The 144179-nt window shown below is 34.1% G+C and overlaps 6 protein-coding genes and 6 pseudogenes across 7 annotated transcripts; 8 read left to right on the forward strand and 4 right to left on the reverse strand.

The window, feature by feature from the left end:
* The first annotated feature begins 3701 nt into the window (after positions 1 to 3701).
* Positions 3702 to 4747, forward strand: LOC143551745 (zinc finger protein 8-like). The gene has a single exon (XM_077042115.1). The coding sequence runs from the start codon at positions 3865 to 3867 to the stop codon at positions 4615 to 4617; it is 753 nt and encodes a 250-aa protein (XP_076898230.1). The 5' UTR covers positions 3702 to 3864; the 3' UTR covers positions 4618 to 4747.
* Positions 4748 to 23995: 19248 nt separating this feature from the next.
* LOC143551783 (dirigent protein 22 pseudogene) lies at positions 23996 to 24606 on the reverse strand (annotated as a pseudogene).
* A 3535-nt stretch (positions 24607 to 28141) lies between these two features.
* Positions 28142 to 30093, forward strand: LOC143551784 (large ribosomal subunit protein eL21z/eL21y-like). The gene is made up of 2 exons (XM_077042143.1): positions 28142 to 28412; positions 29782 to 30093. The coding sequence occupies exons 1-2, from the start codon at positions 28176 to 28178 to the stop codon at positions 30037 to 30039; spliced, it is 495 nt and encodes a 164-aa protein (XP_076898258.1). The 5' UTR covers positions 28142 to 28175; the 3' UTR covers positions 30040 to 30093.
* A 1664-nt stretch (positions 30094 to 31757) lies between these two features.
* LOC143551746 (F-box/kelch-repeat protein At3g06240-like) lies at positions 31758 to 33354 on the reverse strand (annotated as a pseudogene). Its single transcript, XR_013138550.1, has 2 exons — positions 33161 to 33354; positions 31758 to 32626 (listed from the first exon to the last, which is right to left on the reverse strand). The product of XR_013138550.1 is annotated as an F-box/kelch-repeat protein At3g06240-like (transcript).
* Positions 33355 to 38190: 4836 nt separating this feature from the next.
* Positions 38191 to 41878, forward strand: LOC143551747 (mRNA-decapping enzyme-like protein). Its single transcript, XM_077042116.1, has 8 exons — positions 38191 to 38460; positions 40015 to 40055; positions 40148 to 40197; positions 40408 to 40555; positions 40636 to 40686; positions 40754 to 40877; positions 40950 to 41369; positions 41685 to 41878. Exons 1-8 carry the CDS (start codon positions 38299 to 38301, stop codon positions 41739 to 41741), a joined length of 1053 nt encoding a protein of 350 aa, XP_076898231.1. The 5' UTR covers positions 38191 to 38298; the 3' UTR covers positions 41742 to 41878.
* Positions 41879 to 44917: 3039 nt separating this feature from the next.
* Positions 44918 to 52893, forward strand: LOC143551785 (uncharacterized). The gene is made up of 18 exons (XM_077042144.1): positions 44918 to 44998; positions 46268 to 46727; positions 47414 to 47505; positions 47911 to 48075; positions 48274 to 48667; positions 48799 to 48917; positions 48994 to 49066; positions 49141 to 49358; positions 49441 to 49485; positions 49666 to 49762; positions 50418 to 50609; positions 51041 to 51126; positions 51222 to 51306; positions 51613 to 51729; positions 51815 to 51943; positions 52043 to 52213; positions 52298 to 52357; positions 52441 to 52893. Exons 1-18 carry the CDS (start codon positions 44943 to 44945, stop codon positions 52546 to 52548), a joined length of 2667 nt encoding a protein of 888 aa, XP_076898259.1. The 5' UTR covers positions 44918 to 44942; the 3' UTR covers positions 52549 to 52893.
* A 5125-nt stretch (positions 52894 to 58018) lies between these two features.
* LOC143551767 (B3 domain-containing protein At2g36080-like) lies at positions 58019 to 60293 on the reverse strand (annotated as a pseudogene).
* A 9733-nt stretch (positions 60294 to 70026) lies between these two features.
* Positions 70027 to 71355, reverse strand: LOC143551786 (short chain aldehyde dehydrogenase 1 pseudogene; annotated as a pseudogene).
* Positions 71356 to 77705: 6350 nt separating this feature from the next.
* LOC143551751 (short chain aldehyde dehydrogenase 1 pseudogene) lies at positions 77706 to 82936 on the forward strand (annotated as a pseudogene).
* A 13641-nt stretch (positions 82937 to 96577) lies between these two features.
* LOC143551748 (short chain aldehyde dehydrogenase 1-like) lies at positions 96578 to 98751 on the forward strand. Its single transcript, XM_077042117.1, has 3 exons — positions 96578 to 96991; positions 97186 to 97457; positions 98145 to 98751. The coding sequence occupies exons 1-3, from the start codon at positions 96945 to 96947 to the stop codon at positions 98675 to 98677; spliced, it is 852 nt and encodes a 283-aa protein (XP_076898232.1). The 5' UTR covers positions 96578 to 96944; the 3' UTR covers positions 98678 to 98751.
* A 5962-nt stretch (positions 98752 to 104713) lies between these two features.
* Positions 104714 to 106869, forward strand: LOC143551749 (short chain aldehyde dehydrogenase 1-like). The gene is made up of 3 exons (XM_077042118.1): positions 104714 to 105127; positions 105304 to 105575; positions 106263 to 106869. The coding sequence occupies exons 1-3, from the start codon at positions 105081 to 105083 to the stop codon at positions 106793 to 106795; spliced, it is 852 nt and encodes a 283-aa protein (XP_076898233.1). The 5' UTR covers positions 104714 to 105080; the 3' UTR covers positions 106796 to 106869.
* Positions 106870 to 111330: 4461 nt separating this feature from the next.
* Positions 111331 to 115185, forward strand: LOC143551752 (secoisolariciresinol dehydrogenase pseudogene; annotated as a pseudogene).
* The last annotated feature ends 28994 nt before the right edge of the window (positions 115186 to 144179 follow it).

A 144179-nucleotide genomic window follows, 5' to 3' on the forward strand; every position in this document is an offset into this window, starting at 1 on the left:
ACAATCACAAACTAACACAAAATCAAAATAATAAGATAAATATTCATATGGTATAGAGAACGAAGTTCACCTCGAGGTCAATATTGGAGTGAGAATAAAGGAGGTGGTTGAACTTGGAAGGTTCACCTCGAGGTCAATACTGGAAACTAAAATGGCGACTGAACTTGGGCGGATTATGAAACCCTAGCTTCGAGAAGGTGGTACTCATGGAGAAGATGGCCTGATTTGGTGCTGAGAAACCCTAAGCATCTTGTTTGTATACTTGGATAGTGGATATAACTTGGAAGTGATTTTGAGAGGTTTTAAGAAGTATTTTGGGCGGGTTTTCAATTTTTCATTTGGAATGCAAGACGACACGCATTTTCCTTTTTTTTTAAATCATGACACTTAATAAATGACACACAAAAATAAATGTCATAAATCTTTTAAATTTTAAAAAATACAACATTTTTTTAATGACACACACATTTGCAAGCCATAAATCAACGCGTGTCATAGTGCGCGTGTCATTAAAGGCATATTTTCTACTAGTACACAACCAACTTATCAATGATATTTGTTCTAATTAGTAATTTTACAAAGTAATTATTCTAGTTATAATAAATTATTTATTTTTGAAATGCAAAATTTATGTTTAAGTTAAATAATAAAATAAAACCAACGAACAGAACACGTGTTGATTTTCTTTTAAGCATGTTACGACTTGATTTTTCGGTTTCTTTCTTTCGATTGCTATAGTACATGCACCAATACCGACTGAGTTCCCACGTATTTTTTATACCTTTGCTTAATTTAATTTGTTACAAAATTATTTATAACTGTCTGCCGTAACACACGCCCGAACAAGCATTAGTTTAGCATTATAAATAAACCTTGTTTTCTGACAACTTTTGTTTTCTAATACAAAATTGATTATAAAGTGGTGATTGGTGTCGGTTCACTAGTTTTGTTTACTTCACTTTCATAATCATCGTGAACTTTGGTGGAACCCTAATAACCATAATTCTCATCCTTTTCAGTTACATGTCTCATGAACCACACACATTTTTCATATTTTCTTTTTGCTCATTTTATGGATTCATTTAATATGTTTTAGTTTTACTTTTATTCCTTTTTAGTTCTTTTAGCCATCTGTAAAAAGAAAACAACATATTTTGATGTAATTATATTTTTTTTAAATGTCACTAAATGGAATCATATTTATATATTTGATACTACAAATGAAAGCCTCAATAAATATGACAAATACCGTTGTTAAAAGCGCAAAATACTTTTAGCAACGACACGTTGTTTCAAAATATATTTTAAAATATTTTAGTATTTCAAAAATTAATATATTTTAAAATATTTTAGTATTTCAAAAATATATTAATTTGCTGTATCGCTATTGACTAGTTGTCACAAGGGGCATCGCCCTTAAAGACCTTTGTCATTGTTTCCATGTCGCCGCTAATACTTTACTGGCTAACCGCCCGGCTATTCTCCAAGAATCTCCGTGGCTAATACTTTGTAGAAAAGATTTTTATGTTTTGATTATTTTACTTTGTTTTAATGTGCTCTTTTGATAGTTTCACATATAAACTGATTGAACTTATTAAATTATCTCTGTAACATTTTTTTTATAATAATTGTTACATGGTCAAATGACCTAAAACGTACATGTTGCAAGCTTAGATCTTACAAGTCTCGTAGCCTATTTAATTTTATATAGTTATTGTTTAAGATCTAAATAATGTGAAATAGCAATTACCTGATTATAACTTGTCGATTAGTTTCTTAAATATGGGTTTTGATTGAGTTTAAAACGTGCTTTTAATTTATAGGAACCCCTTACTCGAATACACAATCATTTCCGTGATTGTTAAAAGAACTTGTGTTTAAACCTATAGATGTAATTATCATGCATTTATAACAATAAGAAAAGGTTGGTTAAAAGTTTAAATCAATATTTTTACTAGGAAAATGTCACTAGGTAACAGTAACATTGCAATTCTTTATTCTATTTTAGTGATTATATTTTATCTTATTTGGAAATTGTTATGAGTAAAATTCTAAAGATCCTAACAAACAAAAGACAGTATCCTGGGTAATAAACGTTACGAATTGACATAATCCTTTTATCTTTGGCCTGGTCTTGCAAGCAACGGTCGACAATTAATTCCTAGCTGAATACTCGGTCAAATATTAAATACTAGAATGTTGGAGATGTTATAACAACGGGGTAAAGATGAGGATATGCAAATCTGTAACAGTTCCAAAATCCTCGCCGTCACATTTGTTACCAATTATTGCTATTGTAACTATATATTAATGTGATATATCTACACACACACACCGTGAACACACTCTTGTACTCATAGCAGCGATAATAAGCACTTTCAAACTTGTAATCATTGTTTTTACTTAATAAATATGAGACATCGAGATAGTTTTCCCTTCCGAGGTTTTTCGCCGGAGATCCTTAAAGGATCAAGTGTTTTTTCCTCGCTACGTCGTCGTGTTACTTACATTACCTACATATTATTTAGTTTACACCTTCAAACCTCCTACCTCATAAAGTCATAATTAAAGTTTGATTACTTGATTAAACTTCTGTAATTTTTGATCAAAACAAGAACCATACTTTCTTAAATTTTAACACACTATACATGATCTAATCTCACTAATTCGGATCATCTCATGTTGAAACCAATATTAATCATGTTTCCTAATTAATAATCCAAGGTTTTTTTAAGGGGGGACTTGAACATAGAACTTAAGATTATTAACAGTCTTTTACTCTATTACTAGCCAACCAACCCCATACCAAGTTAGATCAATAGTGCCATTTTTACCCAAGGGCCCATACTCTTCTTTCACAACATTTTATATAACTCTATATATTGTATACGTTTATAAGAAAAATATAATTTTGAAATTAATTAAACAGAAACATATTTATTATCCTTAACTATATTCTATTTCTTGACAATAATAATTTAAGACATCCCTAACTATATTTATTATCCCTAACTATATTCTATTTCTTGACAAAAATAATTATCCCTAACATTATTTGTCTCTATACTCTATAGTAATTTTGTTAAGTTTGCCTTAGAAAACATATTTATTATCCCTAACTATATTCTATTTCTTGACTAAAATAATTAAGGCATGTACCTTTTTGTTTCCTTCACAAGCATTCACTAATACTTTGTACCATAAGAAAAGCTAACGTATAACAATGGGAGAACATTTATATAACTCTCTTTATCCATTTATTTAATTTATATTTTTCATTTCAAAATTACACAAATAGGAAATTTGCAATCGTTTGTGATAGCAAGAAACGATCACAAATTTGGTTGACTAATTAGTCGTTTAACCACAATGGTCGTCATAAAATTGGCGAACGTCACAAATTAACAAGGTCACAGTTTTGCTATCACTCAACTTTTGCCGCAAACCATTCACAGAAACGTAAAAAAAAGTAAGTTATACTAAATTAAATTATAAACCAGGCCATAACTCAATAAGTTTTTCCGTAACACTTTCAATTATTTTCTTTTTTGAACAACTAAATTTTTTACGCTCTATACAGTTTAAACATAAATACTAAGTTTTCTGGCAGTATAACTATACAATGTTTAAACTTATTTTATTATATTATAAAAATATTTATATTTTTTCCATCACTATTTTTTTTACTTTAAATAATAATAAGTATTTCCAGAAACACAACATAAACATTTGCATTGAAAGAATATCTTCTACATGTTTCTTCTTTATAGGTCCCCTACCTCACCCAACATGTAACTTAATTACAATCCACCTTCTTCATCCTCCTTCCTCCGTCGTTAAACCGCCGTTAACCACCGCTCTTCGATGGAAAATTCCGACCAACAAACTCATGATTTCATGAACGTCCAATCCTTCTCTCAACTCCCCTTCATTCGCCCCTCATCCATCAAAGAAAAAAGCATTCGCCTATTCGGAAAAGACTTTGTTGGCCAAGACGAATTTGACACAAACGACAACAATAACAACAGCAACAGCAACAACAATAGCAACACAGCATCCAACCGCGAAGAATTTAAAGAAAGTAATGAAAGTAGTCGAAAATTCGAGTGTCATTATTGTTGCCGAAACTTCCCTACTTCACAAGCTTTAGGTGGACACCAAAATGCACACAAAAGAGAAAGACAACATGCAAAAAGAGCTCATCTTCAGTCAACCATGGTCAACGGTGGCTTTTCGGAGGCACAAATGTATGGTCTCATGAACTACCACCGGTTCACCACCACCCCACCACCCTATTACCACCACACAAACACCAACTACCATCATAGGTTCTATGCAAACAATAATAATAATAATATTAATAATAATAATAATAACAATAATAATAATATTTACACTTCTCATCAAACACCTATCAATGGTAGTCCATTAGGGTTATGGAGGTACCCTAGTGCCCAAAACACAACATATAACCGTGACTGTCAAGTGATTAACACGTCGCCTGTTGTGATATCGTCGAAAGAGGGGTTGCGTGCAACACGAATTGGGACAAACACGAGTTATATATTCGATTCGAAGCCGGTTCAAGATCAAGTTAGTCTAGACCTTCGTCTGTGACATTGTGTTAAAGTTTATTTGAGGTTTATTTAGAGGTATTTTTATAGAACTACTACCATTTCATTTTTTATGCTCAAGTACTTGTATCTTAATTATGAGTCATGAAATCTAACAAAGATATTATTTTTATCATGTGTGTGTATATGTTTGATGTTAAGTTGTAAAGAAAATTAGGTTAAATCCATCTTTAACAAGATTAGATAAAAGAAAAAAAACATGTTTATGACACTGTGAGGTTTGAAGAAACACTGATAGAGCCGAATGAATTTGGATCAGTTTTTGAGAATCCAAATTCATTCGGCTCATAATTTTGCAGGGCAAAAACAGTTTTAAACTTTTTCCCACATTATGTTACAAGTTACTTGATTTAGAACTATAAATATGAATTTTTTTCATCTTTGTATTGTGTACTTTCTCATACCCTATATAACCCAAAAAAATGGGAAATGATTCAAATGAATCAAACTCCAAGCTAATGAAACTCGAGATGTTTATCGTTCGGTTTGGTTTATTCGGTTGATTTCATGAGCAAAAACCTTAAAATGGTGTTAGGAAAAAAGATAAGAGGGAACAAGAATTGAAATGAACATAAGAACAAGGTATTTATTAAGTCATTAATTAGCTTAATTTTTATAAAAATGTGAAGAAAAAAATTAAATTAAATTAAAGTTTTGAAGAGTCAACATCTGGCTTCAGTGAGTGAATGTACCCACAGATGCAAATGAAGCTGTGTTCATGAAGGAAAAAGAGTGCTGATGCTTTTAGTAACTTCAAATGGGTATACTCCCACTTAACCATGCTATCTATATTTGTCTAAAGTACAAGTGTCAGCTGCTTCAGTGTGCTTCCCATGCTTGTACATTTTACAGAACTTTTGTATTATTGTATGTATACATGCGTGTGTGTTTGTGTTTTCAAATGGAAACTAGGAGACATTTTGTTGACATTTAGATCCACAAAAAATAATGAGAACAAAAAGGTTTCTGATGGTGTCTAAATACACATGGGAGGATATATTATTTCATAACTAATAAGAATTTTTTTCTTTTAAGCTATAATTTTTTACAAACAAACTGGTTGAAACAACCGAACCGCTCTCCAAAACCCAGAGAGGAACCCAAAAACAAGAATCACCTATGATCAGGGCCGGCTCGAAGACGAAATTTTTTTTGGGCCTTAAGTAGAAAAAGTATTTTGTTGGGTTTAAACAATTTAATTTTTATATATGCTTACTTGGTTATAATTTGGGTTATGTAAAAAACTTTTGTATAAAAGAGGATTAAACATAACATTTTGGTTGAGAGTAATAGCTCTTTGTCATTAAACCAAGCTAGTGATTGTGTAATTAAGTTTAAACACTAAATATACATATTGTTTTAGTAAAAATACATTTAATTTCAAAAAAAAATTCGGTCCTAGCGGGGTGTCGGGCATGTGGCCATCAACCACCTTGCCACACCTTATGGCCGGCCTTGCCTATGATCGAACTTACACCAATGTAACCATCATGTTGATTTACATTTGGATCTATGCTTGAACCATAAGAAGCCGAGTCTTCTATCTTGATATCCCTACCTTCAAAAATCTTCTCGTTCTTAGTTTTTCAAATCCTGAAACAAGCTATAACTATTAAGAATTAAGATATAGAGTACGTAACTCATCAAACCAAAATTTATTTTATTTTAGTTTTCGTTTCTCTTTTGATATAGATATTAAGGAAAACTATCTTTGAACATTTTTATAATTATTCTCTATGATTATGTTACTCAAATATATTTTTTACAGTGTTAATTATATTTTTCTTTCGCGTTTTAGCAACATGTTCATGTTGATTACAATCTAAGTGTTAGATGATAGATGGTGTGGAATTGTGAACGAATGTTCTTTGATAATTCTTCTTTTCCTGATTGTTTATGTTCTTCAAACTGACATTTAAACAGAAATCTCAACCATATATCCATTAAAAAAGATAATTAAATAAATTTTATGTACTTCATTATTTTTAAAAATTATACCATAAAATCATTAGTTTTATTATCTATGAGTTGAGTATAGTATTATTATGTAAAAAAGTTTTACATCTTCAATTTGATGTACATTATAGCATATATTGCATAACTATATATGCAATTGTGAGTAATAACATACATACATTACTTAATTATGCAACCTAATAATATGGATGCATATACCTTCTCTTATAATAAATATATTTTACTCATCATTGGTGACTCTGAATACCTTGCACGAAAGAAAAAAAAAGACGAGAAACGTTTGTTAGGAGTCCAGTTGCAAGATGGTTAGAAACCCGAAAATAAGCCTCGTTGAATAATGAATGATGGTGTAAGTGGTGAAACGGCGCTAAAATGGAAGTGAAGAACATACACATCGTATAAAATTTATAAAAAACAAACAATTTAAAGAAACACATGTAAGGGATACTATTCATTCATAGTAAAACACAAAAATCTTTTAGAATCCTACAAATCTTTAAATAGAAGATTAAAGTATAACCCCTAGTACTTGTAGACCATGACTCATGGCACTTCACTTGACCCAACTATCAAATATCATCTCCATGGTCACTTTGTTCCCCAACCAAATCATGAAACTCTAAATTTTTTATTTTTATTTTACTAAAAAGAAAACCCAAAAGAATATATGAAATGTCAAATTTTGCCATCAGCTTTTGATTTAAACTTACCGACATGTCATATAAAAAGAATAAACAACGTTAAGACTCTTTATTTTATCCATCTCTTTTCTCATTGGCTCAACATGATACAGAAGAAGTTGAACACAATATGTATGATACCAATCCCTATGTGAATTGTGGTAACGAGAATAAAAAAGACATGAACACGTGTTGGCGTTATATTTATTAATATAACAAAAAGTAATTAATTAGCTTATACACAAAAGACACGACAAATATATATTGTGTTTTGTGATTATCCTAGGTTTATTTTCTCTTAACGTTAAATTGTGTGTTGTATAGTATTCTTTTAGTTTCATCTTATATGCACGGTGTACTAAGGACGATGTTATATATAAAAATGATAAGATTATGTGTAGTGGTTTAATTAAAAGATGAAAAACGTTTTGTCATGTCACTATCACATAGGTATGGGGTCCTCATTAGCTTTTCCCTGAAAACGCGTAATGATTTAACTAAAATCACAATTGTTTTTTGTTTTGTTTTTTAAATATTTAAAAGGATGAATTTGATTTGTTAAGGTTGGCCTCACACGCTTGCACCCTGAGCCCATTAATCGCATGGCAGCGCCAAAGGGGGCTCAACGCCCTTGGCGCCTTCTTGTTATGAATTGGCTGAGGTTTGGTGTCGGATTGATTGGCTTTGGGTGCCATCTCACAACGCTTAGTCTAAGAGTTTTAAGTCAAAATATTTTATCCCGAGTTCTTTGTTCGTATTTTACTATGTAGTTTGAAAACCAAAATAATTACTTTAGTACTTTAGTCACACTTTTTACTGACCCATTTTAGACTTTAATATCTATATTCTAACAAGCACCATTATAAAAAAATCTATATTCTAACAAGTGAATTAAGCTAACAAATTATTTTTTATTATTATTTAAACAAGCGTTATTAGGGTGAACGGAGTGGGCAGGAACATGTAAGCCGGTACCGATCTGTATGAGCATGAACACCGCTCCGTGGTGGTCGGTACCGAACAAAAACATACCATCGGGAAGGAATTGCGGCATAACTGTCCCGCTATGTTGGAAGAACCAAGAAGAAAAGGAAGCCATGCGGGATGGAATTCGGGGTTATAGCTGTGGTTCCAAGGCGAACACCATCCCTGCAATTTCGGTACCGAGAATGAATTTCGGCATGTCTGGGATGACTCCCACCACCCTTAGCAGATAAATAAGTAAGTATGTACTCTTTATTAAAAAAGTAGGTTTATAGTTAGAATTCGAATAACTGAGTGGGTTAGGTCGAAATTCTTAGATACGACTCTGATTCGATTGGATAACGAACCGAATCGAATGAAAACTCAAATGTGACTTCATTATATTCAAATTTGATTCGAATATAATTTTGGATTTTTCGTGTGAGATTCAAATAATAAAAACTGATGTGAATATGCACAGAAACAGAAAAATCAAGTCAAAAAAGTTCTTTTATTAAATAAAGAAAAGATAAAAAAAAGAGTGTGTGTGGCTTTTAGGAAAAGGGTAGAATTAAGATTTTACTAAATTAAGGAATATCAACAAAGGTTGTTAGGTCAGTTTATTATTAAGTGGTGGGTGATTGAGGCATAAGTAGGGTAGATACAATCATACAAGGATGTGTCATTGGTTGAATACTATGTATGATACTATGATACAACTCATTTGAAGCTGTGTTTTTTTGTGTGTGAAATTAAAAAAAAATTGTTATGTATTCCAACTTTTAACAAAAAAATTTTTGTCAAATATATAATATTCACTTTTACATTTTATAAAAATCACCATTTGTTCGCGAGTCGATGTTAACACATAAACTTATAGGGGTGGAAACAAACCAAGTTGTCATGAACTCGTCTAAGTTCGAGTTCGGCTTTCAAGCTTTGTTTTTAAAAATTGAGCTTGTCATGTGAGTAATTTTTAAGCCCAAGTTACCGTCATTTTTATTCATTAAATATTCGTTTATATTTATATATTTTATGAATATAACTTCATGTTTGCGTGATGTGTTATTTAATTACTTTTATCATAATTATATATGATAAAGTTTATTATGTAATGATATACATAATTTACGATATTAGAAATTGATTATAAATAGTAAAAGGAGCACATTTCAAGTTCACACACTCCAAATTAAGCTCAAACCAATTTAAGCTCGTTTCGATTTTACTCATTCAACAAATATAAGTAGAATAATAAAAAAATTAGAAAAGTTAACTTTAAAGAAAAAAACAAGTTAGACATTTTAATCATTATTAGTAGCCTATTGACAACTTAAAACAAAAATAAATAAATAAACGTACCAGGTAAAATCTCACTCAAAAAATACCATGATTTCTTATAAATACATGCATGTTTTCTCAATACATAGTCAAATTTAAACAGAAAAACTATTATAACCACATAAACACTTACATCTAGTGTTTTTAACTAGCTACAAAATAAGACAGTTATATAACATAAACATCTCACTTCCTCTCTCCCATTATATCTAAAAATACGTAAAAAAACAACTTAAAAAGATTGGTTTAATAGACGCGTAAGATAAAATGATAGTATTTAAAATATGATAAAACACTTAGAAACTTAACAATCATTTAATCATAAAGCAAACTGGTGGTTCAGACCCGAACAAACTAGTTTGGACGTGAACAAGTAGCGAACGGAGCATCCAATATCAAAACCGAACTGATGCAAACCAAATGGTTGTTCTAGTTTGGTTTTATGATAAATTTTACCGGATACGTTTGTTTTCATATTTTTATTAAAGTTGTCAATGGGTTATTAATGATGATTAAAATGACTAACTGGTTTTTCTTTAAAGTTAAGTTTTCTAACTTTTTGTATTGTTCCATTGATATTTGTTGAATGAGTAAATATTCTCAACATATATAAATATATTATTTAATATTATTAGGATATTTAAATAAATGACAATATAATTTTAGATAGTTGGATAACCTTGGAGATTACCAAAGATAGGCAATAGACTAGGCAGGGGATTTTTTGTGTGGTTTGCCAATATTATCAAAGATAGCCCCAAAGCAAAATGATATAATCTGTAATTGCAATATAGTCCTTTAGATTCTTGTCTCTTTGCATTAAAATTCTTCATTTTCTTCAGCATAGTTCATTGTTTTTTATAGTTTTGAAAACAACTCTAATAAACACAGAGAAATTTAACAATCATTCAGAACTTCAGACTCAAACAAACTGGTTTTGGACGTGAACAAGTAGCGAACCGGGCATCCAGTATCAAAAACGAACTAAAAGTAAACTAAATGGAAGTTCTAGTTTGGTTTTTGACAGAAAACCAAACTAGACTAGACAACCAAAAATCTAGTATAAAAAATGAACTAAAAGTAAACCAAGTGGTTGTTCACTTGTTCTAGTTTGTTTTATGACAAAAAACCAAATTAGACCAGACAACCGAAAATCTAGTATAAAAAACAAACTAAAAGTAAACCAAATGGATGTTGTAGTTTGGTTTTATGACAGAAAACCAAACTAGATTAGACAGCCAAAAATCCAGTATCAAAAATGAACTAAAAGTAAACCAAATGGTTGTTCTAGTTTGGTTTTATGATAGAAAACCAAACTAGAACAGACAACCAAAAATCTAGTATAAAAAACGAACTAAAAGTAATCCAAGTGGTTGTTCTATTTGGTTTAATGACGGAAAACCAAACTAGAATAGATAGCCGAAAATTCAGTATAAAAAACGAATTAAAAGTAAACCAAATGGTTATTCTAGTTTGGTTTTATGACAGAAAACCAAACTAGAACCAACAACCGAAAATCTAGTATACAAAACGAACTAAAGGTAATCCAAGTGGTTGTTCTAGTTTGGTTTTATGACGGAAAACCAAACCAAACTAGACTAGACAGCAGAAAATCCAGTATCAAAAACGAACTAAAAGCAAACTAAATGGTTGTTCTAGTTAGATTTTATGACATAACCAAATTAGACCATCTAGCCGAAAATTTTGAAAATTGAAACAATGAAACCAAAATGTTATTAAAAAACATCCAAAAATGGTTGGTTCTAGTTGGGTTTTATGACAAAGACAACCGAAAATTTTGAAACAACGAAACCAAAAACCAAACCGCAAAACCAAAATGTTGTGGTTGGGTTTTATGGTAAATTAAGACTAGATCTCAAAAGAGAAGGTTAAAAGGTTAGATAGGTGAGAATTGAAGGAGTGAAAGAAAGGTCCACAAGTACAATGAATTATTATTGTATATGAGATGAGATGAGATGAGATGAGATGAGAGAGACGGGGTCAACTGCAGTGAGAGTACAACAAAAGGAGGGTAACCATAAAGACATGAAGAGTACACATATATACATATGTATACATACACACACGCATATTTTGATCTGGACCACTTTCTTTTTTCACTCGAATTTAAGGAACCTTGTCCCAACCTATTCACACACTCCTTTCCTCATTCAATTTTCTTGTCATTTTAACATTTTTTTATTTTATTTTTTTCCCTTCAAAATATTTACATATTTCATCTTTTAACATTTTTTAAAAAAATATTTCTAAATTATTATTATTATTATTAGAATTTGTCTTAATGTGGCACTCAAAATATTACATATTTCATCTTTTAACATTTTTTAAAAAAATATTTCTAAATTATTATTATTATTAGAATTTGTCTTAAATGTGGCACTCGTCGAAACTAGTGGAAGTTTGATTTGAACCTGGGACCTCTGCTAAGGAATGAGGACTTAAGGGTTTTAACCAGTAGCGTTGTAAACTTGTTGAACTGAATAAGGTCTTGTTCATGTTTAGACATAAGTGAACGGTTCACGAGCACTACACTGAAAGAATTCTCTTGTTCGTGTTTGTTCATTAAGGAAATGAACTTGGTTGTGAACGGTTCATGAAAACGAATAAACAAACACTAATCGAGAATGGTCAGTGTCAAACGGTTTGGTTTGGATACCAAGGTTGTGTTGGTGTTCTTTTAACAATCATATTATATGTTAATTTTCATATATTAATTAGATAATACTTATATATATATATACACATATATATATATATATATTCTTTTATAGTTAATAATTTTGTTTAAATCTATACGATAAGCTTAATGAACATAAACAGACATGAACGAACACGTTATCGAATTGAGCATACGTGACTTTTGTTCGTATTCGTTCATTTAGTTGATCAAATGATATTCCTTGCTCACGTTTGGTCATGTATTAAACAAACAAACATAAACGAACTTCCCACCGAACATTCAGTTCGTTTACAACAATGAGATTTGGTCCAAACTAATGTACAAAAATAGTGATAATATAAGGTAGGACATTGGATAAATATGGTTTCAAAAAGGTAGGTTGGATAAAATTCTATCTTCCTATACTCATGAAATCTTTGGACAAGATTTATCTTTACCTAGTTTGTGAATGAAAAACATATGGCTTAAGAATATGGCAAAAAGTGGTCATTTTCAAGATAAATCAATATGAACTTGTGGTACTATACTACTATCTAGCCCCCATAATGTGTACCCGAAACATTGAAGACTGTACTAAGTGTCGGTAGATATGCATATAATCGATGACCATACGAATCTTTTGAGGTCCTCTAAAGAATCCCATGATAATGCATTGCATGATGTAGATTATATATATTTTTTGTAAGTAAAGATTACAAATGAAAGTATGAAAGTGAGGCGCTAATTATCGTTATGTGAAATTACCATTTTACCCTTGTTTAAGACAAACTGCTGACAGTAGAATCCTCTTGTGCCGAAACTATAGGCACGAGATAATATGTATAAGAATCATACCAAGTTTCAAACTGCAAAAAACCGTAAAATTTGAATCTTTGAAATTATTAATATTGAGAATGTAATTAAGTTTAACTAAAATATCAAAAGCTGAAAATTGAAATTTTCACAAAAAAACATGTGAAATTCCAGATGTAGCTCGGTTTGTGTTTATATGTTAAAGTTATAATATAAAGAAAAAAAAAAGAATTAAAAATTCTGAAAAAAAAAGGTTAATTATAAACAAACAGATTGTCCCAAAAAACATGCAGCATTTGACTTTGGCACTTATTAAACAAAATGTTTGACAATTGGTCAAATGTACAGATTTGACCCTGTATAGATATGACCCTTTATGAGTACAAAATGTAAGATTGTAAGATGCTAGCTTCAAAAATATGTTATTAATAATCAAAGAAGTGATCTAAGATTAAAAGTGGAATATGATGAAAATCAAAATATTAAATAAACCCATTTTTTTTAATTTATGACATTTATACCCTTACGTCGACACGTCGTTACCTTAAAACATGCACTAGAACGTAAAAGTCTAAAAGTATAATGGTCATGATATATGTTGTATTTGATGAAACGAGTAAATCTAAAATTCAAAGTATATACGACATTATGCTAGTTTTGAAGGGTATATATGAAATACGAAACTCTGCACTATTTTTGAAATGATGGAATATGTTGCTTCGATACACCGATCCTAGTTATGTGGGTCCCACCTCAAATATCATAGAAAGAAAAATAAGGTGTGTTTGGATTTGCTTATTAAAACTGCTTATTTGCTTAAATAACTTCAAATTACTTACTCAAACATGCGTATTTCACTAAAAAATAATCAAAGAGTAAACTGCGGTTTTCGTCCCTGTGATTTGTTCAAATATGCAGTTTTAGTCCAATAGTTTCAAATTTGCGATTTTCGTCCATGTGGTTTCATTTCACTTGCAATTAAACCCGAATTCATTAAACCCATTAAGTCTAGTCGTTAAACACATCAGCTTGCCCTTCATGTGAGGGGCAAATTTGTCCTTTTTCTTCCTAAATAAACCCCAGTCCTAAATTCACAAGCCCCCTCACGTGAGGGATTGGGGTGTATTTGGAAAAAAAAGAACAAAACTGCCCCTCACGTGAAGTGCATGCTGATGGGTTTATCGACTAGACTTAATGGGATTAGTGAACTCGGGTTTCATTGCAAGTGAAATGAAAACAAAGAGACGAAAATCGCAAATTGGAAACTATTTGACTAAAACTACAGATTTGACGAAAACCGTTCACTCGTAATCAAATAAGCAATCAAATATAGTAACAAACACTAAACTAAAACCAGTGGCAACAGGGAGAACAGTTTAAAGCACATTTTAATTAATTATCATCAGGAGAAGAAGCTGACCTGGCAGTGACTATATGGCTTATCTTTTCAGATCTGCATTATTCTGTCACTTAAAAAATTAACCAATTAGTAAAAAAAAAAAGTTTCAAAGAGCAGCAACATGCATGCAAACAAGTACCTGAAATTAATATTCATACATGAAATGAAAACACAGTGTATTAGCATTTAGCAACATGTATCTCTAACTGATTAATATATATATATATAGGTTTTCACATTTCACATTACATTAAATTATCAAACATCATTCTACATATGATTAATATGAAGGTTTGAAACTTTTAACAACAAGTACAAGAAGCCTACATCATGTGATCATTGATTAAATTTACAGTTATACATGGCTGCAGTTCCTTAGCTTACGGTACACGGGCCCAGGCCCGGGCCCGCTCAACTACTTTTCCTATTAAAATCAAATAACAAGGAAATTTTAATGATTGGTCTATTTTCCAAAACATATATGTAGATCCAGCAAGGTTTTGGTCAGTTTAGAATTATTGAGTTTGCAGTAGATGTGTGTTTTCAGTCCCTACATAGTACTGATATTTTATAAACATTTGATGGAATAAATATGAGGGTAGCTGATAACTACTCATCCAAACTAAATACAAATATGTGAAACTAATGTATACTTGCATACGGCCCCTACTACGTTGCAGTTACAGATTTACGCCCTGCAATAAATGTGGTAGCTCGGTATTTCACATTTTCACAGTTTGTTAAATTACCGATTTAAGCATCTACACTGTAGAATGAGTTGCATTAAAATGTATATAATGGGTCAGAATGGGTCAAACTAAAAAAAGAAAATGATTGAAATGGGTCAAAACGGTTTGACATTTCTCGAGTTTTTTTTTAATGGAACGAGAAAAACAGAGAAAACTTTTTAGTATTTTTAGTTTTTTAGTTTTTGACTTATATTTCAAGTTATAAATTTGTAATTATTTTTTTTGAATTTTGTAATGAGGGGTTTTTTTAATCTCAACCCATTTTGACCCATTTCAAAAACCCTTCATTAAAAAATTCAAAAAAAATAATTAAAAAATCATAACTCGAAATATAAATCAAAAACTAAAAAGTAAAAGTACTACAAAGTTTCTTTCGTTTTCTCGTTCCAAAAAAAAAGAAAAAGAAAAAGAAAAAAAAAACCTTCAAGAAATGTCAACCGTTTTGACCCGTTTCAATCATTTTCTTTTTTTAGTTTGACTCATTTTGACCCATTATATACATTTTAATACAACTCATTCAACCCAATGGGTCACATTTGCCACACCTAAAAAAATAAACAAACCGAACGTTCAATGAACCGTTTGGTGGAAGTATATTTATGTTCGTTTTTTTAATAAACGAACGAATATGAAGTATGAACGATCTTTTTGTTCATTTAGTTAAACGAACGAACATGAGTGCATGCCTCGTTCGTTCATTTATGCTTGTGAACATTTGTTCATGTATGCTCGTTTATGTTAGTTTGTTTACATTCATTTATGTTTGATAATTTACTTTGTTTAAGTTCGTTCGCTTACGTTTTTTTTATATATTTGTTTGAAATACTTAGGCGCGTTGTAATTTTGTCTAATTTTATGAAATTTTAATATCACTTCTTAAAATTTAGTCTAGTTTTATTAGTTTTTTAACCGGTGTTCGCTTAGTTATGTTCGTCCATCTATGTCCATTCGTTTGTGTTCAATTATGATCGTGAACCGTTTGTTTATACTATTAACGAACAAACACTAGGGCTGTCATAACATGTCGGACAAGACACAATGACCTGTGGTGCTAAACACGAACACGACACGATAACTAATCGTGTCATTTTTTTCCAAACACGAACCTGTTTAGTAACATGTTAACCTGTTAAGACCTGTTAAGAGACCTGTTTAAAGATTCAGTGAATAATACATGTGTAACGAAACCGAAATTTATTAAAATGAGCATAAATGTCTTAATTAATTGATAGCCCATAACATATTTGAAACAAAAAACCACAAATCAAGAACATACTTGAAATAAAGACGACAAATCCATAGCATAGTTGAAACAAAAAACCATAGAAGTAAATCATAATATACATAAAAGATATAATAAAAAATATAATATCGGGTTAGTGAAATGTCGTTACTTTAGGTTTAAGACTTTAGGAATGCGCGGTGTAAAATAAAAATCCACACAGGTTACTAACAGGATAACAGGTCTTTAACCTTTTAAGACACGAATTTAAACATGTCTTAAACAGGTCAACCTGTTTAAGACACGAAACCTGTTAAGCTCAAACCCAAACCTGTTAAAACCCATGTTGTGTTAACAGGTCCGTCTCAGAAACTGACAGTCCTAACGAACACGAACACGCTCATTTTCTTAACGAACAAACAAGAAAACCGGTTCATTTACAATAATTGTATCTTTCATATATCTAGTAGAACTTCCATTGAATGAAGTCTAATATTAGCATAGAATATTTATCGAACCGGTAATGTTAAGAAGGTGGTTTCCATATAATGCCTGCAATAATGTGACTGATATGAGAAGGCAAACAAACAAATAAATAAATAATGTGCATGAAAACTTTAATGCAACTTTACAAAAACCTCAGTACACTAGTTGAAGTATCAAGACAGTCGAACTAACTAACTAATAAATGCGCCCGTAAGTTCATTGAGCGTGACCAATAATGTAACATTTGAAACATTAAGAACCATTAAGCTTTTGAATTCACAAGTTTGATGGTGTCACATTTATTATCATGCTACTGTGAAACTACTGCATAAGTGTAAATGCTGATAAAATAATAAGGTATATGAATAAACAGTGTTTTATAAGGTGAAATGGTGAATGCACACTATAATAGCAAAAAAAATTACTCTGGTTCAAAAAAAAAAAAAAACTCGGTTTTGCACCTGCGGTTGATCAATGGAGCCTGCATTGTTGATAACAAGAAGTGTAGGTGTCTTCATTCTTCAATGAACTTAGCCAACATAATAAAAAGTCACACTAAGCTGAGTAAAGTCCGAGAGCCCGTATCCTGTACATTCAGCCCATATTAGGGGTGTGCAAGAAACCGAAAAAACCAATTCAAAACCGAAAAATCCAAACCGAAAAAACCGAACTGAAACAAAAACCGACGGTTCGGTTTTATGTTTTTGTAAAAACTGCACTAACGGTTCGGTTTTGGTTTTGCATGTAAAAAAAATGAACCAAATTCCTAAATTTTTGTGTTTTTATATTTTATATTAAGTAATTTATAAGAATTTAATAAATATGTAACTCCAATATTTTAGATCAAATGTATAATAGTCTATTATTTTACAATTAGCAAAATTATTTATAACTAAATTAATTATTTTTTGTCAACTTTTTTTTCGGCTTAAAATTTTCAAGCTCAAATGGCAAAAACCGAAAATTCCGAAACCGAACGGTTTCTAAATCTCCAAAAACCGAAGTTTTAGTTTTCGGTTTGGTTTTGGCCAAAAAAACGCACCGAACCACACCACTCACACCCCTAGCCCATATTACTGTCCAAGAACAGTCGATATAAAATTACTGATCTTTTTGGATCATTCACATTGAGTAAAAACTAAAAACAAATGCAGTTATAACTTATATCCTTTTAGAAGTTCAAAGTTTCATATTTATCCATCTAAATTCATAAGATCATATTTATGTTAAAACACTGCAAATGACAGTCTGTTTCACTAAATATACAAATAAGAAAACAACATTTTTATAGCGAAACATCAAAGTCCGTAAAGTTTCAGTAAAACAGATTGTTATACATAACAGTTTATATCTAATTTACCACGGAAAAAAAACAATTTGATATTTTTAGTGTTTCGAAATAGTAGATATAATATTATAAAATTTAGAAGAGTGAACTGCGGTTTTCGTCTATATGGTTTGTCCAAATCTGCGGTTTTAGTCCAATAGTTTCAAATTTGCGATTTTTGTCCCTGCGGTTTCATTTCACTTGCAATCCCGTTAAGTCTGGTTGTTAAACCCATTAGCGTGCCCCTAACGTGAGGGGCATTTTTGTCCTTTTTCTCCGCAAATAAGCCCCGGTCGTAATCCGCAAGCCCCCCTCACGTGAGGGGCTGGGGTGTATTTGAGGGAAAAAAGGACAAAACTGCCCCTCACGTGAAGGGTACGCTGATGGTTTTAATGACCAGACTTAACGGGGTTAATGAATTCGGGTTTAATTGCAGGTGAAGTGAAACCACAGGGATGAAAATCACAAATTTGAAACTATTGAAGTAAAACTGCATATTTAAACAAATCACAGAGACGAAAACTACAGTGTACTCAATTTAGAAAGATATATACATATATATATGAAATTGAATTTATGAACAAATATTAAGGATCAGCCGACATGTTCACATGTAGTCATGAAAGATTACACCAATGCTGACTAGTGGTAGTTTCAGATACAAACTAAACACATATATCATTCATAATGTGAGTTCAAGCAAAACACTGACAAACTTTAATCTCATAACTACCCATTTAACAGAATATTTAGATGTCACGGCTGTTGACCCGGTCAACTGATGACCGAGTTTGAGAAGTATTAAATGATAACTATAAAGTCTACTAAAATGAACTATCAATACGCAATGGGGTAGTAAATGCCATTTTCTATAGGCGAATGATGATATCCTTGATATGGAGTCGGAACTGCTAACTAGCATGAATGCGCTAACTATGAATACGATGCCTGAAGATAAAGTAACAACAAAATTTTAGTTAAACATATGGCAGCTATCAGAGTTAATGCTTATTATCCTAAAGAACAATGGTTTATGCTTTCGAAGGTAATCATCGCTTGATTATTTCAATGTAACAAATAGGGGCGTGCGTGGTGCGGTTCGGTGTGGTTATTGACTAAAACTGAACCAAAAAACCAAACTTTCGGTTTTATGATTTTTTAAAACCGTTCGGTTTCGGTTTTTCGGTTCGGTTTTGGATGCGGTTTTTTCGGTTTTGCTAATCGAGCCAAAATATTTTAGGCAAAAAAAAACACTTGACCCAAGATATTGAAATTGGGCATGATATTTTTTTTTCTTTAAATTAATGATTAATAGAATATTAAAATATTTGGGTTTCAAATATTAAAAGTTAAGAAAAGATACATTTAAAAACAAAAATCAAAATAAAAGTACTAGTACTATTAGTTATTAACCATATATATTAGTTATTAACCATATGTTAAAACTAAACAAATGGTCGTCGGTAGATATTGTTTTAATGGTTACGGTTAAGATATTATGATTATTTCAATTTTTTTCGTTATTTCGGTTCGGTTTGGTTTTTCCGGGTTCTTAACAAAAAACAAAACCGAACCAAAACCAATATTTTGGTTTTTGCTAAAGTTCAAAACCGAACCCTCGGTTTCTAATTCGGTTGGGTTTTTTTGGTTCGGTTTTTTTGGTTTTATCGGTTTCAATTCGGTTTTTTTCGGTTTTGTGCACACCCCTGCTAGTTATTACTATAAATGAAAGTGCAGATACATTGTCAACTTCGAAAGATAAATTAAAACCGGAACTATAGGCAGTAATCTTGAATCATGCTTCTAACTAGTAAATATGGTACCATACTCACTACATTAAGTAGAACAAAATTTAAACTGCCCAATGGTTACTACTTGATACTATGACTGTATGAATCATGATATACATGAAAGAATTTTTAAACAGTTATTCACATGACTCATGTAAGATACTTTGTAATGATTATCTTTGTAAAAATCTTGGTTCGGGTTAGTAAACGATTGACGGCTTGTCACACGCTTCAAATCAACTTAATCCCACTTAGTGCAGAGTCTACAAACACTAAGAACCAAGGTGTGTGCAAAGTCGGTTCGGTTATGGGGCTTAACCATATCCATAACTGAATGTTGTGTTAACCATAGGTTATGGTTCGGGCAAGTTGAGACACGATAAATGCTCAAAATTCTACGAATTCCAGACGAACCGGTCTAAAACATCCAAATATGTCTAAAGGCCCCAAAAAGAATCGTGTGTTTATGTTATGCGCCTTTCTTGTCTCAGGCGCTCGCATTTTATGTGCCTTGCGTCTTTGACAACTATGTGTGAAGTGTATTTTTTTTTTAATTTGTGTAAAGTGCGGTTTTCGTCATTGTGTTTGTTCAGACTTGCTATTTCAGTCCAAAAGTTTAAAATGTGCTATTTCCGTCATTTTCATTGGAATTTTCATTTTTCTTCCATCTCATTAACATATTTTGGACTAAAAATCCATATTTTAACAAACCACGGGGACGAAAATTGCAACGAAATGAAACTCTTGTGACGGAAATAGCAAATTACAAACTTTTGGACTGAAATATCAAATATGAACAAACCACAGGACGAAAACCGCATTTTACATTTTTTTTCCTCTTTTCCTATTGATGGTTCCGTTATGGTGTTCCAAGCTCAATTATAAAGGTTTTGAAGCTAAATTATGGTGTTCCAAGCTACGTTATAAATAGTTGAGACGTAAATTTAAACGTTCAAAGCTAGAAACGGACGTTTAATAAATGAAATTAGAAATATAAAATTTGGAAAAGCACGAACGTAGAAAGTTCGGTTCGGTTTCAGACTTTCAGTTATTAACGAAGATACATTATTAACCATTTAACCGTAACCATAATTGAACGGACGGTTAATTAAATTCACTTAACCATAACCATATGTTTCGTTCGGTGATGATTAATTTCAGTTGACGAAGACACATTATTAACCATAACCATAACTCAATGGTCAGTTAATTAGATTCACTTAACCGTCGGCTTAATTTATATCTACCGGTTTAATATTTGTTGGGCTATTGGACTAGGATGTCTCTGTTGGGTCGGGTCGGATTGGACCGGACTGGACTAGACTAGACTAGCCCAAAAATCAAAACGATTATTATGGAAGTTGAACATGAGAACTAGGGGGTGTAAATGAGTCGAGATGAGCTTTAGCTAGACTAGGCTCGAGTTTGGCTATTTTATTTACGAGAGCTTGAGCACGAGCTAGGTTCGTGCGTCGTTTTTAGAAGCTTAGGCTTGAATCGTGTGTTAATTATTAATTAGTTTTTTAAGGTTTTAAGTATTTATATGTATTTTGAGTAAACCATAAACTAGCCTAAACTCGGATCGAGCTCAGTTGATGTGAGATTAAAGATGAACCAAAAGAACAAAACCTAAATGAATGTTAATGTAAACCGAAGCCGATATGAACTGAATCGATAACCGAAGTCGGTTAGGAATACGTATCTGAAAGACAAATCAGTAATTTTAATTAACAGTTGGTCTGTTTTTAAAAAGTATTTTATGTGTAATCGTAAAGGGCATTTTAATCATTTCACGTGTATTTAACTCAAAAAAACTAATACTCATCCATGCCTAGGGTCATTTGTGTTCCGTTTTAGATATAGTGGGAATGTGTTAATTTTTCAAACTTAAATACCAAACTTGTAATTTAGGAAAAAAACACACACACACGAACCATCTCAGGCCAACCGGTATACACTAGTGGGAGTGCCCACATGTCTAATGTGTGATGTGGCAGCCTACATGGCACCTCTTACGCGAGGGGTGTCCCTGGAACACCCCCTCCCCGGAGGCTGTGAATTTTCTTAGCAAAGCTCAGCGTATCGTGCATGGTACTTTTTCAGCTCCTAAGCCCCAACGTTTCGTCTTTAGTAGGATTGACTTTGTTATTAAAAAAATAGATGCGACGCAGCTTCTTGCCCGTTTATCTATCATTTTATTGTAACCGTTTTTTATTTTAACGAGAAAGCAAAGTATAGTTTCGGTTAAAAAAACAATAATAATAATAAGATATTATTATTTTCAAACCTAAACCGGCGACAAATGCATGCCAACACCTCCCTCCCCCTCAAAATCGCCAAAAGGACGGTGTTCACTGCGACATTGGGGCGATTTCTCCATTTATCGCCTCGCTACACTTAGCCTAAGTGTATGAATTGCCATTTAATAAAAAAAGGAAAAGAAACTTGTAACTATACATTATAGTCGCCCTATATGAAAGTATCAAGTATCAACAATGGCGGCCTTATGGGGTGGTGGATAGTGGTGATTTGATGGTCAACGGTCAAGGTGGCTCCTAACGTAGAAAATAATGCATACAAATAATGAAGACTGGTTTAGAAAGAAAATGGTTGTTTATGATAAAAAGGTCAACCGTTATGTTTTCACACTCAATTGCTCGTTTTTAATCAGCTAATAATTAGGCCATGTGTAGTTAAAACTAAGTATATCCGGACATTTTACGTCATGTGACGAATAATCAGTTTTTGGACATTTTGTAAAAAGTAAGTGTAGTTGAATAATGCCCTCAAAACGCCTCCCTCCCTCCCTCCCCCCCCCCCCCTCTCTCTCTCTTGCAGTAGTGTGTGGTGCGGTTCGGTGCGGTTTTTGGCTAAAACCAAACGGTTCGATTTTTTTGGTTTCAGTTTTTCGGTTTTCGTTTTGGTTTCGGTTTTTACGGTTTTTTCCATTTGAGCTTTAAAATTTTAGGCCGGAAAAAAAGTTGGCAAAAAATAATGAATTTAGATATGAATATTGTTGTTAATTGTAAACTAATAAACTATTATACATTTGATCAAAAATATTTGAGTTACATATTTATTAAATTCTTATAAATTACCTAATATAAAAAAATAAAAATATAAGATTTCGGTTCGGTTCGGTTTTTCAGTTTGTTTTACATGCAAAACCAAAACCGAACCGTTAGTGCGGTTTTTACAAAACCTAAAACCAAACAGTCGGCTTATGTTTCGATTCGGTTTGGATTTTTTGGTTTTTTCGGTTTCTTGCACACCCCTACTCTCTCTCTCTCTCTCACACATGACCCTCAAATTTCGAGTCAACCTCACGTTGTGTATAAAACGCTGACATCCAGATGCCATCCAAAACGTCAGGAGAAGGGGGGTGTTTTCCAGCATTTTAGCCTCAAAACGCCCCAAGATGCCATTGACTACGAATGGGCTTACAAGTTAAATTTCTCGATATATGTTGATTATGTTTTTTCATGAACACACATCTTTAAATACATTTATACATATACTATCAGGATTAATATATTCGATCATATTCGTAATGCATTATGCCTCTCCTGTCAAATTAGAATAGAACAATTTAGCCTTTACATGTGAGACATTTTATTACCATCATGTCATGTAAGATTCGTGGATAACTAGATATATATTTATATGCGTGTGTAAAATACGGAAATATAACCTATTTGGCTACCCAAAAGTCACTAGCAAGCGTCTTTGTTCTTTTGTATATGAGGCGGACGGGTTGGTTTTCTAACACAAACCTATCGGCGGTATGCAGGGATTTTATGATGAAATTGTGTTGACGTTATCATAGAGGCGTATACGAATAATACATGTTTGTTTTCCACTTTTTTTAAAAGCAAAATAAAAATTAAATCTTATTTATTCAAAAATACGACTCAAAAGGTACAATACGAAACAAGATAAAATTTCAAAAAGTGAAGTAAACTAGTAATGAAGAACGTAAAGATTAAACTCCACAACTGCATCACCATTGTTCATATTAAAAGTATGAGTTCTAGCTTCCGCATAACCACGCGCAAATCTAAAAAGCCCACTTCCTCCAATAATCGGCAACTCTCTAACCGGTGACATCACTTGATTCCGACCCAAAATACTCAACGAGCTACCATTATATTTTCCTTCAACAAACACATAGTTCATAGCCATCAACAATCCCATTTCATTCAAACTCGCTGACGTATACATCCCTTGTGCTCTACCAACTAGTCTAGAGGTTCGTTCAGGACCAATTGTCAATGGGTTGTCAATCATGGTAATGTCACCAAAACCAGTCGCGGCAGTGCGGTTGGTCCTGGTGGCTTCAACAATCCTGATGGCCGTGGCATTCGGTCCAGCGACTATGTCATGAAAGTAGAAACGGAAATGACTTAGTTTTTGCTTTCGCAAACCTAAAGATTTTTGTGATAGCCTTCTTGAAAATTCTTGGGATTCAACATTAACTAGCAAAGATATAACAAGAATGGTGAAAATAATGATAGCATTGTTTGATGCATATTTGGCCATTGTGGGATGTTGATATTGCAAAGGAAAGAAATATAAGAGTTGGTGTCATATGCCTCTTTGGAAGGTTGGTTTATATACTACAAAAAAAAATAAAATAAAATAAAATAAATCTAGAAGGCTTTTGTGTTATAGTATTCAAAGTTTGAATATTGTGCGTGTACGGGGTAATGGGAATAAGTCGTGTTTAACTTTTATTATTTATTTTGTAAGTAATATGGTTAACCTTCTAGTAATATGGTTCACTAGATGTGTACTATTTACGATTATGTAGTATGCTTTAAAACGATAAGAATGATTTGATCGGGTTGATAATTTTTGTCTCTCGGTAGGTTTTATGGAGATTCAGAATCAACTTGGTATTCAAGAAAAACGTAAAAAAGATAAAATAAATCTTTGTTGATATTTACATTTTTTTCTTTCATTTGATACAGCAGTAAGAAATAAAAATTTTATAGAATCAAGTGGTTTAAACACCCATTATTGTATATATAATTATTTTCTTTACCTATCGTCTTTCTAGGTTTGTTTCTTAATATATTTTTGTCTTTTAAAAAACGAGAATATCTCATAAAATAGTAACCAACTTTTAAAATTGTTCTAATTAGGTCACTCATGCATATTTTCCTCAAATCGGGTCACTAAATCTTCAAATCGAGTCTCACCGATTTTTTTGTGCGTCAAGAAAGAAATGGATGATAAGATGTGAAGGTCGGTATTTGCAATATATGTAGTTAAATTTAAAAAAACGTTAATTGTATTAAAATTCAAAAATGAAAAATGAAAAACAAAATCGAGTCCCAAAGTCAACATAAAAAATAGATAAAAAGATTTCGTATGTGAAACAAAAAAGAAAAACATTAAAAAAGCATGTTAAAGCCTTTAATTTAATAAAATATGAAAGTTGAGTGACCTAATTAGAACACTTTTTAAAGTTGAGTGACATAATTGAAACACTTTTGAAACGTGACTACTATTCTAAAAAATTGCTCATTCAAAAACACAAACAAACTTTGAAGTATGTATTTGAACATGTTAGATATGTAAAATGATCTTATAGGATGTTTTGTATACATATAGGGTATTAAAAAAATAGAAATTTTGGTTTTTGAACTTTTGTAGTAAGTGCTACATGTTCTAATTAAGCTTTCACTTATCCAATCGAATTCAAATTTGCTATTTGTTGGAGATTCGTAAGATAACCTTCGGATAATCTATGAGTCGTGAAATACTTTCATATCAAAATAATTTAGTGGTTCATCTGAGTTTTGCAATCGGATAAAACTTATCACGAGACAAGAACTTTGTATGAGTGATTGTGTGAACTTTTATCGAGAGCATTACCAGACGACAATCAAAGTCGTGTTAGCATGAATGGGTCAGAAATTGCCTTCAACAATTATTCATTTGATATTCGAACTGCATTAAAATCGTTTCCAAATTCTGTCATCGAATATATGTGACGGATTCATAAATTAATATTATAATGACTTTTAACGAATCAACCATTGTACAAATAAAATAATAAAAAAATAAAGTTCATCTAAATATATTTTTTAAATTATGGTAAAAGTTTTAGCAATGTTATTGGTCTTCAATTATTCATCTAAACTTGGTCAAAAGTATGAAAAACAATGGAGGCATGAAGCTTCCTTTAATGGGGTTGTACTTTATTTGTACCGTCTTAAATGGGATTAGGTGACAATAGTTGCACAAGTGACAAGACTTAATTTCTCCATAATTTTGTAACTTAGACGTCAAATTTGAAACCAAGCACATGTGAATATATATGTAATATTGTAATATCTAAATGACTAACATTCATCTCATTTTTGGACATATAGTAATTATAAATGTGTAAGGCTACGGCATTTATAAAACTTCAACACCAAATGTCTTTCAAAGTATATCCTATTGTAGTATTGTGACTGATTTAGATCAACTTTGATCGATCAATACTAATACAATATAGTTAACTCTGACAAAGTATAACTGTATTTAACTGGTATTAGCAAAATATGTATAATTAAGATTCATCAAGTTTAGTTGTCAATAACCATTGCTAACCTATACTAACTAATATAGTCATGTTTGGTTGCTATTGACCTAGATTTAATAGCTTGTTACGGGGTTTGTTGGTAATAGTCGACGAATTACAATGACTAAAAAAAACAAACAAATGGTGATTTGATTACCGATGATCTTTAAAAGGATTTTACTTATTTCTCGCCTGACTATGTTTAATATAACTTAGAAATACTTGGAAGGAAGCTTGGAGATACAGACTACATATATATGTTTTTTGTTGGGTCAATTGCTTTGTGAGCGTGAAGAATAAAATGCCATTGTTCCTTATTTCAACAAGGCATAAAGTTTTTGTTCCCCTCTTTTAGATGTTTTGCATACGGATCATACCAATCGTCGATACCTAGTAGCAACCAAAAATTAGTAATTCATAGGGTCGTTTTATTTAATAACAATGGGTTAATAGATGAGAAAATAAAAAAAATACCACTAGAAAGACTAATCTAATCTTATAATGATGTACACCTCAAATATACACACCAGTTTTAGTAGAGATGCACAAATCGTTTTTTTTTTCTTTCAAAGAACCAGTTCCCGATAGGGAGTTAGTTCTAGTTTAATCAACAAAATCAAGAACCAGGTAGAGATTAAATCGGTTCCAAGTAGGTTCGAGTTTTTGACTGAGTAAAGATGGAACCGGCTTTAGTGGTTCCAGTCAGGGCCGGCCTTAGAGTATGGCCGGGTAGTCGATGGCCACATACCCGACACCCCATTAGGCCCGATTTTTTTTTAAATTATATGTATTTTTATGAAAAAATATGTATAATCAATGTTTCAACACAATTACATAACCATTAACTTGGTCTAATGGCTTAGGGGTATAACATCTAACCAAAAGGTTATGAGTTTTTTAGTCTTATTTGAGACATTTTTAAGCTTATTTTTATACAAAAGTTTTTTTGGACAACTCAAATCATAATCAAGTAAGTCAATTTAAATTAAATTGTTTGGACCCAAAAATATGTTCGTTTTACTTAAGGCCCAAAAAAATTTCGTCGTTGGCCCAAAACTTTTTTCACCTCCTCGGAGCCGACTAGTTACAGTATGTACCGACAGTTCAAGTATGGTTGGCTTCAAAACCAGTTCATGTACGTCGGGTCGGATCTTGAACCATTTCCCCCTTTTTGTTTCTTAGGCAAGTAGAGGTGCATAAATCGCGTTAAGAAGTTGCACCATTTAAGGGGTATTTTTTGGATATTTTTAAGGTACAAATTTGGTATTAGAAAAATCCGTTTTCGGTTATTGGAAAAACCCAGTTCCATCCGGTTCGAGTTTTCGGGTATTATCGAGTACAAATCGGTCTGGTTCATGTACGGGTTTTGGTATGGAAATACATACCCTATCCGTACCCTACAGGCACTATGGCCCAAATAAACAGCCCAACACACTCACAAACCCTAATCAAACATCCAATTTAATCCAACCCCCATATAAAACCAACACTCGTAGGGTTTCATCTCTTCAGCCTCCACCTAATCCAACCATTAACAACAATGCCGGCCGGACACGGGTTAAGGTCACGAACCAGAGACCTGTTCGCCAGAGGCTTCAGGAAGAAAGGTACCATTCATCTTTCCACATACCTTAGAACCTATCACGTTGGTGATTACGTGGATGTTAAGGTCAATGGAGCTGTGCATAAAGGTATGCCGCATAAGTTTTACCATGGACGCACTGGCCAGGTCTGGAATGTTACTAAGCGTGCCATTGGTGTTGAGATGAACAAGCAGGTTAACTTTATTATTATTTGTTATTATTTGTTTGATTTGGTTAATTAGTTGTTTAGTTATTTAGCATTTAGGTTAATTGTAATGTTTTAGGTGGTTTGATTAGTTATGATTTAGTCTAAGCAGTTAATGTGGAAAAATATCAGTTTAGGACCAATATTTGAGATATCGGTTATCGTGGCGAAGAAATATCGGTAATTTTACTATCATGCATTAATATCATGCAGAGTTTATATATATATATATATATATAGCAGTTTAACAATAATAATTCAGTATACTCTCTTAGGATTAACAAATTAACCTTTTGCAACTTGCTAAACATGAACAATTGTAGCAGGTAGGAACTGATTAAGACTTTAAAACACTAACATTCAACACTAAAATTTGAAAATTAAGACTTAAAACATTGATATTGGGAATGTTGCTGGTATATCGGTGAATTGTCGGTCAATATCGCTGATATTATCGGTACTGATATTCTGATCGATATTTCATGTGAGCACTGATAACAGAGATACCGTCGAGATACTACAGAGAATGACTGTATAGGTTTTTACGGAAGCAATTGGATTAGTAGTAAGGAGATTAGATTGATTAAATGCTTGAAATGACCTGAGCTTTATTGTGCTTGAGCTTAATGTAAAGTTTGTTTAGGTTTTGAGATTAAGATTGAGCTCGAGCATTGAATGGGAAGTTTGGAAGATTGTTTAGGATTGTTGAGTCTTAACATAATAACAGGTTATGTGTATTTGTGACGTTTAGTTTTTTTGGACTTTTGTGTATTAATTTTTCACTGCATAGGTGAGCCTACATGAGTTTAGGCTTGTTCCAAGTTTTTATAAAATTTATAAAATAATTAAAAATGTTATTGAAATGATTATTAATAAATAATTTACAAGCTGATCTATAGCTTGTAAATTTGACTTACATTCCAAGCTCGTGCTTTAAAAAAGTTTTCGAAACTATCCGAGTTCTAGCTTTCAAAAGTCATAAAGAGCCGAGTTTGAGCTTTTAAAAAGAGTTTGAAATGAGAAATGAACCGAGCTTGAGTTTTGGAAAAAGTGCTCGAAATGAGCCTGGCTTGAATCTTTATAGGTCAAAACTAGCAGTGTTTTATAGCCTTGTCAAGTTCAGGCTCATCTTGTTTTGCACTGCTAATGAAGATATGAATGATATCGGGATAAAGTAAAAGATCAGTATGCTTTGTATATGTATTTTGCATTCACAATGATTTTAACTTTTAAGTCTCTAAATTGCATGCTTATATGTTGCAATTATGCTTGACTATTTAAAACATTAAAAGCTACAATTTTATTCGTTATAATGGTTTATATAAACCATTTTAATGTTATTTTGTTTTATCATGCAGGTTGGCAACAGAATCATCAAGAAAAGAATCCATGTTCGTATCGAACACGTGATGCCATCAAGGTGCACCGAAGAGTTCAAGCAAAGGGTTAAGAAGAATGACCAACTGAAAGCTGAAGCCAAGGCTAAGGGTGTGGTCATTAGCACCAAAAGACAGCCATTGGGACCTAAACCCGGGTTCATGGTTGAAGGTACAACTCTAGAGACAGTTACTGCTATTCCATACGATGTTGTCAACGATCTCAAGGGCGGTTACTAGGTTGAATCTTTTCTGGATTGTGTTCATTTTTGTTTCCTTCACATTTTGAAACACCAGAACTTATGTTTTGTGTTTTGATTATTATCTTTAATCTAGAACTTTTGTCATTAATTTTTTATGTTTTAGTTAATTTATGCAACTTCATGAGCGACGTTTATCAACGCCCTGCTTGCGGTGCGCGCATATAATGTATATATGTGTGAACCCTCGGGTGGGCAAAAGTAAAATTGCACTAATTTTAACGTTATTTTACTAATCTCGTGAAAATAACGTTAAAAGTGGCGGAAGGTTAATCAGGCATCATGTGGTGGCGTTGATAGCCGAAAGACAAGGGCACATGCACCGATCAGCCGGTGTCCCGATGATTGAGTGCTATGTGTCTTATGTCCAAGGCTTGATGCAAAACTACTATCGAGCCGGGGGTCTCACCGGAAGCAGCCTCTCTATCCCATAGGGATAGAGGTAAGGCTGTCTACATCTTACCCTCCTCAGACCCTACCATAGCATTGCTATTGGTGGGATATACTGAGTACGATGATGATGATGATGAGCGACGTTTATCATGCTAAACTTTCTGATGAAACAAAGTCTGATTAATTATACACATCCATTGACCAACTCATTTCACATCTGTATAGTAAACCCTAGATCTAAATCCCCAAAAATCAAAATGTTTGATAACATTCCTTTCGAAATGCAAATCGAAATCCTCAAACGAGTTCATCTTGTCAAATCGTTGATTCAATTCCGATCGATTTTTATCGACAGCTCCGAGTTCATCGCTGATCACAATGTCATCCACGCTCACCCGCATCATCTACTGCGAAGTTTCTATTGCATAGTAGATGGCGTGCAAAAATATGTTTCCATTGTTGATGACAATATTTTCCCGCACCACAGGTATTATCCTTGGGCTTTACCCCAAGATATTGCGCTAGCTAGGAGTGTGTTAATGATCGATTGTTCTCACGGATTGGTGTGTTTGTGTTTGCGTTTTCGGGAGGAGGAAGTGGTGGTTGTTTGGAATCCTATTAGAAAATCTGTTAGTATATTACTGCCGTTGGGATCAAGTTTTGTTGCTTTTGGGGTTTGTCCGAAAACTATTGACCCTAAGATCGTTAGGCGTATGGCCCCGTTAATACTGTGGATTGGAAGGTTGGGGTTTTTACGTTAAGTACCGGGACTTGGAGAATCATATCGATGAATATGTTGCTTTGTGATTTTCTATGCGTGTGAGAAGAATCGACTAAAATGGTTAGTCGAAAACTCGAAATGATATAAATGAAATAATAGTCACCCGTTTAACTAATTATTTAAATCTAAAAATGTACTTCTCATCTAGTTATATATTTGAAAGTTTATTTATACAAAAAACAACCTCTTTAAATATGATCTTTTATGTTACAATGACTGTCCCTAACTCTATTATACCGCTGCACATAATCGAGTACAACGGCACACCTATTACACTACCATAGTCCATAGTAACAGCATATATATAAAGAGAAAGACACTTAACACATGCAACTGATAATAATAATACAACGAGGTATTTGAAAAGACTAGAACCAATCAACCCGACCACAAGGATCCGAGCTAGAAAAAGATTGAACAACGACGATGATTGGGATCTAACAATGTATGCTGGCAGAATAAACATAACAGACTTTTTGGACATAAATAAAACATTAGCATTAAAAGGATTGGAGATCCGCACCAGTTATCACATCGCAATAAAATCAGAGTGATTAAGCAAAAGTAGTGATTCTGTGTAAGAAGCCATCCATGGTATCGACTTATACGCCACATCCATCTCAATAACCTCGCCATGTTCTGAGCCAGGTTCAGAACCTGCAAGTTTTGTTCGAAATCCACCATCATACCAATATATATGCTCCGTCATTAATTCACCGTTCTTCCTAAACCCAAGTATTTTATACGATAGCGTATCGTACGTTCCCTTAAAAGTAACATTGAATAGTTTAGTAAACAAGGATTTCGGATCACCATTTTTTATCATCGCCCATACTTCACAAATCGGAGCATCCAAATGGATTTAATCACAACAAGCGAACCTTTACGCTTAAACATTGATAGATCTCTACACTGGGCTAAATTATCTGGGAGGTTTACCATCCCAAACTCTTCACTAGTCGTGTCAAATGAAACAATCACATTATTAGATCTAGTATCCAAATCACAAGCAACCCAATGAATAACCCCATCTATAATCACCTTATTATCTGAAAAGCGCGTAAATATATGAGGCAAACGCATATTCATCGATACACCTCTCCATTTCCCGGTACCTAACGTAAAAACCTCAGCCTTCCAATACACAGTATTAACAGGGGCCATAAGCCTAACGATCTTAGGGTCACTAGTTTCCCGACAAACCCCAAAACCAACAAAACTTGATCCTACCGGCAATAGTACACTAACATATTTTCTAATAGAAGGATTCCAAACAACAACCACTTCGTCGTCCCGACAACACAAACACAAACACACCAATCCGTGAGAACAATCGACCATTATCACATTCCTAGCTAGCGGAATATCTTGGGGTAAAGGCGAAGGATAATACCTGTGGCGCGAAGGATAATAAAAATATCATAACTTAAGATATAAATAAAAATCAAAAAACCTAAAAAAACTAAAATGTTTCCACCGTTTTTCTCGTTTAAAAAAAAAAAAAAAAAAAACCGGTCCGACCTTAACCTATTCCGACCCCAAAACAACCATTTTTTTAATTGACCCGTTCTGAACCAAACTCGTTTTTAGGGGTGCAAACGAGCCAAGCTGCTCGCGAGCTACTCGAGATCGGCTCGTAAAAAAACTCGACCGAGCCGAGCTTAATCGAGCTCAAGCCCGAGCTCGAATCTAAAAATAAGCTCGTTTAACAAACAAGCTCGAACCCGAGCTTCACTTAGCGAGCTCGAGCCGGCTCACGAGCTTGCCATTTATATAATTTTTTTAAAATATATATAATATAATAATAATAATTTATTATATATAGTGTTGGGAGAAAATAAATAAAAATAACTAAATAATATATATTATTTATTATGTAAAATATAAAAGATAAAGAGTAAATGAGCCGAGCTCGAACTTTGAATACATGTGGTGCGGGAAAGTATCGTCATCGACAATGGAAACATATTTTCGCACGTCATCTGGTGCTGCTGCTATGTAAGTTAGCAGTAGACGATGCTGCTGCGGGTGAGTGTGGTTGACGGTGTGATCAGCGATGAACTCGGAGCTGTCGATCAAAGATTTCCATTGTTTTGAAACCGATCAGAATTGAATCAACGATTTGACAGGGTGAACACGTTTCAGGATTTCGGTTTGCATTTCGAAAGGTATGTTATCGGACATTTTTTGAGCTTTGGGGATTCAACGATGACGACCTAGGGTTTACTAATAATAATGACAGAATTACAAATTTTGTCCTTTAAAATAAGACGAATTACGGTTCGTGTCCTTTTCTAAGTTTCCTTGCAGGCGGTGTACTTTAAACTTTTTTTTCCTACAAGTTATGTCCTTTACGCTAACTGGGTTAGAAAAACTCTGTTAAATCCCATCACGTGAGAAGCATGTGAGGGTAGTTTTGTCTTTTTGCCTACCCTGCAACAACTTCTTCTTCTGTTTCTGTATCTATTAACACACACACATTTCATCACCATACCTCCCACTCTTCTTCTCCATCTTCTTAACCATCTACTCCTCCGCCCACTTCCTCCTCTTCCGCCACTGGACCACCACCCTCCGCCCAATCGCCGCCAAGTTTTGTTTATTGTTTGTTTATTAATCAGTCAAGATTCAATTTTTATGTTTTGATTTCTGTTTTTTATCATTCAAACCCATTAAAGCATTCAATTACAAGAATCCGAAACCCTTGAATTCAATTCAATCTGTTTGTCTGTTTGTTTATTCTACTTCATCATCATCATCATCATCATCATCAATCAGTCCAGTCTTCAATTATTATTATTATTAGGGTTTCATTGAGCCGTATGATTGTAAAGAAAGATATGAGCTGGCGGAGAGTAGCTAATTCTTTACAGGAGTTTACTGCTCATACTGCACTCTTCTGCTTCACGCTGCTGCTCGTTCTCAAGCTTGATCATCAAGTTTTCTTCTCGTGGTGGTTCGTGCTGTTAACTGCTTTAATTTTGGCTTTTTAGGGTTTGGTTGATTTGAATTGGGGGTTTTTTTATTAGGTGGAATTGGAACCTGGGTTTTGATTATTAAACTAATTTAATGGAATTGAAACCTGGGTTTTGGTTTTTAGACTGAGTTCTGATGTATTTGATGGAATTGAAATCTGGGTTTTGATTTTTAGACTAAGTTTTGTTGTCTTTTAATAGAGGAAGTGAAGAATTAGGTGATTGTTTATGAAATTTGGATAAGAAGATGGAGAGGAGGAAGTGGGCGGAGGAGCAGATGGTTAAGAAGATGGAGAAGAAGAGTGGGAGGTATGGTGATGAAATGTGTGTGTGTGTTAATAGATACAGAAACAGAAGAAGTTGTTGCAGGGTAGGCAAAAAGACAAAACTACCCTCACATGCTTCTCACGTGATGGGATTTAACAGAGTTTTTCTAACCTAGTTAGCGTAAAGGACATAACTTGTAGGAAAAAAAAGTTTAAAGTACACTGCCTGCAAGGAAACTTAGAAAAGGACACGAACCGTAATTCGTCTTATTTTAAAGGACAAAATTTGTAATTCTGTCAATAATAATAATAATAATAATAATAATAATAATAATAGTAAATTGCGGTTTTCGTTCACGTGGTTTGTCTAAATTTGTGATTCTGGTCTAATAGTTTCAAATTTGTGATTTTCGTTTATGTGGTTTCATTTCACTTGAAATTAAACCCGAATTCACTAAACCTGTTAAGTTTAGTTGTTAAACTCATCACGTAAGAGGCAGTTTTTGTTCATTTTCTCTCTAAATAAACCCTAGTCCTAATTCACAAGCCCTCTCACGTGAAGGGATGAGGTGTATTTGGGGAAAAAGGGACAAAATTGTCCCTCGTGTAAAGGGAACGTTGATTGGTTTAACAACCAGATTTAACGGGATTAGTGAATCCGGGTTTATCGCAAATGAAATGAAAACATAGAGACAAAAATCGCAAATTTGAAACTATTGGATTAAAACTGCAGATTTGGACAAACCACGGGGACAAAAACCGCAGTTCACCTAATAATAATATAATAATAATAATAATAAACGAGCTGAAATAGTGAAATGGAGTTTCGGAAATTACTCACTAGCCAAATTCATGGTGTAGGATTAAAGCTAGGAACGAAGCAAGCTAGAACCCTTTACATAGAGAGAATAAAGAGCGATGTGTGAAAATACTTATGTTGTTAATGATGATTTGGCGAGCTATGTACAGTTTAGCAATATACAGTAACTATCTATGGCATGTGGGATAAAAATGGGAAAAATATAAGGACTCTGTATGGTTTTAGCCACTTTTAGGGAGGGTTAGGGGTGAAAACGAGCTCGACTAGGCTTGAGCTCGACTCGTTTAACTTACACGGAGTTGTTTTGATATTTATTTCTAAAGCTTTAGCTTGGCTCGTTAGTAGTTTTTCAAGCTCGAGCTCGGATCGGGCTCAACTCGTTTACTATTTATTTGTTAATTTTTGTATATTTTTTAATTAAAATTCAATATATAAAATAATATATATTATTTTGTTAATTTATTAATTATTATATACATATATATATATACATGTAAATATATATGTATATTATAAAAATCATGCAAATGGTAGGCTCGTGTAGGCTCGAGCTCGATAAGTGAAGCCCTGACTCGTTTATTAAATGAGCTTGCTTTTAGGCTCGAGCTCGTTTAAACTCGGTTCAATCGAGGTTTTTCACGAAGCTTACCTCGCAAACAGCTCGACGCGTTTACTTATACAAGGACGATCATTGTAATATAAAAGATTATATTTAAAGAGGTTGCTTTTTGTATAAATAAACTTTCAAGTATATGTTATTCTATCATTAAAAAAGTAAAGTATACAGGAGATGCTTCAAATATTTAACTAGATGAGAACTACATTTTTAGATTTAAATCATTAGTTAACCGGGTGACTGTTATTCATTTATATCATTTCGAGTTTTCGACTAACCATTTTAGTTGATTCTTCTCACACACGCATAAAATTCGCAAAACAACAAATTCAAATATCATAACACTACTTGTTTATTTCTAATATTTCTTCTCACAAACACATAAAATTCGCGAAACAACAAATTCAAATATCATAACAGTACTTGTTTATTTCTAATATTTCTTCTGGTATTAACTCATTTTAATTGCAAATGGCATATGATATTATGATGATAAGATTAAGGTAGGCATTAAACTATGCATATATTCTCATTTATCATAACAATTTTTGGTTGTAAACAGAGGTAACACAATTCATTTTTTGGATTAATTGTTCTAAGAAATAAGCATGAAGAATATCGTCATGATGAAAGAAGAATTCTTTAATTATGTGATACGCGACTCGATTGTGATGGTATGAAGGATGATGATGGTTTGGGTTAACGAAAGCTCACTCGATTTGAGCTGTTAATAAGTTGATCTTAAGGAGCTTATGAATGAATTGGCTTATTTAGCCCCATAGTTGATATGAATATAACGCGTCTATGTTTTGTATTGGTTAATATATTATGTGGTGCTTTTTTTTTGCTTAATGAATTTTTGACATATGGACATTTGTGCACGTTACAACATGTTATGTGGTATACTATTAAAGTTGCATATGATAAATTGATAATACCATAAAAAAACTATTCCAACATGACATCCATAACAAGTCCTTTAGACTTAAGCTAGACATCATCACCTAACTTCATTGACTCCAACATGTTGGTTCATTACACATCACACATGTATCCCATGCTTGTAGTAATCTACCATAATGATTTTTGTTGGCACAAATCAATAAGTAATAACAGTAATAATAATAATTACAACAATGATAACAAATTAATAATTATTATTCTTTTTATTAGGAGGAGAAACAAACTAATAATTTGGACGTCACAAACATACAAGTTTTTGGGCCTGGCACGAGTAAAAAAAATGGACATCTAAAATCGCATTCTCAATTATATGATAGATAATTTGATAATTTTATCAATATGGTTGCCTTTCAAACACCCAAACAGATAAAAAAAATAAAAATAATAACAAACAAGTTACTAAAATGACTCATGTAAAACATAAGTGAAAATTTTTTTCTTTAAAAAAGAAGAAAAACACCGATTCCAAACCCACATTTGATTTTATATTTTAGTATTTTTTTTCATTCAACAATGAGTTATTTTGTAGTCTATTGTTTTAAATCAAAATTATATATTAAATAGAAGTATTCTTTTAACAAATACGGGCCTCTCGGGAGAATATGTCTAGGTATGTCACCCTCCTTTTACGTCGGGCCTGGTAATTGAACCCCTTCGGGCGCTAAGGGGATAAAAGAAGCGAGACCTTTGTGTGTGTGGCCACAACCTTCCTTAACCAATCAAGCTATCGAGTTACACTTATATATATATAAAAAAGATTAGATAATAACTTTGTTTTTTAACTGCAAACGAATTATCCAAATGAGTCACTGACTAAATTCACCACATCGAGATACACTCGTCTTTCAATCCGGGAAAAATACTTCACCTAAGACCCACACCCGTGAACACTCGCCCGAAGACACAACAATGCAGTGAGCCAGTGAGATAAAAACTCGTTCATTTCACAGATCCAACTAGTGAATCCCACATACTCGTCTAGTCTCCCATCATCACCTAGCATCACTGAAACTAAATGATGATGACAAAAATCAAACCTGAGTCACATGAAACACCAACACCAAGTATCTTTCTTACCACTCCATCACAATCTCATTAGTGACATTCCTTTTTTTTTAAACAACCAACAAACAGATAATTTTGTAGGTACTCTGTACGGAGTGACCCGACGATAAAATGCCACCGTCAGACAACCCAACCCAGCTGTATAGAGCCCTTAAGCACCTCTAAGTTATCACCGGTTATAGAAAAACTCATCTGATACTCATAATATTATTATTATTATTATTATTATTATTATTTAGCTATTTTAGTATCCAAATCCAAATCATCTTCTTTTTCCTTCAATTCACAGACCCCCAAAACACACATATCCAGCTGGGTTTAGGGTTTCAAATTCAATTGATCTCCAACCCATCATTCAAAATGTCTCAATCCACTGGTAAATTATTGCCGAATCTGGACCAAAACAGCACCAAAATCCTCAACCTCACCGTTCTCCAACGCATGGATCCGTACATCGAAGAGATCTTAATCACCGCTGCTCACGTCACCTTCTACGAATTCAACGTCGACCTCAATCAATGGGTCAGTCACCATTTATTATTATTATTATTATTATTAGGTTTTGGAATTAATTAGGGTTTTTGTTTCTAATTGTTGATTGTTATATCTGATTAACTGATTGCTTTGAAATGATTTGATTAGCTATGCCCAGGCCTGTAAACGAACCGAACAAACACAAACAAGTTCGTTTGTTTAAATCCTAAACGAATAGTTCACGAACATAAACGAACATATATGAACAAATGTAAATGAACATAATTAAATATAAACGAACATAATTAATGAACAATTATAAAACCATAATTGTTCATTGAAGTGTATTCATTTATGTTCGTTTATATTAATTTGTGTTCATTTTAATTTGTTCATATATGTTCATTTATGTTTGTTTATTTTTGTTCAGGTATGTTCGTGAGCTGTTCGTTTAGAATTTAAAGAACACGAACACAAATTATGTGTTCGATTAAGTGTTCGTGTCCGTGTTTGTTTAAACGGACATAAATGAATATAAATAAAAGAACGTTCATGAACTTAAACGAACGAACGAAATGTTTGTTCATTTAATTAAACGAGCACAGTTTTTGTTCATGTTTGTTCGTTTATTAAATAAACGAACATAAACGAACTTCTTGCTGAATGGTTCACGAACAGTTTTTCGAATGTTCGGTTAGGTTACAGGCCTATGATTAACTATTTCAATGTTAGCTTTGTTTCAAAAAAGCTAGAAGCGCACAAATGCGACGTGTCTAAAACCGAGGCGCAAGGTTTTTATATAAATTTCTTTTATATATACCATAGGTTTTTTCTTTTTAGCATCCGAAATTTAGCTAAAAGTAAGCATTATATATAATTTAATGTACGAGTTACTTACGTGTACATCCTATTAAGCATGTTGTACAACATTTCGATTAGGGCTGTTCACTAGTCGAGCCAAGGTGGCTTCGAGCTTGAAAAAAACGAGGCAGCTCAGCTAGGCTTGAGCTCGATTTTAAAGTTAAGCGAGCCTAAGATTGCCAATGAGCCGAGCCATGACCCGAGCTGAGCTTGGGTCGATTTTGGCTCGGCTATAAAATTGAGCCAACTCAGTTCAGGTTGTTTAAAATCATGTTTTTTAGCTAGTTTTATTCGAGCGAGCCACGAGCTTTTTAAACAACCCTAATTTTGATGCATAAAAACCACTCATGTACGGAAGGCGTGCGCCTTCGGCTGCTTGTTTGCCTAAAAATTGCGCCTTTTGAACTTTGGTCGCCTTGAGTAGCAAAAGAGATGAGGATTGCGCCTCGTGTGTGCTTTTTTAAACCAAAGAATGTGTACCATAATACAGGTTGAAGTTTTCAATTAATTTGGGATTGATGATTAATGGAGGAGTTTGAGATGTTAGAATTTGTATAAATGAAAAGTAATTGCATATCATTGAAATTTGGATGATATTGAAGTTATAGAGATAAGTTTAATTTGAAACTAAACTAAGTTCATTAAAGATACTTTGCAGTTTATACCTAATTCATGAAGGTGCTACTTTCTGTAAAATGTTTGTGAGTTTCTTATCTTATTTGTTTATCTTTTGTTTCTCAGAGTCGTAAGGACGTTGAAGGGTCTCTCTTTGTGGTCAAGAGGTAGCATTTATGCAAATAATGTTTTTGTGCTAAGTCATATATCTTCTATATCATCTGTAATTAATATATTATTTTTTTCACTGTAATGACAGGAACACTCAGCCGAGATTCCAGTTTATAGTAATGAATCGACGAAGCACAGGCAAGATTCCGTTAATTTTGTTACATTGTTTTTTGATTTTTGTTTTATTTGATGACACTGATATAAGTTAACCAGAATCACAAATAACTTCACAATTCTCACTTATTTAGCTAATATGTTGTGAATAATAATAGTCCATCTTGCTGTACAATATGTCTTCTGTTTAGTGTTAAAATTTTATGACCTTTGACATACTTTTTTAATAAGTAGCAGAAAACCTTGTGGAGAATCTGTTAGGAGATTTTGAGTTTGAACTTCAACTTCCTTATCTATTGTACCGAAACGCTTCTCAAGAAGTCAATGGCATTTGGTTTTACAACGCGCGTGAGTGTGAAGATGTTGCAAATCTTTTTACTAGGTACTTAAGTTTTGTTATACTTTTCTACGCTAGCTTTATCACTATAACAAATATATTATATACGCCTTTCTTTTGTGTAGGATACTTGGTGCATATTCAAAGGTTCCCTCAAAGCAGAAAGTGAACAAAAGGTAGTTTCTTCATTTAATTAAACATGTTTATATATATTTTTTTTGAATTTTATGTTTTGTTGTGTAGTGAGTTTGAAGAACTTGAAGCAGTGCCTACATCTGCTGTAATTGAAGGACCACTGGAACCAGGGTTGACCACCTCTCGGTCAACAGACGTACCCGAAGACTCTTCATTTATCAACTTCTTTAGTGTATGTATCTATCATATTATGTGTGTTTCTGAATATATGATCTATATTTCACATTTGATTTTGTTCATGCAGAATGCTATGAATATGGGACATAATAATAATACTCCAAATCCGGTTAATTCCATACAACCTTCACATGTGGTCAACAATCCACTGCTGCAGATACCTTCATCCGCCCCGCCAATGCCGCCACATGACAGTGTTGACCAGGTCAACAGCACCAACCACTTGACCAATCTTATAAAACCGCTTTCTTTCTTTACACCATCTTCTGCTTCTTCAACTCCATTAATGAGACAGTCATCAACACCTGTGCCAGTTTCCGCCCTTCAGCCGCCATTGAATGTGCAAAGAAGTGTCGGTATTCCCCTTCTTCAGCCATTCCCGCCACCTACACCGCCAGCATCACTCACTCCTACTGCTGGTTCTGGTCAATATTATGGACCGTTGACCAGGGAAAAAGTCAGAGATGCTCTTGTATTGCTTGCGCAGGTATTAATTATTAAAGCCTTTTTATTTAGAGGCGCAAAAGCATTATGTCGGGTCGGTAATGGGTTGGGAGTTAATATTTAATTTGTTACTAAAATAATAAGTTGCAATATTAGAAGTGTTAAACTAATGGATCAAAAGTATCACTTCTAATTCCTTATATTTAATGTTAAAAAAAGGATAAAAAAGTGTTGGCAGGTTAACCCAACCTAACCCGTTTGACTCGTGAGAAAAAGGGTAAATTTTGCGCTCTGCAAGTGGTAAAATATATGGTAATGATAATTCCTGTGATTTTGGAATTGTTTTTTGAATGTGCAGGATAACCAGTTTATTGACATGTTCTACCATGCTTTACTTAAAGCGCACCAGTCGTAACAGAGGAAAAAAGCGCGGAAACATTGTGTGTAGATTTTGAAAGGTTGTTATGTTGAAACACTGATGTTTATTATGGTTGTGTTGTTGGAGTTTCAAGTTAATATTTAAGAAAACAATCCTTTGTATGGTTTAATGCACTTGTGGACTAACGCCCCTGTACACGCAGGTGTTTAACCCCTGAAACACCGCGCCCACGGGCATTAAAAAGGGGCGTCACCCCTTAACGAGCGTTAGAGAAGAGGGGTGGGGCCCATGGTACCCCAACCAATTACTAATTTTTTTTGTATTCTATTTTAGTTAAATGTTGGTTAGTTAAAGTCCATTGTCTATGTGAAATGTTATTACACATTTTAGTTAAATCACAACATATAGTCTAACAAGACGGAATTTTACCATTTGACCCATGTCGGTAGAGGTGCACAAATCGGGTATTAGAAAAACCCGGGTTTGAGTATGATCGGGTATTGGAAAATCGGGTATTAGCAATACACAGGTCGGGTTTGGGTCCGGGTATTGCATATAAAAATCATACCACTGTGTATCGGGTTCGGGTCATGTATAAAACTCGGGTATTGAAAAAACTATATTTTCGGTTTTTTTCCGGATATTTTTTTAGTATAGATTGGAATTTTTTAGGGGTTGCACTTTTTAGGAATATTTTTCGGGTAATTTTGGGTATAGATCGGGTATTTGAAAACCCGGTTTCGGGTATTGGAATAACCCGGTTTCGGGTATTGGAATAACCCAGTTCCGGGTATGGAAGCGGTTCAGGTTTTCGGGTATTACCAGATACAAATCGGGTCCGGTTCGGGTACAGGTTTTGGTACTAAAATGCATACCCTATCCGTACCCTACGGGTAGAGTCGTGTATTAAAAACTTAGGTATAAAAAAAAACGTTTTCGGGTTTTTTTTGGGGTCCGGTTCTAGGTTCGGGTTTTTTGTACACCTCTACGTGTCGGGTCTGGAAAAAAGCAAGACCCGCTCTTAAGTTTGTCAAAAAAAACAAAGCTTTATATCCTACTAATTTTAAAAAGGCTCTTAAATTTGAGAGCCTCTAATATTTTTTAAGAAACATTTTATTTAACTTCACTATCAGTGAGCATCTTAAATTTGTAAGCCTCTAATAATTTTTTCACAAACTTTTATTTAACATCTCTATCAATGGGCCTCTTAAATTTGGGACCTCTAATTTATATACTTTTTTTTTGTCACGTGTTATATACTTGTTTTGTTATCAACATGGTGAAAAAATATAGATTAATCTTATACCATGCATTAAAGAAAACAATAATATTTTCAAAGGTAATACACACAAAAAGGTCCCCTTGATAAAATCCTACTAAAATGATATATTAAATATGTAAAATAAGATATATTGTTCAAGCGTTGGCCAGTGGTGTGATCTTTATAAAAAAAAATATCAGGATTTAAAGTCTTCTCTTGACTGCTAAACATGTTGAGCTGAATCTTAATATTATTTAAAAGTAGACAGAGAACCGGTCAGAGAAAGACTCGTTTATTTCTTATATCTTTTGAATGCTTTTAATCTTATTGTTATTATAGTGGTTCCTTTTACTTAAATCTAATAAAAAAGATTAACATAGGATCTAAGTATCTAACATATTGTTTTATCATAAACTTTGGCTAAGTGTACTACCCTCGTCCCTTTATGTGTTTGTTATACCTTTATGTACATCAACACGTTTAAAATTGTATAGACGCCCATGCCACTTCAGCACACACATATGCACCTTCTGGAAAGACGTATACAAACACAAAATAAATGAAATACAAAAATATAAGGGCATGCGTGATGTGGTTGGACGCCCCATTGCCACATCATACCAAAAAACAAAACCCTCAAAACAACTTTACGTTATTTTGTGAAGTAGAGCGTTCCCATCCGTGACCCCATCAACATGGAGGTAGGATTGCCCACCAAAAACGTTCACATTTATTTATTTACTTTTAATTTTTATCAACAACATATTTTTCTTAGATAATAATAGCATTCCATATTATTTTTTTCTTTATTTTTATTTAACAAACAATATACTAATTAATAATTTAATATGGTTAGTGAAACAAGCAAAGTCGAGTCCAAGTTCGACTCGTTTTGACTTATGAGAGCTTGAGCTCTTTTCCTAATACTCAAGCTTGATTCATTAGTTGTTTTTTCATTCTCGGACTCAACTCGTTTATTATATATTAATTAACTTATATACATTTTTAATTATATTTACATATTTTGAGAAAAACCTTCAACGAGTCTAATATCGGCTCGAGCTTGTACAATACTTTAAACGAGTCAAAGTTCCGCTGGTCAGTGTAATATTAATAGATAGAAGTTCAAAAGAAGTAAAAAAAATGCTCACAGTTTGAACTCAGACTCAATAACTAAACAAACTTTATTTGAGGCTTCTTACTAGAATTGTTCAAAAAGCTCGCTCGATAAAAGCTTGAATAAAACTAGTTAAAAAAAACTTGATTTAAAACAACCTAAACTGAGTTGGATCATTTGTGTAACTGAGCCAAAATCGACCTAAGCTCGGTTACTGATCGGCTCCTTAGATCGATCTTGTTTAATTTCAAAATCAAGCTCGAGCCTAGCTACTAGCCTCGTTATATTTCGAGCATAATGTCACGGAGCTATCCCTTTGACTCCGTGTGGCGCCCAAAGGCCAACCAATCGGTCCGCTCATGATCAGGGCTTGCTGGTTTCGTCCTGCCTTGGACTCATCAGGCGAGCGCCAACAACTCGCAACCAGCGATGCGTTGCCAGCACGACTAGGCATGTACGCCTTCCTTCCCGCTGAGGCCGTGCCCAATGAAGTCCGGGACGAGCCAACAAACCAAAGCGTTACAACACAAATTAAGCATCTCGATCTTCAAATATTTGGTCCGTGTCGAAACCACCATGATCTGAAATCTGATACGACCCGGCCGCAAAACCTGAAAAGAATACTATCCATCCTCAACCCGATAACCTTCCTTTCATTTTCTCTTATATTATTTTCTTTCTAAAACCATCTCTCCACATCCTCACCTCCTTAACCACCACAAGCTCTCTTCTTATCGACGTGGCACTTCGCCGTTCTCTCCGTAACTCTTTACGCTTCATCTCGCCGGCGAAACGGTGCCGTATCATTATTATTATTATTATTATTATTATTATTATTATTATTATTACTACACAACCGATGACCATTTCTCAACAACCTAGTGTTTGCTGCTCTCGTTCTAATTCACTTACGAAGTACGTTATCTCTTTATAATTTTATTATTATTATTTGTTATCTGTGATTAGCAAATGAATGATTAAGTGGAAATTTGAAGCAATTGAAGTGTTTTTACTGAATGATTTTGATGGAGGTGTTTGATTTTAACTTAAACAGGTTAAAATTGATTAGTTAATATCATAACTCACACACTAGTTGCTGGATAATTAGGTCATAGAAGTGTTTTATAGGTCGCGTTATGTTTCGTTAAAGTTAGGTAAACCTCGCGAGCTATGATATGTGTAAACGAGCGACTTGACTTGAGATCGGATCGATAGCTTCATCTCACCGGTGAAACGGTGCCGTATTATTATTATTATTATTGTTTTTGTTGTTGTTATTCTTATATATATGTGATTTGCAAATGAATTATTAAGTGGAAATTTGAAGCAATTGAAGTGTTTTTACTGAATGATTTTGATGTAGGTGTTTGATTTTAAGTTTTTAACTTAAATAGCTTAAAATTTATTAGTTAATATCATAACTCATACACTAGTTGTTGGATAATTAGGTCATGGAAGTGTTTTCTAGGTCGCGTTTTGTTTCGTTAGTGTTAGGTAAACCTCGCGAGCTACTCGAGATCGGATCAATAGCTTTTTCGAGCTCAATACGACTCTCAAATACAGCTAATTTAGTTAAGAGCTCAGGACTTGTATGGGAAGCTCGTAGAGTCTTAACGAGCTTCGCGTATTTTCAAGTTTTACCTCGACTTCTATGTATTAGTTTCACACTGCACAGCAGGGATGAGCTCGGGATGGTACTAGTACCGATTCCGAAAGTCCAAAATATTTAGTAACGCCGTAATGGTACCGGTATTTCGTGCAGATTATAGGAAATACCGGTACCAATACCGAAAACGCTCATCCCTACTGCACAGCTGAGCTTTGGCTCATTTAAGGTACTACACATGCTTGAACTGAGCTTAGGCTTGTTTAAGGTTTTTTCTCAAAATAGGCAAAAATAGTTATAAATGTATATTATGAGTGGAGTGGAGCCTGAGCTTGAAAAACGACTCACGAGCTGAGCTCGGGTTAATTAGGTATTCATTCATAAGCAGTTAGTACATGGGTAATAGGTCAGATAAAGTTAGTGAAGTGAGAAGAACATAAGTGAATATGAAACTCAAGGCTCTTGAATCATGATTGGTTTTATAGAGTATGGCTATCTTCACTATATATTTTGAAAAGTTAGTGTTGTGATATAATAAACAGAAACCTTAACTTTCTACTATTGCATACACGATACAGATCTCTGAATCCGTGGATTTCATTTAAACATTCCAGAACCTGCTTTTTTCACGAGAAGGTTTATTCAAAGAAGAGGTTCAGGATAAACCTTTGTTTATTGGAAGATGGGACTGTCGGTCTTAATCCCACATCAGTAGATTCTAAATTATCCTGTTTGACTTATTACAAGTCAAGAAGAACAAGAAACGTTTTGCCATTTGCTTCGGCTGATGATGGTGTAACGGTTAATGGTAGCTCTCAAGTAGGTACTAGTGGAGATGAGGAGGAATTGAGGGTCAAGCTTAGCGATTCATTGCAAAATGAAGAATATAATAGTGCACTTATACAATCATTGCATGATGCTGCAAGGGTATATGAGCTGGCCATTAAAGAGCAAAGCTCTGCGTCTAAATTATCATGGTTCTCAACTGCTTGGCTTGGTATAGACCAAAATGCTTGGGTGAAAGCGTTATCTTATCAGGTTGGTTCCGAATATCCTTGTTATCTTGTGATATTTGCAACTCATGTTCTTGCCAGAGACAGCAAATTATATGCATGAATGAATGTATAATCTGTATGTGTTTTTAGATCTATATATGATACTTATATCAGCAATATGTTTTTATTGCACATCTTCTTATTCTGTATTCTGTGACATGTTAAACGAAATTGCTGTTAACGAAGTTCTGATTTATTGATTTTAGGCGTGGGTTTCATGTTGAACAAATAGAACATTAACAATGAATTATGTTAGCACATTTTCATTGCCTGACAAACTAATGACCATTACTAGGCAGGAGTTCAAGCATTGGATATTTCCCTAGTCGGATACTAATAATTGTCGTGTATTGTTCTTTGTATGAAAAAAGACCATTTATGATATTCCTCATAGGTTCTATGCATTGAAAAAAAATGTGGTTAGCAAGTTTGAAAGAAATATTCTATGCATGTTAAAAGACCATGTTCACTATTACAATCCATATGTATGAAAAGAATGAAAATATGCTTTGAACTTTTAAAGTGGAGAAAAGTTGTACTGGAACTTGAAAGCAGTTATATATCTTCGAATTCACAATTTTAATTATTTGACTGTCCTGCTCATTTATGATATTCCTCATTGGTTCTATTAACTTATGACATAAAGCTGATAACTTTTAATAACTTCAGGCTTCAGTGTATTCATTACTGTTAGCGGCATGTGAGATATCATCTCGTGGAGACAGAAGAGACCGAGACATCAATGTTTTTGTTCAAAGGAGGTATGCGAGTAAATTTTTTGTTACTTCATTAGAGATATCCTGTCTGCATGAGTAGATTAAAGATACATCCATCTTTATTTTGTTGCACTCTAAGCTACTATATTCACCTAGAAATAGCAACCAGCATGAGTTGCATTGGTAAGCAAGCTATCAGTGATATTTTGCTACTCTCAAATATTAAACGAGCTACTGATTACTGAAATACAATTCAAGAGAATAAATTAATTTCTCTTTTCCCCTCTTCTTTCGGTAGGTTGTCAATCTTCCTTTCTAAACGATATTCTTTATTTCATTTGGGATAAGTAGATTCACAGAAAGTGTGCGTGTAACGCGTTTTTTGTTTTCTTCTGTTTATCATAAGTATTTCCAAATCTAACTTATTTTAACTATAACTTTTCTATGCAGTCTGTCAAGGCATTCTGCCCCCTTAGAAAGTGTAATCCGGGATGCATTATTAGACAAGCGGCCAGAACTTTATGACTGGTTTTGGTCCGAGCAAGTGCCGTCTGTAGTATCCACTTTTGTCAATTATTTTGAGAAAGATCAACGATTTGCTGCTGCTACTGGAGTGTAAGTAGTTACCTCATATACACAGTGAAATTTTCGGTTTTACAATAGGGGTGGTAAGATTTGTGGATTGGGTAACATTACTTTTTTTTTTAAATTCTGATTGGACCTGTTTCAGATAAAAGATTGACCCATTAAAAAGCAAACGGATCTAAATTTCCCACTCTATTTAACATCACGCTAACTTGCTTCTTTTTCCAGGCTCAGAAAAGGCACATCCTTGAGTTCAGGGGATGCAAGTGATAAATCTTTGCTCCTGTTTGCCTTGAGTTGCATTGCTGCAATAACAAAACTGGGCCCTACAAAAGTTGCTTGCACACAGTTTTACTCTGTTCTTCCTGAGTTAACTGGTAGATTGATGAGCATGTTGGTTGAATTTGTTCCCATACGCACAGCTTATAGTTCCATTAAAGAAATTGGTCTGCGCAGAGAATTTTTGGTCCATTTTGGACCTCGAGCTGCAGCATGTAGAGTGAAAGACGATCAAGGAACTGAAGAAGTTATGTTTTGGGTTGGTCTTGCACAACAACAGTTACAACAAGCTATCGATAGAGAGAGAATATGGTCAAGATTGACAACATGTGAAAGTATTGAGGTGTTTATTTGTAAAATTAGTTATTATATTATTAATTTTTTTTATTGGTATTCTTTTGTTTTAAGCAAATTTCAGCATGAATATCAACATTAGTCGTGTTATATCGTTTGGCTTGATTATTATGTGTGCAGGTTTTAGATAAAGATTTGACTATTTTTGGATTCTTCATTGCTTTGGGAAGGAGGACTCAGGCATATCTTTCCGCAAATAACTTTGAGTCGGTACCTACACCGATTGAAGGATTGATCAGGTAATAGTTTTCGGTTAACAAATTTGAATTTGCAAAATCTGAATCTACATCTTATTATTTTCTGGCTTCAAAGCAGGTATCTTATTGGTGGCAGTGTGCTATACTATCCTCAGCTTTCATCAATAAGCTCTTATCAACTGTATGTGGAGGTTAGCATATTTGGATTAATATATCATGTACAAAGTTAAATTCACAAAATTCTCAAATTTGAAAACATTTATAGGTTGTATGTGAAGAGTTGGACTGGCTTCCATTCTACCCAGGAGACATTGATGCTCAAAAACGTTCGCATGGCCATAAAAGCAAAAAAGGTCCTCCAAATGAGGAAGCTGTCCCTGTTGTTTTAGATGTTTGTTCACATTGGATTCAGAGTTTTATTAAATATAGTAAATGGCTTGAGAACCCTTCAAATATTAAGACTGCAAGATTTCTTTCTAGAGGGTATGCCATCTATGTGGTTGAAGATTTAAAATACAATTGTGCTCTAAATGAGTTGATTTAAGCTGTATTTTTTTTATTTCAGGCATAAGATCTTACAGGAGTCTATGGAAGAATTAGGCATACCGAAGTAAGTAGATCTTATAAAAAAAATCAAATTATATCATTTTAACTTGTGCTTATCTAGCTTCATGAGTAACGTATCTAAAATATTTAATAATAAAAACTCTATTATAAAGGACATTTTATGTTGAGTTTCCTCTAAAGACCCATTATTTACAAGATATGAAACTATGAAAATGTAACGCAGGAAACTGATGATTGAAAGCGGTACGACAGTTGATTTTGAGCTTACTCGTTCAGGAGGTTATGGTCCATTGAAAAAAGAGCTAGATTCTTTTGACAAGGTATCTTCATCTTCATTAAATCAAGTTACAAGTTATATTTCCAATGTTCTTTGGGATAATTTTGTATTTTCTTGCTCATTTGAAATGTAGAACCTTGGGAATGTAATGTTATCTCAGTATATGAGCCCTAGTAATACATATCTACACAGCGTAACCAATATAAACTAGATGAAATTGATTTAGGATCCAAACAAGTTATCCAAACAACTCACTCAGCTTATGAGGAAGAATATAAACTAGATGAAACTGATTTAGGATCCAAACAAGTTATCCAAACAACTCACTCAGTTTATGAGGAAGAAGGATAAACAATATATACAAATACATACATGTGTGTGTTAAAACTCTTACTGGCTTCTTTGTGGAAATGGGTTCCTCCCTTTTATCTTTTAAATCCAAGATTTGCTACTGAAAAATATCACAACAATTTCTGAGTTTTTTAGGTCACTGATATTACTTTTTTTTATCCCCTGATCTCTATCTTTCTTCAAATTCTATTTTGCATGCTGCCCCCCCCCCCCCCCCCCCCCAAAAAAAAAAAACACACACACACAAAAAAAAAATCATGATTCTTTTGTTACCTTTTGTTCTAGTCTTATGGAAATGGAAAGTATTGTATATTGTTGTCATGACATGTGAATGATATTTTATTTAGGCACTCGAGAGTGTTGATGAAGCTGTTATAAGGCTCGAGGAGTTACTTCAACAGTTACACGTATCCAACTCCAATTCTGGAAAAGAACAGTTAAAAGCTGCTTGTTCTGATCTTGAGAAAATAAGAAAGCTTAAAAAAGAAGCTGAATTTCTAGAAGCATCTTTTAGAGCCAAGGCTGATTCCCTTCAGCAGGTAATTACATTTATTATATTTATCTCTCTCTTTGTATTGTGTGTGTGTGAAATAACAAGTTACCTTTAGAATAACGTTGCTTTGTACTTCACGTGTTTACTGCTTTGTAAATAAACCAATATTTGCATAGTTGGCTCGACTTACTGAGAATCCGAATAGCTTTTGATTAACAGAATGTTTCAAAGTTTGCAAGTTGCACACTGGTGAAATAAATGTATATAAAGTATTAGAAGGTTTATTTATAATTTGTATTTTATACTAGTTAAATATGAGGAGGCCAGAGGGATACTTTTCTACCATCACAATACTCAAAACCATTGCTAAATATTGGACTAATAAACTTCACAATCCTGATAATATTGTCTTCCATTACTTTTTTGCAAATTGAACCATTTATGACTTTTATTGTCTGTTGACTTGTTTGTAATTAGGGAGATGATGATGGTCTTTCAGAGCCTTCTGTTACTAACAAGAGACAATCTATTGGCAAGAAAAGTGATGGTTCCAATGTAGAGAGGTATTATTGTCCACCAAAATTAAGAGCACTTGGCATAAGATTATTGTTCCACACTTAAATTTTATTTAACTTTTCTTCTTTTCTATGCTCTTTAGTAAACCTAATAATGGCTTATGGAGCTTTTTGATACGTCGTCCAAGCCCAACTACTGATCTCCAATCAGAAACTTCCTACGAAAGTGTATGCCTCAAAATTTCATCTATGATTGTCTATTTCTAGTATTTATGGAAAAAAATCCTTATATATGCTTGTATAAATGTTTGCTCTAAAATAACTGTTAGAAAGGTTTGTTCTATATGTTTTCGGTCTTGTTTATTTTTTGCCAGAAAATATCTTCAACATGTACTTAAGTGGATATATGTACACATGCTAATCTTTTTTTTTTCCTCGTATTCTTGTTTACAAACTTGTTTGATATAGTAATCAAGTTTTGTATGACATGCAATATTTTTAAACTGCAAATTGAAAACAGTTATATATATGCAGGATGACACAGGTGTATTGGAATCAGATGAAATTCAACGCTTTGAATTATTAAGAAATGAGCTGATAGAACTTGAAAGGCGAGTTGAAAGAAGTGCAAACCGCTCTGAGAATGAAGAGGTTCTTATATTAATTAAAACTCTTCTATCAGTTGTCTTCTATCTTCGATGGTCATAATTGTAAACATCCTTGTATATATGTATAGGAGGATATCAAAATAGCCGAGTATTCTAGTAATTATCCCAAAGATGCTGAAGGGGTTCAGTTGGTTAAGGTGGAGGAGAAAGATGACATCATCGGAAGGTCCATAAGCAAATTCAAAGGAACCACCACGGTAAATACTTTATTTCACTCTCATAAATTTAATCTTATATTATGACTTATTATTTACGAATGCTTGTTGGCTGATGATATTTTATCTATCTATAAACAGGACGTGTTACAAGGTACACAACTTCTAGCCATAGATGTCGCTGCAGCTACAGGGTTGCTTAGAAGGGTTATTATAGGCGATGAATTAACCGACAAAGAAAAACAAGCTCTTAAAAGAACTTTAACTGATTTGGCATCGGTTATTCCAATCGGCTTTCTCATGCTGCTACCCGTGAGTTTCACTATCCTTTTGATAAATTTGAATTTGCTGAGGCGGCACGACAGTCGTGACTCATTTATAATATGTGTGATGTAGGTTACTGCGGTTGGGCATGCTGCAATGTTGGCTGCTATTCAAAGATACGTTCCGTCACTGGTAATTGCTACTTATCTGGCTTAAGTTTCCTTTTTTTTTGCATAAAAATACATAATTTTTATAAACTCGTTTGTGTTTTGAAGATACCATCCACATATGGACCTGAAAGACTGGACCTTTTAAGGCAACTTGAAAAGGTCAAAGAAATGGAGACCACCGAACCGAACCCCCCAGAGTCCGCTACTGATTAAACACACCGAAGAAGTTTTTAAGAACACTGCCTGAAGAAATTTATAAGAACACTACTGATCATATCCAAATACGGAAAATTTATCAAGTATCTCGTTTTTCATCTTGGCCCGGATTCTGAATCCATTGAATATTAGGTCAGAACAAATTTTATTAATATGTTTTATTAGTTTTCTTGGCTATAGAATAAATGCCTTTTTTCGGTTTATAGTTTGGATATGTTCGGTAACTTTGTATCCTCACAGAAACTACAACAGTGTTATGTGCATGTGTTTATTTATACGAAATGGCAACTTGTAATGAATGGTTAATAGCTACTCAAGAAAATATTTATTTTCTGCATCAGCTTAGTTTTGAGTGTTGTACTTTATGCCCGTGGAAGATGGTGATGAAACTAGGGTTGTTTTTGAGTTTTGTACTGAGCCGGCTTGTTTTAAAACGAGTTGACTTCGAGCTTTTTTCGAATGAGCATTTGAGCTATTTGAACCTTGGACTAATATGTGCAGAGAAGTACCAAGCACTCGATCAGAACGTGATAACACTACGGTACCAATTTTCACATTAAAACATATGAGCAGTGAGTAATCGGTCGTGTTTGGTTTGGACACTTAAGTAGTAAATTTTGGTGTTGTGCTTTTCAGCTGCGAAATGTAGGGCGAGAAAGACACTTTACATCCAGGCCTAATATCTTTTTACATTTCCCTAAAACTACTTTCTCGTCGACTTGGGTTTAAACCTACAAGGAAACGCTGACCTTAGACGACATGTTATATACACATCTTAGCTGAGCCCCGACTGCTCTAGTTCGATCACTCATGGTATTAGCTTCATGCCTTCACATGCTTTAAGAAAAATCAAGCTTGAATTAAAGTAGTCAACTGATCAACATGATTAAGATAAAGTTAGTTCAAAACACAAACACAAGCATACAAGGTAAATTTTATAAAATAGACTAATAGTAGCCCCTTTTCATTTAATGGTATGTAATTATAATTTTCAATACAAAATAATTTAGATGTAAAACATTAACGCTGTGTTTCCGAGTTCCATTTAAGGAAGAAAAAGAAAAGAAATTGATGGAAAGATAGAGGTGGGTGTGTTCCCAAGTTTTTTTTTTAAAGGAATGGAAAGGCTGTGTTCCCAAGTTTTATTTAAGGTGAGAAAGGAAATGAAAAGAGAGAAGGGGGGCGGGGGGAGGGGGGGGGGGGGGTTGTGAGATTTTAAAGGGTGAAAGTTTTCTTTCCAATATGGAAATAATTGGATGGAAAGGAAAATAAATGAAAGGAAATGAAAGGAAAAGAAAAGAAAGTTTTCCTTTCCTTTCTTTTCTTTCGTGAAGTTAACTCGGGAACACAGCGTAAGGCTCCCCGTAATGGGGCGACAATTTGCCAATTTTGGGGCGATAATTGGAGAAAACAACGCCCCCAGGCGATAAGTGGGGCGACAAGGGGGGGGGGGGATGAATATTTGTCGCCGGATTATGTTTTGTGTTTCTTATTATTATATATATGTGTGTGCTTATGTGTATATATGTGGGCTACAACACTATTACACCCCTAAAACAAAAAACCACTTTTTGCTGACTGAACGCCACATGATGCAAGTCGCCTCGTTTTTATAGCCCGTTCAATATATATAGCCTAATAGCCTAATAGTAAGAAAGTAACACTATATATTACATACTACACAATCTGTCAAGATGTACTATGTTTACTATGCACAATCTGTCAATCGCACATGCTGTCTATCAAACATAATTATAACAGTTGCCAACAAGGCAACAACACCGGACACCCTCACCACACACCCACTGGGCCATTCTTTCACAAGTCCATTTCATCTCCCATGTTATGATGCATTTAGAAATATAAGAAAACACAATTATATTATATTTATATTAATAAAAGAATCAAGTTTTGTTGATGGGTATGAAAATGAAAATGAAAGAATAGTTTGATTCTAACAGAAGTGCTTGGTTGACAAACACGACTTTAGAAACATATTCCACATTCGTTGGCCAACAATTTTGTCGAATCATTGGAAGCAAATGGAGTTTTATTGTCATAAATCCGCCTTAGTGTGTTTTGGTCTTAGTTGCTTTTAGGTTTAAAAGAATTATAGGTATATGAAGGGAATTTGAAGGAAAGAATATTGATTGATTCTTACATAAGAAAAACTTCTCGATTTATTCAAGTATTGTATTTATGAATTCATTTGGATCTAAAAAGCAACTAAACTGAGAAAATTAAGACAAAATAACATAAAAGGCGGATTTAACACATTAAGATTCAAAAGTATATGCTTCATTTTTATCAGCATACCCGTGGCTAAAAGAATATCAGTATATTACAATATAATCAAATCCGTAAATAATTCCAATGATGTTTCATTATCTAGTGTTTTTATTTTCCCTCAAATAGTTTATTTTTTTTCTCCTTTATTTTTGTGGAGTAATCAAACTATAACAATTTCACACATGTAACAAATTGATAAATTGGATCTATATGATCCAAATATATATATTTTTAAGGATTTTGACCAATGGGTTATGGGCATAACGATGGGGTCCTTTTGAAGGGCATTTAAAATGTTTTACAAAAATAAAATAAAAAATCTGCCTGAAAATCTGGGATTTTCCTCATTTTGTGCTATCCAATAAAAAATACTTAAGATTTGATTTCTAGAGATCTAATATCCTTTTTGTGGTATCTCAACTGTTTACATGATACATAGAATTCAGTTAGGGCCCATTCAAGATTCCTTATTTTATGTAACTAAATAGATACGATATGCATTTTGTTTGGGTACATATTTATGACTTTTTACATTTTTTTCCCAAAGCAGTGACTCCGGTGAGCATTCTTAACCTATTTTTTAGAAATTGTGAGTATATAAGAGAGAATTTTATATGTAGTTAAATTTGGGTTTCACTATTTATATTGTATAATTTTTTAATATTTTCTTAAAGTGGTTGTGGGTGAGGAAGAGAGAAAATATAATAATAAAGGTATATAAAATATTATATAATTGAACACGAAAGAAAAATTACAGTGATTTTTAATGTAATTATATGATATATATGGATATATGGTAGGGAATACTCTGTATTTAACTTTGTGTACGCACGTATTAGTTATGAGATGATTACATATATGAGAGATGGCTCTAGTCATAACACAATTTATTTCAAAGAACATTTAAAACACGCAGAACAAAATAAATCATTTATTTTTTCGATCTTAATATAAAAGTGATTGTGATTTAATTAATTTAATTAAATAAACTTTGTTTATTTATTTAACCGGCTTACAGATATGTAGATTATAACACATTAATTGGTTAAATGCATGCAGTACGTACACAATTTAAGTTAAAAAAACATATGAAAATATTAGTATAAAGTTTTATTTTTATGTAAATAACGTACATATTTGTATTTAAGAACTACAATATATATATAAAAAGTATGAGCCATTAAGCAACGGATGCTAGCCATATATATGCTCCATTGTAACATTTGCGAATTAAGCAGACGATACTTTTATTTGTTATTGATGTCATCAAATGATGTATTGTTAATTAGTCACTATTTTTTTGCATTTTATTAGGGTGCTGCTAAATATACACCCTCTTATACTATTTTTACTAAATATACGTCCCCCGTAACTTATTAGATAAATTACTATTATCCTTTAACATTATTTATATGCATATTAGTCCCTACAACATATTTTTCACTTAATAATCTTCACTACATATATCAAATTAAAAACTATCAAGTATTACTATTAATTTATTTTTTTAGTATTAATATTGTAAATATTTATAACATATATTTTTTTATTTTAATAGTATATATATTTATAATATCCTTATTTTACCTCTTTATCTTTTACAAAATAAACCCGAAACTCGAAAACCTAAAACCCTAAACCCGAACCTTAAACTCTAAACCCTAAACCCGAAAACCTAAACCCTAAACCTGAAACCCTAAACTTGAAATCATAAAAAAAACGCAACTTGTAAAAAAAATATGAAATCCTTGTTTTTGTGCTAATTTGGTAATTATATAATTTTAAGGGGTAATATTAAAGTTGTTTTTTTCAGGGGGGAGGGGGGAATGATAAGCAACCAGTGGGGGTACATTTAGCCTGACCCATAAAAAGTGTTATGAACTCAATAATTTTTTCTACAAACTCACAATCAACAAAAACTTCTATGAGGTCACAAATCAAACAAAAATTTTGCTACAAATTCACAAATCCCATAAATATGTACAAGTTTGTGCAACATTATAAAAAAAACAAAAAAACAAAGAAAATGCATGATATATATTCCTTGCATGGCCAAGATAACTTGGAGCTTGATCGTGACTTGAAACTCATCGAACGAAAACTACAAACAAAAAAGAAACTAATTAACTAAATGCTTAGTAACAAATAATCTTTAAGTGTTTGGTTAAACACCAAATAACATAATTGTATTCTTACACCATAAAGCTTTGGAGTATGTGGGATGTCTTAGCTCACAAAGTCTTCTAAAATATTAAGCCATCGATCAATGTCACTACAATTCATGTAACACCTAGATGTCAATAGCTCTTAAGCAAAAGTAAGCAGTTCGTCGTTCATAGGCCATATGACGCATTAATATGTTAGATTGAGTTATTTTTCATAATAAGTTATACTGAGTCATACATGTCTTAAGTACGGGTCATATTATATCTTGACTTATTCATATTGGGTTTATATTGAAGTGTAACCAATGTTTTAAAAATCGGTATTTTACTTGTATCGGATTGGACTAAAAAATGGTACAACCGGTTGAACCGGGTTATGCCGAAAGGTTCAACCGGTTGAATAATTTACCTTATAATTTTCTATAAATGTAACTTTAATCAAAAAGTAAATGATTCCATAACAAAAAATAATCCAAAAGTTAATTCATATTTAAAAAATAATGCAAAAGCACTCAATTTTAAAAAATATAGTCTTAAAGTTTACATTTTTGAATGTTAATTGTTGGGTTAAAAGTAATTTTGGAAAAATACGGACCGCAAATATCAACAATGTCTCAAATATAAAACCGGGCCGGTAAAAACAGTATTTTAGACAAAACCGCCGTTAAGATTTCTGGCAAACCGGCCAAAAATACCGGACTCAAAATATCGGTCTGTTGTGCGAAATCCGATTTAATCAGTTTAACCGACTAGTTTGAACCGGCTTTTAAAACAATGAGTGTAACAGGTCATGTTGGATGTAATAGGCCATATGTTCAAAATGGCTCAAAGTAGCTATGTCTTAATATGTTACGTTGGGCTATAATATGTCATGTTGGATGAACATGTTCATTTTATGTTGTATGCCTCATATTAAGCTACAATGATTGTAATTTGTGAAATGACTAGTTCATAGTCATATTAAGCTACTTACACACAGTGATATATTAAGCCGAAAAGTTTGAATTAAAATCTCAATTCATGAACAACTGTGTGTAAGTATCTATCTTCAAAATATACCAAAAAAAATATATTTGTCTCATAAGAGGAGGCAACAAAATCCTGGCTCGTGTATTAATCAATTATACAACAAACATATGAATATATAAATAATAAAATAATATTCAAAAGACCAGACAATTTTATTCTATAAACTAAGATCATTTAATTATAAATATATATCAATTAAAATTGTTGTTCAATAAACATGAAAATGGGTCGTTAAAAATAAAAATAATAAACATGAAAATGTGACTCCTTACAAATGTGAGGTTATGACTTATGAGTTCAAATTCTTGCAAATACAAAGTGAAGATAGAATTTTGTTGTTAAAAAATATAAACATGAAAATGTAACTGACCATGTTGTGATGCGAGTTGTCGGAATTGAAGTTATACTGATGGTCACTCTGGCTTGAACTATATGGTGTTGATGGCTCCGAATCGAGTGGGCACTCTAGGTTCACTCCAAACAACCTCAATCGTCTTGTGTCTACCATTCCTCTCTGGTAAGCATCCACATTTTCATATATTTCTCCTGCCATTCCATTTTATAAAGAAATTTGTCTTTGGATGGTAATAACTTTTTTTAACAACAAACTTCATTATAACCAACACCAAAAACCCTTAGTCCTTACTACATATAACTTAAGCATTTAAGCAGGGAAAAGTTATATAAAAACAAAAAGAAGAATCAATAGTTTCATTTTTAAACTTTTAAATAACAAAAACCACATGAACATGATTTAGGGAAAAAAAGGGAACGTGCAAAAAAACATTTGTAGAACAACCCAATATTGTTGGGGGAAAAGATCTTTCGATAAAATATATATATATATATATATATATATTCTGTCAGAACCGTTTAGAAGGTTAAAATATCTAAAATAAATATTAATATATAGAAAAGTTCCGACGTGATACCTTTGTGGTAATGCATAAGAAAATGTGTTGGAAATGTGTTGTAAAGGGACTTCCAACAAAGATTATTCCTGCCATAATGTTCTGTTAGAAATACGTCGGAAAACACTGTTTCCTATGCATTTCCAACTTAAACTCCTGAATTGTGTAACATATGTTTGTTGTGTTCTTATTACATACTCAAGATTTTATATAAGTATATAACCCTAAACCTAATATTCAATTCAAAGTAAAATAAGAAAACTTATTTAACTTACCTGCATGATCAAGTTCATGATATGGGTTATGAGGAAACGCTAGAGGCACATGTTGCGAAGGATAACTAGACTGATCACCACCACCACCAGCAATCTGCTGAGCTCGGCGTCTCCACCTTATAAACATCTTATTACAATCCAACATATGTCTTTGAAACAACACGACATCACCCACATCCAAACGTTTTTCCTTTACATACCCGTTCCAACCCTTGGTAAACACGTAGCTTTGACTACTGTTCCAGTATGAGTACCGAAACCTCCAGAGCTTCCGGTACTCATCCTGGAAGCTCATGAGCACTGACCCTTGATTTCGGTCAAGTGGGAAGTATGTCTCGGCGTGTTATTTGGGGATTACGAGGCGGTTGAGTTTGCCAACGTCGCTAGGAGTAAGTGGCTTTTCAAACATGTGTTGGATGGGATCATGTTGGTTGTTAAGGTTGAAAGTGGCGGCGGCAGACGGTGGTTGATGGCTGTTGGTTTCCATGATGTGATTGTAAAGTGGAATGTTGGAAGTAGGATGTGAGTTTTGTAGCATGGAGGATGAATAGTAAGGGTGCATAATTTTTTTTAAAGGAATTGAAATTGGAATTGGAATTGAATTAGGTGTTGGTTGGAATGTCATGTGAGAGTCCATAAGGAGAGATAATATTTGTGGTAACTTGCTATATAAGTACATTAATCATGCAAGAGTAATTAATTAGATTCATGAAAAAGTAATTTTATTTCTTAACAAATGAAACCCTAATAAGAACTATTAGACCTATATATTCTTGCAAAAGTAATTCTACATATTAAAATTTGGAATTATAATAAGATACTCTTGATCTTTTCCTCTCTATTCATCTAGAGAGAAAGATAAGGAGAGAAGGAGAGGGAGCTAGAGAAAGATGGAGAGAGAGAGAGAGAGTATTTTGTTAGTTTAAGTGTAGTGGGTTGTAAATATGGGCAACAAGAGATGAGAGAGAGCGGGAACACCGACCCCCGGGCGATAAGTATGTGGGGCGATAAGAGGAGGGGGGTTTTTGGGCGGGCTACGACACCACTACAACTATACCATAAAAATCGCTCATTTGTTGATGTGACGCCACCTGTCAAAAATTGCCCCCGTTTTGTAGCACTCAACTGCACATAGCCTTAGGTTGTAAATTTGAAAAGATATTATTACTCTCACAAGTCACCAATTTTCCATTAAAAACAAACTAGGGTTTACAGTATCATGTACTAAAAGTGTAGCCCATTTAAAGTTTTAGGACCAAACTTGTAATATAGTAAAAAATGCTTAGACTGTTTGAGCAATTTTCTCTTTCTAATGGTTAGGTGACTCAGTTGGGTGGCGGACCACTACTCAATCCTTAACGGTCCATTAGGCCGCAATAATAAGTGTGGCAATATCTTTAACACATGTTCTATGACTCATCTTCAACCAATTAGTAGCAATCCCCTATCGATACTGTTGGTGATCCGCTACGGGTGGTCGAACTTGACGATAAATAGGGGCTAAGGCTTGGTTTATTCAGAGCATTCACATTCGATCTTTCTCTCTCGATACATGTATAACCCGAGCCCCTTTCCCCCAAGCTTTGCTTCACCATCAAAGAACCCTGCTCTCGTATTAGAAAGCGTAAAGGTTTTCTCCAAGCGTTAAAAACCATAAACACACCTCATAGCTAGTTAAGACTAGTTGAGGTTAAGTAATATATTTCGTACATGAGAATTAAATTCAAAGATCATTTACAAGGTGAATATTTTTATAATCGATAAATGAGGATCGAAGGCGGTTTACTTTACTAATAACTTAGTTGTGTGTAAATTTAAATGTTTTGTATGATTTAAAACACTTGATACACATGATAGTTTAACAAGAAAGCACTTGCATCTATAAGATATAGTACATTTACGGAATGTATCATGCCACTACTCCTAGTTTGGGATACTTGCTACTTGTGAGTAAGTTCTCTTTTTCATTTTTTAATATATCGGCCTTTTAAAAAAATAAAAAATTATAATAAGATCTATGTCAGGTCAAGTAAATACATGAACAAAATAATATCATTACAGAAATTTATGAAATACGTACACGTTTGTTATTTGTCTTCACTAACATTAGTTGACGTATAATGTTTAAAAGTATTTTAAGGTAATCGTACAAAAGGATAAGGTTATTAGCAAGAGTAGTATCGTCGAAGGAATGAAGACTCCTTATGCAACGGTAAAACCTTGTGGCTATGTGTGACATGTATACTTACATAGTGCATATTTTTTTAAAAGAGAAATTGCAAATAATGTATTTCTTAACAAAGTTTTGTAAGACCACTAGGGGCACCTTCGGGTATCCCTCGCGAGTAATTAGTTGCCGAGCAGCAAAAGCAATGCCGATCTTTCAAGTACACGGATCCCTGAAGAAAGAGCGTCGCATGTGAACGATGGTTAGGCGGGGTACCAACGGTTTGCAATGAGTTATATCCACCTATGGTTGGATCCCTAACGGGTTCCTTTGAAAAACGCCCATGATGCCCTAACAACCGAAAGTATTTAACTCCCTATAGATTTTATAAGCCAAGTATGACCTATAAAATCTTACATGTTGTACTTAGTTTTCCGTTTATCATATATGATTTTAATTAAATCATGAACGTTATCCCTAAGTGTAATAGTTTTAACGATTAATTAATAAGATAATTGCTTATATAACCATGTTTTTTCAGTGTTATTAAATATATATTTTGTGTATATAAAGTCAGTGTAAGATTCTGACAGCAGTGAATCCTATGTAGAAAAGGAAAAGACAGTGAACCTGAATCACGTCAACAGTGGTAACACAATCCATCAAATTTCAAAGAACAAATAATAAAAACTTTAATTTTCAATTGTTTTGTAAAGTATATATAAGAAAATATAAATGTTACTTTTAGTCAAGAATGATAAGGCTATGTGTAGTGGAGGGGCTATAATTGGGGGCGAATTGTAACACGTGGCGCCCAATCAGCATGGAGTGGAAATTTGTTTTTGGGGTGTAATGGTGCAGGGGCTACAAGTTGGGCCCACTGTGTTTTTTATTATTTTCTCTTTATAATTAAACTAATTAAATAAAAACCAATTTATTTAAATAATTAAATTAAAATGCATTAAAATTAAAATGAAATACAAAAAAAAAACATAACTAAAAATATTAAAAAACATAACTAAAGAAAAAAAACATAACTAAAAAAGAAACTAATATCCGTAATATTCGCGCATTTTTTCACGTCGGCGCTGCATCAATAATTCGGCATCCTCGTGAAACCCCTCCGCTTTGAGGGATTCGTAGTCGTCTTTCATTTGTTTTAATTCGAATGTCTGGTTCAGCTTTTTTTGTTGTTTGTTGGATGCTCGAATGTCGGCTCCAATTACGGTGGCATTTGTTTCCAAACGACCGACCCACTCGTTTATTTCAACGGGCTCCGTATTGAATCGTGTTGACGACGAACCTTCCCCTTATTTTTCCTCGATCTCCCGCGTGGTCGAGGCAACTCCTTTACCTCATCTTCGTCGGGTATATTCAAATCATCGGCTAAATTAACCGTGTCATCGAGGAAGAAGCTACGAGCATCGGAGGGTGTGTTTGGTGTGCTCGGATTTTTCGACGACGATGTCTTCGACCTTTTTGAAGGCCGGGATGAGCCGGCTCGTCGGGCGCCGGAACGGTTGGTACCACATTCCATTTCGAGCAATGACGTAGCTTTTCCCAAGAACTCAAATACTTGAACGGTTTCCCGGGCCGCTCAACAGTGTGACCCTGAGCTCGAAATTCGCCGAAGGCTGACCTATAATGTCGACGTCATTATTTCCGCTACGCCAGCCGGACCCATTCAACCGGTTAATTATCCAGGCAAATTTTTGACAATCGGCGTTAAGCCCCTTCCAGTGGGCTTGAACCGCTTATTTTCCCCGGTAGTCTTCGGATTTACCGGTTATCGCAAGCCAAGCTTCAAATACTTTATTCCAAAACACCCCGGTGGCTTGAAAGTTAGCTACAAATCAAATTTATTTGTAACAATTAGTATAGATTTTAATAAACATTAAATACATTTTTAATAAATACTTAATATTAAAAAACTTACCGATGTCGGGATCCTCCGAAATGTTAATCCAAGCCCTTGCAAGGGCCACCTCCTCCTCCTCGTTCCAATGCTTGTATGGATCACGTTGCGCCATCGTCTCCCCCGGTTGTTTTTTTTTGTGTTTACGGGTCGACTTTTTGCTTGAACCGGAGGCCCGTGACGTTTGCGTATCCGGTACCGTCACCGGCTCCGACTCCGGTGGTGTAGACCCGAACGCCGGCATTGTGTTTTGGGACTGAGAAAGTTGGCCTACATGTTTAGGTTCGGGTCGGAAAATTGATACGGATAGCTCGGTTGGTTCCATTGTAAGTTCGGTTGGCTTGATTGCGAACCATACGTTTGACCGAAAGCAGAGAATTGGTAGTTCGGTTGGTTCGGTTGGCTCGATTGCGAACCATACGTTTGACCAAAACCAGGGAATTGGTAGTTCGGTTGGCTCGATTGCGAACCATACGCTTGACCGAAAGCAGGGAGTTGGTAGTTCGGTTGGTTCGGGTTGTTTTTAGGATTCATTTTGTTTATTTTTTGTAAGAAATTGGGTATGATTTGTGTATAAAATGGATATAAAATGGAGAAGAAGGGTGTATGTTTATATATATATATTGTTTAATTTTTTTTTAAATTTGCCCGTTTCACAACGGTCCATTTATTAATTTATTATTATTTTCAAACACCCACAGGCGACAAATATTTGCCGCCCCCGCCCATTTTCGCCTAATTATCGCCGGGGGGGGGGGGGGGGGGGGAGGGGGGGTGCGGTGTTCCTCCAAAAAATCGCCCCAAAACTTCCACTTTTCTCGCCCACTACGTTTAGCCTGAGATTAAATCTCACTGGGATCAGCAAAATTAACCATGCTATTAGGCTATGCGTAGTGGAGGGGCTACAAATTGGAGCGTTTTGTGTCGTGTGGCGCCCAGTCAGCAAGAGGTGAAAATTTGTTTTTGGGGTGTAATAGTGTAGGGGCTACAATAGTAATATATACATATATATACATATATCTCTCACACACATACAAAATATAATAATAAATGAAACAAGAAAGAAGCGACAACATAATATCGCCCCTCCCCATTTCGCCCACATTTCGCCCCTTTGTAGTCTAGGGGGGCGGTGTTCTCACCCCAAAACCTCTATTATCGCCCCATTTATTCGCCCACTACATATGGCCTTAGTTAGATTCTAAATTTAACTTTTTTTATCATTACAATTATTGATATATAGCAATGAAAACTGATACACAAAATATCATAAACAAATAACAATATATAGTTATATTAAAATTTTGAAATGAAAAATACCAAAATAGGAATAAGACTTGATATTATTAGGGGGGTGTTTGGCCTAGTTTTTTTAACCAAGCTTATAGCTTTTTTAGCTTTTTTTATACAAAAATAAGCTTAATTTTGTGTTTGGCTTAGCCTTTTAAGCTTATGCTTATTAGCTTATATAAGCTCATTTGAATAAACTTATTTAAAGATGGTTTTTTAGCTTATTTGATATAAGCTTATTTGTTTAAGGGTGCAAATTACTCATTTGTCCTCAAATGGTGGTGGATTAGTAATTATTACTTTAACAAATTAAATAATATTGGATTTAACAACTTATTAAGACATATAATTAACTTGTAAAATATAAGCTAATCCAAACACTTAAAAAAAGCTTATCAAATCATAGAAAAAAAGCTATAAGCTAAATTTAGATATAAGCATAAGCTTAAAAATAAAAGCTAGGCCAAACACACCCTAGAATTGCCCAAAACATATCATATTCTTAAAGCCGAAACATAGATGCACTCCTATAAACGTGGAAAATATAGCGGGTTAGTATATTCAAGTTAAAATTTTAAGTCGTTCATAACTGTTTAGTTAAAGTAAGAATTGTTTTTGCTCCAACCATCTAGTTTCCTTATGCGGGACGTGACTCTTTTCAAGATTCATCGATTAGAATGCTATTTTTAGTACATAACTTTTGCTTTTTTTAGTTATAGTTAAAACTAACAATTACTCTTATCCAAATTCTCTTGTTAATTCATTGAATTACGATTTATATTATATATATATGGATTAGAACCCGTGTATTATATGGGGTTTCAAATTTATAATTATACACTAGATTGAATTAAGTGAAATAAGTTAAGTATTTTCGAATGACATCTTCCAAATCTCGCCATATTTCATCAATTTCTTCTATAAGATAATTTTGGATTATGAAGTTCTTATAAAGCATGCAATGGCTTGGTTTTGAATAAAACTATCATAAAGCTATTATTTTTTAAATAAAATAAACACATAAATTATATATATATAAAAAGACTCATAGCAATGTAGTTCATTTAGACAAAGATTTGTTTAGAGTTAACACATGACATGTAGTAAATATAAAAAAAGAGATTAGGGTCATTCACATCAATAGACATGGAGATTTTTTTGTCTAGCACAGTACCAAGTGCATCTTCAAGAGTCTTGTTCAGTGGTGAAGCTTGGACAAGTTTGTCAGGGGAACTCAAAATGTATCGTGAAAATCATAAACTCGGGCGGGCCGGGCTCAAATTTTCGGCCAAAAACGGGTAATGTATTGTGAAAATCATAAACTCAGGGGGGGGGCTCAAATTTTCGGCCAAAACGGGTAAATTCACACTACGTATACAAATTTTCGACCGAATATCGAAAAATATACACTACTAAGCGGAAGGGGGAGGGGGGCCCCACCCCTGGCCATAGTGAAGCTGCGCCCTGGTCTTGTTGTAATCTGAACAAAAGAAGAAAAAGAAATGTAAAAGATATTATAAGTGCTAGTTTTGAACGTAAACTCTAGAATTTCTTCACACAATTCGATAATGTATATCATAGAATAGCTAAACAGTAATAATTGAAGGGAAGAGTTAGCATTTTTCTTGTTTGGAGACGTTGTTACTTTTTATAATGGCTAACGGTGAGAATAGAAAAACTGAAAGAAGTTCAACATAACATATATAAATAACATCACATAATATAACATATGGTCTGCTGTTTGCAGGCATATATATATATATATATATATATATATATATATATATATATATATATATATATATATATATATATATATATATATATATATATATATATATATATCTTATTGAAGTTTTAGTTTTATATTTAACTTTATACTTATAATTGTTTAACTATAAACATATTGTATTTATAAAAATGTTGCTATGAAGTTATAACTTAGATATTCATTTTTTAAATGTGTTTACTTGTATATAGATACTTTCTTCTTATACTTTGTATATGCTGCTTATAATGTTGTAAATACAATAACACATTCTTTTCCTGTTACCCTCGTTTTTCTCTAGTTAGAAACATAATTAAATAAACCTGTAAGCTTTTTAAATGAAAGTAAAATGCTTTAACCTGTATATATCACTCTCTATATATCATCATACAAACGCCACAACCGCAAGGAATTCATTGTTAGCCATGGAGAACTCGCTTCCCTTTAATCATGTACATTGGCGAAGTTTGGACGAAAATTGGTAAATTAATATCACATATAAAAAAATTTGGGACGAAGCTTAGAAAAGATTACTTTTTTAATTTCGGACGATAATAGGTAAATTAACATCACGTATCATACTTAAAGTGCGTTAACCTGTAACAAAATTTTGGTCCAACCCCTGATTTCAGTCCATGATACTTGGGCCTACAAATTTAATCGATACCATCCAACTATCCAAGTGTGTGTTTCAGCCCACAAAGTATTTTATTTCAGCCCACTAGAATTAAGTGCAAAAAATAAGTTAATTGCTACTATGTAATATATTCATGTGTTACAAGTAACTGGCGGGATTCGCGATGTGATATGCTAAAATTTGGCCGGTATCGATTTGATTTGTTACGATACCAACATTCGCTGTAGCTACCAAAAGAGTTCACCTAATAAATAAAGTTGTGATACACTCAAAAGACTATTGACCCTTAGGGCTCAAAACGAATTGAATCAAACCAGACGAGACCTTGTTCGCGTTTGTCCGTTAAGCTTTTGTTGGACAAATGAACGGTTCATGAGCACTCTATCAAACAAAAGTTTGTGCCAACGTTTGTTTATTAAGGAATTGAGTTTGTTCATTTCCATCCATGTAATTCGTTGATATTGTAAACAGACATTAATGGATAAACGAACATTAACGAACACTAATGGACAAATGAACCTATTGGAAAAACAAACACACAAACACTAATGCGCACTAACGGATAAACGAACATTAGCAGACATTAATGAACATGTATGTCCAAACGCATGTAAACGAATCGAACGTGAAAACAAACATAAATGACTCTGATGCACAAACGAGCATAAACAATTACATATTATCAAAAATCCACAATATCACCAAGAAATCCAGAATTACACCACCTGATATTAAAAAAAACTTAAGATTTAATGTAGTAATTAATCATACCTATATAATGTCTTGGAATTCAAAATCCACAATTCTTCTAATGTTTTAAGAGAAACAAGCTTCAAATTCTTCATTTCTGAAGGAAGCCCGCAAGTTCGGCATCTGTGGTAGTGACTTATGTAAACTTTGGGTTTTAACTTTTAACCGGTTAATATATGAGGGTAGAAAAACAAATAAAAAAAAATATTAGTTGTAATATTGGTACCTATTTTGTTTGATCGGAATCGGTAATTTTATTCGTCATGATGCCAACACTCATATAACTTACAATATAAAAAATATACTCTATAAAATACGAAAGGTTAAAAAGTAAATTTGTCAATAAACTTTTGTTAAATTGTGGTTTTTGTTGTTTTGTTTTGTTAAAAATTATTTCAATCCATTGTCTTTCATTTCGGTTGCAATTCATTTAAAGCTTTTAACTTTATTAAACATATATGTTAAATAGAGGGGCAATTTAGTTTTTTTATACATTTTTTTTTATTAACTCTTTAAACATATTGGTGAATGGAAATGAGTTAATAGAAGAACAAGAACGTTGTCAATATGGTGGATCTTATTACAATGGAACCTGAAATCACAAATTTTAGAGTATTGAACTAAAATAGTAAATTTTAACAAAGCATATGAACGAAAAGTGAAAACCATAATTTACTCTGATTATAAATATCACAAAACTAACTATTTAAAATCTTTATTGTTAATATTGTAGTTTTCAAATATTTATGTCGCTTTTTTGTTGTCTTTCTAGTTATGTAAGTTTAATAATTGCGTGATTTTTAATTTGTGCTCATTATAATGTAGTAAATTTTTAAATAGATAAATTAAATACTAAATGTTAATAAATAATTTGATTATCGTTCGAAAAAAGAAAACAGATAATTTGATTGTTGATAATAAATATAAAAATTGTTGATGATAAGACATTTTTAGAAACTTTGTTTTTAAGGCTAAACATAATTATATGATGTGTCGATGTGACAATTGATTATGAATTATTTTGACCTTTTTTCTCCTTATAATTGTGAATGCTTTAAACGATATTATGAAAAACCTAAACATGTTAGCCTTTAATTGGGAAGTTTAGATCTAAATGGAGCTCTGAGTTGGCTTGCTTCTCCTCTCAATCGTATTCTTTAGCATTCTCCTCTCAATTTGACCCCGTCCCCAGACTACAGGGACGCAAACAGTAATTTTTTCTAATTCTTATGCATATATCGTGGTACGGTCTGGTTTTATTTTTACCTGTTGTTAAAAGATAAGTTTAATTTTATAAGTAAAAACTAGAAACTTGACAAAATATTCATAAGTTTATGCATGCCATATTTGTTTGTAATGAATTAGATTTTTTTTTTCAATAATTATCACTACTTGTTAATGTATGTTTTCATATATACATATATATTTCATTAAACCCATTTTGAATGTAACCTTCTAAGATATTTATCATCACTCATTTGAACCCCACTTGCAGGCCATGTTGTGCTAGAATGATTGGCATTTATATCTTCAAGCCATTATATTGGACCGTATTTATGTCCTCAATAGTTCATCATGTATTCATCATTTGTAAATTGTAACAAATTAAAACCAATCTGCTTCTACCCTAATGACATAAAAAACGTGTTGTGAATGTATAAGGTTGGCGGTTTAAATTAGCGTAACGATTGGATTGAGGGATTAAATTCTGTAATCGACACGTGTTAATTTTAAAGTAGAATTAGTAGGTGGGTGTGTTAGTCGTTAAATATTGTTACAAATTAAAACGTTACTTTATATATTTGCTATATAGTTTACTTGGTGGAATCAGGATCAGTGAGCTCTGCACCGGAAATGATAAATACTTAAAAGAATAAAACTAAACATTAACCGTTACATCTCACCTAAAATACTCTCACAATTTTATATTTTTAAAATATTACACAACTAGTATATATCCATTATTACCTTTTTAATATTATTTCGTGGAATATCTTATAACCTTGTATTAATTTGTATCATGCTTTTAGTAGTGTGTAATTGATGCATGGGTATAGCAGAAGAAATGGGAGTCAAACTTGGGGAACAAGTTGGTAATTATATATACTATTTTGATAGTTAAATAATCCCAACATGTGAAAACCATATTAATATAAAATAAATTATACTTGAATATTATAAGAGTAAAATAATTATTATTACATAAGTCACATAACAAAGATCAATTTTCTCATAGATTATTATTTTTATTAATGCATGGCAGTACGTGATTATTATTATTAACCTAAGCTTTCAAAAACTTGTTTAATAACCCTAGTGTAAGTCGGATTAGTGGTACTATAACCTCCATCAATCACTAGATTAACTCCGGTCACAAACTTGGCACCATCACTTGCTAAATACACCGCGGCCTCCGCGACATCCTCAGCCGTCGGCACAACTTCTTTCAACACTGCGGCCGCACACAAAATATCGTCCACGGCCGCTTTCTCCAACCCCATTGCATTTGTCAACAACGGGGTCGAAACCGACCCCGGAGAAATGCAATTAACCCTAATCCCATGTTGCCCTAATTCAACACACAAATTCTTCATTAACCCGACTACCGCGTGCTTTGATACCGTGTAAGCGTGCGGAGACTCACCCGAAACCACGGATGCCGAACTTGAAGTGAATAATATCACTCCGCGTTTCGCGGGTATCATAACCCTAGCCGCATGCTTCGCTCCCAAGAACGAACCAAACACGTTTACATCAAACACGCGCTTAAAGTTCTCGTTACCCGAGTCCAAAATTGTGAAATCCAAGTTTCCTGGGATACCCGCGTTGTTGAACATGATGTCGAGCCTCCCGAATGTGGAAACCGCGGTGTTGACAACGTTTTTGACGTCGGATTCTTGTGTAACATCGCAATGGACGTAAATGAGATTGTTGATGGAGTTACACGTGAGTTCCTTACAAAGGGAATGTCCCTTTTCGTCTTGGACGTCGGCGATCAAGATTTTGGCGCCCTGTTTAGCGAATAAGCGGACGGTGCTTTCCCCGAAGCCGCTTGCGCCCCCGGTAACTATGGCAACTTTGCCTTCTAACCTGCACCGTTACATAAAATAAAATGTTATTTGTAGGTGGTTTAGGATATAGTATATCCTAAAAGTGTACTTTCTTGTTTAAATATCTTAAATTTTTTTTTAAATTCGTTGACATGATAAATAAACTTGTCAGCTTTCTAGGGTGACAAGCGAACTTTATAGAGCTTTTCAATAAGCAATATGTGGTTAAGCTTGTCACCCAAGAAGCCAGTGAAATTTAGTTTTAGGGAAGAGATTTTTTTTTTAACGACCAACAATAACTTTAATATATTACCAAAACGCGGAATAGCAAGAAGCTAACCGACCCAAAAAAAAGGCACCATCAAATCCACCAAAACAAAACAACAAAAACCAAAGATTACATTTACACAATATTGACATTAAAAGAAAACCATCTTTGGTATAAGAAATTATATAATAATAATAATAATGTTTATATAAAGGTAAGGTAGAAAAAAAAACATTATGTATCGACGTGAGAGTTCTTGGCACATACCTATGGGGAATAAAGCCATTCATTTTGTGTTTATGTCAAATGAATGGAAGAAGTTGGTAATTTATAGGCAGCATGATTTGAAACCAACTAAAAAAATAATAAATGCTTCTTTACAATTTTGTTTATAGAGCTAGCTATTGTGCTAACATGAGTGAACAATTTAAAAGGGATACATCACATCATATAAGCGTGTAGTTAGTAAATGGATCTACTCACTGGAGCGTGTTATGTCTTAAAAAGGTTATTAAGGTTTGTTAGAGCATTTTCATCCGGATCTATATTCCCATCTTTATAATTACACTACAAAACACTATATTTATCTTTCCTGTTCAATTAAATAATATTACTTTATACATTTATTATTACAGTTTTCTCTCTCATCTACTCACAACCAATTCAATAAATATTAAAAAATAAATAGGGACAAACAAAGTTTCCCCAAATTTACAAAAAATCACTACATTTTCTTTCTCCACCCTATAATTTACACTCACAATCACTCAAAATATTACCCTATAATTTACAAACTTTTCTCACAATAATATAAGGAATGGATTTAGAATACTCTTAGTTATAGTTTATTGATTTGTTTATTTATTAGACAAACAAACTTATAATTTTAATATTCAACTAAACATGTTTGTTTTAAGTATACTTCGCCAATGGGTATGATGGATTGTTGTAATAAAGTTTGATACTTTGATGTACTCTTGTAATTGCGTGAAGGGGTGGATCCAGTGTGAAGTCAGGGGAAACGTTTGCACTCACTCAAATATGTCGTTTAAGTTATAAACTTTAAATATATTAAGCACAACGACTAATGTGTCCTATCCTTACTATTTTCAGTGCCCCAAACACAGCATTTTGAGGTCAGCTTTTCAAGACTAAATTTTATTTTGTTTTGAAAATAACAATTAAAAACAAATTGCTTAATAGTATAACCACAACATAAATTGAAAATTTAGAATATGCAAGTTATACGAGAGTGAGAGATGAAAAAGTTTTCACGTCTGATCAGATATACGTCGTTCAGATTTTTTTTTTGTGATTTCGGTTTCTTGTTTTTATTTTGAAATACGAGATACGCTCATCAGTTGTTTAAATTTTTTATATTTTGATTTCTATTGGTATTGTTTTTATTTATTGTTTACGTGTTTCTTGAAATTCAAAAGGTATGTGATTTTTGTTGTCATTTGAGGAACAATGATTTAGGTGAAGGTTTCTATAATAGTATAGATGATTTAGAGTCTAATATGACTATTATAATAAATACACCGAAATATGAATTTATTCAGAGTATAATTTTTTAAGGATTAATAATTCTACACCTTTTAGATAATGAAAAAAAGCACTTGCAGGTGTTGTGAGTGATACTATAATTGACCGTTTACAAAAGATAAATCACGTAATTGTCAATTGTAATATGTATTTTGTTTATTATGTTTAATGAAATTTGTTGATTAATTTCTATACAGAGTTTATTTAATGTAACCTTTATTCCCGTCCCATTTTGGTTTGACCCGACCCATCTTGGCTAGACCCGTTTTAGTTTAACCAAACCCATTCTAGGTTAAACTGTTTTTGCACCCACGGACTAAATTTCTGGATCCGCCACTAATTGTATATATCATTGTATCAAATAGCGTTATAATCGTGCATCAAACTTCGTCTACGTTGTTACATTAAACGGTATAATTTGATGCACTATTGTTAATAAGTTTGATGTACCATTAATTATAACACAATTTCACATATTGTTGTAAACTTTCAAGTTACTGAAATAAAGTATAATTAACCACTATAGTGCAATTTGGTGCACTAGAAACATCAACATCAAATCACATTACAGTGGTATATCAGACAATATGTTAATGTATTGTTATTATCAAGTTAATGCAGTGTCCGATTTAATACAATTTTGTACATTTGTGCTTCCAACCATATTACATGTGGTTGATGTATTGTTATGATCAAGTAGATGCAATGTTATAATCCAATTTAATGCAATATGGTAACTTGTAAACATCATCAACTTTCGTTATACTGTGCATCAAACCGTATCGATCGTTGATTATTGAGTGTCTTAATTAGTATAGGTTTAATGTAATAAAATTTGGTATATAATCGCATTATGTTAAAAATGTGCCAATATAAAAAATAATTTCTATATAGGTCGTGCGACAATGACATAGTAATGTCACCAAATCCGACATTTGTCGTCGTTCACTTGTTCAATTGTTCGAGGGCCATTTTTTTTTTGCTTACTCGCAATTATAAATTTTACATATTGCTTTACATTCATAGTTTCAAGCATTTTCTGGGAGATCTTTGCATGCCTCCTTTATTTTCTCTTGGTGTATATATAAACTAATATAATTTGCCAACATAGATCTCTTATTGATGGCTTATGTCAGAAACATATAATTCAATCTTCATTATTCCAAATAATGAACTAACACCTAAATACAGATTGAAACAAGATCAACGAATACAAGAAAACACATAAAGATTTCATATCATCATCATGAATTTGATAATCTATTAATACATAGAAAACAACCGATAATCACATAACTGTGAAACCCTAAATCGATGGAGACAAAGTCGTAACAAGTGTGATAAAGAGAACGAGACTGACTAATTAAAGAAACAACCCCTGCATTCTCTTTTAAGAAGACAAGAATAAAAACGGGTCAGCCACATAAAACTCTCTAAGCCCAGCTTCAAGCCCATCTGCTATTAGACCGGCTCCAAACTCATTCGTCATTTAACCAACCCTCGTTAACAATACACGAGCAAAAAGTTAAAACTAAAACATACAACATTATGTAATATTTTTATATTACGAATTAAACTTAGACATATTTCAATAATTTATTTATAATAATTACTAATTTCTTTATTTTGTTGTTTAATTTATCCCTAAAAGGAGACTATATACTTTGGGATACAATTGTTGGTTTGCGTACATCTAACTCTCTAAAACCCTTATATTTGGCGCGCTTTTCTATTTGTGGGATTTTATACGATATCACATTTGTTGTGTAAACCTTCACACCTATTTTAAATATAATATTTACTAAATAATCCTTTTAGTAGTTCAATTTTCGTGAATTCGTGCTTAATTATGCACGACTGAAATAAATTTGGACCGTAAACTTTTGTGTATATATAAAAACTTTTAAATAAACATGTTGCCTGTTTGTCTTTTGTTTTGATACGAAAATTAATTAATAATTAAATAAAATACATTGACAAATATCCCCATTCGTTGAAATGAATTTGCCAATTTGGATGAGACGAGGGTGCGCTGTTTTACAGAAATATTTATTTGACATTGCAGTAGAGTATGAATAGTGGGTCCATATAATTAAATTAATTGCAAATGGTCACATCGGTATCATATACTTAGATAAAATCATAATAATATTGTCAATTTGTCATGTTGTGTATGGCTATGTTTAGTTAATGAGTTTGACAATCATTAAAGACTCAAGATATATTATTATCATCAACAGTTGAATAAAGTGAATTTATACCATACACGTAGCTGTTAGAAATTTACCGTATAACATAATATAGTAAATATCTACTTTATATATACACACTACTACAAAATCAGAAATAAATATATGAAAATTCTTTATCTACGGTTTAGCTAGATATATCAAACTAATTCCATAGTAATAAATTGGATATTGCTCGGTAGAGCACTTACTGTACTAGTGAGAGGTAGGGATTCAAACCTCACTATCACCAATTTATATATTTAAAGTTATAAACTTTAAATATATTAAGCACAACGACTAATGTGTCCTATCCTTGCTATTTTCAGTGCCCCAAACACAGCATTTTGAGGTCAGCTTTTCAAGACTAAATTTTATTTTGTTTTGAAAATAACAATTAAAAACAAATTGCTTAATAGTATAACCACAACATAAATTGAAAATTTAGAATATGCAAGTTATACGAGAGTGAGAGATGAAAAAGTTTTCACGTCTGATCAGATATACGTCGTTCAGATTTTTTTTTTGTGATTTCGGTTTCTTGTTTTTATTTTGAAATACGAGATACGCTCATCAGTTGTTTAAATTTTTTATATTTTGATTTCTATTGGTATTGTTTTTATTTATTGTTTACGTGTTTCTTGAAATTCAAAAGGTATGTGATTTTTGTTGTCATTTGAGGAACAATGATTTAGGTGAAGGTTTCTATAATAGTATAGATGATTTAGAGTCTAATATGACTATTATAATAAATACACCGAAATATGAATTTATTCAGAGTATAATTTTTTAAGGATTAATAATTCTACACCTTTTAGATAATGAAAAAAAGCACTTGCAGGTGTTGTGAGTGATACTATAATTGACCGTTTACAAAATATAAATCACGTAATTGTCAATTGTAATATGTATTTTGTTTATTATGTTTAATGAAATTTGTTGATTAATTTCTATACAGAGTTTATTTAATGTAACCTTTATTCCCGTCCCATTTTGGTTTGACCCGACCCATCTTGGCTAGACCCGTTTTAGTTTAACCAAACCCATTCTAGGTTAAACTGTTTTTGCACCCACTGACTAAATTTCTGGATCCGCCACTAATTGTATATATCATTGTATCAAATAGCGTTATAATCGTGCATCAAACTTCGTCTACGTTGTTACATTAAACGGTATAATTTGATGCACTATTGTTAATAAGTTTGATGTACCATTAATTATAACACAATTTCACATATTGTTGTAAACTTTCAAGTTACTGAAATAAAGTATAATTAACCACTATAGTGCAATTTGGTGCACTAGAAACATCAACATCAAATCACATTACAGTGGTATATCAGACAATATGTTAATGTATTGTTATTATCAAGTTAATGCAGTGTCCGATTTAATACAATTTTGTACATTTGTGCTTCCAACCATATTACATGTGGTTGATGTATTGTTATGATCAAGTAGATGCAATGTTATAATCCAATTTAATGCAATATGGTAACTTGTAAACATCATCAACTTTCGTTATACTGTGCATCAAACCGTATCGATCGTTGATTATTGAGTGTCTTAATTAGTATAGGTTTAATGTAATAAAATTTGGTATATAATCGCATTATGTTAAAAATGTGCCAATATAAAAAATAATTTCTATATAGGTCGTGCGACAATGACATAGTAATGTCACCAAATCCGACATTTGTCGTCGTTCACTTGTTCAATTGTTCGAGGGCCATTTTTTTTTGCTTACTCGCAATTATAAATTTTACATATTGCTTTACATTCATAGTTTCAAGCATTTTCTGGGAGATCTTTGCATGCCTCCTTTATTTTCTCTTGGTGTATATATAAACTAATATAATTTGCCAACATAGATCTCTTATTGATGGCTTATGTCAGAAACATATAATTCAATCTTCATTATTCCAAATAATGAACTAACACCTAAATACAGATTGAAACAAGATCAACGAATACAAGAAAACACATAAAGATTTCATATCATCATCATGAATTTGATAATCTATTAATACATAGAAAACAACCGATAATCACATAACTGTGAAACCCTAAATCGATGGAGACAAAGTCGTAACAAGTGTGATAAAGAGAACGAGACTGACTAATTAAAGAAACAACCCCTGCATTCTCTTTTAAGAAGACAAGAATAAAAACGGGTCAGCCACATAAAACTCTCTAAGCCCAGCTTCAAGCCCATCTGCTATTAGACCGGCTCCAAACTCATTCGTCATTTAACCAACCCTCGTTAACAATACACGAGCAAAAAGTTAAAACTAAAACATACAACATTATGTAATATTTTTATATTACGAATTAAACTTAGACATATTTCAATAATTTATTTATAATAATTACTAATTTCTTTATTTTGTTGTTTAATTTATCCCTAAAAGGAGACTATATACTTTGGGATACAATTGTTGGTTTGCGTACATCTAACTCTCTAAAACCCTTATATTTGGCGCGCTTTTCTATTTGTGGGATTTTATACGATATCACATTTGTTGTGTAAACCTTCACACCTATTTTAAATATAATATTTACTAAATAATCCTTTTAGTAGTTCAATTTTCGTGAATTCGTGCTTAATTATGCACGACTGAAATAAATTTGGACCGTAAACTTTTGTGTATATATAAAAACTTTTAAATAAACATGTTGCCTGTTTGTCTTTTGTTTTGATACGAAAATTAATTAATAATTAAATAAAATACATTGACAAATATCCCCATTCGTTGAAATGAATTTGCCAATTTGGATGAGACGAGGGTGCGCTGTTTTACAGAAATATTTATTTGACATTGCAGTAGAGTATGAATAGTGGGTCCATATAATTAAATTAATTGCAAATGGTCACATCGGTATCATATACTTAGATAAAATCATAATAATATTGTCAATTTGTCATGTTGTGTATGGCTATGTTTAGTTAATGAGTTTGACAATCATTAAAGACTCAAGATATATTATTATCATCAACAGTTGAATAAAGTGAATTTATACCATACACGTAGCTGTTAGAAATTTACCGTATAACATAATATAGTAAATATCTACTTTATATATACACACTACTACAAAATCAGAAATAAATATATGAAAATTCTTTATCTACGGTTTAGCTAGATATATCAAACTAATTCCTTAGTAATAAATTGGATATTGCTCGGTAGAGCACTTACTGTACTAGTGAGAGGTAGTGATTCAAACCTCACTATCACCAATTTATATGGGAGATATGCCAGGATTCGAGTTCTGATCTCACCCGGTTTACCAGCTCCTCGTTGTCGTGCTGTTTGGCGGGCGTGGGGGTCGAGTTTTATCTGAGGAATCCCTCAATAGGTGGACCGATAGGGGCTCCGTCCGTACGGGCTACCTTTAGCCAATAAGGGCTACGTACGGAGTACCCGGCGTTACTTAGCTGGTTGTTCAAAAAAAATCCATAGCAAGATGTGTTGCAAAATCCAGAAAAAAAAAATATATGAAAAAAAGTTAAATAAAGTTTGTAGCAAATTTTATAGCCAAATCGTGAAATAAAAAATAAAACAAAACAAAAAAGGATTTATATTGCACGTGATTGATAAAAGTATGAACTATGAACTAAAACACGATGTACGTTTATAACGTTGGCCATCTTTTATTCGGAATTTTTCCTTAGAGAATGTTACACACATCACGGTGCTCATCTTTAATTCCAAACTAATACACAATGTCGAGTAATTAATATGAGATTGTAACATCCCAAAGTTGTCAATTTTATGAAATGTATAGATCGAAAGTATAATTTACTTATAGTGATAAACATGAGGTGGATATTTTAATGAAAGAAAGAGTGAAGGGACTAGATTTGCTAATGGTTCTTTATAAATACAGCTTAAATCACACATTTATTTGCTACCCACGGAATTAAAACTTTCAACACATAAAAAGGCAGTATTCAACACCTTAATATCACTACACCTCGAATTTATATTTGGTTGAATTGTGTTTTCTAAAAAACAAAAAATTTGACACTAATATAACTTGGTAAATGAACATTAAACAACCAAGCATGATTATATGAATATTTACAGTTCATAACAAATTGCTATTAATTAAATGAAATATCATTGGCCATACATATAAGTTGAATAGCAAAAGGAATTATTAAAAACTTGTGTAGCAAACCAAACCAAAGAATATCTAATAAAACTATAAAAGTTGATACCTTAATTTGAATCCGAAATAAACTTTGGTCTTGAACTGGGCCGTAATTGGGCCATAATATATATATATATATATATATATATATATATATGAAATAATTTTTAATCATTGCAAAATAAAATAATAAAAAAATAAAAATGGTGCCAATCAGCCAATGTGTTAACTCATTGAACCCCACAGACAGGCTTTGTTGTCTTTCTTGGGTTGGTTTGGGTAATGATGACATGACATGACATGACATGCATGAATTCGTCTTCTCGAGTCAGCATTTGTATTTTCTTCAACCATTTCTAGCCTGGCCTCCATGTTGGACCATGTCATGTATGGGCTATAAAGGCATTTATATTTATGTCATCTCAATAATTCATGCATGTAACAAATTCAAGTGTTACTCTATTTCTATTTTTAAATATAAATATAATTGGATAAAAGTATTTAGTTGATCATATATTCATATAAGCTTTTTATAAACTAGTGGAATATTGTGTTTTCATAGTGTTATCATTAGGATTGACTAGCTTGGAACAAAAGAACACCTACAGAGACCAATTAACGAATACAATACAGATATATCTATTGATAACGATTTAATGTATCTCTAAATAAACCGAACGAAACATGTGTGTGTATAATCCTAGTAATACTACAAAATCAATAGCTAGCATGTTACATATATAGTTCAAAATGTTGAAATTAATTATTTATTCCTTTTTACGTTGTTTTTAGAACGGTGACCTAGAATACGCTTTTACAATAATACTAATAAATTTTTATAATTTATTAGAACTCACAACCACTAGACATCTTAATACCAATAGTTACAAGCCCTTTGGTTCTTATTTAATAAATACAGTTTCTCTAAAATTTGATATTTGCCAATTAAAAGACGAAAAATTTCTATAGTCCGGTAAATTTCGGGTCAACTAAATTTATAAAAAAGTTACATGTTTTGAAGTGTGACGCTTTTTAGGTTGTTCAAAAAAAATTGTAGCTATTGTGCTAATCATGTTGGTTTGATACGTTTGAGTCATTAGTTGAACCTAAACACTACACATAATGTTTATTCGTGTAAAAGTCATCAACACTAACCTATACACACTTTAAATCATATAACCCAAAGATGACATATTTAACTCAATTATCTAAAAAAAACTTGTTTAACATGTCATAAACTGGCCGGTAATAACAAATGGGTTATACAAGTCGTAACGAGTTAGACATAACAACATGAATTTTGATTGTCGTTGGCCATTTCAGTAATTGCCACCTATATTTGTAGTAATCATTTGGTTTATCTCAGTTTTATTTGTTCAAACGATTTGGTTTTAATTAACTTACGAATTAATATTATAAATCCCATGATAACCGAATTGTGGATTACAGTCATATATATATATATATCCAGCATAACAAAACTAAAAATGAAAGTATTATATATTTTTTCCCCTTAAAATTACAAACAAGAAAAATATAGTATAATTAACCATGATATGTCAACATGGGTGTATATACATTCAGGTAAGGCAACAAATTGTTTTTGAATGAAAAAATCATTTATGGATTGTCGGCATACTTGACTACAATGTATGATTCTACATAATTGTGAAAAGAAAATGCCAAAAAATAATCTATAAAATTGAATAGTTTTGTTCAATCAAAAATCATATATACAATAAAGTGAAAATGAAAGCTCTTACTTAAAAATATAGTTTTCTTAAAAATGTAAAATAAGTGGAACCTTAAAGGGTGTACGTGATGCACCCTTACGACTTCGGGTTAACTGCAACCCGCTTGAGAACCATCATTAAAGGGCGTTACCACAAGTTGCTTGAGAGTCATCTTTGTAGGTTTTAAGGGCATCGCCATGACTTGTTAGAATACCATTACGGAACCAATACAAATGCTTGTTTATATGGTTGATGATGACATTGTAGATATATCATGAGAAGTTTTGAAGCTAAGTTTTATGATATAGATTAGGTTGACATCAATATGAACCTACTGTGATGACAGTTAGCACTGAAAACAATATACTGCTAATTGTTTGCTTCAAATTTAGGTTATCACAGCTGCTCGTTGTTGAGCTATAAATGTCGTCGAGAACAACTTAAAAAATTTGTAATGTTTTTTTCCGTTTCAAATGACATCATATTTTCTACGGGTTTTAGTACTAAGTAATGATCATATTTTGTTTTTATTATTATGATATTGTTTTTTATTATATTTTTCGTTCGACCCGACCTGAAAAATCCAAACATCAAAAAATTGGGACCTATTAAATAAAAATCCTTAATCCGTTAACTATATATTATAGGCCCACACCGTCAATCACTTAGGAAAAAAATTAACTGGTACCGATCTACAATACCTTCCAACTAACGCATTTTAAAATGTATCGCTAACTAATTTTAATAATATTTTATATTTTTTTTGCTGGCATTCCATTGAAAATTTTCTGCACCATTACATGTGACAATTGAACAAAAGTGGAAATAAACATTTAACTATTTTTTTGGTTCTTTCTGAAATCTTGTGGCCTATAAATTACATTTGTTCCGTTCATTCTTTACCCGCAAACTCAAGATGAATGGTTTTACTCCCAACAAGAGGTATGTGCCAAGAACTAGCTCCCGGTCGCTAAATCACGTATTTTAGGTAGTTCGCTACTCTAACAAGCGAACGCTGAGAGTTTCATCGTGCGTGTGAAGCAAACTATCTTAAACTTGGTTAAAAATGTAATCAATAGTTAAGTAATTTGATGAAAAACTCTATAAACAAAACAAATTTGGAAAATAAATTGTTACATATAAATAAAATAACTCTATAACATAGGTCTATAATAATAATAATAATAATCTTATTCCTACGTCCTAAACAACTTTCTAATCCAAAATATTCCTTTTGTAATGTACAGATTAGAGGGCAAAGTCGCCATTGTCACCGGTGGTGCTAGCGGCTTCGGTGAGAGCACCGTGCGCTTATTCGCTAAGCGCGGTGCCAAAGTCTTGATAGCGGACGTCCAAGACGAAAAGGGACATTTCCTTTGTAAGGAACTCGCGTGTAACTCCATCAACAATCTCATTTACGTCCACTGCGACGTTACACAAGAATCCGACGTCAAAAACGTCGTAGACACCGCGGTTTCCACGTTCGGGAAGCTCGACATCATGTTCAACAACGCGGGTATCCCAGGAAACTTGGATTTCACAATTTTGGACTCGGATAATGAGAACTTTAAGCGCGTGTTTGATGTAAACGTGTTTGGTTCGTTCTTGGGAGCGAAACATGCGGCTAGGGTTATGATTCCCGCGAAATGCGGAGTGATATTGTTTACTTCAAGTGTGGCATCGGTGCTTTCGGGTGAGTCACCGCACGCCTACACGGTATCAAAGCACGCGGTGGTCGGGTTAATGAAGAATTTGTGTGTTGAATTAGGGCAACATGGGATTAGGGTTAATTGCATTTCACCGGGGTCGGTTTCGACCCCATTGGTGACAAATGCAATGGAGTTGGAGAAGAGGGTGGTGGATGAGATTGTGTGTGAGTCCGCGGTGTTGAAAGGGGTGGTGCCTGAGGCGGAGGATGTGGCGGAGGCGGCAGTGTATTTAGCTAGTGATTGTGCAAGGTATGTGACCGGAGTTAATCTAGTGGTGGATGGAGGTTATAGTACTACTAATCAGACTTATTCTAGGGTTATTAAACAAACCTTTGAAACCCTAGCTAAAAAAATATAATAATGAGTTAATAACTAATAATGCCATGCAGTTTATTACAAAATATATAGGTGCATGTGTGTTGATGTAACTTGTTGTGTGTTCTTGTTTCATAAGACATAATAATAACTAAGTTTATTATGAATACTTGATTAGGAGCTCAATGACATGTTTGTGTATTGAAGTAGCTTTTATCTTTAGTTTTTAATTAATAAAAGATCAGGGAAAATCTTAACCATGAATAAATATGATACATTATATATATATATATATATATATATATATATATATACTAGGTTAAGTACCGGTATACAACACGGGTTTAACAAATTTAATTTCATATGTCCAAAATATCAATAACAAAAAGCCATGATAAATAATTTTGCTTATTAGACTATATGGTATGGATGCATCCTTGCTTCCCATTTTAAAAAGTCATTTCATCACTATATCCACTCCACTCCACTCACTTTCACAATACGAAGAAAATGATCATTAATTCACCACTTCTCTCTCGTTTCAAATAAAATATTATTATTTATGTAACTAAAATTAAATTAAAATTTAGCATAACTAAACTAATACCACATAAAATATTACCGATTAATTAAAATTTGCATTGATTTATAATAAAAAAAGGTGAATTGGCTTCAAATATTACCGGTTATTCTTCTTATTACTACTACTACTATGATTTGTAATTAATGACAACTCATTGTTCCCGTCAGTTGGTTAAAAGACACATCAGGGGCCACATCACTAAAAACGAACGGCTTGTTAAATTTTCGTTAACCTTGCACCCACATGCGTAGTTAGGATTATTTTTTGTCATTTCAATAGCTGAGACATATCTTTGCCAATCGAACATAGTTTGGATTATTTGAAACCAATTATAAAAAAAAAGTTACAATTAACCTAGAAGTTCCAACACACAAAAAGAAAATAAAAATCATAGAGTATTGAAATTAAATGTTTTTTCCGTATGAACATATAGGCTACCCACTAACAGATTACCGCTCAAAATAAATAAATATCTAAACATAGTATTTCATGTCTTACAATACCTTTCGAATATGGTATTCAGTTCAACATTAAGGGATGTCAATTTAAATAAAAACATTGATTATAATATAAGAGAAATTTAAATAAATAACATGTATATCAAGAAGATTAAGAAAATAATAATCAAATTTAAAAAAGCAAGAAAGTTGATTGAAATAGATTACATGAATCTAGTCTCCATTATCCACGAATAATTTAGGTGGTGCAATAACATCTTCATATTCATCAATTGGAAGTGGATAAGGGACTAACACCTGCATATAATTTTTCATCTACTCATTATAACCAACACCACATATTGAATCACAAAGATATAAATAGGCCAGTTTGTTTCTCATTATTTTCGAACTCCTTTTGTAAAGAAGAATCAAGAAGCTATCATGGCGAATCAATAAAACGCATTACAAATATTTGTTAATTTCATCTAAGAAATTAGGGAAATTACAATCTAATTTACGTTCAGATTGATAAAAACTGAACAATATTATGAAACCACAGAAAATATTACTCAGATTTAAGCAATTTATTGATCATGTAAGAAAATCAATCAGAGGCATGGGCACGAACAGATTCATGGTTTATCATAATACAAATAATATTCAAATTTAAAATTAATAATCTTCCAGAATTTACATCTCTTCAGGGTATATAAACCAAGATATTCAAGTTTAAAATTATAACTATGGCTTATTAATTTAAAATTTTGAACTGATTTCACTCAAATCACAATCCAACGCCGTAAAACATACACTTAGGGTTCCACAACCCAAATTTCCAACTAATTTATTCTCCAATCATGAGTTATCACACACATCTCATAGTCATAATTCCAGAATCTGGATGTAACATCAATATTAAAAAACTAATTATTATTAGTAATGAAACTTGGGAGTGATGTTTTGGTTAAACAGTATGTTGAAATGGGTTGCAGTTTGACATTATGATATATGGTATGTTTTCTAAATCCTAATTATACTTTAATAACAATATATGTAATTTTACAATAAAAATCAATCTAGAAGTTGAACACAATAACTAATGAATTTGTGCGTCATCAAGTTGAGCATCAATATTTAACTTCAAGAAACAAAAGTATAAAAAACATCACTTCAAATTATTCAGTACAATGATGTTTAGAAACAAAAATCACTAAAGCATGTACGATTACTAATGAATTTAATAATTTACCTGAACAATTTGACTTTTGAGGATACCAATTGTTTCATCAAGTTGACCTGCGATAATCATTTTCAACAAATAAAAATAATCAATCAAGAGCATAGAGATGAGAAAAATAACAAAAAACTTGACTGTTATGATTCAAGCACTATTCTATATAAAAAAAATACATATTTGTATACACAGCTAAACCAATAATGATCGTTACACAGTCCTTTAAGGTTTATACAATAGATTAAATTAACTAATTCAGAAATACAACGAATCAAATGATTTTTAGTTATAATGGTAGAAAAAAGGTCAAACGTGATCCAAAACACCATCCCGATGTCACACGCATAATCGTAAGTCCGTGCTTAGTAATTAAGTACCTCAATGTAGAACTGAGATTTACAAATTAGCAAGAGTAGTAAACAGATAATTATATTGCATAATTTTTTTAAATGATCAATAATTTTACAATTTGAGAATATGTTCCAAATACAATGCCAGATCACTACCCTTTCTCTAATTTCGTCCTTAACATCACAAGCCAAGCAATAAACCAAAAAAGAAACACTCAAAACATAATTTTCAGGAAGGTATTTAAAAGAATATTACCAATAAATCTGATGAGTATAGAGACTGATTGAATTTACTTAACTACACATAACACCAAACATCAATTCAATCTCCATCGAACAACTTCAAAACACAAAATCACTAAGCAAAATATCCAAAATTAATAACAAACTAACAAAAATTGAAAACACATATGTAAACAACCTTAGAACATAGAGGTAAATAACAAAAAAATTGATTGTTATAATTCAAGTACTATTATATATTGAAAAATACATATTGTGAACATACAGTAATCAAAATTGGCTAAACCAATAATGATTGTTACACAATCGTTTTAAGAGTTTATACAATGAATTAAATTATACAATTCAGAATTAATCGAAGACTCTGATTAGCAACATACCGTCTGAAATAAAAGATTTCGATTGAATAGTCACCGATGGCGAGGAGCATGTACTTCGACGGAGACGGAGATGAAACTGAAAAACTTGGTCGCCCGTGATTTTAGAGTTAGGAATGAGGTTTGACAGATCTGAAACATTAGGAAAGAGGCACAATTGATTTAAGGTTTTGCAAACATTGATGAATCTAATTGTTTGGATAAGGGATCCGAACCGGCGCTGTGAAAGGAGAATTTTGGGAGGCGGGAATTAGAGAGCGAGGATTGGCTAGATACAGGACACGTGGCAAAAGCAAACTTTTATTTATTTAATAGTATAGATATATATATATATATATTCATAATGCTTGTATTTTGTAAAATCACATGCGGGGTTAGTTGATTAATATGCTTACAAATCATGTTAAGTTATGTGTCAATATGTAGGGATGACATATCCTGTATACACATACACGATAAGACACGAACACGAAATGTGTATACCTGTACACGACACGAAAACATATCGTGTACCTGTATTCAAAACATGAACACAAACCTGTTACTACCTGGTATACACAATAAAACACGATAAGAGCAGGTTAAAAACACATATTTGACAACCTGTTTAGTGAAACAAAACTCGGAGAGAGAATGTTATTGAATGGTGACGGCTGAGCATATAGAGAGTGAGAATGTTTAGGAATTTAGTGTTTAGGATAACTTATAATTACATATATATTAACTATAAAAATCTAATCATGTACTTAACATGTACTTAGCAGGTAAACAAGTATTTTACCTGTTTAGACACGAAAATTAACAAGTAAATTCGTATTTACCTGTTTAGTACACAAAACATGTTAAAGTCTTACATGTTACCTGTTATAGTCGTGTAGGTACGTGTTATGAATTCGTGTCTCATGTATAAATTGTCAGCCCTAACAATATCGAGCGCCTAAATTTATCATAATATTTTAAAATTACTATAAGAGCCCCCGCTATGGGGCGCGGAGGGGTGGAAATCATGGGCGCCGTGGGCGCCAAACACCGCCGTGGGGCGCGGTTGAGCCAGGGGCGTCGTGGGTACGATGGTTCCAACGGCCGGCGCGCTTTGAAAATATGGTGGGTCCCCCCCTCCAACGTTCATAAATGGTGGGTCCCCCTCCCCCTCAACGGCTATTTTGTAAAAAAATAAAAACTAATTTTTTTATTTATAAATACTAACCCATTTTATCATTTTTCACTCAAAATAATACCAAATTTCAATCAAATTTCACTAAAAAAACCCCTCATCTCTTTACCATGGATCCCTTCTCACATTTCACAAGCTCGAGCTCAAAACCAAACCCGAACCAAAACCCGAACACGAGCTCAAGCTCAAACCCTAACCAAAACGCGAACACCAACCCAAACCTGTGGGATCCGGCTCAAAAGTGGTGGGCTACTATGCTCGCAAACAACAATGACCCTACGAACCCTTACTATGCCAACCAACATCTACCGCCATGCCTCCAAACGTACAACCGTTTCCCAACGATATGTTTTATCGAATGCCAATGTCGTTTATGCCTCTGCCACCACAAACCCAAACACCCCAAACCTCAATACCCGAAACCCAAGTTCTCGAAACCCAAATTCCGGAAACCGAAGTTCCCCAAACCCAAGTTCGTCGCAAACGAAGCCATAAAAAGAAGGTTGTTGCCGATCAAACACCAACCGAAATGCACGACCGAAAAAAGTGGGAAGACGATGAGGAAGCAGCGTTGGCGCAAGCGTGGATCGACTCATCCGAAGACTCCGTCTTAGGTAACGGTAAACGCAGCGCAATATTTTGGGCAGAAATACGTGAGAAGTTCTTTGAGATAATGGGTCGCGGTCACTACCGCGGAGACGATTCCGTCTCCAACAAATGGAAGGCAATGGTTTTAAAAATGAACCACTTCTCCACGATTCACACTCGACTTAAGAACAACAGACCAAGCGGCACGAACGGCGCCAACCTTCTTGAGGCTATGTTGAAACAATACAAGAGCCTTCATGGTCACCACTTCGGCATGGGCATGTTTGAAATTTGGAAGAAATGCACGAGCTCGCCAAAGTGGCATCCGATCCCGACATCTTCACCGCGACCGTCCAAACGATCAAAAACAACGTCTACTTCGGTCGATCAATCGCCGTCTCAAGCGGGGTCGGATGCTCGTTCTCAATTTAACTTAAACGAGATTGATCCCGAATTTGTTTTTGATGAACCTGATTAGTTGCCACGTCCGGAAAGAAGAAACAAAGCCAAGGAGGCGGCTAGAGGTGGGGGGTCTTCGTCTAGAACGACATCCACGATGAGTTCCGACGTGAGCGCGCGGTTTGACAATTTGGAGCTTGATTTTAAAGAGTTTCGCGAGGACAAAAAACACTCGAAAGAGGAACTCAAGATAATACACGAAGAAATAAAAGCGATGCGTGCGGAATACAAAGTCATGCACGAAGAAAGAAAGAAGGCTAAATCGGAGCGGTAACGAGAGAAGGACTTCAAGCTCCTCGCAAAGGATCTCTCGCATCTAGATCAGACCACGCGGGCGTTTTTGGAGAAAAAAAAAAGCCAGGATAATGGCAAAATACGCAAACGAGGACTCAGACGCCGGATAGTAGTTTAATTAAGTTTCTAATTTTATTTTATTTTATTTTATTTGTATGTTTTTTTTATGTTTCCAATTTTATTTTTTTCTATTTGTATGTTTTTTTATGTTTTTTAGTTTAATTAAGTTTGTATTTTATTATTAAAAGTTGTTAGTTTATTAAATTAAAAAAAAAAATTTAAGGGGCTTTGAAGCCCCCGCACCATAGAGGGGCATTTTTGTGGTGGAGCTTTGAAGCCCACAGTGCCTACGTGGTGCTGACGTGGCACTGAGAATGGGCTTCGAAGCCCCTCACCATAAATGATGCCCTAATAGGATTATGTAAAAGGCAATATTTGGCATTGACGTAGTCATCTCACTATTCCTGACATTTGTCCTTTTATTAGTTGTCCAATATGTTTGAATGGTCCTTTTCTATTTCTTGGTCACCTATATCTTGCATAATTTAGAGGTGGTAAATGGGTTGGGTTGGGTCAAAACGGGTCATGGGTCAGAACGGGTTAGGGTTGAAACGGGTTAACGTCGAAACGGGTCACTTAAAAAAGGGTTGTTTTGGTCCGGGTCAACAGGTTCGGGTTATAACGGGTCAAGGTTGGAACGGGTCAAAACGGGTTTGGGTCAAAACTCTATTAAGCGATTTTTCAGTTCGTTTCAGCGCGTAACAGCTCGTTTAAGCGATTTTTCAGTTCGTTTAAGCACGTAACAGCTCGTTTAAGCGATTTCCCAGTTCGTTTCAGCGCGTAACAGCTCTTTAAGCGATTTTTCAGTTTGTTTCAGCGCGTAATAGCTCGTTTAAGTGATTTTTCAGTTAGTTTCAGCGCGTAACAGCTCGTTTAAGCAATTTTTCTGTTTGTTTCAGCGCGTAACAGCTCGTTTAAGCGATTTTTCTGTTCGTTTCAGTGCGTAACAGCTCGTTTAAGCAATTTTTCTGTTTGTTTCAGCGCGTAACAGCTCGTTTAAGCGATTTTTCAGTTCGTTTCAGGGCGTAACAGCTCGTTTAAGCGATTTTTCAGTTCGTTTCAGCGCGTAACAGCTCGTTTAAGCGATTTTTCAGTTCGTTTCAGCGCGTAACAGCTCGTTTAAGCGATTTTTCAGTTCGTTTCAGCGCGTAACAGCTCGTTTAAGCGATTTTTCAGTTCGTTTCAGTGTGTAACAGCTCGTTTAAGCGATTTTTCAGTTCGTTTCGGCGTGTAACAGCTCGTTTAAGCGATTTTTCAGTTCGTTTCATCGCGTAACAGCTCGTTTAAGCGATTTTTCAGTTCGTTTCAGCGCGTAAAAGCTCGTTTAAGCGATTTTTCAGTTCGTTTCAGCGCGTAACAGCTCATTTAAGCGATTTTTTAGTTCGTTTCATAGCTTAACAGCTCGTTTAAGCGATTTTTCAGTTCGTTTCATCACGTAACAGCTCGTTTAAGCGATTTTTCAGTTCATTTTATCGGGTAACAGCTCGTTTATGCGATTTTTCAGTTCGTTTCAGCACGTAACAGCTCGTTTAAGCGATTTTTCAGTTCGTTTCAGCACGTAACAGTTTGTTTAAGCAATTTTTCAGTTCCTTTCAGCACGTAGCAGCTCGTTTAAGCAATTTTTTAGTTTGTTTTAGCACGTAACAGCTTGTTTAAGCGATTTTTCAGTTCGTTTCAGCACGTGACAGCTCGTTTAAGCGATTTTTCAGTTCGTTTCAGCACGTAACAGCTTGTTTAAGCAATTTTTCAGTTCCTTTCAGCACGTAACAGCTCGTTTAAGCAATTTTTCAGTTCGTTTTAGCACATAACAGCTTGTTTAAGCGATTTTCAGTTCATTTCAGCACGTAACAGCTCGTTTAAGCGATTTTTCAGTTCGTTTTAGCATCTAATAGCTCGTTTAAGCGATTCTTCAGCTCGTTTCAGCACTTAACAGCTTGCTTTAGCGATTTTTCAGTTCCTTTCATCACTTAACAGCTTGTTTCAGCATGTTTTTGTTTCGTTGTTGTCGACATTTCAGTTTCGGTTAGTTTGTCGATTTTTTTTGAACGAGGACAACGGACGTAACGTTTTAGTTTTTTTACCTTTTTTGTTTTTGTTTTATTTTTTGAGTTATGATTTTTTTTTATTAATTTTTTTGAATATTTTTTGATGATTTCTATTAAGATCAAAATCTCTCAAAAAAAATTCAAAAAAAACAAATAAAAAATCATAACTCAAAATATAAACAAATAACGAAAAAAGTAGAAAAACCAAAATATTTTCACCGTTAACCTCGTTCATCAAAAAAAAAAACCTCGACAAATTAACCGAAACCGAAATGTCGACGAAAACGAATCAAAAACCTTAATCGACCTGTCTAGTGCGAAAACTCGAAAGAAACCGAAACCCAACCCGTCCAGTGCTAAAACTCATGTCGGCACGAAAGCTGATCCGAGCCGAAACCTAAACCGATATCGTTCCAATCTAAAACCTATTTCAACCCAAACATGTCACTTTTCCTTAATACACTAACCCACATCGACCCATGTAGTTAAATTTGTCAACCCATTTTGACCCAAAAATAAGAATGTGGAATTTCAAGTGACCCATTTTAACCCATTTAATTAAAACCTATGACCCAATTCAACCCATTTGAATTTTAAAACAACCCAAATTGACCCATTTAGAATGGTTTGGGTCAAGGTTGCCACCCCTATATTTTACTATGAACTCTATTTTCAGAATTGATAATATTTTGAATAAGTAAAAACCTTATAATTAATATACATGTGCGATGTATAGAAGAAAATAAATTTAGTATGAGTGAGAGAGAGTGGAGCGATTACGTAATCATTCTAAGTATTATTAATCATTCAAAGGATTATTAGAGCATGATAAGAAGGATAAAGACTATAAAAACATGTTTTGTCAGTTAACAGACATGTAAGATAACGAATTAGTTAACGAAGGCGGCGTAATTCATTATAACGAATGAGTTAGCTAATTGTAAAATAATTTGAAATCCTAATGGAAAAAGTTTTACGATAGTTAATGAAAATAAAATTTTTTCAAGTTGCTATAAAAGTATCATTTTTAATTCTAAAAACATTAAAAACCCATGCAATAAGAAATCCTAAAAACACCTATAAACATTAACACATAATCACCACATTTTCCACTTAAAAACACCCCTTAGCCTCATCACTTGCAAAAAGTCATGTTTTTTGTTGTCCTTGTGAAAAAACATCAATAAAAAATGCAAGTAAAAACACTACACCAATAATTGATAAAAATAGGTGATGTAAACAAACACCTAAAAACACTACGAAAATCTATTATTGTGAATTTTCTTAAATGCACTACATATATACGCCCTGCTTGCGGTGCGCAATGTATATATGTGTGAACCCTCAGGTGGGCAAAAGTAAAATTGCACTAATTTTGACGTTATTTTACTAATCTCGTGAAAATAACGTTAAAAGTGGCGGAAGGTTAATCAGGCATCATGTGGTGGCGTTGATAGCCGAAAGACAAGGGCACATGCACCGATCAGCCGGTGTCCCGATGATTGAGTGCTATGTGCCTTATGTCCAAGGCTTGATGCAAAACTACTATCGAGCCGGGGGTCTCACCGGAAGCAGCCTCTCTATCCCTATGGATAGAGGTAAGGCTGTCTACATCTTACCCTCCTCAGACCCTACCATAGCAATGCTATTGGTGGGATATACTGAGTACGATGATGATGATGATGATGATGTAGTTGTCAATGAATTCTTTTATTTTAAAACGAGTATCCCTTATTTTATTATACTATACATCTATTTACATTTTTATACATATTTTAATGTTTACAACTATTTTAATTATTTAATTATAACTAGATTATGTAAACACACGTGTTGTGGTGGGAAGACAACGCGAACTCGGTTGGTAACGGTTTGACTCGGTTTGTTACAATATTAGCTCATATTATATAAAACTTTATTGATAATAATTTATATAACTAATTAAATTTATCGACAAGTATGCACGTTCGTTTAAATGAGTTTGGATAAGATGGAAACGGTTATACGGAAATATTTATTGGAGATTGCAGTAGAGCATGAATAGTGGGTCCATATGGATTTATTGCAATGGGTCACATCAATATCATATACACCTATTATCAATTGTTGTTATTTTCCAATTTCATCATATCAAAACAACATTAACCTATTGTATAATATGACTTGACAAACGTTAAACGTTTTAGACATTATTTTTGTCCTACGAGCAATGTATATAAAGTGAATATATATCATGTGAACACCAAAGTGTTTATATGAGTTATCATAACCTCGAGTAAATTACAACGTTAGTTAGACGAGTATGGAACGAGTATTGTTCATATAGTCTCACGTTGTGAAACCATGTTACATGTCCGGCCTGATTCCTATGGGGAACCTGATTACTAATTACATGTCGAGCATCAGGTATACATGCATGTATATATTGGATATATTAGGATTATTCGCAAGTAAATTTCCTATTATTTTAATTTTCATATATTTTTATATATTAAGGAATTTGAATTTTAAAAATTGAAAAAGAGTGGATTTGTAGATTAGTTTATTATCATGTTCATTAGGGTTTTATTACCCAAATTGCTATTTGCATCGTCAATTAGAGGTGCATAAATCGGTTTTAAACACTAAACCAGTTTGGGTTGAAACCGGTTCAGTTTCGTCAACAAAAGTCAAAAAAAACCAATTTACGGTCGCTTTCGGTTCACTTTGAAACCAATTTCTTGGCTGGTTTACAATCATTTTTACTAGTTTTGGCCGGTTTTCGGTTCGGTTAACCAGTTTTGGTAGAGAAAATTACAAACAAGTTTTTTACCTGCAGTTTCTATCGTTTCCAAACGGGGTTTCTACATAATCAGTTTTGAACAGTTTTGATTTTCGGGGTCGGTTTGGTAAACCGGTTTTCTTGCCCACCTTTAGTCAATATGATAAAATGCCCTGAACAATGAAAGATAATAGAACAAGTCCAAGCATTCAATGTCATAACTACTCTTATAAAACATTTTAATTAAAACTACGTCACTATGATACAATAGATGGTCCAAAGACTCCAAACATTCAATTTTGTGATCACTCTTATATCACCCATATTGAACAATCATAAAAGAAATGTTGATCCTTGTTGATAAATGAGAAGCATAAAAACATCCATATGATAAAACATATACATGTGTACGTATTTAATGTTTTTGCTATGTCATACATTTGTGAAGCACAAGAAAAGCAAGCAACAACCTTTGCAAATTTGGCACATCATTTATAAGATGAAAATCATCACTTTCAAGTAGCTTATCAATGCCCCCCTTTTCATTTTATTCGGTCACTCGGAGTATTAACCGCGCTTTTGTTTTGATAATACTATGTTATCATTGGCGAAACGTAGTGTAAGTTTAGCCTTTTTCGACCGAAAATTTGAGCTCGCCCCTCCCCCTCCTTTGTGAAATTTTGTATACATTTTGAGCTCACCCCCCCCCCCCCCCCCGGTGCTTCAGTCTGAGCTTCGCCACTGTATGTTATCAAATTGTGTTTTCTATAAAACAGAATATGTGACCCTGCTGTAACTATATAAATTAACCAAACCTTAAAGAGTATGCATTCTATTTAAATGTAACACCTTCACTACACAAGCTAACACAATTTTTTTGATTTAGTTTTCAAGTTGCTAACAATTTGTTACATGGATGAAGCATTCATTGGGCATACATTGTTTATTGGGCCGTACTTAGGCTCCGCTTTAACTTTCCTTTAGATTGGTAACAAGAATAATAAATGGGTCTTTACTTTTTAGTTGAGTTATAAATTATAAGAGGTTAGGTGTAAAAAAATCCGGTTTGAGACCGGTTTAGGCAAACTAACCGAACCGGTTTGGGTTTAAAACATGCTTCACCTAAACCGGTTCCCAAACCGACAGTTTCAGAACCGGTTCCCTTTAAGATCTATCAAACCGGTTTTAAAACCGAACCGGTTTGAGGAAAATCGGTTAAACCGGTTTATAAACCGAACCGAACCGACGTGACCAGGCTGGCCTATTTTGCTTCTAAACCGGTTTATAAAACGAACCAGTTTGAGTCAAACCGGTTTTGACCAGCCGTTGACCAAACCGGTTCGGTTTGGGTTTAAAACCGGTTTTGTACACCTCTATTTGAAGGTATATTAATCTAAATCTCATATGCTTTCAATCGCAATATTTAACGGGTTAAAATGAAGTTGATTTTTTTTAATAGTAAAATTCCATCTTTACCTTGTAGTTGCAACAATTTAAATCCACAAGGTCAAAACCTCACATTTGTGGTCATGTGTGAAGTTTGATTCATACTTGTTAAAAAATATGGTCTGTTGACCTCGGTGGAAGTTCTAAACCATGTATTTGAAGGGTGTTATATGGCTTCTAAGATTTGGAATTTTATTGGTTGTTGGTTGGATGTATAGCTCCCAGTTAATAAGGGGCCTAAAAATATTATTAACTGGCTTGACTCGACTAGATGGGTGCCGAAGAAAAAGACGCCGTTGAGGCGATCAGTTTTACTACATGGTGGATTATATGCAAAGCACGAAATGATACGATGTTTGGTTCACAAATCGATTCCAAAGATACTCTATTTTATTCGATTGTGTTGGTTTCTTTTATGTTGTTCTCATCTCATAATTGTATATTTCATTTGGATTGGATAACGTGACTTAAAAACCAGTTACTTATCATGTAACTTTGGTTTTACCCTCGGTTAGGATTTTCTAACAGAGTGTATTTTTTATACAAGTTTGCCTTTCTTTAAAATCCTCGGTTTTCAATTCGCTTTAGGCCCCTATAATGGTTGAGCCGTGCCCTTTCCCAACTCGAACAACCTGGAAATTTTTAAGTTTAATCCTATGAAATTGGAGTATTTAAAATTAGGGAACCCCTTAAGAAATTCTTGGATCCGTTTGTTAAGATATCACATGAACTCTGTTTTTCATAGAATACGATATCGATATTGAAAAGAAAACATTCAATCTCACATCAAACTGAAATAGTAAGATAGCAAATTATGCAAAGTTGGTAAAAATATTGATAATACATTTAAGTAGAAAAAATGTTTATGCTAATTTGGTAACAATATTGAAAAGACAAACTTGGATCTCACAACAAACTAAAATAGTAAGATAGCAAATTATGCAAATTTGGTAACAATATTGATAATAGGCTCCTATATATATATACATTCGAGTAAATAAAATGTTTATGCAAATTTGGGTCATCATAAATATAATGAAAATTATGAGTTATAAATGGCTAGTCCTCTTTTCGTCTTAATTAGCCACACAAAGTATTAATCGTCCTTGTTTTTAGGTTCCAACTGGCCAATTATATTTTGATAATTCCAACTTTTTGTAATTGACTGATAATAATCTCATCTCAGAATTAGCTGTTACCGGCTCCACATTTCACACAAACTGTTTCCATTGGACCTTGGTAAAAAAAAAAATAACTTCGTTGAAGTTTTTCTAAATTTCAAACTGATGTCTTAAGGCTCTTGATCAGATTGAGGATACGAGTCGAATACTGTAAAACTTACCTCGAATGGTGCTTCAAACGACTTGCTTTTCGTTAATTTGAAGTTTAAACACCCTAATTCGTTAGGATTCTGTTAGTCGCGGACCGTTGGGAACAAATATGATAAAATGTTGGATCGTTATCAGTCAATTAATTAATTGGGATCGACAGGACAAAAAATAACAGCTGAGATTAATAAAAATCAATACACTAAATTTTATTTAGCGTCTCTAGTTTTATTGATGGCAACAAATTTCATATATTCTTTTATGAAAAATAAAATAATCTGCTTATTGTATTCTTAAACTAATAAAAATAAAAGATTGTATCATATTTTAATGTGCTTTAGCTCAACTGACATTGGACATTTTGACGGAATTTGCTCAAGTTCGAATCTGATTTCAACTAAGTTTCACCGCATTGGGCCTTTGAGCGACATGTCTCCCCCCAAACTGTAGATGGTGAGCATGAGTAACCCAACGATGTATGTGATCGCATGTGTATGAGACCACCTTTTTCCATTGGTGGCACTGGGTAGTCGGACTTTATTCGTTGGTCGTTAAAAGTACAAATATTGTATGTTGTTTGAAAGCTTCGATAAATCGATGCGTACATCACCTGCCTAGTACACTCTATATCTAATCTATATAACGCTATCTGCCTAACTTTTTATTGTGAACGACTATCAGCTTAACTTGTTACGTGCCAACAGCCTTTTAAGCTTTCTAGAAATGTTAGATTTTTCTTTATAACTAAACACCTACAAATATAACCCATAAATTGCATATAGTCACCATTTTCTGCCATAGATTTTAACATGAACTCCCTTTTGTGTAATACTTCATCATCCCCATGTACCAAAAGGTCATTTTATTATTATTATTATTATTATTATTATTATTATTATTATTATTATTATTATTATTATTATTTATTTCATTCTTTGTGAACGGCAAAACTTGAACTCTCACAATTTAAAAGACTCTTACAATTTTAGTTTTGTTTAATTTTATGCGTTTACTTTTACTAATTAACTAATTCATTCTACGTGCTTACAGATTAAAAGATAAAGTCGCCATAGTCACTGGCGGTGCTAGTGGTTTTGGAGAAAGCACGGTGAGGCTTTTCACCCAACACGGGGCCAAAGTGGTGATCGCAGACATCCAAGACGAACTAGGAACTTTCGTTTGTCAAGACCTAGTTTCTAAGTTCGGAAATGATTGTGTCATGTATATTCATTGTGACGTTTCTAAAGATTCCGATGTTAAGAACCTCGTAGACACCACCGTTTCTAAATATGGGAAGCTTGATATCATGTTCAACAACGCAGGTATCTTCGATGACCCAATCAACCCCATTTTAATCACAAGTATCGAAAATTTCAAACGTGTTTTCAATGTAAACGTGTGTTCGTTTCATTGCTGGAGTCATGGTCCTTATGAAGTGTGGGTGATTATATTAAGCAAAAATTACCAAAATTGGCATATTTGACTAAAGAGTTTACACAATAGGCATAGAAAAAAAAATACCCAATAGGATTTGTCCACGTAAGCTCTTTCGGCACCAAGTGAGCTCAACATGTCTTCTTTTCAAGATGACTTGGTGAATCTCTTATGATGCCATGCAGGGGAGGCTCGGAGGGTGTGCGAGCTGCACCATCGGTCGGGGCACATAAGTTTCGGGGGCACAAACGTTTTTATACATATTACATATATATGTTTTTTTGTTGTTAAAAATAAGGTTATTTGCAATAGTTTATGAGATAATTGCATGCTCAGAGTGGTTTATGCTTATAATAAGTTGATCGATAAAAGTTATATCCATGTACATTAACAAATAAATTTTTTTTGTTAAGGCTTACGGGCCTTTTTATTTGGCTCGGCCGAGATATTTAAATTCTCGAAGACGGCCCTGATGACATGTGCTCCAGACTTCCAGTTAGGCTAACTGGTTATCTAAGTTATTCATTTTGGTCCCTGCACTTCATCTTCTTGTGATATCATGCTCAACGACGCAGGTATCTCTGGCGACTCAAATGGCACAATCCTAAACTCAAGCGTCGAAAATTTCAAACGTGTTTTGGATGTAAACGTGCTTGGTTCATTCTTGGGAGCCAAACACGCTGCTCGAGTCATGATCCCAGAGAAGCGTGGGGTGATTTTGTTTACTTCGAGTGTGGTGTCCGTGGTTGCTTGTGGAACAACTCACGTGTACACTGCGTCAAAGTACTCGGTGGTGGGCATGATGAAGAACTTATGTGTGGAGTTGGGAGAATATGGTATACGAGTGAACTGTATTTCGCCTTATGGTGTGGCTACACCGCTTTTGGTTAATGCACTCGGGATGGAGAAGGCGGTGGTGGATGAATGTGTGCGTGCTTCGGCTGTTTTGAAAGGCGTGGCACCGACGGTGGAGGATGTGGCGATGGCAGCATTGTATTTAGGGAGTGATGAGAGTAAGTTTGTAAGTGGAGTTAACTTGGTGGTGGATGGTGGTTATAGCATTGTTAATCAGTCACTTATAACAGAGATCAAAAGGTCAATGTCTTAAGAATCATAACTTTTGAACTATAGTTTAATGTTACTTTGAATATTTTGTGTATTACTTTCCTTTGCTATTGTAAGTTGTAAGTTGTAAGTTGTAAGTTGTAACATCATGGATGTGGTGGTATGGAAATAATTATTAATAAAGTTTTAATATTGATATGTAACTATGTAAGTGATGGGATGCTACATTTATCCATGTTGTAGTTGGTTTCATTTTGTTTTGTGTTTGCATGGTCCATAAATAGGAGCTTTTCCATTATGAATTTTAAAAAGAGTGGCGAAGTATAGGCTTAGTCACAGACTCACAGCAGTGAACAAAGTCACGGATCCAATTTCTCGGGAGTGATCGTGTTCAATAACTATAATTTTTTTTGGATAAAATCGTGAAAATTTATCCTACTAAGGGCGGACGGGGCACCGCGTGGTGGCCTCCCCATCACGCGTGGTGGCCCTTAGCACACCGCCACCGCCCCCTTGTCACGCTGAAAAGAGGGTGTTTGCGTGATGGTTGTCACGCGTGATGATGGGTGTATTCCAAGAAAAAGATCCGTTGGATGTAGCCGTTGGAGGAGTGGGTGGGGGGGGGGGTTCCTCCTTATGAATGTTCGCCGGAAAAAGAAGAACAGGTGGTGGAAGATAATATTCGCCGGAAAAAGATGACGGAAAATGAAAATGCCCGCCGGAAAAAGATGAAATGGACGGCTGAGATTAGATCTGATGATAAATAAACAAACAAAACGGTGTCGTGTTCCTCCTTTCATCTCAAATCTCAGATCTTCATGGGAAGAAGAAGAGAAGAAAAATGAGTTTGGGATTGGTTTGGTTTTTGGGTTGTTTGGTTTGGTTGGGTTTATGTTATTATGTGTTATTATTTTCTTGTTCCTCCTTTTATGTTATTTTTAGGAAGTGGGTTTTGGTTGGATTTGAGTGAAATCGGTGAAGGTGGGATGAAGGTGGCTGGAAAATTGGCCGGAAAAAGGTCCGGTGAAAGTGGGATGAATGTGGCGGAAAAAGGTCCATCACACCACACCACACCACCCCTACCAAATTCTATCAAAATGTGATGGATTTGGGGTTGGTGATGTGGCACATTTTAATTGGGTGGGGTGTGTGATGAGTTTTGCACCACCCCTCCCCCCTAAGCGTAAAAATGACAGTGAGTGAGGTCACCCTCAATTCTTTCTTATACTTCGCCCCTGGTTAAGAAAGAATTTAGTTTACCGAAGTCTTTTATGTATCCTCTTATAGTTTCTTCTCGGTTCTTACTTTTGGTCCACTCTATACATAGAGATGGGCAAAAAAACCGGTTGGTGAACCGGTTCAACGGTTTAAACCGAAAACCGGTTTTTACAAAAACTGGTTATTTAAAAACCGGTTTGACCGGTTTAGTAACCGCCGGTTCGTATATCGGTTACAAGTTCTAGAGAAAAAACCGGTTACTGAACCGGTTATGGAAAAAACCGGTTATTATGAAAAAAACCGGTTATTTAAAAAAAACCGGTTAATTAAAAAAACCAGTTATTAACCGGTTCTAACCGGTTTCTAAACCGGTCCTAACCGGTTAGACCGGTCCGAGTTTTGCACCAAAAAAACCGGTTAATAAACCGGTCCGGTTATTTAAAAACCGGTTTTTTTCCAGGCCAAGAAAAACCGGTCCGGTTATTAACCGAACCGGTTTTTTTAAAGAAACCGATTTGTGCACCTCTATCTATACACATCAAATACTTAAATGGGGACATTGTTCTTATTGTTGACAAAAAAAAATCAATAATAATTAAAATACAATAAAAACTAGACTTGATTGTTGGGATGAAGCGAAGCGAGGCGAGGTGTTCCACTAAATCTGCCTGAAAATTATTGTTGTTTCTTAATTGCGTATTTTCCGTTGGCTTGCATTGTTTTTGTTTGTAAATAACTTCTTCTGATCAAATTGTCGCCTCAAACTCATTTTCACTAAACTCACAAATCGTTTGGCTTTGATCCTATAGTGTCATGTTATGTAGAATTATGCACATGTGCGTCAGTGCGTGGCTCGTTTCATTCTATGAAGTTTCTATGTACATATTGGGTTTTTCAATATATTCCAACGTTGTGTGGGAACATTGAATGTCCGTTTTAATATCCTTTTCTAGTATTTTCTTATGACGTTTTAAAGTGGGCTCTGTCTATATCTAGGGCAGGTAAAGGAGTTTGACAAGCCCACTTGGGATATATATTGTTAGTTGCAACTTTAGACACATTTATAAGTTATAACATTCTAAACAATCAATTGTTACCATATATCATTCATTTGTCATATCCATATCTAATTATTGTTTTTGTAAGTGCGGAGCGGTCATGAGGGATTACAATTGGCTTTGAACAGAATTTCAACGATTCAAGAAGGAAAAAGTTGTAGAGAGAATAAGCTAAAACAATACAATTTAGTTTGATTGGCATCATGAAAAAAATGAGGGATAAATTAGTTGTGTGTGAGAGAGAACATTGAAATTGAATTAATCAATTAATCAAACATTCAAATGGGTCTTTATGGGCCAAGCCTTGATCACGTTTGTGAAAATTAAAAGAAAGATTGGAAGTTTAGGTCTAATGGGCTTCACTTAAACTATGCCATGGGCCTTGTGCTAATCAGTTTGAGTGGCCTGAGGTAGAGGTGCACAAATCGGATTTTTTTATAATACCCGGGTTCGGGTATAAACCGGTTTCGGGTATGATCGGGTATTGGAAAATCGGGTATTGAGATAAATCGGGCAGGGTATTGAAGAGAAAAACTCAACCCTATATACCCGGGTAGGGTATGATCGGGTTCGGGTATTGAAACCGGTTACGACCGGGTATTAATACCCGGTTTTGAATTTGTAACTTTTTTATACATTTTTTTATTTGTTTAAAATTTAATTTTGCTTTGTAATGAATTAAACTATATTATAAAAACATAAATCCACTTAATTACAAATTATTTACTTAGTAATATGCATTTTACAAAAATTTAAACATAAAATTTGTGAAGTAAACACAAAAGTATACTATAAAAACTCATGTATTATTTCGGGTATTAGAAAATTGGTATCGGGTATCGGGTATAACCGGGTATCGGGTATAGGGTATGACCGGGTCCGAGTATATACGGGTATAAATCGGGTATGGTTCCGGGTACGAGTATTGACCTCAAAATGCATACCCTATCCATACCCTACGGGTAGGGTCGGTTCGGTTTCGGGTACAGAATATCCGGTATAAAAAAAAACCAGTTCCGGGTATTTTTCGGGTCCGGTTCTGGGTACGGGTTTTTTGTGCACCTCTAGCCTGAGGTAGAGTCGTAGAGGTGCACAAATCGGGTTTTTCAAATACCCAGTTTCAGGTATGGAACTGGGTACGAGTATGACCGAGTAATGAAAAATCGGGTATTGGCAAGACCTGGGTCGGGTTCCGGTCTGGGTATTGTCTCTAAAGGTCATACCCTATGCATCAGGTTCGGGTCGGGTATAGAACCGGGTATTTGAATACCATATCTCCGGGTATTGAAAAAACCTTATTTTCAGGGTTTTGGGCTTTTTTAAGAGGTTGCACTTTTAGGGGTATTTTTTGGGTCTTTTTCAGCTATTTTACAGGTAATTTAGGGTATAGATCGGGTATTTGATAAACCGGGTTTCGAGTATTGGAAAAACCCAGTTCCGGTTTTCGGGTATTACCGGGTACAAATTGGGTCCGGTCCCGGTACGGGTTTTGGTACTGAAATGCATACCATATTCGTACCCTATGAATAGGGTCGGGTATTAAAAACCTGTGTATAAAATAACCGGTTCCGGGGTTGTTTTTCGGATCCGATTCCGAGTTCGGTTTTTTTTTCACCTCTAGCCTGAGCCTCAAACTGAATCAACTTTTAGAAAAGCAATTTTTTTTGTTTGGTTTATGAACTTCAAAGAGAATTAATTGTTAAATTTTACAAGTTATTTGGTTTACGATCATGTCCAGCAAACTATTTTTTTTATGTTTCTTTTAATTTCATGTTTTGATTTAGTTTTCTTTTTTTATTTTATTTTCTCTTATCAATTGAGTAAGCTTTTAAACAATAATAGAATTTTAGTTACATCGAAAATACATTTAATTTTTATTGTCTTTATTATTATTATTGTTATAAATATATAATATTATGGTTATCAATACCTAATATAGATTAGCTTTCTCTTCAAGTTTTCATACACTATATATACATCTCATGTCCCTCTTTGTAATAGACACCAGATTAATAAATCTCTCTTTCTCCCTACATCTCTTACTCTTTTATTGTTTTGCTATTAGGCTAGTTTCACAACACGTTATCAGCACTAGAGATCATCATTGCAACACTATGTTCTTTAACATGTGTAATGATGATCTCGCCTTGTCTGCCCAACCCAACTCGGTGGAAGTTCTAAACCATGTATTTGAAGGGTGTTATATGGCTTCTAAGATTTGGAATTTTATTGGTTGTTGGTTGGATGTATAGCTCCCATTTAATAAGGGGCCTAAAAATATTATTAACTGGCTTGACTCGACTAGATGGGTGCCGAAGAAAAAGACGCCGTTGAGGCGATCAGTTTTACTACATGGTGGATTATATGCAAAGCACGAAATGATACGATGTTTGGTTCACAAATCGATTCCAAAGATACTCTATTTTATTCGATTGTGTTGGTTTCTTTTATGTTGTTCTCATCTCATAATTGTATATTTCATTTGGATTGGATAACGTGACTTAAAAACCAGTTACTTATCATGTAACTTTGGTTTTACCCTCGGTTAGGATTTTCTAACAGAGTGTATTTTTTATACAAGTTTGCCTTTCTTTAAAATCCTCGGTTTTCAATTCGCTTTAGGCCCCTATAATGGTTGAGCCGTGCCCTTTCCCAACTCGAACAACCTGGAAATTTTTAAGTTCAATCCTATGAAATTGGAGTATTTAAAATTAGGGAACCCCTTAAAAAATTCTTGGATCCGTTTGTTAAGATATCACATGAACTCTGTTTTTCATAGAATACGATATCGATATTGAAAAGAAAACATTCAATCTCACATCAAACTGAAATAGTAAGATAGCAAATTATGCAAAGTTGGTAACAATATTGATAAAACATTTAAGTAGAAAAAATGTTTATGCTAATTTGGTAACAATATTGAAAAGACAAACTTGGATCTCACAACAAACTAAAATAGTAAGATAGCAAATTATGCAAATTTGGTAACAATATTGATAATAGGCTCCTATATATATATACATTCGAGTAAATAAAATGTTTATGCAAATTTGGGTCATCATAAATATAATGAAAATTATGAGTTATAAATGGCTAGTCCTCTTTTCGTCTTAATTAGCCACACAAAGTATTAATCGTCCTTGTTTTTAGGTTCCAACTGGCCAATTATATTTTGATAATTCTAACTTTTTGTAATTGACTGATAATAATCTCATCTCAGAATTAGCTGTTACCGGCTCCACATTTCACACAAACTGTTTCCATTGGACCTTGGTAAAAAAAAAATAACTTCGTTGAAGTTTTTCTAAATTTCAAACTGATGTCTTAAGGCTCTTGATCAGAATGAGGATACGAGTCGAATACTGTAAAACTTACCTCGAATGGTGCTTCAAACGACTTGCTTTTCGTTAATTTGAAGTTTAAACACCCTAATTCGTTAGGATTCTGTTAGTCGCGGACCGTTGGGAACAAATATGATAAAATGTTGGATCGTTATCAGTCAATTAATTAATTGGGATCGACAGGACAAAAAATAACAGCTGAGATTAATAAAAATCAATACACTAAATTTTATTTAGTTTCTCTAGTTTTATTGATGGCAACAAATTTCATATATTCTTTTATGAAAAATAAAATAATCTGCTCATTGTATTCTTAAACTAATAAAAATAAAAGATTGTATCATATTTTAATGTGCTTTAGCTCAACTGACATTGGACATTTTGACGGAATTTGCTCAAGTTCGAATCTGATTTCAACCAAGTTTCACCGCATTGGGCCTTTGAGCGACATGTCTCCCCCCAAACTGTAGATGGTGAGCATGAGTAACCCAACGATGTATGTGATCGCATGTGTATGAGACCACCTTTTTCCATTGGTGGCACTGGGTAGTCGGACTTTATTCGTTGGTCGTTAAAAGTACAAATATTGTATGTTGTTTGAAAGCTTCGATAAATCGATGCGTACATCACCTGCCTAGTACACTCTATATCTAATCTATATAACGCTATCTGCCTAACTTTTTATTGTGAACGACTATCAGCTTAACTTGTTACGTGCCAACAGCCTTTTAAGCTTTCTAGAAATGTTAGATTTTTCTTTATAACTAAACACCTACAAATATAACCCATAAATTGCATATAGTCACCATTTTCTGCCATAGATTTTAACATGAACTCCCTTTTGTGTAATACTTCATCATCCCCATGTACCAAAAGGTCATTTTATTATTATTATTATTATTATTATTATTATTATTATTATTATTTATTTCATTCTTTGTGAACGGCAAAACTTGAACTCTCACAATTTAAAAGACTCTTACAATTTTAGTTTTGTTTAATTTTATGCGTTTACTTTTACTAATTAACTAATTCATTCTACGTGCTTACAGATTAAAAGATAAAGTCGCCATAGTCACTGGCGGTGCTAGTGGTTTTGGAGAAAGCACGGTGAGGCTTTTCACCCAACACGGGGCCAAAGTGGTGATCGCAGACATCCAAGACGAACTAGGAACTTTCGTTTGTCAAGACCTAGTTTCTAAGTTCGGAAATGATTGTGTCATGTATATTCATTGTGACGTTTCTAAAGATTCCGATGTTAAGAACCTCGTAGACACCACCGTTTCTAAATATGGGAAGCTTGATATCATGTTCAACAACGCAGGTATCTTCGATGACCCAATCAACCCCATTTTAATCACAAGTATCGAAAATTTCAAACGTGTTTTCAATGTAAACGTGTGTTCGTTTCATTGCTGGAGTCATGGTCCTTGTGAAGTGTGGGTGATTATATTAAGCAAAAATTACCAAAATTGGCATATTTGACTAAAGAGTTTACACAATAGGCATAGAAAAAAAAATACCCAATAGGATTTGTCCACGTAAGCTCTTTCGGCACCAAGTGAGCTCAACATGTCTTCTTTTCAAGATGACTTGGTGAATCTCTTATGATGCCATGCAGGGGAGGCTCGGAGGGTGTGCGAGCTGCACCATCGGTCGGGGCACATAAGTTTCGGGGGCACAAACGTTTTTATACATATTACATATATATGTTTTTTTGTTGTTAAAAATAAGGTTATTTGCAATAGTTTATGAGATAATTGCATGCTCAGAGTGGTTTATGCTTATAATAAGTTGATCGATAAAAGTTATATCCATGTACATTAACAAATAATTTTTTTTTGTTAAGGCTTACGGGCCTTTTTATTTGGCTCGGCCGAGATATTTAAATTCTCGAAGACGGCCCTGATGACATGTGCTCCAGACTTCCAGTTAGGCTAACTGGTTATCTAAGTTATTCATTTTGGTCCCTGCACTTCATCTTCTTGTGATATCATGCTCAACGACGCAGGTATCTCTGGCGACTCAAATGGCACAATCCTAAACTCAAGCGTCGAAAATTTCAAACGTGTTTTGGATGTAAACGTGCTTGGTTCATTCTTGGGAGCCAAACACGCTGCTCGAGTCATGATCCCAGAGAAGCGTGGGGTGATTTTGTTTACTTCGAGTGTGGTGTCCGTGGTTGCTTGTGGAACAACTCACGTGTACACTGCGTCAAAGTACTCGGTGGTGGGCATGATGAAGAACTTATGTGTGGAGTTGGGAGAATATGGTATACGAGTGAACTGTATTTCGCCTTATGGTGTGGCTACACCGCTTTTGGTTAATGCACTCGGGATGGAGAAGGCGGTGGTGGATGAATGTGTGCGTGCTTCGGCTGTTTTGAAAGGCGTGGCACCGACGGTGGAGGATGTGGCGATGGCAGCATTGTATTTAGGGAGTGATGAGAGTAAGTTTGTAAGTGGAGTTAACTTGGTGGTGGATGGTGGTTATAGCATTGTTAATCAGTCACTTATAACAGAGATCAAAAGGTCAATGTCTTAAGAATCATAACTTTTGAACTATAGTTTAATGTTACTTTGAATATTTTGTGTATTACTTTCCTTTGCTATTGTAAGTTGTAAGTTGTAAGTTGTAAGTTGTAACATCATGGATGTGGTGGTATGGAAATAATTATTAATAAAGTTTTAATATTGATATGTAACTATGTAAGTGATGGGATGCTACATTTATCCATGTTGTAGTTGGTTTCATTTTGTTTTGTGTTTGCATGGTCCATAAATAGGAGCTTTTCCATTATGAATTTTAAAAAGAGTGGCGAAGTATGGGCTTAGTCACAGACTCACAGCAGTGAACAAAGTCACGGATCCAATTTCTCGGGAGTGATCGTGTTCAATAACTATAATTTTTTTTGGATAAAATCGTGAAAATTTATCCTACTAAGGGCGGACGGGGCACCGCGTGGTGGCCTCCCCATCACGCGTGGTGGCCCTTAGCACACCGCCACCGCCCCCTTGTCACGCTGAAAAGAGGGTGTTTGCGTGATGGTTGTCACGCGTGATGATGGGTGTATTCCAAGAAAAAGATCCGTTGGATGTAGCCGTTGGAGGAGTGGGTGGGGGGGGGGGGGTTCCTCCTTATGAATGTTCGCCGGAAAAAGAAGAACAGGTGGTGGAAGATAATATTCGCCGGAAAAAGATGACGGAAAATGAAAATGCCCGCCGGAAAAAGATGAAATGGACGGCTGAGATTAGATCTGATGATAAATAAACAAACAAAACGGTGTCGTGTTCCTCCTTTCATCTCAAATCTCAGATCTTCATGGGAAGAAGAAGAGAAGAAAAATGAGTTTGGGATTGGTTTGGTTTTTGGGTTGTTTGGTTTGGTTGGGTTTATGTTATTATGTGTTATTATTTTCTTGTTCCTCCTTTTATGTTATTTTTAGGAAGTGGGTTTTGGTTGGATTTGAGTGAAATCGGTGAAGGTGGGATGAAGGTGGCTGGAAAATTGGCCGGAAAAAGGTCCGGTGAAAGTGGGATGAATGTGGCGGAAAAAGGTCCATCACACCACACCACCCCTACCAAATTCTATCAAAATGTGATGGATTTGGGGTTGGTGATGTGGCACATTTTAATTGGGTGGGGTGTGTGATGAGTTTTGCACCACCCCTCCCCCCTAAGCGTAAAAATGACAGTGAGTGAGGTCACCCTCAATTCTTTCTTATACTTCGCCCCTGGTTAAGAAAGAATTTAGTTTACCGAAGTCTTTTATGTATCCTCTTATAGTTTCTTCTCGGTTCTTACTTTTGGTCCACTCTATACATAGAGATGGGCAAAAAAACCGGTTGGTGAACCGGTTCAACGGTTTAAACCGAAAACCGGTTTTTACAAAAACTGGTTATTTAAAAACCGGTTTGACCGGTTTAGTAACCGCCGGTTCGTATATCGGTTACAAGTTCTAGAGAAAAAACCGGTTACTGAACCGGTTATGGAAAAAACCGGTTATTATGAAAAAAACCGGTTATTTAAAAAAAACCGGTTAATTAAAAAAACCAGTTATTAACCGGTTCTAACCGGTTTCTAAACCGGTCCTAACCGGTTAGACCGGTCCGAGTTTTGCACCAAAAAAACCGGTTAATAAACCGGTCCGGTTATTTAAAAACCGGTTTTTTTCCAGGCCAAGAAAAACCGGTCCGGTTATTAACCGAACCGGTTTTTTTAAAGAAACCGATTTGTGCACCTCTATCTATACACATCAAATACTTAAATGGGGACATTGTTCTTATTGTTGACAAAAAAAAATCAATAATAATTAAAATACAATAAAAACTAGACTTGATTGTTGGGATGAAGCGAAGCGAGGCGAGGTGTTCCACTAAATCTGCCTGAAAATTATTGTTGTTTCTTAATTGCGTATTTTCCGTTGGCTTGCATTGTTTTTGTTTGTAAATAACTTCTTCTGATCAAATTGTCGCCTCAAACTCATTTTCACTAAACTCACAAATCGTTTGGCTTTGATCCTATAGTGTCATGTTATGTAGAATTATGCACATGTGCGTCAGTGCGTGGCTCGTTTCATTCTATGAAGTTTCTATGTACATATTGGGTTTTTCAATATATTCCAACGTTGTGTGGGAACATTGAATGTCCGTTTTAATATCCTTTTCTAGTATTTTCTTATGACGTTTTAAAGTGGGCTCTGTCTATATCTAGGGCAGGTAAAGGAGTTTGACAAGCCCACTTGGGATATATATTGTTAGTTGCAACTTTAGACACATTTATAAGTTATAACATTCTAAACAATCAATTGTTACCATATATCATTCATTTGTCATATCCATATCTAATTATTGTTTTTGTAAGTGCGGAGCGGTCATGAGGGATTACAATTGGCTTTGAACAGAATTTCAACGATTCAAGAAGGAAAAAGTTGTAGAGAGAATAAGCTAAAACAATACAATTTAGTTTGATTGGCATCATGAAAAAAATGAGGGATAAATTAGTTGTGTGTGAGAGAGAACATTGAAATTGAATTAATCAATTAATCAAACATTCAAATGGGTCTTTATGGGCCAAGCCTTGATCACGTTTGTGAAAATTAAAAGAAAGATTGGAAGTTTAGGTCTAATGGGCTTCACTTAAACTATGCCATGGGCCTTGTGCTAATCAGTTTGAGTGGCCTGAGGTAGAGGTGCACAAATCGGATTTTTTTATAATACCCGGGTTCGGGTATAAACCGGTTTCGGGTATGATCGGGTATTGGAAAATCGGGTATTGAGATAAATCGGGCAGGGTATTGAAGAGAAAAACTCAACCCTATATACCCGGGTAGGGTATGATCGGGTTCGGGTATTGAAACCGGTTACGACCGGGTATTAATACCCGGTTTTGAATTTGTAACTTTTTTATACATTTTTTTATTTGTTTAAAATTTAATTTTGCTTTGTAATGAATTAAACTATATTATAAAAACATAAATCCACTTAATTACAAATTATTTACTTAGTAATATGCATTTTACAAAAATTTAAACATAAAATTTGTGAAGTAAACACAAAAGTATACTATAAAAACTCATGTATTATTTCGGGTATTAGAAAATTGGTATCGGGTATCGGGTATAACCGGGTATCGGGTATAGGGTATGACCGGGTCCGAGTATATACGGGTATAAATCGGGTATGGTTCCGGGTACGAGTATTGACCTCAAAATGCATACCCTATCCATACCCTACGGGTAGGGTCGGTTCGGTTTCGGGTACAGAATATCCGGTATAAAAAAAAACCAGTTCCGGGTATTTTTCGGGTCCGGTTCTGGGTACGGGTTTTTTGTGCACCTCTAGCCTGAGGTAGAGTCGTAGAGGTGCACAAATCGGGTTTTTCAAATACCCAGTTTCAGGTATGGAACTGGGTACGAGTATGACCGAGTAATGAAAAATCGGGTATTGGCAAGACCTGGGTCGGGTTCCGGTCTGGGTATTGTCTCTAAAGGTCATACCCTATGCATCAGGTTCGGGTCGGGTATAGAACCGGGTATTTGAATACCATATCTCCGGGTATTGAAAAAACCTTATTTTCAGGGTTTTGGGCTTTTTTAAGAGGTTGCACTTTTAGGGGTATTTTTTGGGTCTTTTTCAGCTATTTTACAGGTAATTTAGGGTATAGATCGGGTATTTGATAAACCGGGTTTCGAGTATTGGAAAAACCCAGTTCCGGTTTTCGGGTATTACCGGGTACAAATTGGGTCCGGTCCCGGTACGGGTTTTGGTACTGAAATGCATACCATATTCGTACCCTATGAATAGGGTCGGGTATTAAAAACCTGTGTATAAAATAACCGGTTCCGGGGTTGTTTTTCGGATCCGATTCCGAGTTCGGTTTTTTTTTCACCTCTAGCCTGAGCCTCAAACTGAATCAACTTTTAGAAAAGCAATTTTTTTTGTTTGGTTTATGAACTTCAAAGAGAATTAATTGTTAAATTTTACAAGTTATTTGGTTTACGATCATGTCCAGCAAACTATTTTTTTTATGTTTCTTTTAATTTCATGTTTTGATTTAGTTTTCTTTTTTTATTTTATTTTCTCTTATCAATTGAGTAAGCTTTTAAACAATAATAGAATTTTAGTTACATCGAAAATACATTTAATTTTTATTGTCTTTATTATTATTATTGTTATAAATATATAATATTATGGTTATCAATACCTAATATAGATTAGCTTTCTCTTCAAGTTTTCATACACTATATATACATCTCATGTCCCTCTTTGTAATAGACACAAAATTAATAAATCTCTCTTTCTCCCTACATCTCTTACTCTTTTATTGTTTTGCTATTAGGCTAGTTTCACAACACGTTATCAGCACTAGAGATCATCATTGCAACACTATGTTCTTTAACATGTGTAATGATGATCTCGCCTTGTCTGCCCAACCCAACTCGGTGGAAGTTCTAAACCATGTATTTGAAGGGTGTTATATGGCTTCTAAGATTTGGAATTTTATTGGTTGTTGGTTGGATGTATAGCTCCCATTTAATAAGGGGCCTAAAAATATTATTAACTGGCTTGACTCGACTAGATGGGTGCCGAAGAAAAAGACGCCGTTGAGGCGATCAGTTTTACTACATGGTGGATTATATGCAAAGCACGAAATGATACGATGTTTGGTTCACAAATCGATTCCAAAGATACTCTATTTTATTCGATTGTGTTGGTTTCTTTTATGTTGTTCTCATCTCATAATTGTATATTTCATTTGGATTGGATAACGTGACTTAAAAACCAGTTACTTATCATGTAACTTTGGTTTTACCCTCGGTTAGGATTTTCTAACAGAGTGTATTTTTTATACAAGTTTGCCTTTCTTTAAAATCCTCGGTTTTCAATTCGCTTTAGGCCCCTATAATGGTTGAGCCGTGCCCTTTCCCAACTCGAACAACCTGGAAATTTTTAAGTTCAATCCTATGAAATTGGAGTATTTAAAATTAGGGAACCCCTTAAAAAATTCTTGGATCCGTTTGTTAAGATATCACATGAACTCTGTTTTTCATAGAATACGATATCGATATTGAAAAGAAAACATTCAATCTCACATCAAACTGAAATAGTAAGATAGCAAATTATGCAAAGTTGGTAACAATATTGATAAAACATTTAAGTAGAAAAAATGTTTATGCTAATTTGGTAACAATATTGAAAAGACAAACTTGGATCTCACAACAAACTAAAATAGTAAGATAGCAAATTATGCAAATTTGGTAACAATATTGATAATAGGCTCCTATATATATATACATTCGAGTAAATAAAATGTTTATGCAAATTTGGGTCATCATAAATATAATGAAAATTATGAGTTATAAATGGCTAGTCCTCTTTTCGTCTTAATTAGCCACACAAAGTATTAATCGTCCTTGTTTTTAGGTTCCAACTGGCCAATTATATTTTGATAATTCTAACTTTTTGTAATTGACTGATAATAATCTCATCTCAGAATTAGCTGTTACCGGCTCCACATTTCACACAAACTGTTTCCATTGGACCTTGGTAAAAAAAAAATAACTTCGTTGAAGTTTTTCTAAATTTCAAACTGATGTCTTAAGGCTCTTGATCAGAATGAGGATACGAGTCGAATACTGTAAAACTTACCTCGAATGGTGCTTCAAACGACTTGCTTTTCGTTAATTTGAAGTTTAAACACCCTAATTCGTTAGGATTCTGTTAGTCGCGGACCGTTGGGAACAAATATGATAAAATGTTGGATCGTTATCAGTCAATTAATTAATTGGGATCGACAGGACAAAAAATAACAGCTGAGATTAATAAAAATCAATACACTAAATTTTATTTAGTTTCTCTAGTTTTATTGATGGCAACAAATTTCATATATTCTTTTATGAAAAATAAAATAATCTGCTCATTGTATTCTTAAACTAATAAAAATAAAAGATTGTATCATATTTTAATGTGCTTTAGCTCAACTGACATTGGACATTTTGACGGAATTTGCTCAAGTTCGAATCTGATTTCAACCAAGTTTCACCGCATTGGGCCTTTGAGCGACATGTCTCCCCCCAAACTGTAGATGGTGAGCATGAGTAACCCAACGATGTATGTGATCGCATGTGTATGAGACCACCTTTTTCCATTGGTGGCACTGGGTAGTCGGACTTTATTCGTTGGTCGTTAAAAGTACAAATATTGTATGTTGTTTGAAAGCTTCGATAAATCGATGCGTACATCACCTGCCTAGTACACTCTATATCTAATCTATATAACGCTATCTGCCTAACTTTTTATTGTGAACGACTATCAGCTTAACTTGTTACGTGCCAACAGCCTTTTAAGCTTTCTAGAAATGTTAGATTTTTCTTTATAACTAAACACCTACAAATATAACCCATAAATTGCATATAGTCACCATTTTCTGCCATAGATTTTAACATGAACTTCCTTTTGTGTAATACTTCATCATCCCCATGTACCAAAAGGTCATTTTATTATTATTATTATTATTATTATTATTATTATTATTATTATTTATTTCATTCTTTGTGAACGGCAAAACTTGAACTCTCACAATTTAAAAGACTCTTACAATTTTAGTTTTGTTTAATTTTATGCGTTTACTTTTACTAATTAACTAATTCATTCTACGTGCTTACAGATTAAAAGATAAAGTCGCCATAGTCACTGGCGGTGCTAGTGGTTTTGGAGAAAGCACGGTGAGGCTTTTCACCCAACACGGGGCCAAAGTGGTGATCGCAGACATCCAAGACGAACTAGGAACTTTCGTTTGTCAAGACCTAGTTTCTAAGTTCGGAAATGATTGTGTCATGTATATTCATTGTGACGTTTCTAAAGATTCCGATGTTAAGAACCTCGTAGACACCACCGTTTCTAAATATGGGAAGCTTGATATCATGTTCAACAACGCAGGTATCTTCGATGACCCAATCAACCCCATTTTAATCACAAGTATCGAAAATTTCAAACGTGTTTTCAATGTAAACGTGTGTTCGTTTCATTGCTGGAGTCATGGTCCTTGTGAAGTGTGGGTGATTATATTAAGCAAAAATTACCAAAATTGGCATATTTGACTAAAGAGTTTACACAATAGGCATAGAAAAAAAAATACCCAATAGGATTTGTCCACGTAAGCTCTTTCGGCACCAAGTGAGCTCAACATGTCTTCTTTTCAAGATGACTTGGTGAATCTCTTATGATGCCATGCAGGGGAGGCTCGGAGGGTGTGCGAGCTGCACCATCGGTCGGGGCACATAAGTTTCGGGGGCACAAACGTTTTTATACATATTACATATATATGTTTTTTTGTTGTTAAAAATAAGGTTATTTGCAATAGTTTATGAGATAATTGCATGCTCAGAGTGGTTTATGCTTATAATAAGTTGATCGATAAAAGTTATATCCATGTACATTAACAAATAATTTTTTTTTGTTAAGGCTTACGGGCCTTTTTATTTGGCTCGGCCGAGATATTTAAATTCTCGAAGACGGCCCTGATGACATGTGCTCCAGACTTCCAGTTAGGCTAACTGGTTATCTAAGTTATTCATTTTGGTCCCTGCACTTCATCTTCTTGTGATATCATGCTCAACGACGCAGGTATCTCTGGCGACTCAAATGGCACAATCCTAAACTCAAGCGTCGAAAATTTCAAACGTGTTTTGGATGTAAACGTGCTTGGTTCATTCTTGGGAGCCAAACACGCTGCTCGAGTCATGATCCCAGAGAAGCGTGGGGTGATTTTGTTTACTTCGAGTGTGGTGTCCGTGGTTGCTTGTGGAACAACTCACGTGTACACTGCGTCAAAGTACTCGGTGGTGGGCATGATGAAGAACTTATGTGTGGAGTTGGGAGAATATGGTATACGAGTGAACTGTATTTCGCCTTATGGTGTGGCTACACCGCTTTTGGTTAATGCACTCGGGATGGAGAAGGCGGTGGTGGATGAATGTGTGCGTGCTTCGGCTGTTTTGAAAGGCGTGGCACCGACGGTGGAGGATGTGGCGATGGCAGCATTGTATTTAGGGAGTGATGAGAGTAAGTTTGTAAGTGGAGTTAACTTGGTGGTGGATGGTGGTTATAGCATTGTTAATCAGTCACTTATAACAGAGATCAAAAGGTCAATGTCTTAAGAATCATAACTTTTGAACTATAGTTTAATGTTACTTTGAATATTTTGTGTATTACTTTCCTTTGCTATTGTAAGTTGTAAGTTGTAACATCATGGATGTGGTGGTATGGAAATAATTATTAATAAAGTTTTAATATTGATATGTAACTATGTAAGTGATGGGATGCTACATTTATCCATGTTGTAGTTGGTTTCATTTTGTTTTGTGTTTGCATGGTCCTTAAATAGGAGCTTTTCCATTATGAATTTTAAAAAGAGTGGCGAAGTATGGGCTTAGTCACAGACTCACAGCAGTGAACAAAGTCACGGATCCAATTTCTCGGGAGTGATCGTGTTCAATAACTATAATTTTTTTTGGATAAAATCGTGAAAATTTATCCTACTAAGGGCGGACGGGGCACCGCGTGGTGGCCTCCCCATCACGCGTGGTGGCCCTTAGCACACCGCCACCGCCCCCTTGTCACGCTGAAAAGAGGGTGTTTGCGTGATGGTTGTCACGCGTGATGATGGGTGTGTTCCAAGAAAAAGATCCGTTGGATGTAGCCGTTGGAGGAGTGGGTGGGGGGGGGGGGGTTCCTCCTTATGAATGTTCGCCGGAAAAAGAAGAACAGGTGGTGGAAGATAATATTCGCCGGAAAAAGATGACGGAAAATGAAAATGCCCGCCGGAAAAAGATGAAATGGACGGCTGAGATTAGATCTGATGATAAATAAACAAACAAAACGGTGTCGTGTTCCTCCTTTCATCTCAAATCTCAGATCTTCATGGGAAGAAGAAGAGAAGAAAAATGAGTTTGGGATTGGTTTGGTTTTTGGGTTGTTTGGTTTGGTTGGGTTTATGTTATTATGTGTTATTATTTTCTTGTTCCTCCTTTTATGTTATTTTTAGGAAGTGGGTTTTGGTTGGATTTGAGTGAAATCGGTGAAGGTGGGATGAAGGTGGCTGGAAAATTGGCCGGAAAAAGGTCCGGTGAAAGTGGGATGAATGTGGCGGAAAAAGGTCCATCACACCACACCACCCCTACCAAATTCTATCAAAATGTGATGGATTTGGGGTTGGTGATGTGGCACATTTTAATTGGGTGGGGTGTGTGATGAGTTTTGCACCACCCCTCCCCCCTAAGCGTAAAAATGACAGTGAGTGAGGTCACCCTCAATTCTTTCTTATACTTCGCCCCTGGTTAAGAAAGAATTTAGTTTACCGAAGTCTTTTATGTATCCTCTTATAGTTTCTTCTCGGTTCTTACTTTTGGTCCACTCTATACACATCAAATACTTAAATGGGGACATTGTTCTTATTGTTGACAAAAAAAAAATCAATAATAATTAAAATTCAATAAAAACTAGACTTGATTGTTGGGATGAAGCGAAGCGAGGCGAGGTGTTCCACTAAATCTGCCTGAAAATTATTGTTGTTTCTTAATTGCGTATTTTCCGTTGGCTTGCATTGTTTTTGTTTGTAAATAACTTCTTCTGATCAAATTGTCGCCTCAAACTCATTTTCACTAAACTCACAAATCGTTTGGCTTTGATCCTATAGTGTCATGTTATGTAGAATTATGCACATGTGCGTCAGTGCGTGGCACGTTTCATTCTATGAAGTTTCTATGTACATATTGGGTTTTTCAATATATTCCAACGTTGTGTGGGAACATTGAATGTCCGTTTTAATATCCTTTTCTAGTATTTTCTTATGACGTTTTAAAGTGGGCTCTGTTTATATCTAGGGCAGGTAAAGGAGTTTGACAAGCCCACTTGGGATATATATTGTTAGTTGCAACTTTAGACACATTTATAAGTTATAACATTCTAAACAATCAATTGTTACCATATATCATTCATTTGTCATATCCATATCTAATTATTGTTTTTGTAAGTGCGGAGCGGTCATGAGGGATTACAATTGGCTTTGAACAGAATTTCAACGATTCAAGAAGGAAAAAGTTGTAGAGAGAATAAGCTAAAACAATACAATTTAGTTTGATTGGCATCATGAAAAAAATGAGGGATAAATTAGTTGTGTGTGAGAGAGAACATTGAAATTGAATTAATCAATTAATCAAACATTCAAATGGGTCTTTATGGGCCAAGCCTTGATCACGTTTGTGAAAATTAAAAGAAAGATTGGAAGTTTAGGTCTAATGGGCTTCACTTAAACTATGCCATGGGCCTTGTGCTAATCAGTTTGAGTGGCCTGAGGTAGAGGTGCACAAATCGGATTTTTTTATAATACCCGGGTTCGGGTATAAACCGGTTTCGGGTATGATCGGGTATTGAGATAAATCGGGTAGGGTATTGAAGAGAAAAACTCAACCCTATATACCCGGGTAGGGTATGATCGGGTTCGGGTATTGAAACCGGTTACGACCGGGTATTAATACCCAGTTTTGAATTTGTAACTTTTTTATACATTTTTTTATTTGTTTAAAATTTAATTTTGCTTTGTAATGAATTAAACTATATTATAAAAACATAAATCCACTTAATTACAAATTATTTTCTTAGTAATATGCATTTTACAAAAATTTAAACATAAAATTTGTGAAGTAAACACAAAAGTATACTATAAAAACTCATGTATTATTTCGGGTATTAGAAAATTGGTATCGGGTATCGGGTATAACCGGGTATCGGGTATAGGGTATGACCGGGTCCGGGTATATACGGGTATAAATCGGGTATGGTTCCGGGTACGAGTATTGACCTCAAAATGCATACCCTATCCATACCCTACGGGTAGGGTCGGTTCGGTTTCGGGTACAGAATATCCGGTATAAAAAAAACCGGTTCCGGGTATTTTTCGGGTCCGGTTCTGGGTACGGGTTTTTTGTGCACCTCTAGCCTGAGGTAGAGTCGTAGAGGTGCACAAATCGGGTTTTTCAAATACCCAGTTTCAGGTATGGAACTGGGTACGAGTATGACCGAGTAATGAAAAATCGGGTATTGGCAACACCTGGGTCGGGTTCCGGTCTGGGTATTGTCTCTAAAGGTCATACCCTATGCATCAGGTTCGGGTCGGGTATAGAACCGGGTATTTGAATACCATATCTCCGGGTATTGAAAAAACCTTATTTTCAGGGTTTTGGGATTTTTTTAGAGGTTGCACTTTTAGGGGTATTTTTGGGTCTTTTTCAGCTATTTTACAGGTAATTTAGGGTATAGATCGGGTATTTGATAAACCGGGTTTCGAGTATTGGAAAAACCCAGTTCCGGTTTTCGGGTATTACCGGGTACAAATTGGGTCCGGTCCCGGTACGGGTTTTGGTACTGAAATGCATACCATATTCGTACCCTATGAATAGGGTCGGGTATTAAAAACCTGTGTATAAAATAACCGGTTCCGGGGTTGTTTTTCGGATCCGATTCAGAGTTCGGTTTTTTTTTCACCTCTAGCCTGAGCCTCAAACTGAATCAACTTTTAGAAAAGCAATTTTTTTTGTTTGGTTTATGAACTTCAAAGAGAATTAATTGTTAAATTTTACAAGTTATTTGGTTTACGATCATGTCCAGCTAACTATTTTTTTTATGTTTCTTTTAATTTCATGTTTTGATTTAGTTTTCTTTTTTTATTTTATTTTCTCTTATCAATTGAGTAAGCTTTTAAACAATAATAGAATTTTAGTTACATCGAAAATACATTTAATTTTTATTGTCTTTATTATTATTATTGTTATAAATATATAATATTATGGTTATCAATACCTAATATAGATTAGCTTTCTCTTCAAGTTTTCATACACTATATATACATCTCATGTCCCTCTTTGTAATAGACACCAGATTAATAAATCTCTCTTTCTCCCTACATCTCTTACTCTTTTATTGTTTTGCTATTAGGCTAGTTTCACAACATGTTATCAGCATTAGAGATCATCATTGCAACATTATGTTCTTTAACATGTGTAATGATGATCTCGCCTTGTCGGCCCAACCCAACTCGTATCATAATTGATTGTTTTAACTTAATTACCACTGTCGGTAGGCCGATTATGGCAAGTTTTAATGAATCCAATTATTAATTTCCAAATTAGACGCGAATATTGCGGTCCAAGCTAACATATTGGGTAAACGGGTTCATTATACGGGTCACGGGTTTGGATCAGATGGTGGGTAAACGGGTTATAGGTTATAATATATCAAATTTGCACTCTAGTCCCTAGAGTATGAAGAGGGAAACATATTTGGGTAAAAGTTTAGTTTAGGGTTAAAGTTGTACATATTCTAAAGTTATTATTTATTTATTTTTTTAAATAAATAAACAATAATAATAAATTATTACTAACTCGGTAAACGTGATGTATTGTTGATTAAATCCCCGAATATGAAAACGGGTCGGGTAACGGTTAATAAATAGTAATTTGAAAACCCGAGTTGTTACAGTCTCCCTTACTTTAGGAAATTTCGTCCCGAAATTAAAGAATACTATAACAACACCATTAAATTCTAAGAAAGCGAAAATTTTACATATATAACTTTTGAAATTTAGCGCAACAAGAATTTTGAATAGTCAAACAACGCTCCAAATGAAATCCGATAAGGGCACTTATATATAGGATGTACTAGCGGCGTATCCACCATGTCCTTATCATCTCTACATTTGTACCGTTATCCGAACTACTTTCGATTCTATATTATGACACACAATTGTACGCATTATGATTTCCATGCGAGGACTTCAATAATTATGTAGGCCTCCATAATTACTAAGATCGTCGGATGGTCCACATAACTCGTCCCATCATGTGAGTTACAAAATATTTGAAAGACATGATTTTGAGAGAAAAGTTATTAATTTATTATAAATATGAGGAAAATGTTAGCATATCATAAGACAATTGGGAGCTGATTTATTATAAGTATATAATCAGAAGATTATATAAAATATTTCTAATAACGTAATTTAGGTGAACTTTCAAGTTTGATTAATGTAATTAGTGAAAATTTTAAAGTAACTTAAAAGTTAAGAGAAACAGAAATATTGAAGTTGGGATAGATGATGCGTCGACAAGATCGGTTGTGAAGAACGAGAGTGGGGATGCGAGCCAACTAACAAATTTATGTGAAATTACCAAATAAGACAATAAACTAAAATTCTATGATTGCAATGATAACATCAACAAAATTTGATGAATTGATTCATTGATAATTTTAGACGAATAATAACCTGTGAAATTTTTAAATATTGCAACATTCGAGGTGGAATTCATAAGATCGAGAGTACAAATTTGAACAAGATTAAAGGAAGAATTTGAGGGATTCAGTTTAGTTAAATGAGAAACTCATGAAATTTAAAGAGAACTTTATACAACATTGAAATATCGCAATTGTGTATTTAAGATGAGGTAAATTAAAATATTAAAGTACTGGAAGTAGTAATTAAAAATGCAAAGATATTAATGCAAAAATTCATGTATACAAACAAACTGTAAATAGATGAAAATGGGGAAGCGGATATTCATTAATCACCGAGATAGTCCTATTCCAATTAAATCTTTAAAAATAAATATCGTATAAAGTGGGTCATTAGAATATCCCTAGATTACAAGGGATTTTCCTATCTCCATTGAATCGTTAAAATTAGAATAAAGAAGTTGCAATATTCATAGTTTATCATGAAAGATTAAATAAATGATGAATATTAAAGTAATAATGAAAAATAGAGATGAGTTGAAAAATAATATAATTAAATAGAAGAAAACGCGGAGCTGGATATGCATGAACCACAATTACTATTCCAGTAACAACTAAAGAAATCATCGAAATATTTTAAATTCTCATAACGTATTAAAATTTAAGTAAATAGTTGAAATATCCACAAACCACCGTGCGACTTCAACTAAATAACGAAATTTAACAAAAGTGAAAATGGGTTGTTGTGATCCCCACGAACCATTGCAGGTTTTCAACAAAAATTGTGAAAATGTCAATAAATGAAATGAGTGGTCATGGAAATTTAATGAAAAATTCATTTTAATAATGAAAATTAAATTAAATATTGAGAGAGAAAATTTCCATGGTGGAGATAATTTTGGTTAAATGATGAAGGATTCAGTTAATAACAAAACTACAACAGTTAAATTTCAACGACGAAAATTTATAAGATGAAAGATAAATTGTGTAACATTAGATCAATAAATGTATGATGTACCAAAAATATTAATAATCGAGGTTGAGGGTAGAAATTGACATGCTTTCAATAATTTGAAATAACAAAATAAATGAGAAAAGACAATATAAATAATATGATCGACTAATAACTGACTGTCGAAATTTTGTCTTTTAAAATTGAAAAACTGTTTCAGTTTATGAGAATCTAAATATTTTAATTAATTGACGTAATGTTAACGAATCAACTCCTAAGAGAGATTTTTTTTAAATAAAAACTAGGCAGATTGATAAGTACGACAACCAACGATATTGATCTTTGGAAGGATAAGAAAATATTGTATGTGAAAAAAAATACTTAAAATGATGGATTTTTCAGGTTGGGTTTGTTCCAAAATAACTAATTTTGACAATTAATCATTTAAGGTATAACTGAATACAAAGTACGTTTAGACGAAAATGATGAAGACGATAAAAATATTCTGTGTGAAAACTTAATTAGAACTGGTTTGATTCAGAACACCTTTGTTAATTGAGTTTATGAAAGCTTAAATAATTGAGATTGAATGATTTGAGGCACCTCGAATAGGTTTGTGAAAACGAGGTTTGACTAAGGTAGGCTAGATGAAATTAAGTCTTGCGGGTCTAGAATCTAATAAGCGAAAACGACCTTGTTACATGAAGAAAGCATGAGAGGCATAGAGTTGGTAGGTTTAAGCTAAATGAGCATGGGTAGTATGGTACGGCGCCGGTATAATTTAATCTCGGCGCGAATGAGTAAAGAGATATGCGTTGCGTAAGTGATTAGGGTCTCCATAATTGTAGAAGGCACGTGTAGCATGTGTATAAAGCTAAGTCGACAGCATATACTGTAGTGGGATGTCTTGTGTCGTAGGCAGTGCACGGCCAGTGTTAACGGGATAACCATAACGGTTATAGTGAGTGTAAGAATGACACAAGGATTGAGTCTGGTGACGAAAAATCACACGTAAGACGTAACGAGCGTATTCCGGTGTAAGGTTTCTTGTTTGGGACACTATGATTTCGTTGAGATTTATAATTGGTTTACTTAATAACCTAAACTCGATTATTAAGCTTGCGCTTGCTATTATCGTTGTTATGAGGGCGAGTAAGGGTAAATGAATCAAAATTTCTCTTAAAGAAGTTAGTGAACAAGATTAAATTGATTGTATTAGTGTTTTGAGTTAGAATTTATACCCTAGAGAATGTAGGAGCTATCTCCTTGACTTTACTTGTGGTCATAAAGCGGGTGTAGAGAATATATGACCTGTATTGTTTGATGTAGAAATCATTCAATAATTATGTAAATTGAGATTAAATGGGTATAAATAATAAGTTGTGTAAATTTCTTATTAGTTATTAAAGAAAAGTGAAATTCGACATAAGTTGTGCTAGCGTTAATCATGACTTAAGGATAAGTCAGAATTTAAATGAGGTAATCTATATGATAATTCGTTAAGTAGGTGATATTATCAATGAGATGATTTGATATGAGATTTTATCAAAGCATAACAAATTAAAAGGTTAATACTTAAAATTTGAGGGTGATAACTGAGATGTAATTGATAGTTATTGGGGGTATTGAGTTACTTGTGATAAGTTCGTTAATTGATAACGTGATAGTCGTGAACATGAGGGATATTGTTCAAATATTAAGGTATTTAATAATACTTTTATTATAATTGATAGTTTGAAGATGTTGTAATATGCGTATAAGAAAATAGCTATTAATTGCTCTGGGTAATTTGTGAATGCGATAATATGAGTGCGAGATAACCGATTAGATAATTAAATAGTAAGTTGTTTAGATGGACTTGTGATAACATAGTCCCAGTGAGTGAATGATTTGTCCTCTATCATGAGGATAAAAATATTTGTGAGTATGTGAATGAATTAAATCAATAAGTCTTGTTCCAATGTAATTGAATAATTAAGTAATTGAGTAACTAAATCATATAATAGGTTGTTTCGAATGAAATCAAACGTACAAACAACTAAACTAGTAACGAAAGTTTCAAATAAGTAATTAAGTCAATTGATAACTTGTTTCAAATAAAATCAAATACATAAACAAATAATAATAAATAACGTAAGTTTATCGATGTATCACCACTCGTGATAATGCTCCAACAAAATATCGTAAATATAATAATTGTGAAAATGAATAGTTGGCGTGTTCATGGCGTCCCATAGATTTTTCACCCGACTAGACATTTAAAAAGTAATAAAATATAACAATAAAACGAAATGGAAAGATGTAACTGTTAACTGATCACGTTAAACGCTTAAAAGGTAAAGACAAAACTTAGGAAATCCTAAAAGAATTTCCCGTTAACGAAAACGACCAATAAAAATTTGAATGAAAATATATATCTTGGGAATGAGGCGTTGCCTCGGAGTTATAAAAATACTTTGAGAGTAAGACATAGTCTCGAAATTATAAAAATATTTTGAGAGTGAGACATGAGCTCGGAGTTGTGTGTGCATGACAATAAAATAAGCATTAAACTAAGCAGTTAAATAAGTACTTAGTCTAGAAGGTAATTACGCAAGCTGTAAACAACCAAATAGAACACATCAGGTAAACAAATAAGCACGTATAGGGTTCCTAAGCATGTTACTAAGGCACCACTAACGACCTATCTTAAACCTTCGGCTTTGATACCAATCTGTCCGCTTTGCCCACGAAGAGCTCACGGATTTGTTTTTGGTTACCCAAAACGCGTTGGTGATTGAAGAGGCATGACATTTACTTATGAACCAAGGATCTCTCTTGTCCACGGCCGATGTGGGATAGCCTAAGAGTGGGACGACGTTGTGTTTGTCAAGGGTGTTACAAGTGGTATATGTTTACGAGATGATGCCATAGATGTTTTCAAATGAAGATCATGAAACGTTATTCAACCTAAGGATTCGCAAGTCAATGGTTGAAGATGCAAATGATTGACTACAAAAGTTTTGGACAACTTTCACAGAAGATCAAGATTTACCATTTTAACGGATATATAAATCAGGGGGGGGGGATAATACGCGTTGCACTCTTTTTCCCTTAGCTATGGTTTTGTTCCACTGGGTTTTCCTAGCAAGGTTTTTAATGAGACAACATCTTCAAGCGTATTATGTTGATAACCTAGGGGGAGTGTTATAAATATATAATATTATGGTTATCAATACCTAATATAGATTAGCTTTCTCCCCAAGTTTTCATACACTATATATACATCTCATGTCCCTCTTTGTAATAGACACCAGATTAATAAATCTCTCTTTCTCCCTACATCTCTTACTCTCTTATTGTTTTGCTATTAGGCTAATTTCACAACAATTATATTATTATTGTTATCATTATTATTATCTGAAATGGTAAACTAAACTACTCTTAAGGTCATGAGGTATACTCTAACCTCTACATAGGTTAACATGACATGGCACTTTAAAGATGGATTAAACTGTAACATCCTAAAATTTTAATGATGAATAAAGGAAGTTATGTTTAGTGATTTCGCGTAATTGATTAATGTCGGGGAAGGAGCGAGTCTTGGACTTGGAGTAATTGAGATGGGTTAAATGAGAATGGGATTTCAGGGATATAAATACCCCCAAAATCCCAAAAATATCTTCATTTTCCCCCACTCTCCTAAACACACACATACACACACACCAAGCACACCCAAAACCGCCGCCGGCCGGGCCGAGAAAGAAGGAAGGATCGTGCGAGGTCCGGGTAAGAGAGAAAGATTAGTGGTGATACCAAGATAAACGAGATCCAAACAAGCTCAAAAGGTATGATTCTTGATCTTGGAAGTTTAAAGATCCGAGCTTTTAGTGTATAAACGACCGAAAATGGTCGGGAAGTGTAGTGGGTGGTATTGAACCTTAACAAGGGTGTTAAAATCGCCCGAAATGTTGATCAGAAGCCGAAACAGCGGACATCTGGGCAACTTCGCCTTCATCTGGGCAACTTCGCCTTCAAGCGATGAACTTCGCCTGCAAGCTAAGTTCGCCTGATGAACTTCGCCTAAAGCTAAGTTCGCTTGATGACAAGTTCGCCTGAGGTTTAAGTTCGCCTGATGACAAGTTCGCCTGAGGTTTAAGTTCGCCTGATGACAAGTTCGCCTGAGGTTTAAGTTCGCCTGATGACAAGTTCGCCTGAGGTTTAACTTCGCCTAAAGCTAAGTTCGCCTGAGGTTTAACTTCGCCTAAAGCCAAGTTCGCCTGAGGTTTAACTTCGCCTAAAGCCAAGTTCGTCTGAGGTTTAACTTCGCCTAAAGCCAAGTTCGTTTAGAAAATAAATTAAAAATCTAATGAAAAATGTGTTAAGACAGTTAATGGAAATAAAATTTTTCCAAGCTGACCTGGCAGCTCGACCCCAGCCAGGGGCTCTGCCCCTTGGACCCTGCTAGGGGCTGCCGCCCCTAGACCCCGCTGCCAGGGGCGCTGCCCCCGGACCCCCGTTCGTTGTGGGTCATATAAAGATAGAAATACATTATGAGAAGTGATAGTTAATTGATACGTATACTTGTTATACAGTCAGTCGTGCACAACTGAAGAAAGGGATTACGATTAACGGTGAACGTAACCGTGTTCAGGTGAGTTTCTAGCCCCATTTATGTGTTACGTTTTCGGGGCTGTGTGCATACTCAATATGTTTGTTAATACACTTATCCTAAGAGATAAGTGTATGCCTTATGTGGATAATGTGAAATGTATGAATGATTGCTTGATGGTACGTGAACGATCTTCGGATATTGCACGTATGGTCAGGTTGTAACGCTAGGTATAAGGTAAGTATGTTATGTATGTTTATGTGTATGAACATGATAGAGATAATAGAAGAAAGAAATGATAATGTATGGTTGTATGGTTACGAAAAGGGTACCGAGCCCTAATAATACTCGAGGTATGATGTATGGTTGTATGGTAACGAAGAGGGAATCGAACCCTACTAATATTCGAGAACTAGGGAACCGAACCCTACTAATATTCGAGGAAGAAGGGTACCGAGCCCTAATAATACTCAAGGAAAGAGGGTACCGAGCCCTAATAATACTCGAGGAAAGAGGGTACCGAGCCCTAATAATACTCGAGGAAAGAGGGTACCGAGCCCTAATAATACTCGAGGAATGTAGGGCGTAATGCTCTTTATAACATAAGATATGAAAGTAAGTTAATACAAAAGAAAGTAAGAAAGTATGAAAGTAAGAAAGTATGAAGGTAAGAAAGTATGAATGTAAGAAAGTATGAAAGTATGAAAGTATAAAAGTATGAATGAAAGAATATAATGTTATGTGAATGGTATGATTATGTGATTATCTAGAACTCACTCAGCGTAGCTGACTTTTAGTATGCACGCAGGTGAGTAGGATGAGGCAGCTCGCTTGAGCAGACACATGGCACTGAACAAGAATCTGGCATCTGAAGACCTATGATGTGTTAATTTTAATGCTTTAATGTGAAAGACAATAAATGTTTTGAGACAAGTTATGAATTATGTAAAGTTTTATGAAAGTTTTATTTTCCGCGTAAATGTTTTAATTAACTCTGATATTTAGAACTGTGTTTATGAGTAAATCCAACACGAAAGTAGGGTTACCGGTAACGGGGCCTTACATAAACCACTCCCCACTTGTGTTAAGTGTGTTAAAATGGCCCATGGATTATGCTTCTAACGGGTTAAAATGAACAATATGCATTAAATATGTATTAAATACTAATTTTTTAGTTATTATTTATTTTGGTAATTAAACTAAATGTTTGATTTTAAATTAAATATTAATAGGAGAGAGATGGAGTTAAATGAGTTAAACCATTTCCTTTGGATGACATGGAGTGAAAGAGAAAAAATGAATGATGTGGAGCTTATGTGGAGTTAGAATATGTTAGAGTATACCTCTTGGCCTAAATAACACTATTTTTCCTAAATTAAATAACGACATAAAAAATATATCAAACACATGACGAGATATTTTAGGCATATTACAAATTTATTTTTAGGTTATTCTTTCAGTTGCTATATAACGAGTTGTAGTACCGTACCTTACCGGCCACATAACGAGCTGACATTGACGGAGTTATCAGTATGTCCTTCATCGCAACGCACATGTTGAATCCTAGTTATAACAAAATGTATGTACTATTCTGTCTGTGCAATTCTAAAATTAAATAGAAAACTAAATGTTTTCAACAACCTTTCTCATCCATCATAAAAAATAAAACAACTACCTCTATTACTAAATGTCAGTAAGTCTGGTTCTTTATGTTTTGGACAACTGCTTTTGTAACTGTATACTTAAAAATATATGAGTATTTACTTTCCACTTATAGGCTCTATATTGTGAAGCAAGAAAAAAGGCGTTATATACTTAGTCATCAAGCCATGGCATCAAACAACCACAACACACTATTAAGGGGTGTTTATGATTACTTATTTTCATCAATTTATAATTTATTAACTTTTTGAAAGTGATAAAGTGTTTGGGATTGCTTATATTGTGAGAGGAAAGTTTTATAAGTTACAATGTTATAACTTATTACCTTAATGAAAAGTTATAAAGAGGTAAAATAAGGAATCCCAAACACCCCCTAACAATGATGGCGCCTAGCTCCTTTTTGCCCTCTTGCGCCATTCCCCTTCTTAGTAAGTACGGGCCACTTTAAACTCACCAATCATATTAAAACACACACACATTTATTTACTTTTTATTTAAATATTAGTTAAACCAAGTTAACCCACAACATGCTATTTAAGTTATAACATTATTGCCTACGTGACATTGACATGACATGATAATTAGCTTTTACAAGTCATCCTACACAACTTAGGCTATGTGTAGTGGAGGGGTTACAAAATGAGGCGTTTTGTGCCATATGACGCCCAATTAGCAAAAGATGAGTTTATGTTTTAGGGGTGTAATGGTGTTGTAGCCCCTATATATATGTAAGACACATTGAATATAATAATAATAAAACAAAAGAAAGAAAGGGCGATAAGATATCGTCGCCACCCCGCACATTTCGCCCAAAATTTGTCCAGGGGGCGGTGTTGTAGCCCCATTTTTCCCCAAAACTCCTAAATTTGTAGCCCACTACGGGTAGTCTTACATAGTTACATGTGTGCGGATATATTGTAACCGGTTTTATATAATAAATTCTTTGACATATATAAACATTTGTATATAGAGCTTTTAAGATATAATAGGTGGTTATATTTTTGTATTACTTCCTTGTATTTCACATTTAAAATAATATATACAAATGTTTATGTAAATTTTGGTCTCTATGAAAAGTGTCCCAATTAAGGATCACTTGAAGGAGAGCAAAATAAAACAAACTTTTTAGCCCCATTTCATTTTTGTCTAAAATTCTAAAAAGTAACCAATTATATATAAGTAATTTTGATTTAAAAATTATTTGAAAATAGTTTTTGTGGTTTATAATTATACATACACAAAGATAATAGGGTTTGAGTTCAAATGCATAGTCTTCTAAAACTATGAAGTTGTGTAAAGGATATCAAACGAACTCTGATTGAACTCAAACTAACGGGCATAGAAACCGTCTTGTTGAAGTCTACGATATAAGATTTTAGGTTTTCGGGTTTCGATTTCAAGCTTGTAGATTTTAGTTTTTTTGTTTAGATCATTGTGTATTTTTATTATCATTACGTTTTTGATTATTTTCGTCTTTCTGTCTTTTTTCCTAGATATTTTGTATTTTTTTTCCTCGCCATTGCGTTGTATTACTTAACATTGTGTTATATTTGTGATCCATTGTGTCTTTGTATCCTTACTAGATTTAGGAGACTGTGTAGGATTATAACTTAACCCTAGATACCAATATGGGGTTATAGAATTGAAAACAATTTTTCTTATGAAAAGGGCCACAATTTTATTATGCGTTTCAAGCCCCCGAAAAAGTTGAGACGACTCTGATTTCTATACAGAACAACATATATAAGTTCCGTCGAACCTTAAGTACATGCTAAGGGTTGGTGTTCGTATAATTGTGTTGTTAATGTATGCAATTATATTAGTAGTTGGTAGTTTGTGTCTTTAGGTTGATATATAACCAGAAAAAAGTTTAATTGCCTACATGTGTATTGAGATTCTAGGTTAATGAATCATGGTCAGTAACATGTTGCTATCTTTAATAGTTCATGGTGGCTAATAACACACTGCCATTGAAATCTAATCTGGTAGTTGAAGTTTACACACGTGATAGAAGCAGGAGTCACGTGATGAGAAGAAAGCAAATTCCAAAATATGTTAAGAAGGTAAATGCCATTGATGGAATACTTAATTTCATGAAGAAATATATCCACCTCAATTTAATGTTAGTGTTAGGAAAAAATCTTGATTAGGCATCGATTAATCCTTGATTAATCGTTAGTCCCCACCTCACTGATTAATTTTTGGTTAGTCGGCCAATTAATCGGTCAATTGTCAAATCCGGCCAAATTCACGATTAATCAGACTTAGTCGGTGATTTTAGACGAGGTTCCGGCCAAAATCAGCGGTTTACGACGTGATTCCAGCCAAATTCTGCGGTTACATAAAGTTATCTTTCTTTAACGGCTATTAAAATTTTGTTATTGTCACCCACAAGAATTTAATCTCTCATTAGTTTGAAAGACAAACCCTTATCCAATTTACTAGAACCATGAGACCGAATATCTTTTTGGTTTGTAAAAAGTTATAATAATATTCAATTAAGAATAAACATATAAGATTTATTACAACCACGATGTAATTTTTTTTTTTGAATTGTAACAAGGTAATTATAAGAGAAACAGATAAACGATTAGATAATGCTATAAAACTTTAGTTAAATATATAAAATGTTACTATTTTTATTACATATTGAAGAAACACTAACCGGACCCCGGACAGATTACTGGTAACCTGGGGGTTGGAGAGATGTTTCCCACGAGGGGTTAGACCCTTGGAAGATGGTTCTTCTGATAACCTGCAAAACAGACACCGTGAGCTCGTCACTGAGAAGGGGGGGGGGGTTCCTCCTTGTGACCACCCTCCGGCGTGAGAATCAGACTAGATTGCTCTTTAAATATAAAAGTATATTAAGAGATTGCTAGAGCAGATATCAGGTATAATATGATGATAATGTAGTAAGATATGATAAGATGAGATGGTCATACCATTTGTGGTATTTATAGCCGAAGGTAGGTTTCCAAAGAGGTATGGCCGGCTGCAACAGTGTTCCTGTTCCACCAACAGTAGCCTACGCACGTGCCCTGCTGGTAGTTGGTGGGTAGGTAGCGGCTGATAGCGACCAGGCCTGCTGTATACTATTCCCGTTCCACCAACTGACGGCTACGCACGTGGTATGGCAGTAGTTGGTGAGTAGGCAGCGGCTAATAGTGACATACAGTGCAGGAGCATGCTGCTCGCCATACTGTTGTCAATAAGCTGTCGTATCTTTAGTCAGATCTTTTTCCCATACCTCGTCAGGTACAGTACAGAAGATCTTCCTGTATCGTACGGACTGGCTTATTTGGGCGGGAGTATTCCCCCTCCCGCCCTTGTGCGGGATAGTTCCCGGCTTCGCTCATTCCTTCAGGTGACACTGAGTGATTGAGAGCTAAGTGCCTTGTGCGTGTAGCCCTGCTGCGCGGGTGGCCTTCCCTGATGGCTTGTATCCGAGGCTGCGGGGACAGGCGGAGTCCTTCACCATCGGGAGGCATTTCCTGCGGGACCAGCTTGCGTACTGCGCGTAAGGACGTCACGTCTCTGAGCATGGTTGGTCCTGCGGATCCAGTTGGTTTCTGCGCAGACGTCCCTCTTCAAGGTGAGTCTTGCGGGTCCAACTAGGCTCTGCTGGGACCTACCTCTTCACATATATAAGTTGAGAAAGAAAATTCATAAAAACTTTTATGAGAGATAAAAGAAGACTGAAAAATAAATTTAATAACTCTGTGCTGATCATACATAATTGAAACTGAATGTTCATCATAAATAATTTAAATAGAGTGTGGTTGGAATCGATAGAAATTTAATTTTCGATTTAAAGCGTTTCGCTAGAGCTTTATTATAGGGTGTACTACATACAATTGGTGTTAATGTATGCATGTACATTGGTAGCTACAAGTTAATGCTTGATGACCAAACAATGTGGATTTAAAGGCTTGTACATTTGGCATCAATACATGTACAAATGTACAATGGACTTGCCTCAATGCATATATTGAATATTCGTAGGGGATTACTCCATATTATAGTAACCAACTTTGAAAGTTATTCCAATCGGGTCACTGGTACAAACTTTTGTTCCAATCAGGTCATTAAACTTTTATTTTTGTTTCAATCCTAGATATTTTACCTGGATAGCAGGTAATCTAGGTTTTTTTTTAATATTTCAATGTTTTTACTTTAAATAATAACTTTTAAAGGTTGCGAAAATTAGTCAAATACGAAATATAATTTTAAAATTCAGAAAATTTGCAAAAAAAAATTCGAAAAATTGCAATAAATTGCAAAAATTAAAAAAAAATGTTCAAAACGGGTTAGGGTCAATAATTTCGGGTTAGAACGGGTCAATGTCAGAACGGGTTAAAACGGGTTTCGGGTAAGTTTTTTTTTTGGACCAACTAATCAGCGCGTTTTCAACACATTACAACTCGTTTTAACAGGAAAAGCTCGTTTAAACGATTTTTTCAGTTCGTTTCAGCACTTAACGACTCATTTAAGCGATTTTTCAGTTCGTTTCAGCACCTAACAGCTCGTTTAAGCGGTTTTTCAGCTCGTTTCAGCACCTAACAGCTCGTTTAAGTGGTTTTTCAGTTCGTTTCAGCACCTAACATCCCGTTTAAGCGGTTTTTCAGTTCGTTTCAGCAACTAACAGCTAGTTTAAGCGGTTTTTCAGTTCGTTTCAGCACCTAACAGCTCGTTTAAGTGGTGTTTCAGTTCGTTTCAGCACCTAATAGCTCGTTTAAGCGGTTTTTCAGTTCGTTTCAACACCTAACAGCTCGTTTAAGCGATTTTTCAGTTTGTTTCAGCACTTAACAACTTGTTTCAACACGTTTTGACCAAAATGGGTTGTTTTGGTTCGCGTCAGAACGGGTTCGGGTCAGAATGGTTCCAGGTCGGTTTTCGGTTAAACGATTTTTTAGGTGCTGAAACGAATTGAAATCGCTTAAAAGGAGTTGTTAGGTGCTGAAACGAATTGAAAAATCGCTTAAACGAGCTGTTAGGTGTTGAAACGAACTGAAAAATCGCTTAAACGAGCTGTTAGGTGCTGAAACGAAGTGAAAAATCGTTTAAACGAGCTCTTAAGTGCTGAATCGAACTGAAAAAATCGCTTAAAAGAGCTTGTGTTGAAAATGTGCTGATTCGTTGGTCCAACGAAAAAACTGATCCGAAACCCGTTTTGACCCGTTCCGACCTTGACCCGTTCTAACCCGAACCTGTTGACCCTAACCCGTTTTGACCCGTTTTGAACATTTTTTTTTCAATTTTTGCAATTTATTGCAATTTTTCGAACTTTTTTTTCCCAAATTTTCGGAATTTTAAAATTATATTCCGTATTTTTACTAATTTTCGCAAACTTTAAAAGTTATTATTTAAAGTAAAAACATTGAAAAATTAAAAAAAAAGACCTAGATTACCTGCTATCCAGGTAAAATATCTAGGATTGGAACAAAAATGAAAGTTTAATGACCTGATTGGAACAAAAGTTTGTATCAGTAACCTGATTGAAACAACTTTTAAAGTTGGTTACTATTTTATGGAGTTATCCCTATTGGTAGCTATAGCTTAATGGTTGGGATTTTTTATGGCAAATAATTAGGTTTCAGTATCAGTGAATGACCGTTAGTAATTAATAATGTTTGGTATTTTCTGTTATAGTTTTCAAGATTCTGTGTGGTTTTGATCTTATAATGAAACTAGACATGCAATATGGTAGTTGTACAACATACAAAATGAGTCAGAATTTATGTTGTTTGGTGCACCTATTTTTATTAACATGGAATCAGGATAAAAAAGTGTTTTGTTGGAGGATGTTGCTTTGTGACCTTGAAGTCATAGGTTGCATAAATTAGATCGCGAAGCCTCGCGATCTGGACCATCCTAGGACCCTGCATAAATGCGAGCGTTGAATCAAACTCCACGTGTGCCCTTTTTCGTTTGAGGTGGTTATTCTTGCTTGATAGATGGCAAAAACATGGATATTCCGGTGGTCCGTATCTAGGGTTGTTCAAGAGTCTAACCAAACCAAGTGGTATACATATGTCAAAGTTGAACTATGTTCGTTTACAAACCAAGCCAATAAGCCAAGTTGTCTCGTCTACAACCGAATCAATTTCAAGCAAGTTATTTCTGAGTAGGCTTCAAGCTATTTGAACAACCCCAACTCAATATGATCTAACTCACTATGATCGTTACTAGAGGTCGGGGTGGTGGTAGGGTGGGTTTGTTGGGGCGACGACAGGTATATGGCGGCAACATTGATAGACTATAATTTCTTTATGACTCTTCGGTAACTCAAATTCATTAGAAACTTAAAATTCTTTCATAGATTCAAACTCCTTTAAATTCTAATTTTTTTTAACGGAGTCAAATACTCATAACAAAATTTAATTTGTCTGAGAAAATTCTACGAACCAAGTGCACCCTTAGAAGAATCATAAATAAAATTTCACGACTATGAAAAATGAAACGAAAATCAAATAACATGGTTATTCATAAGTTAATCTTTCTCCATTTGAATTGTGACAATCTCCTTTTTATTTTATTTTTGCTTTATTCATCTTATAATGTTAAGTCATCTATGAACCATACTAGATGGCTAGATGTGATATAATATTAGCGGAGCAACCTATATTCACTTCATACACAAATAATTCTATCACCGGTACGGTATCTTAAAACTTAAAAGAAACAAGAAATTTATTTGACACATCAAAGTTATTACACCACATATGAAAATTTTTATACTCGCAATTTCTATCCCTTTAATTACACACATGAAAATCATAATTACACCAATAACGATTGGGATCTTTCTTTCTTTCTTCTTTAACAATGAAATTTTTGTCGTCATTGAGACTTAAACTCAAAGTCTCTTAAACCATGTCAGCTCAAGTTATTTAAAGGTTGACTTTGTCAATGGATCGCCAACCCTATTGGTAACTATAATCTTTCTAATTTCTTCGAAATCCAATTCTTTTGACAAATTCTAATTCCTTTTGAGAATATTCCGCAAACCAAACGTATCCGTAGAGGAATAATAAATAAAAGTCGCGACTTTTAAAAATAAAACGCCTCTTGGAAAGTGGAGTCTTAGAGAACATCAATCATAAACAAATAATTCATCACCCAAAACTAAAACAAACAAGATATTAATTTGACATTTGACAATTATAATTACACACCAAGAATGGTTAAAGAATGACAAATGCCTAAACAATGAATAATTGCTACACTCACTATTTATTTCCATTTAATTTCACACATGAAAGTTTTAATTGCACACCAAGAATGATTGGGATCTTTCAATCATCTAATTACTTTTCTACCCCTTTAAAGTTTAAACACCCACCCACACAAAAGCTCTTATAAATAGCCTCACAAATAACAACACATTACCCATCCAACTTCTAGTATTGTATTGTATTGTCTTATCACCCGACAAAAGCTAACAAATTTAAGGTAACATATGTCATATGATCATGTTGTTTGTTTCTCAAAGGTTTAACATATTTCATGTTTGTTGTGTTCAGGAATCATGAGTAGGACTGACAATAGAGATGGACTAAAGCTTGAGCTGAAGCTAAACTTATCGCCACCAAAAACTCGCTGGCCAGTGACCGAATCACCAAACCGGTCTTCGCCAATCTCCGTGTCTCCAGCAAACTCATGTGTTTCATTGGAGCAAGTTCAAGATGATACGATGGAGCTTCGGTACTCAAGCAGTCCAGAAACAACTTCGATGATGCTTGCCGGATGTCCGAGGTGTTTGATGTATGTTATGCTTGCTGGAGAGTACCCTAAGTGCCCTAAATGCAAGAGTACTGTTTTGCTTGATGTTGTGTGTGACAAACCCTTCAAGAAAAGCAAAAATTAGTTAAGTTAGTTGGTATGTTTTAAAATTCTAGAATTAGGGGAATATGTGTTTTTTACTTTATTTTTTAATTTCTTATTAGTGATGAGTATTTGCACTCTTATGTAACTTTGATGTGATGAAAGATCTAATGATATCTATTGACAATTCCATTTTATGTTTTGTTTTTTTTAAACATATTTCTATAATGAAATTTCGTTTCTCTGACGAGGTCTGAACAACCAATTGGCCGAAAAATGAAATTTCGTTTCACAGACGGTTTATCTGGTTAATTCAAAAGTCAAAACAAAATCTTCAATTGTGTGATGGCCGTTAACTTATTACCGAATTGGAATTGTTTAACCAGTCATATAATTTGCGTTTCTAAAGTATATGTGAAAGAAAGCTTAACCTAAAGTAATGTAAGGTAAAAATGATTCTAGGGGTGATATATGCTAAATTGAATTTTTTTTTTTTAAAAAAAATGATGTGTTATGACATGTGTAAATTGTACTATACAATATACATGAAATAGGTGAAATAATAATAGATTGGTAATTACTCAATGTTAACTAAATAATTGTACTTTTGGTCTAGCATAATTTATTGTTGGTTGGTTTGATTTGTTTCCCGATTAAGACCACAACCACAAGTAGGTATTTTGATCAATCAACGGTCAACTATTTGACCAATAAATATGAAAACAAAAGGTCCAAGAAAACCCTCACAACTCTATTTTTGAGAATGAAAAGAAATGGCTTATAATTAAGTGGAAAAAAAAATATGAAATTCCATTCTTTACAATATTGTCATACATTGAAATAGAATAGAAGACAACTGAGTAATAAGCTACGTCGATATTCCTTATAACTGTAAAGCTTTTCAGTTTTTACATTGAAAGTTTTAGATATATCATAAGTATTGTAATAACATACATAAAAGTACAAAACAACATACAAAGAATTATAAAAAAAAACAAGTAAACACACAAAAAAGTTAGCACGAAAGGGGGCGTGAACCCACATTGGAGGCATTTTGCGACAACACAATCACATGCCCCTATTTTCGTGACCACCATAGCCGGCGCGACCCCTCTTTTGACCCCACAATTTGTTCTTTAAGTCAATTTTACAACACCACCTCACTCTACTTCACCCACAATTATATTTTACGTTTTACCTCACCATAACACATCCAACTTGGTATTGAATGTGAAAGCCTCTTTGCCAAGAAAGCACCTATATATCACGAATTGTCCCTTTCACATTGCCATTTTCACCTCTCCCATAGCTTATAGTCTAAGGATTAGGGGTGCATACCTACAGTTTGGTTCACTTATTAGCCACAGCCGAATTAACCTATCAATTTTCTGTTAATCGGTTCGGTTTCGGTTAGTTTTCGGCTTTCGGTTCGATTTCGATTAACAACAAAAATCAAACCCAGGCTAAAATTTTTACTTATAAATACATGAGGTGGATGCACAAAAACATGAAATTGTAGGTATAAATACATGAAATGTGGATACATGATGGAGGTGTGTACACAAAAAAATGGTGGTATAAACTATAAAACATGAAATACATGAAATGAATGTATAAAAACTAAAAATATATGAAAATATGAATGTTTCGGTCAAAGGGTACAAAAAGTAACCAATAACCACTTTTTGGTTATCGATTTATTTTGGTTCGAAACAGTTTGTTCAAGTATCGGTTTGGTTATCGGTTAACTATATGAGTGAAAAATGTGGGGGCCATCTCTCTCTCTCTCTCTATATATATATATATATATGTATTCATGTTTTTAGAGTATAAAACCATGTTTAGTGGTAGCTAAGCACGTATGAAAACAAAAGGTCAAAGAAAACCGGTCACAACTCTATTTTTGAGGATGAAAAGAAATGTTTATAAAGTAAGTGAAAGAATATATGAAATTCCATCATGTACATTGATCATGATTCATGAGTACTGTGATGATAACTATAAAAAAAAGGCATAGCTTTGGTATTAGAATAAAACTAAAACAACAATTGAAGTCTATGGTTTATGACTTTAAGGCATATCTATCCTTAAAGCAATTTCATCCTCAGATTAATCAAATGTTGTGTATAGGGTTTCTTGGCAAATTGCTTTTCAAGGTACAACTTATGTAGAATCTTTTATCAATCATATATATTGTGGTGAGAAATCAATTGATCTAGAGCTATTTTGTTAAAGGCCTCGAATTTTAGTTCGCTTTAGGCCACTAGAACGGTGGGCCGTCCCTGCCTAACTCGAACTTGCCGAAAAGTTTTATATTCAATGCTATGAAATTAGAGTAACAAAAAACAATTAACCCCTTCGAAAAAAATCGTGTATCTGTTACTACACGTCGGTGGCCTTTGATGACGACACCACTACTGCACTACATGCTTGCTATGGAAGGGCGATGCCCCTATTTTGACCCCCACCATTTGTTCTTCAAACCAATTATACAATGCATCTCACTTTACCTCACTCACAATCACATTTCATATTTTACCTCCTCACCATAACACATTCAACTTGACATTCGGCTGAAAGCCGGAAGCGCCTATGTGCCACAAAATGCTCCTTACACGTTGCCCTTTTCACCCCTTTCCATAACACCGGTATAAAAATAAGACTTCGAGTGAGTGAGAATTGTGGGACCCACATCTATTAATCTTTGGTTTGCGATAGGTAACTAGGTAATGATGAAGCACCTCATTAACACCAAAATACAACGATTGTTATTATGGAGTTCAGATAAAATTTACTTAAATTATAATCAAAGAGTTAGGATTGTACACAAAGATGCAAGATTGCAAGCTACCTTTCAACTTTATAAACTACAAAGAGACATTAAAACTTTTCACGATCTCTTTTTGTCATGGTTAGGCTATGTGTAGTGGAGGGGCTACAACTGGGGGCGAATTGTGACACGTGGCGCCCAATCAGCATGGAGTGAAAATTTCTTTTTGGGATGTAATGGTGTAGGGGCTACAAGTTGGGCCCACAGTGTGTTTTTTATTATTTTTTTTTATAATTAAACTAATTAAATAAAAACCAATTTATTTAAATAATTAAATTAAAATACATTAAAACAGACATTAAAACTTTTCACGATCTCTTTTTGTCATGGTTAGGCTATGTGTAGTGGAGGGGCTACAACTGGGGGCGAATTGTGACACGTGGCGCCCAATCAGCATGGAGTGAAAATTTCTTTTTGGGATGTAATGGTGTAGGGGCTACAAGTTGGGCCCACAGTGTGTTTTTTATTATTTTTTTTATAATTAAACTAATTAAATAAAAACCAATTTATTTAAATAATTAAATTAAAATACATTAAAATTAGACAGAATTACAAATTTTGTTCTTTAAACAAAGCCAAATTACGGTTCGTGTCCTTTCTTAAGTTTCTTTGCAGGCGGTGTACTTTAAACTTTTTTTTTCTACACGTTATGTCCTTTACGCTAACTGGGTTAGAAAAACTCAGTTAAATGACAACATGTGCATAGCATGTGAGGGCATATTGGTCTTTTCGTCTATATCCTTTTATTTATAACACCTTCCTCTCCTTTGTGCACCACCACCATCACCACCACACCTCCCTTCATCTCTATTACACCAAGATCTGAACTTATAAGGGCAATTCACATTATTTCCAAATCGTAGTCCCAATTCCAAATCAAAACTGCAAATCGTGACTTATAAGGGTCGAATTGAAGATCTGAACTCGTTTTTCTTTGTACTCACCAGAAACCTGCAACTCCTTTTTCCGGCAAGTAGATCTTAAAAGGCTTGCGGTGGTTGCAGGTGACGGTTTTACGGTGGTAGCATGTGTCGATGGTGGTTGAAGGTGTTGGCCTGATAAGATTAGGGTTAGGGAACTACTTGGCAGTCACCATGGCAGATCTGTTAGGTGAAACGCCGCCTACCCCTTCACCGCCGCCATCGTCGTAAACGCTCAGATCTGTTAGGTGAAGTGGGCTCTCCGGAAAACACGCCGGAAACGCTCAGAACTAAAACCCCTTCACCGCCGCCGTCAAAAATCGATGCTTTTACAAACCCTATGTTTGATGCCAATTTGGGGAATATTTGAGGTAAGGATGAGGGTTAGGTTAGGAGGTTTGGGCTTTATGAAAGCTTCTCTGCAACGGGGTGGTGGGGGTATGGTGGCCGGAGTAATTGTGGTATGGTGGTTGGAGTGATGACCAGGTAAGAAGGTTGGAGGGAGATAGAAGATAAATTAATGGGATGAAGATGAGTTTTGACCCATGTAACTCAGTTTGTATAAGAGTAAAAGTGTAATGACCAATATGCCCTCACATGCTATGCACATGTTGTCATTTAACTGAGTTTTTCTAACCCAGTTAGCGTAAAGGACATAACGTGTAGAAAAAAAAGTTTAAAGTACACCGCCTGCAAAGAAACTTAAGAAAGGACACGAACCGTAATTTGGCTTTGTTTAAAGAACAAAATTTGTAATTCTGTCTTAAAATTAAAAAGAAATACAAAAAAAAACATAACTAAATAAAATACATAACTAAAAATATTAAAAAACATAACTAAAGAAAAAAAAAACATAACTAAAAAGAAACTAATATCCGTAATATTCGCGCATTTTTTCACGTCGGCGTTGCATCAATAATTCGGCATCCTCGTGAAACCCTCCGCTTTGAGGGATTCGTAGTCGTTTTTCATTTGTTTTAATTCGAATGTCTGGTTTAGCTTTTTTTTTTTGTTGTTTGTTGGATGCTCGAATGTCGGCTCCAATTACGATGGCATTTGTTTCCAAACGACCGATCAACTCGTTTATTTCGACGGGCTCCGTATTGAATCGTGTTGACGACGAACCTTCCCCCTTATTTTTCCTCGATCTCCCGCGTGGTCGAGGCAACTCCTCTACCTCATCTTCGTCGGGTATATTCAAATCATCGGCTAAATTGACCGTGTCGTCGAGGAAGAAGCTACGAACATCGGAGGGTGTGTTTGGTGTGCTCGGATTTGTCGACGACGATGTCTTCGACCTTTTTGAAGGCCGGGATGAGCCGGATCGTCGGACGACCGGAACGGTTGGTACCACATTCCATTTCGAGCAACGACGTAGCTTTTCCCAAGAACTCAAATACTGAACGGTTTCCCGGGCCGCTCAACAGTGTGACCCTGAGCTCGAAAGTCACTCAAGGCTTGACCTATAATGTCGACGTCGTTATTTCCGCTACGCTAGCCGGACCCCTTCAACCGGTTAATTATCCCCGCAAATTTTTGACAATCGGCGTTAAGCCCCTTCCAGTGAGCTTGAACCGCTTCTTTTCTCCGGTAATCTTCGGGTTTACCGGTTATCGCGAGCCAAACTTCAAATACTTTCTTCCAAAACACCCCGGTGGCTTGAAAGTTAGCTACAAATAAAATTTATTTGTAACAATTAGTATATATTTTAATAAACACTAAATACATTTTAAATAAATACTTAATAATAAAAAACTTACCGACGTCGGGATCCTCCGAAATGTTAATCCAAGCCCTTGCAAGGGCCACCTCCTCCTCCTCGTTCCAATGCTTGTATGGATCACGTTGCGCTATCGTCTCCCCCGTTTTTTTTTTGTGTTTACGGGTCGGCTTTTTGCTTGAACCGGAAGCCCGTGACGTTTGCGTATCCGGTACCGACTCCGGTGGTGTAGACCCGAACGCCGGCATTGTGTTTTGGGGGCTGAGAAAGTTGGCGTACATGTTTAGGTTGGGGTCGGAAAGTTGATACGGATAGCTTGGTTGGTTCGGTTGGCTCGGTTGGTTCCATTGTAAGTTCGGTTGGTTCGGTTGGCTTGATTGCGAACCATACGTTTGACCGAAACCAGGGAATTGGTAGTTCGGTTGGTTCGGTTGGCTCGATTGCGAACCATACGTTTGACCAAAAAGAGGGAATTGGTAGTTCGGTTGGTTCGGTTGGCTCGATTGCGAACCATACGCTTGACCTAAAGTAGGGAGTTGGTAGTTCGGTTGGTTCGGGTTGTTTCTAGGATTCATTTTGTTTATTTTTTGTAAGAAATTGGGTATGATTTGTGTATAAAATGGAGAAGAATGGTGTATGTTTATATATATATTGTTTAATTTAAATTTTTTTTAAATTTGACCGTTTCACAACGGTCATTTGATTAAATTATTATTCATTTCTTTTTGAACGGGCGACAAATATACCTCGTCCCCGCCCATTTTCGCCCAATTATCGCCGGGGGGGGGGGGGGGGCGGTGTTTCACAAAAAAATCGCCCCTTTTCGCCTACAATTCCCGTCCACTACACTTAGCCTTATAGGTTGTAAAATGAAGTGTAAGATTATTATGAGTTCATATTTGTTGACAATTTTCATTATCGGTTAATACTTGTAAAAATAAGAGAGCTAACAAAAGTTTTGTTCGGGGTAGTCGATACATAAAATGCAGAAGTAAATAAATTTTTTTGAAATAAAAGTAAATTTCGCTAAAAAAGTTTAAAGGTATTACGGGTTACCCTCAACAGCTACCTATGTGAAAGGTGGTCATAAGGAGTTAAAAGGTATTATTGTAAGCATTATTGTTCCTTTTATTAAATTGAGTATACACCGAGTTTAATTAATGCCTAGTTTGAATTTAAATAAAGTCAGAACTAGAAATCCATTTGTGTTCATCTTCCTTGAAGGTAACAAACTTGATTTTGAAAAACAATTTATTATATGTTAAAAAAAGTCGGGTGTTTTCACTCTACAAGCATACAGGGATAAGCAGGTATTGATATCGAATTAGGTACTTTCGGTATAATTTGATGCCCGCCTTTTAATATTTCGGAATATGTGTGGTACGGTAACGGCAATTTAACAACTTTTTTTCCCTTGGTATTTAACAATTTTTGGTACCGATGTCTATTTATAGCTATTTCGGTATTGGTATTTTTGGTAGCCTCCACTATTAGTAATTTCCTGGTTGAACCTTTTTTTTGCTATATATTCGTGTGTATTATAATTTTAAAAGTCAGCTAGGTGAGTTATATTTTTGTGGATAAAAACACATGATATTATATTCAAATACACAAAACTATTACGTCAATAAATCGATTACGAACCAAATTTCCGGATCGAATTAAATGTTAAGGGGCACATGAGTATTATAATATCTAGAAAAGTTAATAATTATTAGTGATTTATAGGTTTATAGGTTATCCTGGTGTATCCACCCAAAGTAACACAAGTAAAAATCGAACTTAAGTATCAATTGGAAAACTCAAACCTCCTACAAAATCACAAGTAGATGATACGATAGTTAAATTAGTTTTTAAAGAAAAGTAACTTAATAATAATAACATGTTAAGTAAACCCCATAAAAGAATTAATTCTTGGATTACAACTAAAAAAGGAAAAATTCCTAAAATAAGCGTTTATGAAAACGTTTTTCAGGTTTTAGGTGACATTTGCAATAAATTTCCCAAAATAGGTATTATAATTTAGTCGTGACGAGTAGTTTGTATAACCAATTAAAACTTGACACGTGTTTTTAAACTAACCATAACAAGCAGATTTACTAACCATTTACTCGTCACGACTAAATAAGTTTTATGCCTCGTAATCAACGTCCACGAGTAATTCATAAGTTCTTTAGTCATGACGAGTAGATTGTAAGGTTAAACTAGTCGCGGCGAGTTAACTACTAATAAACTACTCGTGTAGGGAATGTAAACCAGGTAAATTAGTCGCCGCGACTAAAGGACGTATGAATTACTCGTGGACGTTGATTACGAGGCATGAAACTTATTTAGTCGTGACGAGTAAATGATTAGTGAATCTGCTTGTTACGGTTAATTTAAGGGCACGTGACAAGTTTTAACTGGTTCTACAAACTACTCGTGTATAATCATAAACTACTCGTCACGACTAGTTTATAATACCTATTTTGAGAATTTCTTGTAAATAACACCTAAAACCTGAAAAACATTTTCATAAACGTTTATTTTAGGAATTTACCCAATAAAATATATAGTTACATCAAAAAAATATAATTTAGTTTGGAATAGTGTTTTCCTTTTAAGTTTTATCCATTGGAAAACCCACAACAAGCTCTTATAAATGACCTCACAAACAACAAACCCATTACCCATCTCACTTCTACTATTGTATTGTTTTATCACCCCACAAAAGCTATCAAATTTAAGGTACACACAACACTTGTCATATGATCATGTTATTTGTTTCTCAAAGGTTTGATCATTTTAACATATTACATATTTGTTGTTTCAGGAATCATGAGCACAAGAACCGACAATAGAGATGGACTAAAGCTCGACCTTAAGCTGAACTTATCGCCACCAAGAACTCGTTGGCTGGTAACCGAATCACCAAACCGGTCTTCGCCAGTTACCATGTCTCCAGCAAACTCATGTGTGTCATTGGAGCAAGTTCAAGATGATACGGTGGAGCTTCGGTATTTAAGCAGCCCAGAAACAACTTCGATGATGCTCGTTGGATGTCCGCGGTGTTTGATGTATGTTATGCTTGCTGGAGAGTACCCTAAGTGCCCTAAATGCAAGAGTACTGTTTTGCTTGATATTGTGTGTGACAAACCCATCATGAAAAGCAAAAATTAGTTATGTTAGTTACAATGTTTTGAAATTCTAGACTTGGGAAATTTTGTTTTTTTTTTTAACTTTATTTATTATTATTATTGTTAGTTTTTGTTTTGATGAGTTATGATTATTTGCAATTTTATGTAACTTTGAAGTGATGAAAGATCTAATGACAATATTCCATTTAGGATTTTTTTTTTGTTTTAACAAATTTCTTTTATGAATTATCTGAAAAACCCTGAAAAACCAGTCAGTCGACAAATAAAGGAGTCACGAACGGTTTATCTAGGCAATTAGCTTAACCTGCCATATCATTGAATTCATGTTTTTGAAGTATATGTGAAAAGGGAGCTTAAAACAAAGAAATCTAGAAATGATGTAAATTGTAATATGACTAACATGCATGTACCATACATTAATAGGGTAAATATCAATATAGATTGGTAACTACTCAAGGTTAAATAAATAATTGTACTTCTGGTGTAGACCACAACTCCACAA

The sequence above is a fragment of the Bidens hawaiensis genome, unplaced genomic scaffold (genome assembly GCF_021521415.1).
Source record: "Bidens hawaiensis isolate Kalapana, Puna unplaced genomic scaffold, B.hawaiensis_p1.1 tig00016565_1, whole genome shotgun sequence".
NCBI classification, from domain to species: domain Eukaryota; kingdom Viridiplantae; phylum Streptophyta; class Magnoliopsida; order Asterales; family Asteraceae; genus Bidens; species Bidens hawaiensis.

Excerpts from the sequence above, each read along its gene's own strand:
- LOC143551745 (XM_077042115.1), top strand. The coding sequence starts at position 3,865 with ATGGAAAATTCCGACCAACAAACTCATGATTTCATGAACGTCCAATCC.
- LOC143551784 (XM_077042143.1), top strand. The coding sequence starts at position 28,176 with ATGCCGGCCGGACACGGGTTAAGGTCACGAACCAGAGACCTGTTCGCC. Across the intron at positions 28,413-29,781 it reads GTGTTGAGATGAACAAGCAG|GTTGGCAACAGAATCATCAA; the intron begins GTTAACTTTATT and ends TTTATCATGCAG.
- LOC143551747 (XM_077042116.1), top strand. The coding sequence starts at position 38,299 with ATGTCTCAATCCACTGGTAAATTATTGCCGAATCTGGACCAAAACAGC. Across the intron at positions 38,461-40,014 it reads ACGTCGACCTCAATCAATGG|AGTCGTAAGGACGTTGAAGG; the intron begins GTCAGTCACCAT and ends TTTGTTTCTCAG. Across the intron at positions 40,878-40,949 it reads CATTTATCAACTTCTTTAGT|AATGCTATGAATATGGGACA; the intron begins GTATGTATCTAT and ends TTGTTCATGCAG.
- LOC143551785 (XM_077042144.1), top strand. The coding sequence starts at position 44,943 with ATGACCATTTCTCAACAACCTAGTGTTTGCTGCTCTCGTTCTAATTCA. Across the intron at positions 51,307-51,612 it reads CAGAAACTTCCTACGAAAGT|GATGACACAGGTGTATTGGA; the intron begins GTATGCCTCAAA and ends ATATATATGCAG. Across the intron at positions 52,214-52,297 it reads GCTTTCTCATGCTGCTACCC|GTTACTGCGGTTGGGCATGC; the intron begins GTGAGTTTCACT and ends TGTGTGATGTAG.
- LOC143551748 (XM_077042117.1), top strand. The coding sequence starts at position 96,945 with ATGAACTCCCTTTTGTGTAATACTTCATCATCCCCATGTACCAAAAG. Across the intron at positions 96,992-97,185 it reads TCATCCCCATGTACCAAAAG|ATTAAAAGATAAAGTCGCCA; the intron begins GTCATTTTATTA and ends ACGTGCTTACAG. Across the intron at positions 97,458-98,144 it reads TATCATGTTCAACAACGCAG|GTATCTCTGGCGACTCAAAT; the intron begins GTATCTTCGATG and ends TCAACGACGCAG.
- LOC143551749 (XM_077042118.1), top strand. The coding sequence starts at position 105,081 with ATGAACTCCCTTTTGTGTAATACTTCATCATCCCCATGTACCAAAAG. Across the intron at positions 105,128-105,303 it reads TCATCCCCATGTACCAAAAG|ATTAAAAGATAAAGTCGCCA; the intron begins GTCATTTTATTA and ends ACGTGCTTACAG. Across the intron at positions 105,576-106,262 it reads TATCATGTTCAACAACGCAG|GTATCTCTGGCGACTCAAAT; the intron begins GTATCTTCGATG and ends TCAACGACGCAG.